We start from the raw sequence: 144,179 nt of genomic DNA, 5'->3' as shown, positions 1-144,179 counted from the left end.
TAGAACTGTCTTGGTATGGTGGTAATGTGCTCACATTAGGTTTTAAGATTAGCTGGAAATCCTGAATTTCCCTTCAAGGTTCCCCCCACTGAAAACCTTCCTTACGCTATGCTTTGCGATACTCCTTATCATATAAAGTAACACTACCTTTTGCGTAGCGACTAAACAAGCGTTGTGTGTTTTGGGTATACTTTATGTAGTGTACAATCTCTGAGAGTTGAACTTCGCCCTTTTCAATCATATGTATCAGAATTCCCAGACTACCATAGCCCCGTTGTTCTACAGATAGTTGGTGTACTTCCGGCCGAGGTTTTTTGCTAAACTTTATGCCGTTCTCTGTAATGACAATGCCCTCCTCACGCACGCATGGCTCCTCCCACGCGAAATCTCTGACCTTGTATGCCTTTGACTGGTTACCTATTTTCGATGGTTCTTGAAGTGTCGATCCACTTAGCAACTCACATAATTTCTTTAAAGAATCAGTGTTCGAGTTATCAATATCATGAATGTCTGGCACCAATGACCTACCTTGTGGTAGTACTGATACTCCTCCTAATGGGTTCCATTTAGGCTGGTTATTCTCTACGTCTGCAGCCTCACGTGAGTGGGTTATCTGTGCGATCCGACGTTTTGTCTCCTCTATCTCCGATCGTAAAGTTAGCTTCTTCTCTTCCGACCATGGCATTTTCCCGCACTACGGTGCTGACCTCGTGTTTTCCTCTGCCTAACGACTTCGGGGCAACTTGACGGGGTCAGTTCTTATTTTTGGTGTAGCCCCATCACTTGCTGTTACATTGTCCATTTGGGCCGAAACATCGGCATTATCGCCTGTCGTTGAGCGACAAAGCCTGGTTTGTTAAATTTTGATGTTTTAAACAATCAAAAATTTGCTGTTAAAAGGCGACCAATTTTCAAAAACAAAATATTCAGCAGCAACTGAATAGCAAGTAAACAAAGAACACCACAAAATCGGTGCAACCGTGACGCAAAAATCAAATTCAAAAATATATTCAGCAAAAACTGAAAACGATGGTGGGGGGCCCAAGTGCCCGACTGAAAAAATGTACGCCAATGTACAAAAATACTGCATTCCAATTGCAGTATATCAAGCCGACCCAGACAAGATTATGGGCGATTTGGCATCCTCCAAGATTTCAGCAAATACACCACACCAAAGTAAAAAACAGTCACGTAAAAGCAAGACAATTAAATAAAGATCCAAAACAAATTTTAAGATACTATATCAAATGACCAGGCAATACTCTCACACATCTTAATTAAATGTTTGCTGAACAAAATAGCACCCAAAATTAGCACCATAACCATGGCCCCCTTTCCCCAAAAGCAGGGGTCATATTAGTATTAGTGCCCAATAATGCCCGAAGACCCTGCTGTAACCTGTATAGGAAAATATCGTTTCCCAAGTTACTTAGATGAACCCAATCCAAGAATAGACCTGTGTTCTCATCTGTAATCTCTGGGTATCTTATATACCCGCCCCCATTCCTAATTAGGTAAGAACTTATTTGACTGTTAATACGTACAGGTATCTTACGAACTGACTGATGTTGTAAACCCCCCCTCCACTGTAAACGCGGTAAAATTGCTGACCACACAATTCTCGTGTTTGGGAACATAGTTTGTAAGGTTTCCAGATCTGACAGCATTTTATACCTCAATGATCCTGAATTCACTTGACCCACATCATTGCCTCCACAATGGATGACTAAAATGTCTGGAGGATTCCCAATGGGGAGTAGAAGTTTAATATGACGGATAACACTGTTCCACCTTAAACCTCCTTTGGCATGCTATAAGACGGAGGCACCATAACGACCCATGTCAAGGCGTGATCCTTTCTTGGAGGCCCGTGCATGACAGAAAGCTCTTCTTATAATGGATGAACCAACTATCCAAATTCTTTTGTGGTACTCTGTGAAGACTTAAACTTACAATACGTTACTGCAATTGAGCCAATTTTTGATGAACAGAAAGCTACCCTGCATATGAAATTCTTTTCTTTGCTACATTGTTGGGAAAATAACCTGGTGTTCTGACTACAAATGAATTCAATTGATCTACAATAAGGATACAGTTGAAATTCGAATGTATTTTTTATATGCTCTTGACTCCCAACGACCCATTTCTTAATTTTTTCATCAGAGAAACCCTTCAACGAAGCGACGGTAGCTGCCCCACCCTAAAGGAGTAAGACTTGTAGCCACTTGAATGAATGCCAATTACATTCAAAGCCTTTTTCAAAACTGCTAAAAACAGATAGATTCCGAACAATGTCCCTTGACAATGCCTCACTTTTGGCCTTTAGTTGTGCGTTCGCCGCTGTGAGGAAGGTTTTGGGTTCTGTCCCGTAGCCGAGACATATAGGACGTTAAACAAAATAAACCAAACCTAACCAAACTTCTGACGACTCGTTATCATGAGCCGTCTCTACTGCGGCCTCCGCCATTTCAACAATTCTGGATAGTCCAGTTTTGTCCGTTTCAAAGGCTGACTTCGGGCTGCCTAATACCCTGGAAACCCTAATTTTTCTCTTGGTCGTAAGTCCATATTAATAGCGAAATCATTCGTTCCGCCGTAGGAATCACTCTACACTCAAAAATTATTTCACAGCCACCTACTCCCGCACATGGCATCGCTATGAGAGTCTGACAAGGGGGATAACTCTAATCGGCTTATTTGTAAAAGGCCGAAAGGGCTTTCACATATCATATCTATACAAAACTTAAAATTACCACTTTGATTGTGTACTGGAAATATCTTGTACTCTAAGTACTACTGTTTTTAACATTTCAAATACTTTTCTTCGAACAGTTTATATTTATCTTAACATACAATACAAAAGGAAGTTGTTGTGGGTTTTTTTATCACCTTGATAGCATATTCTGGATCGAATGTCTAATTTTGATTTACAGTTTAACATCAGACTTACATTTCTATTTGGTAAAACCAACCTTTTTTTGTTATACCTGCCTTATTAACTCCAGGTCATACATGGAGTTCTTTTAACAGTTATATAAGACACAATCTCCCCCCAAGTTGTTTGTGGTCTCTCAAAATGTAGAGTTTGATTGTGTACTGGAAATATCTTGTACTCGAAGTACTACTGTTTTTAATACAATAATGTATGTCAAATACTTTAGTTCCAACAGTTTATATTTATCTGAACATACAATACAAAAGAAAGTTTTTTGTTTTTTTTTATTACATGGAGTTATTTTAACAGTTATATAAGATACAATCTCCTCCTTAGATGTTGACTGAATAAAAATAGAAAACGATGTAGTTCCAACAGGTCAGTTTTACAGGTAAATGGTACATAGGTTGCAATTGCCCTGTCCAACTGCCCGGAGGCAAATTGTACCTCAGGCTCTATAATCTTATTTCCTGGACGAGAACAATGTACTATTTACGGGTTTAAGGCTATAGGTTGGTTTTGGGAAATGGTGAATTTACATGTATTATACTATTTGGAATTACACTGAATTTTTTTTTTTTTTTTTTTTACTTTTTTTTAACTTACATCATTTAACATTGTACCTCTAAATACCGGACACCTGCATAAACCGGCCAATACGTTTGGTCTCCATGATTTACGGTTTAGACAGGTTACAATGTAATAAGAAACAGCTTATTTTTCCTTTCAGTATAGAATGACTTCATTTCAATAGTGTTGGTCTTCTTAAACCTGTTAACCAATTTGTTAATGGTTTTACAGCTTATCTTGACATTTCTACCTTAATTACATCAGTATTTCGTTTATACATTTAATTTTGGTCTGATTAAAAAAAGGGTCTCTCAGATGGAGAGCTACAATCCCTTCCTTCAAGTCAGGAGACTTTTGGCCTTTAGTTGAGCGTTCGCCGCTGTGAGGAAGGTTTTGGGTTCTGCCCCCTAGCTAAATGGTAGTTGCTACTCCTGCTTAGCGCTCAGCATATTTGGAGTGGGACGACTGGTTCGCCCGTTGTCAGTATAATGTGACCGGGTGTGGTGTGCTGCTGGGTGTCTTCGGCAGTATGCTTCAGTGAGATAGCACTTTAAATCGGCAAAAGTTCCGGCCTATCACAAGGAGACTTAACACGAACATACCGCAGCCTCCCAAAACACACATACGCACTCACAACACGCATGCATGTCGCACGCACGGGAGGCCGTCCTTAAATGACCTTAGCTGTTAATAGGACGTTAAACTAAATAAACCAAACCAAACCAAATCAGGAGATAATCTTATTGTTCTGTTAATTGGCCTGAGGTTATAACACAACCTGCTTTGCATGTGAAGCCATACAGCGACAAAATTGACAGGTAGTTCTGTGAACTCAGGACAGTACCTGTAGCTGGCTCCTAAAACTCACCTGGCACAGTTCTCAGGTGTGTCAGGCCAGAGTCAGTCATGCATGGCCAAAAACAATAACAATTAAACAAAAACTGTCATTCATTATGGGTAGTCCAGAACTACATACTTGTGTGTACATTATGTCAGAACATTAATTTAACCAGGTAATGCTCGTAAATATGTACAGTTGCAAATGTATATTTTTCTAATGATACATTTAAATATATAACGTATATATATATAAACTAAAATGATTATGTTTATTTTATAATAACTTGCCTGAACTGAGTACATATATGTAGTTAAATTTTCCTTTCATGTAGAGAACACATAATTCATTAAATACTGCAAACTTTCAATATTTTGAATAATCAATAACATAATATAAATACATTATCTAAACTTCCTAAACATGTACAGTAATAAATATTCTAATTGAAATAATTTTTAATTCCTTAATAAAATGAAATACAATTTACATACATTTTGATAAAATATGAAATAATAAGCAATTAACTTTTATAGAAACCTAATTATAGCATAAATTGTATAACTGTCTTTTATGGATCTTAATAAATTTAACATGTATGCATATTATTACCATGTATTAACAATAAAATAAATATTCCAAGTAGACTACACAAATGTTATATATAAATTATATTAAAAGCATCAAAGTATTAATATATATATGATATAGTCTGATTATAGACCTGGGGTAGACATGGTGTCTTGTAGGACTCCAGGTAGACTCGGAGTCCACTTGGAGTGCACTCCAAGTTTACCTGGAGTCCAAACGGAGTGAACTCCAAGTCCAAATGGAGTGCACTCGGAGTCCACTTGGGTGTAACCTTTAGTCTACACTCAACTTTAGGTCACCTCGACCCGATCAGTTGACCTAGTTTTTGCCAACAGAGACAACAGGCACATCCTTGTCTTTGTTACATAAGACATAAGAAAACATAAGAATTGAATGTTGCTTTGGTCGATTTCATCGGGTGATGAATTGATGAGTTCCCCTGAAGACTAACTCAACATGAATTGCTCTTCGCAGTTCATTAAATTGGTCTCAAGAGAAACTCTATTCATCACGTTGTGAAATCGACCAAAGCCACATGCAATCCTTAAAAAATGGAACCTCTCAAAACATACACTACAAACATGCATCTCGCACGCAGGGGAGGCTGTTATAAATGATCCTAGCTGTTGATAGGGAAGCAAAACAATATCAAGCTAAAATATTTCGGTGAAAGGAAATCGTTAATTTTCGTTTGTTGGTATATTCGACTTTCAACAGGTGCAGTGTGGTTATATGTACGTATATGCGTGTCTAATTTCAACAATATCACCAATAATAGCTTGTATCCTTGCTGGGTTTCAAAAGTTTCTAGCCCAAGTGCTGTTATCTGGGTCTGAAATATTAGAGGTCGCACACCACAGTAAAGAGTAAAATCACAGCTCACGGAGCTCAAGTTTAACACTGCGTGCATTAAAAACATGTCTTAATATGTTAACATTTAAAAAATCCATTACAGGACTGCAACCTTAAAACTTAAACCTTATGGCTGAACAAAACAAATGTTTTAAGATTATTCAGAACATTGAAAAACCTGTGATAATTCCTAGATATAGATGAGTAGATAAGCCTCTTTTCTCTGTCCACAGCAGGTGGTTAGGACATAGGTTCAGGGTGTCCGGCTGGTGACTGACCGGCAGTGACCAACCTACACAAGACGAGAGAGACATGATATATAACATGCATTATGGTCATTAAAATTATCTATCAAAACATTATGCATATCCATTGTATGATATTGTAGGAGTTTAGTAAGTTTACTGTTAGAAAATCTTTGTAAAACTCAAAACAAGTCCCTCTCGTCTGCTTTGATGAGTTTATCACCAAGTCTGATTGATGTCAGCGATACAGAATATAACCGACACCCACGGAATTTAACTTCATATCAGCCATAGTCATATGTGGTAGAGTGTCAAGGAGACGCCAACAGAAACAAGAGACAGTCAAAAAGAGATATTCTCATTCTGACCAACTTTGATATTGCTACCCTCTAGGCACCAGTGTCCATTACCAGTCTTGTTGGAATAAATGGGAATGAGAAAGTTGATAACGTTGCTAAAGTAGAACTTAACCTACATCAAAAGGATATCAAATAACTGCCCTACGTCGAATCAACCCACTATTAGCAAGCTTAATTAAAATGAAACCTGATGTGGACACCTATGGTATAAGCTAAGTAGATCGTCGAGAGGAAATTAGCCTGTCGCGTTTGCGCATTGGCCATACATACAGATGTATATCAGACAGATATACAGTGATTATCCTTGATGTCATGCCTGTGAATTTGTCCTGTCGAACATTTAATGGTGGTCTCCATGAAAGCTGGGTCCACGTCCCGAGACTGGGTGCATTGGTACCCTTTGTGCACAGTTCATTACGGGGGTGTGGTAGTGTACACTGGGTATCAGCGTAGCTGAAGGCTTTAACAGCAGCTCCAATTTGAGCCAACCTGTTTGCCGTGGGTTGCGGCTCGTATTCTGGGGAATGATGGTCCTGGTGGTTGAGCTAGAGCTGGCGTCACTGACGAACCTTTTATGTGGGGGGATCATGAACCAGCTCTTGCAACACACCACTTCGGCTTCGGACACTGGATAGACGAGGGGTGGTATGGGCCCTGTATTACCAATCGGCTGGTCATGCCGAGCCCTTAGACCTTTACCTAAGAAGGCGGTGGCTCAGGGTCAATCGCGAGTTTTAACTTACGAGCATGCTATTTTGTGCATCCCTGACACTCGACGTTGGATATCCACGCCATAGAAGTTTCCCCTTGTTGGACTCCGGGGTGGGTGGGGTAAACAAAATTAACATCTACATGGGAAAAAACTCTGAAAATTCTGCAGCTCAATCACCCACTGAATCCAAACAAACCACCAATCAAACAAATAAAACCAAACCTAATCATCAAACAACTACCCAAACCAAACCAAACTCCCAAACAAAACAAAACCAAACTTTCCCTCAGTCCCTGGTGATGTCCTCCACACAGAGTGACAAAACCACAGCATCCTTGTCCCCTCTCCTGTTAAGGAAGGGCATCCAAGGCATCGCTGGCGATGTTAAATCTGTCAAGCCACTGGGATCGGGCGATCTCCTCGTAGAGGTTTACCGTCAGCAACAGGCGGTGAACCTACTGGGAACGACCAGTTTTGGCGGCATCGGTGTCAGTGTGAAGCCACACTCGTCACTAAATTGCAGCAAGGGGGTAATCAGGTGCCCAGCCCTGCGCAATGACACCGACGCCGACATACTGGCCTATTTCCAAGAGGAGAGCGTCCCGGTCACTGAGGTGAGACGGATCACATCAAGGAAACAAGGATCCATTGTCAATACACATACATTCATCATTACCTTTTCCACACCAGCACTCCCACAAACTGTCACTATTGGCTACCAACGGTACACCGTAACCGTCTACATCCCAAATCCATTGAGATGCCGTAACTGCCAGAGGTACGGCCATCATGAGAAAAGATGTACCAACCTTTGGCATCCGAATATCAAATTTTCTAAAAGAATGAAACATATCTTTAGACAACATAGCCAAGTATTCAGTACCGGATATACCACCATGGCTTGTTAAAACACCTGACATTAATTTCAAGCTACATGAGCGGGCAAAGGCCAGTGCATTACCCGAAGAACACACATCCTCCTTTCGGGAGTACATTGCGGGTTTCCCTACTCATGCACAGATCTACACTGATTGCTCAATAGATGGTGAGAAGGTTGCAGCAGCCTGCTGCACTACTCACCACTGTTATTCCATTCGACTACCAGATGGCGCCTCGATATTCTCTGCGGAGGCATGTGCCATCGGTTTGGCCCTTGACCATATCGATGAACACCGCATTGAACAGGCCGTCATCTGTTCTGATTCACTATCAGTCCTTCAAAGTTTACGATCACGTGAACCCAAGAACACCTTAATACAAAACCTTTCCTCCCGGGTATCTCGAACTTCCGATAAATGTGAACTTGTTTTTCTGTGGATCCCGAGCCATGTTGGCATCAAGGGAAATGAAAAAGTTGATAAAGCTGCCAAAATGGGATTAAACCTAGATCAAACAAACATCAAGTTGCCGTATTCAGATATAAAGCCAATCATTCGATACCAATGGCAACAACGATGGTGCAGAGAGACAACAAATAAACCTTTTAAACTGCAACCGAAACTTAAGCCAAGTCTGCCCAGTCGGAGAGATCGCAGAGAGAAAGTTGTCCTCTCTCGCCTCCGAACTGGACATACCTACATCACACAAGTGCATCTACTGAAAAGGGGAGATCCGCCTATATGCCACGCATGCGACTCCCTTTTCACAGTGGAGCATTTTTTAATTAATTGCGCAGACTTTAAACATGTCCGGGATAAACATTTCGATGTTCCCGACATGAAAACACTCTTTGATATTGTAAGCGTAGATCGTATCTTTGAATATCTGAAAGAGATAGATTTATTTTACAAAATTTAACTCAAAATTTATCATGATCATTCAACAATACCTCATCCGTTCTTATCGTTCCAAACCATTCATCATAGTTTGAATTTCCATCATTCGTTATCACTTTTAACATGAATTTTACTGAATCTTAGTTTTATTCCTCGATACCTTTTAAATACATTTTGCTTGTTGATCATCTTTTTAAATAAACAAATCTCTGTTTTATCTGTCCACCTTTATTTTATGAAGTGACCGCTCCATCTTAGAAATAGCTAAACCGACTGGCCCTAAATGACCATAGTTGTCGATGGGCCGTTAAACTCAAACAAACAAACATTTAATGGTTGAACTCCAACTTCAAACATTACGTTCCTTCTTTGAAATGATTATTATTGTAGAAGTTTTGTCATAAGATATGACGTGTTTGTAACCGATTCATTTAATTGTTTCTTTCCAATAATTGATATATTGTTCCTGTACCTGCGCGACAGAAAACCTCCAACCGTCGGGGTGACGTCCTTAATTGTCTTACAGTCAGCGCTAGCAGAGCTTCGGGTTAGACAACCAAGCCTATCATCCCTCCGATCAGATAACCAAGCCTATCATCCCTCGGTTCAGACAACCAAGGATATCATCCCTTGGGTCAGACAACCAAGCCCATCATCCCTCGGGTCAGACAACCAAGCCTATCATCCCTAGGGTCAGATAACCAAGCCTATCATCCCTCGGATCAGATAACCAAGCCTATCATCCCTCGGGTCAGACAACCAAGGCTATCATCCCTCGGGTCAGACAACCAAGGATATCATCCCTCGGGTCAGACAAACAAGGCTATCATCCCTCGGGTCCGACAACCAACGATATCGCCCCTCGGGTCAGACAACCAACGATATCACCCTTCGGGTCAGACAACCAACGATATCACCCCTCCGGTCAGACAACCAACGATATCACCCATCGGATCAGACAACCAATGATATCATACCTCGGGTCAGACAACCAAGGCTATCATCCCTCGGGTCAGACAACCAACGATATCATCCCTCGGGTCAGACAACTAACGATATCATCCCTCGGGTCAGACAACTAACGATATCATCCCTCGGGTCAGACAACCAACGATATCATCCTTCGGGTCAGACAACCAAGGCTATCATCCCTCGGGTCAGACAACCAAGGCTATCATCCCTCGGGTCAGACAACCAACGATATCATCCCTCGGGTCAGACAACCAGGGATATAACCCCTCGGGTCAGACAACCAACGATATCATCCCTCGGGTCAGACAACCAACGATATCATCCTTCGGGTCAGACAACCAACGATATCATCCCTCGGGTCAGACAACTAACGATATCATCCTTCGGGTCAGACAACCAAGGCTATCATCCCTCGGGTCAGACAACCAAGGATATCATCCCTCGGGTCAGACAACCAACGATATCATCCCTCGGGTCAGACAACCAACGATATCATCCCTCGGGTCAGACAACTAACGATATCATCCTTCGGGTCAGACAACCAAGGCTATCATCCCTCGGGTCAGACAACCAAGGATATCATCCCTCGGGTCAGACAACCAACGATATCATCCCTCGGGTCAGACAACCAAGGATATCATCCCTCGGGTCAGACAACCAAGGATATCATCCCTCGGGTCAGACAACCAAGGATATCATCCCGTGGGTTAGACAAACAAAGATATAACCCCTCGGGTTAGACAACCTAGCATTTCACATCGAGGTTTGAAGATAATTTCTCTATCGCATCCTCAAGGTAGGAGATGATTATTTTACTCCCACCATACTATTTTATTTATGCAGGTTCCTCTTCTTCAAATAAACGAAAGGGTGGACAGAAAAATCACAACCGAGGCATTGACAGAGAAAGCTTGGACGGCTACTGTAAATCGGGGGACAATTCTTTGAATGATGGGATGATATTATGTCTCGCCTTCGAATGGAGACATATCGTATTATCACTTCTGACCGGGAAATCCAACCCGTTGAAGATATCTTGAGAAGCACTTGCATCATCTAACGATGATGTAGAGTGCACTGTCGCCAGGCGACTATGACCTTGATCTCAAGCCAAAATTGCAGTGCTCTGTCATTGGTTAATTACTTCATTTACCTCAAAATCAAATAAATGCTATTTGTTCGATAGCTTTTTAACTGTTAATGGTATATTTATGTAAGTTGCTGTATACTTTTTGTCACCCACAGATGATGTGCAGTGCTCTGTCATTTGGACCATTGCGACAAATGATTTCGAATGAAGGGAGACCTATTGTATCAGTACGCGTTCTTCTGGTTCTTTTGATAAAGTGTGTGATACAGTCTGTCCTGGCATAATTTTTGATTAGTTAAAAATATATTGATGAAAGTTTACGCATATTATTATTCACAGGCAATATCTAGGGTACGAAAATCAGGCTACTGTTACATTCGTTTTCAGGTCAAAGGTCAACTGAGTGCAAAACCATTTAATGACAAATACTGGAGAAAGGGAGACATGTTTTCTTCCGCAAAACTTCCTATTTTAAATACAACTGAGTGATTACTTATCGAACTAGCTAGAATTTAATATTTATACCTTTTATTTTGTGTTCCATGCGTTTCTTTTTGTGGACGTCATTTTCTGATGACTGTAAAAATGACTACAATTGACAACGAAACATACAAAAACAACGAAAATCCGTATTCATCCGATCCTGGCTACAGATGATGCGAAACCCCTGCAAATAAATCATTGAACTGGCGCATCTGTGTACCATTTTAATTACGTCGGTATCGGCCTGGAGACAGAACCAACAAACAATAGCACATCAAACAAAATAGTTACTTATCACATTTGTATAGTCTATAATGCCATACTTCACCGGCGGAACGAGACAGTATATATACGTCGTGTTAATGGTCGCGAGGCTCTTGGCAGTTCGTGTTTAGGATCAATATTTCTTGTAGCAAATGTATTCTGATATATATGTAAGGTTATGATGTTATACTAGCAGTAAAGCATTCCTTTTAGATGAGGAAAACAAATCACGTGTGTACCGTATAATTCGGGAATGTTTAAATTAGCTCTTGGTGGACTTAATTGGATTTTGTTCACTTCACCAGGAAAACAATTACGTTAGTGGTAATTTTATTAAATCTCTCTGTTAAAATTCATATGCGGAGATATTGTCATATTATACATTCCAAATCAAAACAAAACCAATTAAATTAAGGTCACAAATCTAATATTGAGCTGGGTAAAACCTACTTCCGTTTGTATATGACACACTCGGACTTCTAACTATACCAAATAGTGTGCACGTCATGAACAAAACTCGTCTTCGGCAGTATGCTTCAGTGAGGTAGCACTATAAATCGGCAAAAGTTCCGGCCTACCACAAGTAGACTTAACACGAACATACCGCAGCCTCCCAAAACACACATACGCACTCACCACACGCATGCATGTAGCACGCACGGGAGGCCGTCCTTAAATGACCTTAGCTGTTAATAGGACGTTAAACAAAATAAACCAAACCAAACCGTCAACAAAAATCAAGTAATATGGGATGTAAGGACAACGTATGCACTCAAAAAACTAAAATTGAACTAGTGATACGTTGTGTACATTTGAATTACTTGAACAATGAAACAATTGAATGTCCAAATATGTCACTTCCTGTTTCGTATGAAAACAACAGAGTTTCTTTTATCTGTACACGAGGACCCTTCGAAAACCCACAATGAGAATAAAACTGCATGTCCCGGCAGGTTAAGCGTCTTCAGCAACGAAACCCGCCATGTAATCAAAGTCAGATACGAGTTTAGTCATACACGATGTCGGGGATTAGTGAAACGTCATTATTTCTCCTTTGATTTATTTTTGACTTACGTCGCCTTTTCGTGACGTTACCATTGAGCTACTGTTTATACTGGGTGATGAAATTTTACGGCACGGAGGCAGCCGTGTTTTTGTTATGCTCACACAACCTCATTAAAATCTTCCGAACCCTGCCACAACACCTCACACACAAAAAGCACTAGCGTGGTGATAAGGGAACCAGTAGGCATACCAAAAAGTATCGAACCCGCCTTACTTCATGAATAAAATATTACCAAAGCAGATCCTGATGTCGGCCATAAGAATTGTCTTTATCACCTTCCGTCAGTAGTTGACATCTGTCACGTCGTGTTAGGATCTTCATACGTCAAATCAGTTGGGACAAGTAAACACCGTAGCAGGGAAAACAGGGATTTCACTATCTGAAATAGAAAATCAACGGTTGGGACATTGAAATCATCGCACTGGTCATGTCCCAACTTTATAACGATTGTGTTATTTAAAGATAACGCATCGTCGACATGTATCTATAGGTTAAACACTGCAAATTCAATATCTACCCCACCCACATACATGCAATGGTAGGTTGTGTTGCGTTAGAAAATACAAAATTGTTCTTCAAAATCAAGAATATGTAAGCAAGACGAGCTTCGATATAAGAAGCACAGGGAGTTGGTACGACTTTCCAACCCATGGTCAATATATTAAATATCTTACCCATATATGTATAATACGTACATATATGGACATAAACTTCTAACAACTTTCCATAGGGGTCACCTCAGGGGTCAAATTTCCCGCATAAATTCAAAAAAACAATCATCTTTCAGAAAGTTTTAAGGAGTGGATAGTGAACATCTGATTTTAATTAGACTGAGTTGGGCTGAAAATGTTTGCTAATTCCTTGTAAGAAAGGCACATAGTCCCTCCATGGTTTGCCCTCCAAATTTCTGTATATTTTTTTTTTATTTTTTTTTTATTTACTTGCAGTAAAACTATACAATAAAATATAAAGTTGTTTTGTGACCACTTTGTTTGATATAGGTGATTTTTACCTTCTTTTTTACTTCTTAGTTTGAGGTGTTTCCTTGCTGTGAACGCCCTTTTTATCTATTGTTGTTTGGCCTTAAATGACTCCAATTGTCGATTGGCCGTAAAACAATACAATATACCCAACACGGTACCTGCACACAGCTATTCGTTGAACTTTACATTTGCAGTAAGATGTAACTAATTAAAATCTAAATGGTCATTCTCACCACGTCACATCTAACGACATCGCATAAGGGGTCACGTTTTGGTGACCATTGTTATCTCAATTTTCACTTTAAGGTCGAATTGACAATTTTTTTATGTCATCGTTCTCACCTATTCGTCACATCATGCATCTGAAGCTAACCAATTGGTACAGCATTTATATAGCTAGGCTATATGCTTCGTTGGACGAAATGACTTGAAACAAATTGACAGATTATGCTAGCTCTGCACTCTAGTCATGCTATTTCGCACACACAAAATTCACTTCCAAGATTCTGTAGTAATTTGATTGACCTTAGCTGTTAATAGGGCGTTTAACAAAATAAACCAAACCAAACCAAACCCCTTATGCGATGTCGTTAGATGTTCATGTGATTTAATGAGAATGAGCATCTACATGTATATCTTAATTAGATTGCAGGCGGAGGTGTATATCCCCTTTCTAATCCTCGTATTAACCTAAGAAGTCCGTAAGTGTTTTGTAATATGAAACGACACCAATAATACCAGTTTATTTGAATCATAATTAATTTTCCATTATTTGAACGCAGAATACGGCTTTCTGATTGGTTAGGGGTTTTTTTCATATAGGGATTAAATGGATTTTTTTTTCATTTTCATAGCTGCCATGAAAATGAAATAAATCCATTCAGTTCATATATTTTTAGCCCACCATCATCAGATGGTGGACTATTCAAATCGCCCTGCGTCCGTGGTCCGTCGTCCGTCCGTCCCTCCGTCCGTCCGTCGGGCCGTCCGGCCGTCCCTCCATCCGTCCGTCCATCCGTCCGTCCCTCCGTCCGTAAACAATTCTTGTTATCGCTATTTCTCAGAAAGTCCTGAAGGGATCTTTTTCAAATTTCATATATAGGTTTCCCTTGGTTCCTAGTTATGCATATTGCATTTTGAGACCGATCGGAAAACAACATGGCCGACAGGCAGCCATCTTGGATTTTGACAATTGAAGTTTGTTATCGCTATTTCTCAGAAAGCACTGAAGGGATCTTTCTCAAATTTCACATGTAGGTTCCTCTTGGTGCCTAGTTATGCATATTGCATTTTGAGACTAATGGGAAAACAACATGGCCGACAGGCAGCCATCTTGGATTTTGACAGGTGAAGTTTGTTATCGCTATTTCTCAAAAAGCGCTGAAGGGATCTTTCTCAAATTTCACATGTAGGTTCCCCTCGGTGCCTAGTTATGCATAATGCATTTTGAGACCAATCAGAAAACAACATGGCCGACAGGCAGCCATCTTGGATTTTGACAATTGAAGTTTGTTATCGCTATTTCTCAGAAAGTACAGAAGGGATCTTTCTCAAATTTCATATGTAGGTTCCCCTCGGTGCCTAGTTATGCATATTGCATTTTGAGACTAATGGGAAAACAACATGGCCGACAGGCAGCCATCTTTGATTTTGACAATTGAAGTTTGTTATCGCTATTTCCAAGAAAGCACTGAAGGGATCTTTCTCAAATTTCACATGTAGGTTCCTCTTGGTGCTGAGTTATGCATATTGCATTTTGACACAGATCGGAAAACAACATGGCCGACAGGCAGCCATCTTGGATTTTGACAATTGAAAATTGTTATCGCTATTTCTCAGAAAGTGCTGAAGGGATCTTTCTCAAATTTCATATGTAGGTTCCTCTTAGTGCCTAGTTATGCATATTGCATTTTGAGACCAATCGGAAAACAACATGGCCGACAGGCAGCCATCTTGGATTTTGACAATTGAAGTTTGTTATCGCTATTTCTCAGAAAGTACAGAAGGGATCTTTCTCAAATTTCATATGTAGGTTCCCCTCGGTGCCTAGTTATGCATATTGCATTTTGAGACTAATGGGAAAACAACATGGCCGACAGGCAGCCATCTTTGATTTTGACAATTGAAGTTTGTTATCGCTATTTCCAAGAAAGCACTGAAGGGATCTTTCTCAAATTTCACATGTAGGTTCCTCTTGGTGCTGAGTTATGCATATTGCATTTTGACACAGATCGGAAAACAACATGGCCGACAGGCAGCCATCTTGGATTTTGACAATTGAAAATTGTTATCGCTATTTCTCAGAAAGTGCTGAAGGGATCTTTCTTAAATTTCATATGTAGGTTCCTCTTAGTGCCTAGTTATGCATATTGCATTTTGAGACCAATCGGAAAACAACATGGCCGACAGGCAGCCATCTTGGATTTTGACAATTGAAGTTTGTTATCGCTATTTCTCAGAAAGTGCTGAAGGGATCTTTCTCAATTTTCATATGTAGGTTTCCCTCGGTGCCTAGTTATGCATATTGCATTTTGAGACCGATTGGAAAACAACATGGCCGACAGGCAGCCATCTTTGATTTTGACAATTGAAGTTTGTTATCGCTATTTCTCAGAAAGCACTGAAGGGATCTTTCTCAAATTTCATATGTAAGTTCCTCTTGGTGCCTCGTTATGCATATTGCATTTTGAGACCAATCAGAAAACAACATGGCCGACAGGCAGCCATCTTGGATTTTGACAATTGAATTTTGTTATCGCTATTTCTCAGAAAGTACTGAAGGGATCGTTCTCAAATTTCATATGTAGGTTCCCCTCGGTGCCTAGTTATGCATATTGCATTTTGAGACTAATGGGAAAACAACATGGCCGACAGGCAGCCATCTTGGATTTTGACAATTGAAAATTGTTATCGTTATTTCACAGAAAGTGCTGAAGGGATCTTTCTCAAATTTCATATGTAGGTTCCTCTTGGTGCCTAGTTATGCATATTGCATTTTGAGACCGATCGGAAAACAACATGGCCGACAGGCAGCCATCTTGGATTTTGAAAATTGAAGTTTGTTATCGCTATTTCTCAGAAAGTGCTGAAGGGATCTTTCTCAAATTTCATATGTAAGTTCCTCTTGGTGCCTCGTTATGCATATTGCATTTTGAGACCAATCAGAAAACAATATGGCCGACAGGCAGCCATCTTGGATTTTGACAATTGAATTTTGTTATCGCTATTTCTCATAAAGTACTGAAGGGATCGTTCTCAAATTTCATATGTAGGTTTCCCTCGGTGCCTAGTTATGCATATTGCATTTTGAGACTAATGAGAAAACAACATGGCCGACAGGCAGCCATCTTTGATTTTGACAATTGAAGTTTGTTATCGCTATTTCACAGAAAGCACTGAAGGGATCTTTCTCAAATTTCACATGTAGGTTCCTCTTGGTGCTGAGTTATGCATATTGCATTTTGACACAGATCGGAAAACAACATGGCCGACAGGCAGCCATCTTGGATTTTGACAATTGAAGATTGTTATCGCTATTTCTCAGAAAGTGCTGAGGGGATCTTTCTCAAATTTCATATGTAGGTTCCTCTTGGTGCCTAGTTATGCATATTGCATTTTGAGACCGATCGGAAAACAACATGGCCGACAGGCAGCCATCTTGGATTTTGAAAATTGAAGTTTGTTATCGCTATTTCTCAGAAAGTGCTGAAGGGATCTTTCTCAAATTTCATATGTAGGTTTCCCTCGGTGCCTAGTTATGCCTATTGCATTTTGAGACCGATTGGAAAACAACATGGCCGACAGGCAGCCATCTTGGATTTTGACAATTGAAGATTGTTATCGCTATTTCTCAGAAAGCACTAAAGGGATCTTTCTCAAATTTCATATGTAAGTTCCTCTTGGTGCCTCGTTATGCATATTGCATTTTGAGACCAATCAGAAAACAATATGGCCGACAGGCAGCCATCTTGGATTTTGACAATTGAATTTTGTTATCGCTATTTCTCAGAAAGTACTGAAGGGATCGTTCTCAAATTTCATATGTAGGTTCCCCTCGGTGCCTAGTTATGCATATTGCATTTTAAGACTAATGGGAAAACAACATGGCCGACAGGCAGCCATCTTTGATTTTGACAATTGAAGTTTGTTATCGCTATTTCACAGAAAGCACTGAAGGGATCTTTCTCAAATTTCACATGTAGGTTCCTCTTGGTGCTTAGTTATGCATATTTCATTTTGACACAGATCGGAAAACTACATGGCCGACAGGCAGCCATCTTGGATTTTGACAATTGAAGATTGTTATCGCTATTTCACAGAAAGTGCTGAGGGGATCTTTCTCAAATTTCATATGTAGGTTCCTCTTGGTGCCTAGTTATGCATGTTGCATTTTGAGACCAATCAGAAAACAACATGGCCGACAGGCAGCCATCTTGGATTTTGACAATTGAAGTTTGTTATCACTATTTCTCAGAAAGTGCTGAAGGGATCTTTCTCAAATTTCATATGTAGGTTTCCCTCGGTGCCTAGTTATGCATATTGCATTTTGAGACCGATCGGAAAACAACATGGCCGACAGGCAGCCATCTTGAATTTTGACAATTGAAGTTTGTTATCGCTATTTCTCAGAAAATACTGAAGGCATCTTTCTCAAATTTCATTTGTAGGTTCCTCTTGTTATTAGAGTGATTTAGATTAAAAATATAAAGAACAGATTCATTTTGAAATGTTTAACTTTTGATAACTATATACGAAAAGATGCTAAATTAATGGAACAGCCGGTGATCTCGCCAATGCACCATCGTTTACCGTGTCCTTCCGCTCCGCAGTTTCCAGTCGTTTATTTATTTGTTTGTTTTGCTTGTTATTCAAAACAAAAAGACATGAAATAACATCGAATAGAATAATTCGTGTTAAATTAGATTTATTTTATGTGAATAGATGACAAAGAAAACATAATTTACGGAAATGAAACGGGGACTATTTTTCAAACGTATTAATATTTTTCTGATGTAATGTGTGGAAAATCAGCACGTGAAACGATGTTTTCATACTGTTTTCATGGTCAAATGTTTGTTGTTTTCACTTGGTATATTCATATAAAGAATCAACACTCAGATTGTAAATATACCTCTTTGACAAAAAGGCTGAAAATAGCGCAAAAAATGTGCCCTCAAAATACGGCCATTGACGTTGCGTATTGATTTGTGAAAAAGAATTCCTTATAAGATCAGTTAAATTGTACATAAAACATGTTTTTATTTTGAAAATATATTTCAAAAATTACTTATAAGCGTTTATTTTCATAGGGGTATGAAAAAAAAACTTGTTTTCAAACATTACGCGGATTCATACTTTTTTTCATACCCCAATGAACTGAAAAAAAATTGACATCAATACTTACATGAATTCTGAACTGAAGATACAAGAAGTTAATTAGCTACTGATGCAGTAGCATAAAATCACAACCATGGTATTGTAGTACTTCATTGAAATTAAAGTACCGGGATGTATATAAATACATAGCCAATTTACTATTTAAGATTAAAATTGACGGTGACATTCCCACGTTTATTGATTGCTTGCATTTAGAATGGAAAATTCATTAAATTCATCCACGAGTACACGGGTGATTCTACAAAAGACCATTTATGTTTATCGTTTTGTTTGACACGGCTATGTGATCTTGAGGATAGGGGGTTTTCATATTGCCTTCAGGACAACTTTTTACCATTTCTGTATTGCTTGAATTAAAATAAAGTTCGATCCTCTCCGCAAGAATCAAATTCATTCAATAGCTCGCTGAATTGTGAATCTGACAACGGCATGAAATCTGTATTGTCCATTTGACATTGTTGTCCTCGTGTTTACTCTGTGTCTTAGACTTTTCTTAAGAGGTTCAAGTGATGAAGTTGGGAAGGTCGAGAGTCTCAGACTTTCCATGATGGCGACCGACATGTTAACCTTTATCACTTGATCATCCATTATGTGTCTGCCTGCAAATTGCTTCTTGTCTAAGATATGGACAGCTGTAGGCCGTAGACTGGTTTGTATATCTACGTGACAAACAGGATTGTTCCCTATTTGTCACCGTAAAAGTTCCAATGGTATTATATCCGACAGACACGTTATCATACCAGATTTTGTCTTTTGGACGCCTACTTCTTCTATGAAAAACCTTGAACATTTTGGGTTCAAAAGCCTCTTTTAACAAATGAATGACTTAACTGGACACGTGTAATCATTGGTAAAATACTAGGTAAATACAAGAAGAGAACTATATATAAAATAAGGTAAAGAAATTATATATAAAATAAGGTAACGAAATACCAGATCAGACCTATATGTAAAATAAGGTAAAGTAAAACTACACCAGAGCTATATATAAAATAAGGTAACGAAATTATATATAAAATAAGGTAAAGTAAAACCAGACCAGACCAGAGCTATATATAAAATAAAGTGAAGTAAAACCAGACCAGAGCTATATATAAAATAAGGTAAAGTAATACCAGAAAAAAACTACATGTATATATAAAATAAGGTAAAGTAATACCAGAACAGAGCTATATATAAAATAAGATACAGAAAAACCAGAACAGACCTATTTATAAAATAAGGTAAAGTAATACCAGACCAGACCAGAGCTATATATAAAATAAGGTAAAGTAATAGCAGAACAGCAGAAATATATAAAATAAGATACAGAAAAACCAGAACAGACTTATCTATAAAATAAGGTAAAGTAATACCAGACCAGACCAGACCAGACCAGACATATATACATGTATGAAATCGGGTAAATTATTACCAGAACAGGAATATAAATAATATACATATAAACAGGAAATACTGCTGTCTGAAGCATTAATCACTCGTCTGGTACAAATCTTAAAATCATTACTAGCTCAGGTTGGCTACGTGGATTTTGATTAAAGTTGATAGGTACAGAGATGTATAAGTGTACCCCTTGGAGCAGGGATATGGTCATTAAATAAGGAATAGAAATAGTCATTAAAGTTCTTCTATAGGGCTTTGAGTACGTTGTATATCTTATGCCCAATCCCCATGCTAAGAAAAGGCAATAAAATATGTTTAAATAAAGTCCCACTATACGGAAAAAGGATTGTTCAGGAGAAATTTCGGATTGAAACACGCAATATCTTATCAAGGAGGGATCTAAAACGTAAACCACTGAGAATTAAGCACGTGTGTATGAAACGTAAACCATTGAGAATTAAGCACGTGTGTATAATTGAGCACGTGTGTATAAAACGTAAACCATTGAGAATTAAGCACGTGTGTATAATTGAGCACGTGTGTATAATCAAGCACGTGTGTATAATTAAGCACGTGTGTATAATTAAGCACCTGATGAGTGATCCATGTCTATTGTGTCTCTTTTTCATACTGTAAAGTTATTGGTCCAAAAAGTCATCATTTAACGCATATGGAAGCGTTAAACATGTTGTATGTGTAATTAAGAAAGTTAATACCACTGTTACTATAAATAGAAAAATCATATCTGGATCACAATTGCCTCACAATAATGCACGTTCAAGTGAACCGATCAAACTCAATCTTCACATAGAAACTGTCAGGAACAACTAAAGTTTCCTTGAAATGAATAAAATCAGGCATCACACAGTGCTTCCTTATGGACAAAAATTGTTAGGGGCTGTTTTTAAGGTGAAAGGTCAAAGGTAAATGTAGTTGTTACTATTAATAGAACATTTGTTTCCTCTCAGTAATTTGACATCCCTAGGACAGAACTCTTCACTCGGATCATTATTACCACACAATTCCACAGTTCAAATGGATGAATCAGACTTCTTTTTCAGCTTTTCTTGTCTGAAGTGCTTGACCGTAATTGTTTTTTCAAGTGAAAAGTTTGGAGGTCGGATGTTAATGTCACCATTACTGAAAATGACAAAACAGTCCCTGGACAACGAATCAATCTGGAGGAATAGTATCGTTCAGTAATCCTATGATACCTGGTTGAATTTGATATACTTGAGGTTCATGAAAGTTAGTAGGTGAACGACTGATACAGACCCTTTCAACCTCTTGTTCATGAAACGGATAGTTTTTAAGGGGTCAACAGCTGTCTGGTGTTATGTCATGAAATAAGTTCTTGATGTTCTGTCACGCATTTTTTCACCAGGACATTATTTACATGCGTTTGTCACGCATTTTACCCATTTTTTCATCAAGAGTTTTTACATTGTATATATGTATATGAGGGTAGATCAGCAAGGTCTTTTACCCCGGAGAGGGGAAGTAGCTGATGTGTCCAGTACCAGTTGGTAGATACTCAGTTTGTGGTACTTACCACTGCATACAAAAATGTATATCTATAATATTGGTGATATAATTAGATTAGGGTAAAATTCAAACCCGCTTTGGCTAACTCATGGGGGAGGGCTGTCGGTGTAAATGCCTGCTCGTCATATTGGTTTGAGAATAAGTATCATTAGGCTGCGGTCTATCAGAATTTCTTATCCAAATCATGTTAATTATTTGGAAAAAAAAAGTTTTATATGATACATAAATACATAGATTTCAGAAATTATGCAAAATCCTGCATTCCGAGACTGGGGACCACATTTCAACAAAATAATAACTGACGTTTCAAGGAACCTATTGTATTTTTTGTGACAGCATTTTGGTCGAAAAAAAAATCAAAAGTTTTTTTTCTGAAATTCCAGGGTTTGATGTTAAAAGGAAATGTGACAGAAAGGAATAGAGTCAGGGTATAGGGCCACCTAAGCACCCAGAATTAAAGAAATGGTGCGAAATCCTGCGTTCTTAGGCTGTGACTTTATGCGAGACTATCAATATCAATAGCATGTGACTAATGGAGAAAACAATAAAAGGTAGTATATTATAATTTCTGTGTATTGTATCAGTATCCTCACAGAAGTTATCGAAATTGAGTTTTCAGTGTGATAGAGAACAGAAAATTATATGTCAATATGATATAAGACAGGATTGGATATTTAACGGTGCTAATATGCATCAATTATTTTATTCTCGATTGGCGGGGCCTCAAATTTTGTGTCGAAAAAATGTGTTCCACATTACTGTTCGTTTTACACAAATATTTGTTTTGGTGTGTGGTGCATTGAATTCTTTGAAGATTTACAATTGCGAAGGTGGGATATGGTCTCGATCACGAGATCTGGGAGAGAAGGGCACAATAATGGAAGAAAGAAAAACTCCATTGGTGTAAACATCAACTTTTGATGTCATTGGCAATTTGTCTCCTTGGATCCGCGCATGGATTTCATTCTAAACGTTTAAAATTTTACGATCCTTTGACAGCCAGCTCTGAAGTAGAAATATTACTTTAAAAGATGAAACATTCTCTTTTCTTCTCGCAAAAAAATGTTGTTTGTACTTTGTAATTAATGTTCAAATTACCTGACAGTGGTTGAAGTGACAACAGCGGATGGAAGGTTGTTCCATATGCCGCCAGTCCTGTGTGCAAACGAATTTCTATCATCTAATCTTCAGAGTTTTTTTTATTAATAATCTTGAAGTCATGCCCACGTTTTGATGAGCCTTTCTTCTAAAAATGCCTGACATTTCAATCCACAATCATCTTTACCGGACAATATTTTGTAACCTCTATTATGTCGCCATCTGTATGTAATGTCCTATACCTTGATAAGTCCAGGTACAATGTGTACTTTGTTGTTCAACGTTGAACATTTTCTATCATTTCGAACTATACTAAGTATAAGTGTTTATCATCAGACTTGATTTGTGTATTCAATGTGTGGTCTAACCAAACATGTGTAGGTTACTTAAACCTCACCAAATTAATACACTCCATTGTTCACCATAGAACGTCGCTATTGGATTTTTTATTGACTTTTTCTCATATATGATTATTAAATGATAATCCATCGTTGATAGTGACACCAATATCTTAAGTCTTCTTAAGTTCACTAAGTCTAGTACTTTTTCCCTGTGGGTGTAGTTTTAAAAATTGATAAATATTTGAATGTCCTGCATACATCATTTTGCATTTTTGGTTGATCAGAGTTACCAGTCCTGTGATCTGTAGATATATGTCTTGCTGTGAAATTTTACTGTCTTCCTCATCATAGATAGGCCTATATATTTTTTCGTATTTTGTATCGCCTGCGAAGAGAGTGTCTGTTAATTTGTGTTGCTATAATTATTTAAAAGTCAGTTGAACTGTTTGTACTTTTAGTAGGTTTTAACTGAAGCCTGATATACAGTTCAACAGTTTGTCTTTAAAGGAACCCTGATGTTCTCAAGTAGGCACATAATTAGCATGCACTCTAATTATATGAAAACTGACTTTCCAAGTACTAGAAATTGGAAATGACAGGTGTTTGTTTTCAACGTAACAGTCTGTTAAGCGTTCACGGAGATATTTTATTGTTATAATTGTAAAGTTATATTTTCTCTTTCATGCTGACAAAAGAAGTCCTTTTAGGAAAGGAATTAGTATAAGCTTTTAGCTTGTTTTCCAATCCTATATATGTATATATGTTTTGTATTATGATGTGTGTACTGAATGATAATACAAATATTGTTTAAACTTAAAGAAGTCTTTCCATTGCAACAACAGTAAAACCAACAATAACAGTCCACGTTATAGAAGCAGTAACAGTCCACGTTATAGAAGTAATAACAGTCCACGATATACAAGAAGCAATAACAGTCCACGTTATAGAAGCAATAACAGTCCACGTTATAGAAGAAGTAATAACAGTCCACGTTATAGAAGCAATAACAGTCCACGATATACAAGAAGCAATAACAGTCCACGTTATAGAAGCAATAACAGTCCACGATATACAAGAAGCAATAACAGTCCACGTTATAGAAGCAATAACAGTCCACGTTATAGAAGCAATAACAGTCCACGTTATAGAAGCAATAACAGTCCACGTTATAGAAGAAGCAATAACAGTCCACGTTATAGAAGCAATAACAGTCCACGTTATAGAAGAAGCAATAACAGTCCACGTTATAGAAGAAGCAATAACAGTCCACGTTATAGAAGCAATAACAGTCCACGTTATAGAAGTAATAACAGTCCACGTTATAGAAGAAGCAATAACAGTCCACGTTATAGAAGAAGCAATAACAATTCACGTTATAGAAGCAATAACAGTCCACGTTATAGAAGAAGCAATAACAGTCCACGTTATAGAAGCAATAACAGTCCACGTTATAGAAGTAATAACAGTCCACGTTATAGAAGAAGCAATAACAGTCCACGTTATAGAAGAAGCAATAACAGTCCACGTTATAGAAGCAATAACAATTCACGTTATAGAAGCAATAACAGTCCACGCTATAGAAGCAATAACAGTCCACGTTATAGAAGCAATAACAGTCCACGTTATAGAAGAAGCAATAACAGTCCACGTTATAGAAGCAATAACAGTCCACGTTATAGAAGCAATAACAGTCCACGTTATAGAAGAAGCAATAACAGTCCACGTTATAGAAGCAATAACAGTCCACGTTATAGAAGAAGCAATAACAGTCCACGTTATAGAAGCAATAACAGTCCACGTTATAGAAGCAATAACAGTCCACGTTATAGAAGCAATAATAGTCCACGTTATAGAAGCAATAACAGTCCACGTTATAGAAGCAGTAACAGTCCACGTTATAGAAGCAATAACAGTCCACGTTATAGAAGCAATAACAGTCCACGTTATAGAAGAAGCAGTAACAGTCCACGTTATAGAAGCAGTAACAGTCCACGTTATAGAAGAAGCAATAACAGTCCACGTTATAGAAGCAATAACAATTCACGTTATAGAAGCAATAACAGTCCACGTTATAGAAGCAATAACAGTCCACGTTATAGAAGCAATAACAATTCACGTTATAGAAGCAATAACAGTCCACGCTATAGAAGCAATAACAGTCCACGTTATAGAAGCAATAACAGTCCACGTTATAGAAGAAGCAATAACAGTCCACGTTATAGAAGCAATAACAGTCCACGTTATAGAAGCAATAACAGTCCACGTTATAGAAGCAATAACAGTCCACGTTATAGAAGCAATAACAATTCACGTTATAGAAGTAATAACAGTCCACGTTATAGAAGTAATAACAGTCCACGTTATAGAAGTAATGACAGTCCACGTTATAGAAGTAATAACAGTCCACGTTATAGAAGTAATAACAGTCCACGTTATAGAAGTAATAACAGTCCGCGTTATAGAAGAAGCAATAACAGTCCACGTTATACAAGAAGCAATAACAGTCCACGTTATACAAGAAGCAATAACAGTCCACGTTATAGAAGAAGCAATAACAGTCTGCGTTATAGAAGCAATAACAGTCCACGTTATAGAAGAAGCAATAACAGTCCACGTTATAGAAGCAATAACAGTCCACGTTATAGAAGAAGCAATAACAGTCCACGTTATAGAAGCAATAACAGTCCACGTTATAGAAGAAGCAATAACAGTCCACGTTATAGAAGTAATGACAGTCCACGTTATAGAAGCAATAACAGTTCACGTTATAGAAGTAATAACAGTCCACGTTATAGAAGTAATAACAGTCCGCGTTATAGAAGAAGCAATAACAGTCCACGTTATACAAGAAGCAATAACAGTCCACGTTATACAAGAAGCAATAACAGTCTGCGTTTTAGAAGAAGCAATAACAATCTGCGTTTATAGAAGAAGCAACTAGAACTGTCGTCCAGAGGGCCAACTCATACACCCCGCTCCTGCAACCCCCATCGTTACTATGTGATGTGTTCATTTATACAATAAACGAGATATACAGTTAAATCTCACTTAGTCGTATTCAGTTTTCTTGGTTACCCGAATTCTTTTTTTATCTATATTATGAATAAATTGTTGTACATGACATGAAATGATTTCACATGAGAAAATCTTTTCAATTGGTCAATTTATAACAAAGAAAAAATTAACAAGAAATATCTTTAAAAAAGATAAACGGCATAGTTTTAATGCTGGTGGTTATAATGTAAAACTACTGGTGAAATAAATTAACGAACTACGATGTAATTAATAAATGCGCAGTTTCAGCATGGATAACAAAATTATATCAGTTTGAATCATTTTGGTGATAATAAGACTGCAAATGTGTCATTTGAATAGATGCATCCACTTATTCAGCTTGCATTCAATTTAAAAGGGACATCACGGTAAAAACGTTGCAATTTTCACTGAATGTACGCGTTTTGTTCCTTTCCAGTTATGTTTCTGTGCTGTTCCAATGTTCACAGTCAATCCCTATGTCCAGCTTGACCACTCGATTTAGTTGGGAATCCCCCTCTAAATTTAGCGCGGAAATTATTTTTATATCATTACGTGACTGTTTTGAAATCGTGGCAACACAAACACACGATAGTTTACAAGGCGATATCTATATTCCATCTGGGTTAGTTGGATAACGATATTATACACAGTGGTTTAAATGTTAAATAACACGTTCTGTAAATATTACGGCACACATATTTATGTGTAAATAAGTGTAAACACTGTTCATATAGTATAGTGACAGTAGCGATGTACTGGTACAGACTGTATTTGTGTAAATATTACCGAGATTATCATGACCTACTATCAAACAATCAAGCAGAATACGAGCGGCGTCCGTATTACTGTTGTTTTCATGTTTGAACTGTTACAATCTATTGTACTGCTTCCCAAATTTAATTCTAGGATTGTGTTTGACCCATTTTCCTATTATTCTCTTCATTGCGGAAGCTGTTATCGTTTTCAATCCCCAGTCGATTCACATTGGAAGCCATTTTTGTTTCCATGTGTTTTAGTTTGTTGTGCGCATGCGTTAATCGTAAATGTCACAAAATTTGCATATTCAGAGTGATAACATTTTAATAATTGATAATTCATGTTTTTATGTACATACATCATCAAATTCGAATGGTCATTGTTCAGGTTATTGTTTTTAAAGATATACCCAATAATATGATAAAAATACAAAATAAATATTGGTTTACCGTGAGGTCCCTTTAACTTTGTTTCGTTTCTAACTGTATATCTGCATTTTGCATTGACCGCTACATTGACCAATCACATACTTCATCTTGACCAGAACGCCACCTGTCGTGTCATATCCGGGGCCAAAAGAAAATTAGACGGCTATGCCGAAAAAGGTTATGAGAAAGGTAAAGTGTGAATGGGATTTATTCAAAAAATTACGACGTGATATAGATTATGCACATCTACAATGTATAAGGATTATTGTCATGAAGTTTCGTTGAAATCAGATAAGTAGTTTAGGAGAAGTAGCCGGTACATCGTTGCGTCAAACTCGCCCAAAAAACTAAGTTTTGTGCCCTTGTTACCATGGTAACCAAAAAATTACGACGTGATATAGATTACGCACACCTACAATGTATAAGGATTATTGTCATGAAAAAACTAAGTTCTGTGCCCTGGTTACCATGGTAACCATAAGAGGAGTACACCAAAAAACTAAGTTTTGTGCCCTGGTTACCATGGTAACCAAAAAATTACAATGTTATATAGATTACGCACATCTACAATGTATAAGGGTTATTGTCATGAAGTTTCGTTGAAATCGGATAAGTAGTTTAGGAGGAGTAGCAGGTACATCGTTACATCCACAAACTCCCCCAAAAAACTAAGTTTTGTGCCCTGGTTACCATGGTAACCAAACAATTACGACGAGATATAGATTACGCACATCTACAATGTATAAGGATTATTGTCATTAAGTTTCATTGAAATCGGATCAGTAGTTTAGGAGGAGTAGCCGGTACATCGTTGTGTCTACAGACGGACGGACGGACAACCTGATTCCAGTATACCGCCCCTAACTTCGTTGCGGGGGGTATAATAAGAGTCCACGTTATAGAAGAAGCAATAACAGTCCACGTTATAGAAGAAATAGAGACAAAGGTTACTTAGATGATTCTTTATTAAGATAATATTAACAACTATTTACCATGTGACCATTTTTAATATATGACATCATGGCCTATTATCACAGTGGCTTAAATGATATCACCATTCCTCCAGTTACCAAATATATAGGTAGGAAACCTTGTAATGAAATATCACACTCAACATAGGTCAAGAAAGACAACTCAACAAAAATCTGAAGTCTGTAATTTCAAAGATCTGGGGATCCTATTTCACTTTTCAAGATCGTATTATTTCATTCCAATTCCTCCAACACTGTCTAAAATTTGCACATGATTGTTTGTAATGTTTTGGTTTTAGATGAATTACCAGCTCTCCTAAAACTCCACCATTTGCATCATCATCACTTTACTTTCAATAATGTCTTTAAGCCACTTCTCACGGAATCTACTCTCCCCAGGCCTGTAAAATATAAAAACAGATATTAAACAACATATTAATTACATTTCTAACATTCCTTACAGCCACAGTAACTCAAGCAATTCAACCCTTTTAACTCTGAATTAGTTGTAATAGCAAAACCATTTTCTGGCAAATTTGCGAGTTATAATACGACTAAATTTATTACATTACCAATAGTAGCACGAAATGAGATTATTTTTTTATATTTCTAAATTAACAGATTTTATGCAAAATACATTGTACCAACAGGAGCTCACATGGAATGTACCAGGTGTGTATAATTACTAATAATGGAAAAAGACCAGGTGTATATCACTACCTCACCCTGGAAATGGACAGGTGTGTATAATTACTAACAATGGAAAAGGACCAGGGGTATATTACTACCTCACCCTGAAAATGGACAGGTGTGTATTATTACTAACCCTGGAAATGGACCAGGTGTATATTACTACCTCACCCTGGAAATAGACAGGTGTATATTACTACCTCACCCTGGAAATAGACAGGTGTATATTACTACCTCACCCTGGAAATGGACCAGGTGTATTATTACCACACCCTGGAAATGGACAGGTGTATATTATTACTAACCCAGGAAATGGACCAGGTGTATATTACTACTTCACCCAGGAAATGGACCAGGTGTATATTACTACCTCACCCAGGAAATGGACCAGGTGTATATTACTACTAACCCTGGAAATGGACCAGGTGTATATTACTACCTCACCCTGGAAATGGACCAGGTGTGTATTATTACTAACCCAGGAAATGAAACGGGTGTATATTATTACTAACCCAGGAAATGGAACAGGTGTATAAGTATTACTAACCCAGGAAATGGACCAGGTGTATATTACTACTAACCCTGGAAATGGACCAGGTGTATGTTACTACCTCACCCTGGAAATGGACCAGGTGTATATAATTACTAAACCCTAGAAATGGACCAGGTGTATATTACTACCTCACCCTGGAAATGGACAGGTGTATATTACTACATGTACCTCACCCTGGAAATGGACCAGGTGTATATTATTACCTCACCTTGGAAATGGACCAGGTGTATATTACTTTCTCACCCTGTAAATGGACCAGGTGTATATTACTTCCTCACCCTGGAAATGGACCAGGTGTATATTATTACCACACCCTGGAAATGGACCAGGTGTATATTATTACCAACCCTGGAAATGGACCAGGTGTGTATTATTACTAACCCTGGAAATGGACCAGATGTATATTATTACCTCAACCTGGAAATGGACCAGGAGTTTATTATTACCTCAACCTCGAAATGGACCAGGTGTATATTATTACTAACCCAGGAAATGGACCAGGTGTGTATTATTACTAACCATGGAAATGGACCAGGTGTATATTACTACCTCACCCTGGAAATGGACAGGTGTATATTACTACATGTACCTCACCCTGGAAATGGACCAGGTGTGTATTATTACTAACCCTGGAAATTTAAATGGACCAGGAGTATATTATTACCTCACCCTAGATATGGACCAGGTGTACCAGGTGTATATTATTAACTGTAATTAACACCTTGAAAATTTTGTGTATATATATGTTGACATGTCAAACTTCACTGTTATTAACTTTAACTGGAAGTATGGGAAAAACAGAATTAATTAAACGAACTTACTTGTGTACAAGTCTGTTTCCTTCAAAGACAAATAACACATCAACAGGAAAATGCTAGAATGAAAGAAAGAATAACAATTTATTACATGTGGTATGTTATATACAATGATACAGGAGACCAAAACTGTATATTGTAGATTAAAATGCTGAGTTAAATATAAATAAATTCATGCTTGCATCTATAACACAGTAAAATAACAAATTGAAAACCTAGAATTTTAGTTTTTATTTGAAATTGGCCAATCACAGAACAAATTGTTTGTATGAAAGATACATAAACTGTGAACTTGTACATTGATCATGTGTAGTAATGGCATACAATTGAAGCAGCTTGAAACCTTAATTCAGACCAGGTGAGATAAAATGATAAAACTGAGTTTAGTCGACAGAGATAATTCATTCCTTATGCATAATGTAACTTTTCACAATTGTGTAATTGATTGTTAGATCAACTATTGGGCCTCCTTAGCAAGATATTTGTTTTAAATATAGCTCTATAACAGTGGACAACCTGTTTTATGTACTGTATCATAGTCAGGGGGACTCAGATTTACTTACTTTTGGTTTAATTTTTGACACGACAAATGAGAAGTATACACATGCTGTGGCACGCGGAATTGGCTTCCTCCGTGTAGGAATGCTCCAGCGCACTCGGAATCGGTACCGTGTGTCAAATTCATGTGGGTCTTCTCCAAGGAAGTCTATACAGTACTGCCAGCTGTCCTCATATTGCCAGGTCTATGAAAAAACAAATCATATCATGTAATCAAATTATACATGTGTAATTTCTGAATTTAGATATGCATAGGAGGTGAGTGGATTTTTCAAGAGTAAAATTTTCAGTTTCAGAGGGTGAGCCAAACAGGGAAAAGATTATAATAGCAAAGTTTTCAAATACTTTCTTCAGTCGATCTGGAAACAAAAACATGTATCCTGTTATTACATACAATGTAATATATACTTGAAAGATATGTCTTTTTTATACATTGATAGAATATGACTTATTATGAGGAGAACATCAGTGTTCTGGATTTGATAACTACATTAACATTGAATCATATATTTATTATTAAAGATAAGATAAGTACCAGTAATTACCTTGATAAATTCATTGATTTTCTGTTCTGCCTTTTCTTCAGTAAATTCATCAATAGTTAACCATTTCACATTTTTCACTTCATAATTTTCATCTTTGACAAAAGTTGACTGCCTGGAATTGATTTCTGATGAAATACGAATTGATTCAAAAGTTTTTTCTCTGTCATTCAGAGAAAGACTGGTCTCTAGTCTTTTAATGGCATGATCAATAACCTCATCAACCAGATGTTTGGCCTGGTCAGCATAGATATCATCAGATGACATAATGTCCTGGAACAGAGAAGAAACAATTTAATAAACTGGCACAATAGTTTGTATTCGACACTAACAGTGAGTCTGATTGTAGGTGGGACAGAATTGATCAAAAAGTTAAAAGTTATAAAACCTTTGGTATGTTGACTGAATTGACTGATCAATCTGGCTTAGTGTTTGATTTCCAATCAACTTTCCTTTTATCTGTCACAATGTGTAGTACTGTAAGCACTGTGTTTACTCAGTCCAATTTTATTCAACCTTTATATAAATTACCTCCAAGAAATTACTTGTCCACAAAGTCCCCTTCACCACTCGATTGCTTAGAGGAACAAGGACGTATCTCCAACATGGAGTGGTTAGAAGTAAAGGGCCATATCTCAAATTTATCCATTTTTAGATTTTAATAAATTACAACTAGGAATGAGATTTTCTTATAGAATTTGTACATTATATCAATTGAAATGGTCTAATTCTGTATAAATACTGTGTGATTTAAAGGAATTAGACAATTTCCATTGATATAAAGAACATATTCTATAGGAAAAACTCAGTCGGAATTGTAATTTATCAAAATCTGAAAATTGATAAATTTGAGACACGACCCTTTACTTCTAAGCACGCCATGTTGGAGATACATCCTTGTTCCTCTAAACAATCACACTGTCTGCTGATGTTACTAAATCATGCAGGCAGATAAAGACTAAGGGGGATGTTTGATTCTTCAAAATGATTTGGACAAATTACTAAACTACATGTAGTTGGACATGTGACTACTTAAATTTCATCCCAACAAATGTAAAGTATTATCCATAACAGCTTCAGAAAAAAAAAGATACTTCATGTTAGGACCGGCAGATGGACGGCTCCAATTAGAAAATATTACCAGTGAAAAGGACATTTGTGTAACAATAGATAAGAATTTAAATGCATCTTATAGTTAACAAGGAAAACAGTATAGTTGGGACTAATTAGGAGATCATTTTTGGATAGATCTTGATGCAGGAATATTTAGATTAATATTAAAAGCACTGGTTATAGACCCCATTTAGAATATGCCGCTAGTGTTTAGAGCCCTTACAAAGCTAAATACAATGTACATCAATTTCATTGAGAACGTGCAAAGAAGAGCATTAAGCTAAGCTACTACCTGGCTTTATGGATCTGTCATATACGGAACATTTAGAGAGATTAAATCTACCAACACCAAAGCACCGCCGGAGTAGAAGAGACATGATCAACGTTTTCAAAATTGTCAACAACATATACAATGTACATGTATATGATTCCAGAGTAACTAGAGAATATTTCCAAATTGACAATAAAACAGGACCAGGGGCCACTCCAAGAAAACATCTATAAAAAAATGTCGCCTGGATATAAGAAAAAACTTTTTCAGTTAAAGTATCATTGATACAAGGAACAGTTTACCACAATCTGTTGTAGAGACAGAAAGCACACTACATTGTACATTAGGGGTAGCTTTATAAGAACATTCCAAAAATGCATTGTTTCAGTACCAATAATAATAATAATAATAATATTGTCAATTCTTAAATGCCAAAGTGCCATATTATATTAAATTGATATGCAATTTATGATGGAGGCTTTTAGCCTGCATCCATTACTTTGCTATCAAATACTATTAATCACATGTACCACCATTACAAGCTCAATCACTAGGCTATTGTGTTGAAGTATGGATTTGTTACTAAATATCACCAAATTGCTTTAACAGTAAATTTTGCAATAGCTACCTTACGATAAGGTAATTGATGTTTTACTAACTAAAAGATGTTTACCGAAACGTGCAAATAATTTTTTATTTAGCATTTGTATGATGTTTCATGACTAAATGAGCCTTGGACGATTTTTTAAAGTTAAGTTTAAAGTGATTTTAGTTATTTTATTTAAAAAAAAACTACACATCAATAATAACAGGCAGGTTTCCGCATTATATACTGCAGTACGGAAGTTGGTCGATTTCCCCAATCTGTTGTATGATTTTGAGTCCAGTGAAGAGGATTATTTATAATATCCTGTACTGGAAATAAACTTAGGTAAACTCAGGTGATGAGACACCATGTATGCTAACGTATATATATGATGTGTTACTTACAACCGTTTATTCAACTGCTTTCCTTGTTGTGTATTATCGCTCACATGTCAGTAGTTCGGTAAATCATGACACTCTCTGGTTCCATATTGTTTATGTCAACGTTACCAAGAGCCACGGGGTCTGGTATAAGCCAATCATATTTCACCTTACATCGCCTCATTGGAAAGTTTATAAACGAATAGTTGATTGGTTGATGTAAACCGGAAGTAGATCAAATAGAAAACATGGCGGGTGAAGGGGGAAATTCAGAAGCTGCCGAGAAGCAAAACCCGATCTGCAGCTTGGACCTTACAAAATTGAGAGAGAGAGTTCGAAATTATATAGACACAGTAAGTATTATGATACTATTGATCGGTTGAAAATCTTGAATTATGTTGATAATCACTAGAAACGTTGTATTTTACCGTTCATTTAGAAGCCGTCCAAGTTACTGGCAAGTAGATAACTTGGTATCGTGAGATTATTTTGTCAGTTTTTGTAGACTCTACAGGATATAAATTAACGATTGCACCAGGAAATCTAGTGTAACAAATATGACCAGAACAGCAACTTTCGTAAAATGTTCATTTTATTTCAAATGCCTATCCAGATCCATCTACAACAGGAACTTAGAAGTCAGAAGAGGTGTGTGGGCTAAACACTAGGGCATGATATTTAATGCCTGATGTCCATCTCCAGGAGTAAGACACCACACCAATTTCGCTATACTCTAGACGACCATGCCCTTGATCAAGTACATGATAACCCTTACCTAGGCGTAACACTCCGTGATATAATATAACTTCAAATGGACTTCGATTTCTCATAAATAAGATTTCAAACCGTACAAATTCTACTATTGGATTCATACCCCATAATCTAAAATACTGTTCCAAATCCCTTAAAGAAACAACCTTTAACATGCTAGTATGCTTCAGTTGTATGGAATCCATATCAGAAAAAGGACATATTATGCCTTTACTGTTCAATAGTTTCATTCACTATTCAGTACAAATTATAATAACTCAGCTGCATTCACTTGTTATCTTATTGAATACTATTAATCAATTAATTTGTGTTGTTTTTTGTTGATGAATGCAATACGTTTAGTAAAAATGTCGCAGAGTGCAATCTCCAGTCTGAGGAAAGTCCTCAAACTGGAGATCTCCTGTTTGTCAACATTTGATCCTTGACAGGTATGCATAATTGATCATCTGGAAGGGTACTCCTATACGTATATGAGGTCTTATTCAACCTGATTACATTGGTGGATATTCGACCTCATATTGGATCAGCGTTTGTTTCGTCTTTTTCAACTGCCAATTTGGATTTTAAAACCAGAAATAACCTGGGGAGGTCACAATCAAAACAAGTATGTTCAAGTGGGGCCTACGCTTTAACGACAAGAAAGGATAATAATCACTGGTTTTTGGATACAGATATGGATACAAATTTTGTAACTTTGTATTTATCATACCTCAATAGAATAAGGTAGGTCACATCATAAGAAATGTGAGAATGATAACTTTTCAACAGTTTTAATTAGGTGTGTCACGGCAACAGGTCCTACGTACAGTGGTAAATTTTAGAGGTTGCGTGACAGCCAGTCAAAAGTTTCCTGTCGTGTTAACCTCTAATATTATTGGAGTACTCGAAGGGATACAACGCTGTGTGTGCATAGGGATTACAGCAGGTATGGTAGCGTATAAAAAATGATGAAAGATTTGAAATGGATACAACTTGCCTAATGCAGACAAGAACACCAAATTTTATTTTTCAAAGTTACCCATGGCTTAGTTGCATTACCCGCTGACTCGCTGTCCAGTATAACATCAGGCCTTCTAGAAGACAGCACTGCCAGACCATCAAAGTAGTCCGTTGCAACACTGATATATATATAAAGATTTTATTCGAACCATCCAATGTAAAAGACTGGAATGTGTTACCACAAAATGTAATTATAAGCAAGCCTAGCTATAGGACAACAGGAAAAAATTAAGAATGCCCTCGCCGCTAAAAGTTACTAAAGAACAGATGCATAGGTGTCAACCATCAAAGATTATGCAGGAAATCATTATAATTTCCCCTAAATCCTGATTTGGTACATTTCCTGAATCAGGGTTAAATCTATCCCAGATTTAAGCAGTCATCCCTCATAAAACCCTGAAAATCTCGGACACTTTGACCCTGGCCTGATAATGTAAACAAAACATCCCCACCACCTGTTATCATTACTATAGCTGCCCTGGCAAATTTTGAATAATAATATAATTTTGATTTCAAAATGTAATTATCAATAGCCTGAAGTAAGTAACACCTTTACAAGGTCACATATATGGAATGTCCTCTAAATGCAACAAAAAACATCATGCACTTTCTCCCTATAATTTTGGATGATGAATGAGGGAGATCTCCCTCTTTGGGGGTTTCAGAGGTTGACTCACCAAGCCTCTGCCTGGATAAATTTTACTCAGAATTTAGTCAATGTCCTGTATAAATACAGATACAGAACCTCCAATTGAGGTATACACTGTAGCTTTGTTACTAAAATAGTTAAAATCACCTCAAACTTATACATACTTATACTTATGTATAACTATATTTTTAAAAAATGTTCATCTAAGTCAAATCTTTTTCGTGATGTGGTAATGTTTGGTAGTGTATATATACATCAAGTTTCTAAGTCATTGCATTCAGTAAACACCTTTTAGTTATTACTATTATTTAGTTTGTCATAAATTAATGCAACTTTAAAAAGTATATTGCAATTTTTTTTTATTTAAGAGACTTGGCTGTTTTAAGTAACAAATCCAAATATGTGGAAACATCCCAGAATTTCTCCTTCAGAACATCATTTTTCAAACTGCTCCACCAGTCTGTCCAGATTTCTTACTTACATACAGAGTTGAAAGGTGCACTTAAAAAAAAAGTCTTAAATAGACTATGGCTAATACCAATAGAGAACAGAGTGAAAGAATATTGCCTTATTCTGCTGTACCAGATACTATAAACAGTCACAACAACTTGTCAGAAACATCCAAAAATCTATATGTTATCCAAACAAACAGTTTCTTTCAAAAATAGTGACTTCAATAGAAAGACTGGGATGGTGTAAAAAGGATCTAGGCCTAAGTAGAGGATTTTAAAACAGAGGTTTTTGGGCCTAAATTGCCCATTACTGTGGATATTTATCTTCAGGGTTGAACACATACCATACAGAATACCAGTACATGCCAAAATGTCAAGTAACAGAGCTAGGAAAAATTTGTTTCCTGTCAATGCTGTAAAAGCTTGATTAATTTAACTACTTAAAATTGTTATGAAAAAAAGTTTTACATTAGTAAGAAATCTTTAAAGAAGTATAGGCAGTAGTCACGATATATATGTAACATTTCTTTTTCAGCACCACTATGACTCTGCACTGTTCTGGGCTGACAAGATTGTCTCTCTTTCAAATGGTAATGTATTAAGTAAATTAGAATATTTTTAGTCAAATTTAAATCTCATAAAGCATTTACCCGGTAGATTATTTTCTGAGCATGACAATCACAGGACATCCATCAGCTACAGGTTTAAATTGTCAGACTGTTCACCCCCATGTTTATATTATAAACATGTGGCTTAAATTGTAAACCATTTAACTTTCAGCTATATTATGTAAAAGAAAACATCAAATGATATAATTTTCTATCTGACAGGAGATGTGGATGATGTCTACTGGTATGCTCAGACTCTGTACCTCACTGGGCAGTACCACCGAGCTTCCAAGCTGCTGCGGACCGCCAAACTGGACAAGGTCAGTCATAGATGAGTCACTAATACATGTGTTGCCACACACACAAAATAGACTGCTTCTAATGTAAAAATAGAGTAATTCATGGACTGATATCACATGTTGTTCTGAATTATTAGATGAATTTTCATCACATGAATATGTTTTATGATGTTCACTTCATTGTGAGGTACAATACTGTAATACCATTATAGAATCTCTGGCAATACATGTATAAAAGGACATGTGTATAACAAAAAAATTACAATGAGATAAAGATATAGATTAGCATTCCATTTCAGCATAAAAGATCTCATTAGTGACAAGTGTAGCCATAGGGTCCAAATGTGTACAAGTCCAGCAGGAAATCTAATAATCTTATTGACCTTAGAAATGTGAAAATCTAGAATGTGCAGTGTCTGTCGACGTAAGTTGAACAATTTAAAAAATAGAATTGATTTCATGCCTAATTAATTTACATTAATATTTATTTTAGTAAACGAATAATATGATTTTGTTATTTAGGTAAATTGAAGCAATAATTCATTGAAATTATAGATGGAGCAATATTATACTGGTTTATTTATATTTTTTTTCCAGACAAATTCAGCTTGTAGATATCTAGCAGCTCTTTGCCATGTAAGTGTATACAACAAAATCAAAAAGTGTCCTTAGATTCTCTACCTTATTTCAAAGATATACTTAAACAATCAGTTTGGGTGTAAACTTAAGGACAACATATCATTTAGTAGACTTAATAGAGAAATAAAGGCAAAATGTGAAAGACACAAAATGTTAGAAATTGAAACAAATATACATGTATTCACAAATATTATGTATCTGAAAAAATACCTAACAAACAAATATCTATAAATTGTATAAAATTCTTACAAAAAAGATATTGCTCACGACATTGGTACTAGTCCTTTTAAACAACTGTCTTATTTTCAGTATGAATGTAAAGAATGGCAGGAATCGTTGAATATTTTAGACATGGTTGACAACAACAAACTGCGATCTTTTGCACCCTGTCTGAGCGAGTCTCACATTGACACTAACAGCAAAGAGGTAGGTCTTTTATTGTGTATAAGCAATTGTTATATTTTGTATAACAGTTTCCCATAATATTTATGTATTAATAACTTTCAGCTTTAATTATAGTTTTCTAGTCCTACATTGTATATTGTTTTGTTTTTGCTACTTGTGAGTCTAGACCTGCATTTACGAGCCTGCCAGACTTATTCACTGAAGACTCGTCTAATTACTGACTCTTCATACCCACAGCCAATAGAACATTCTATAAACCTACTCCGTGGCAAAATCTATGAAGCCATGGACAACAGAAATTTGGCAGTGGAATGTTTTCGAGAGGCCCTGCGCCAGGATGTGTACTGCTTTGAGGCATTTGACCTTCTCGTCAACCACCACATGTTGTCAGCACAAGAAGGTAGGGACATTGATCGCTTTGTCATTATTGTCATTAGGTTTGGTATATAGGTCAATCATAAGGTGTACAACTAAATAAAATGTGGAATCCCGGGGTAGGATGGAGGTCTTCCTGAAGGAAGACCAAATGCATGATGTACATTAATGAGTAGTTACCTTTAAAGAGCTATCACAATGCAATATATATTCGGGGGGGGGGGGGGATATTCTATGCATAGTGGTTGCTGGAGTCCTCCTGTTGAGTACCTTTTTTATTGGAATAGCCCTAAATAAAACTAGGAATCCTTATTAAAGTAGGATGGACGATTTGGTGGAACAGTTCTCTCAGCATCACTGATGTAAAGGATGTGATTAGAACATAGACCAATGTATTTAAGTATGAAGAGTTAATGTTGATGCTTTAATCTATTTCTCACACTTATTATCAATTTCAGAAAGAGAATTGATTGATTCATTACCATTTGCATTACAATGTCCAGAAGAGGAAGTGGAACTTGTCAGATTTTTGTATGAAAATAAAGTCAAAAAGGTATTGTCATGATTTGTACATACAGTGTAATGATAAAAATACTAGTCTCTCACATCTTGTCCTAGTATACTGAATTGATATACATATATGTATTACCTAGTGAGATGACACAACATTCAGGATGCTACCTAGTCATTTACATTGTACCTGTCATTCTTCTTATTGGGGGGGGGGGGGGTATAAACCCATAATATACAAAGAACTGAAATCTTCCAAAAATAAAATAAATTTTTAAAAAAATAAGAAAAGTATGATTATATTTGTAACTAATTCAATGATGAATAAAACTCCCAGTCTAAAGATTGTGATAATTTTTCTTTTTACTGCATGTATCAAGAAATATGGCATATAGAGTTATCTCCCTTTAAATATAATTAGTCTTCAAATGTGACGCACAGGTTTTTTTTCGTTTTTTTTCTTCTTGTAATTTTCCCAGTTTTCAGCAAGTATGAATTGAAATAAAAAAAAGGGGGAACATTTTTGACCTGCTTTAAAATTTAGAAAAAGAGTACAATTTCCATTGTTTTTGTATCGTGTATAAATGGTCTTAATGTTCCTTTGTTTCAGTATAACAAACCCCAGAATCAATCTGTTCCCAGCTCTTTGTGTGCCCTCAAGGAAAATTTAGATGTGGTTGTCAACCTCGCTGAACGACATTATTACAATTGTGAATTTAGAGATTGCTATAAAATTACATCAATGTAAGTATTTTTGCTATGAAACCTAAACCTGGTTATGTATAGCCATCAGGTTTTGTCTGTAACTGGGCTGTAGACCAGGCATACACTTTTTAAACTTTTTTTATCAAGTTCACTTGAGAGATGTATCAGAAACAAGAATGATCCTCAGACAGTCATGATAAATTGTTGTGATTCATATTGTCTATTTTCTGTCTGGCATCAACTTTTCATCAAACAAAATGCCTAGGACATCTATAATGGGCCAGAAGCATTCATGCTGGGATAAGTGCAATGAAGTTTATTCAAATCAATGACCCTGACCTACTTTTAAGGTCACATGAGTCAGATGTGGTAAAATCTCAATGATTTGTTCATCAATACCAAAGTTTGAGGATTATCAATCTTCCTGTAACAATTACTGCAAAGGTATGAACTTGAATTCTACATCCATGACCAAAGTCATCTTTTGGTTTCACATGAAGTAAATCTTCATTTTATGAACTGCAGAACAGGTGAGCAGTACAGGCCTTGTGCTGAAATCTTTAATAATGATCATGTTTTTAATTTATCCGTTATGTAGCACTGACCGTAAAGTCAACATCAGTTCTGTGCTAGCACATGGAGATTTAACATAATATACAGCAGCTTCCCAAAACACACACAACTCAATTCATTCATACATCTTGCACACAGGAGAGACTGTCCTCTAAATGACCATACAGTTACTGTAGCTGTTGTTAGAACATAAGAAATGGCCAATGCTTTTGTGAAGAAATATTGCAGATCCTATATGTTTAAGCAATACAAAACTAAGCGATGGTGTAATTTTCTGACATATTTTTTTTTGCAGGGTGCTTTCTAAGGATCCTTACAACAGTCAGTGTCTTCCTCTACATATAGCAGTCCTAGTGGAATTAAAAAACCTAAAAGGTATCTATCATTATTATACCTGATTCCACTACATACCAGTACATGTAGGTGATACGTATACCTTGCTTCTGACAGTCATGAAAATAAAATAAAAGCTCTAAGGATATTGAACAGTGGGTTACGGACATATAAGGAATGGAATATTGGAGAGAAAATCTTTAGAAATCTGGAAAGATTATGTTGTCAAGGCACAGACTGCCAAACAATCAAGAGTCATGTTTTAATACATACATGAACATGACATTTTATTACAGGATAAATATTAAGGTTTGATTCTGGGTGTTATAAAGTATGCATACAAATGTATTATCATTAGTTATGGTCATCATTTGTGAACGGCAGAACAAAATTCAGCATCACTGGTCCTTCCGGCAAGTTTGAGTTCAAAATTACTGGCCAAAAGATGAAAGTGGTCTAATTTAACAGAATTTGTAGTGTCGTGAATTACTCTAAGGAAAAGGTAAAAATTATCAGAAATTTTGCACTGGGCAAGTAGTCACCATTATTTACTTGCCCACAGACCAAATCTACTGGCCCTGGGCCGCTAGACCTGAGTTTTTTCTCGTTCAGGTGAAGCAGCTGCAGGTGTGTATCTTTCAGTCACTGGAGAAAAACTGATCACTTGTTGCTTATATGTGTTGTCAAAGTCACTCAAATCAGATGACAAAGTAAATATACCAAAGCAGACTAAAGAGTTTGATCCATGTAATTTCAAACCGTTTCTTTCCAAAAACCATACGCATAGAGTCTTGATATTGGGCCAGAGACATGTTGAAATGAACTATGTTAAAAGTTTAAAGATGGATGACATTGGCCCAGCCACTTTCCAAACACACAGGCTCAAATGTGTTAAATGACCTTGAATAACCAAGATGTCTTAAGTGACAACATTTGGCCAGTAACAGACTAGCAATACAGACCAATTGTGCCTCTTGTTTTTAAGTGTTAACACTTCATTCATTTTGTAATTTCAGAATTATTTTACTTGGCCCACAAGCTAGTGGATCTGTACCCAAATAAACCGGTGAGTAAATATCCCAGTTTAATAGGCTAGTACATACCTAACATCTGTATCAGGGAATGACCCTGGGTGTTAATAGGACGTTAAACAAAACAAAACAAAAGTATCAGGGAAGTACACAAATGGTCATACTGAAACAAGCCAGTAAGTAAAAAATGTCTCTTAGACAAAATATCAGTATATCGCACAAAAGAAAAAAAAGTATTCAAAAGCAAATGATCTGGCATTGAGTTTATATTGTTTCAGCAATTATTTACCGTAACTTTTGTATCTTCGAGTCCCATGAGCCTCTTGTTTACTGTAGCTTTCGTATCTTCGAGTGCTTTCTTTTCATTCATTTCTACACACTTTGGCTTATTTATTAGAAATTGCATGCTTTGTACAAAGTCATACACTTTTTCCAACTTCTGGCAAAGTAACCTTCAAAGAATCCAAGATGATGTTGTGCACATTTGTCCACATTTATCACTGATACAGTCAACATGTTAGTATATATGTAGAAAACCATTCAGTTTTTATTCCTGTATCTGTTCTTGATATTTTTTATGCTCATACATGTTTACAATAGGTCTAGGAGCTACAGTCTAAGTAACTAAAATTACAATGATATTTTTTTTTCATTTTGACACCTATTTACATGTACAATATGTTACTTACAATGCTTTAAAATTGATTGGAAATAATTTTCTGAAACTCAAGTGAAAGCATTCTGCTATGGCTCCCACCAATGAACAGTCGTTGATCGGTTGTTTAAGGTGTCATGGTATACTTCTCAGTCATTGATTGGTTGTTTTAGGTGTCATAGGGTACTTCTCAGTCATTGATTGGTTGTTTTAGGTGTCATGGTTTACTTCACAGTCTTTGATTGGTTATTTTAGGTGTCATGGTTTACTTCACAGTCTTTGATTGGTTGATTTTGGTGTCATAGTTTACTTTACAGTCGTTAATTGGTTGTTTTAGGTGTCATGGTTTACTTCAGTCTTTGATTGGTTGATTTTGGTGTCATGGTTAACTTCATAGTCGTTGATTGGTTGTTTTAGGTGTCATGGTTTACTTCACAGTCGTTGATTGGTTGTTTTTGGTGTTATGGTATACTTAACAGTCTTTGATTGGTTGATTTTGATGTCATATACATGTAGTTTACTTCACAGTCGTTGATTGGTTGATTTAGGGGTCATGGTTTACTTCAGTCATTGATTGGTTGATTTAGATGTCATGGTTTACTTCACAGTCTTTGATTGGTTGATTTAGGTGTTATGGTATACTTCACAGTCTTTGATTGGTTGATTTAGGTGTCATGGTATACTTCAGTCTTTGATTGGTTGATTTTGGGGTCATGGTTTACTTCACAGTCATTGATTGGTTGTTTTAGGTGTCATGGTTTACTTCAGACTCGTTAATTAGTTGGTTTAGGTGTCATGGTTTACTTCACAGTCATTGATTGGTTGTTTTAGGTGTCATGGTTTACTTCACAGTCATTGATTGGTTGTTTTAGGTGTCATGGTTTACTTCAGACTCGTTAATTAGTTGTTTTAGATATCATGGTTTACTTCACAGTCATTGATTGGTTGTTTTAGGTGTCATGTAATACTTCAGTCATTGATTGGTTGTTTTAGATGTCATGGTTTACTTCACAGTCATTGATTGGTTGTTTTAGGTGTCATGTAATACTTCTATCATTGATTGGTTGTTTTAGATGTCATGGTTTACTTCACAGTCATTGATTGGTTATTTTAGGTGTCATGGTTTACTTCACAGTCATTGATTGGTTGTTTTAGGTGTCATGGTTTACTTCACAGTCATTGATTGGTTGTTTTAGATGTCATGGTTTACTTCAGTCTTTGATTGGTTGTTTTAGGTGTCATGTAATATTTCAGTCATTGATTGGTTGTTTTAGGTGTCATGGTTTGCTGTGGGATGTTACTACCTCCTCATACCAGACAACATTGAACCAGGTCGTCGGTATCTCAGGTAAGTCACAATGACAGGAGGGGAAACTGTCCAGCCTGGTAGTTAGGTACCTTATACAATACAAGACAGCATAGAACAGGTTGTCGTTATCTCAGGTACAGGTAAGTCACAATGACAGGAGGGGAAACTGTACAGCCTGGTAGTTAGGTGTCTTATACCAGACAACATAGAACAGGTTGTCGTTATCTCAGGTACAGGTAAGTCACAATGACAGGAGGGGAAACAGCAAACCCCCAAGGAATTACCCCTAGGTTACCTACTAAAACCACAAAATTAAAACTTCATATGGAAATAACCTAAATGTATAAGTTACCTTCTGAAATCACAACAGGAACCCTATGTGGAAATAACCTTGGTGCATAAATTACCTACTGAAATCACAAAAGGAACCCCACACAGAAATAACCTAGGTGTATAAATTACTTACTGAAATCGCAAAAGGAACCCTACACAGAAATAACCTAGATGTATAAATTACTGAAACTGTGAAATGAAACCCCTGCAAAAATATTCTTCATGTGTAGTTTTTGGTAAATGTTTGAATTTCTGGTTAGAAATACTAATACTAATTTCTAATAATGCTACTATAGTATACATGTTCTGTGCTGAATATTAATCTCCCAGAATATACCTGAATGATTATGTTGCTATGCCACAACTGTGAATTTTACCTAAACCTGTTAAAACCTATATTTGTCCTCACTCTGCATTAAATTGATAATTGGGAATAACCTAACTGTAAATAGCTTGCATACTGTGAATCACTTATATTTCGCGTGGGATTTATTTTCACGTTAATTCGCAAGGAGAGTCAAACGCAAATTAAAATCCCTCGCGAATATTTGTATAAGAATGACAAAAATACTAAGTTGCGTCCACTTTGAATCTACCATAATCTTTAGTTGGTGAGCAAACATCGCCATTAAAGTAATGATAGAGTGATAGATTATATACTTATATCAGAGAGTGTTTTTATATCACAAAACACCAAAATTTCACACACACAAAAGACCCACTGAACACTAATATTGTGGTTGAACTAGGACTTAATTAACTTCTAGACAACGTTTTACATGTAGTTAATTTAAGAACAATAGGTATGGTCCCGAGGATCCCGGATGGTCACCCGGAATATGTCGTACTTTATCACCCACGCTGTTGTAAGTTATTTAAGGTTTCATGTATATATAGCACTTCACATCGCTTGATTCTCGAAAAGATATTTAACATAACAAAGTTGAAATCAAACAAATTATTTATTTAATTCAAACATTCAGAGCAAATAAGCGCCTGGAGTAGCAATCATTCGCAATATAGACTGTCCCGAGAACTGTTCATCGGTATCACTGTATACACACGTACGTTAATTACAATGTACGTTAACTCACAACCTATTGTAGTCCCGTCATCTTCCAGGCATTTTTAATGAGCCGTGGGTTTTGTTCAATGCCTGACACCGCCTTTGTAAGCCATTTAGCATGTATACAGGTATGGTAAATTCAATTCAGTATGTCCAGACACCGATATCACATGATTGAATCACATGACTTTTCTTGTACCGTCACATGACTCTCATAAACAAAATGGCTACCAACATGGAAATATCGCCGACCTGTTAACGTCATTCGCAAATTTAAAGTCATTTTGAGATCAGAATTCGCGAAATTATGTATTCGCGAATAAGTCAAATTAGGTGAGTTCGCGAAATTAAGTACTCGCGAAATATAAGTGATTTACAGTATATGGCTCACACCTGGAATTTGTTATCAGATTTTAACAGTTGATGTTTGTTACCAATTTTTTTTTTTAAATCCTCTTTGGTCTTTCTTAGATTTCATATATAGGTTCTCTGTGTTATGTTTTATATAGCAGGAAGAGAGGAAAGAAGGGAATAATAGAGATCAGTAGAATCATTAAAGGTCATTCAGTGGTGGGTGCCAAAATTGCTCTGTAATCTCTTGGTTCCATTTTGCAAAAATGGAAAAAAAAAACACATGAGACATCCTGGAAACAAATATGTAATTCTCTAAGATTACCTACTCAGATAGATGTAGGTACATTGTAGGTTTATCTGTTTATCTAATGTTTAACAAGCAACTTAGCAAGATATCATTTAGTTTGTTATTATATGTACATTGTATAACCTTATTAAGAATCAAGGTTATATTAAAAATCTTGTCTCACTTGTATTGTTTCCATTGTTACAGTAAAGCGACGTCTATGGACAGAGTGTATGGCCCTGCCTGGCTCGCATTTGGTCATTCATTTGCAACGGAGAATGAACATGATCAAGCCATGGCGGCATACTTTACAGCATCACAGTTGATGAAGGGCTGCCACCTACCGATCCTGTACGTCGGACTGGAGTATGGACTAACCAACAACAGTAAACTGGCGGAGCGTTTCTTCAGTCAGGCCCTATGTATAGCACCAGAAGACCCATTTGTTTTACACGAGATGGGGGTGATAGCCTTTCAAAATCTGGAGTAAGTTTGTTCTGTTACATACAAATGTACAAGCGTACATGAATTACACGTCTAGTCAGAGTTATGTCCCTATAAGTTGCCATTACACATTGAGTTCTAATATATGATTCCTGTAGTTTTTTCTCAGATTAATAATCAAGCACAAAAACATTTGATATTTATTATTATACCTCATGTATATAATAGTGCCTGTGATTAGCAGTAATGCATCAAGTGGTCGGGAAATAAATCCTGGAGAGCATGCCCCCATGGTTGATTCTCCGAGAGTTGTCGTTCTTGTCAGTTTCGTTTTGTAAAAAAAAATGGTTAAAAAAAATGAAATGAAATCTAATGAACTTGGAAAAAAAATTGATTTAAACAGTTTATTCAATTTGTTGATTGCACTTGACTTATACATTTTGTTTTCGTCAGTAGTCATAAAAAGACTACTTCGGATATACAAACCTTCATATCACCCTACCAAGAGGGCCATCAATATATAACATCATACATGCTTATTTATCAAAATTAGGAGATTATCTAGAATACAACATGTGAGCAAGGAATAAAGCAAACACACATTCTGTTACCATGTATTTGAGCATTTGAATAAATGAATTTATAATGCTATTGATGGTTATAATTTTTAAAGGTATGAAATAGAATGGTAGTAACTGTTTCATTGTTGTAGGACCAAAGGTCAATTAGATTTGAGTTAATCAAAGGTGAGCCTGTGATAACAATCTGTTTTGTTACTGTACTACAGCTGGCTTAAGGCCCATCGCTACTTTAAAGAGGCCTTGTCTAAAGTGGAGTGTGTGAGCCATCAGGTGATGGTGGAGAAATGGGAGCCTCTCCTCAACAACCTCGGACACACATGTCGCAAACTCAAGTAAGGCCTTACTCAAACCATAAATATAACCACAACCCGGGTTCAATTCTGTTCCGAGGATTGTGTTGTTTCAATTCATATTCATTTCTAAACTTCTGCATTGTCATTTCATTGTCTCAATTCATTAACTGCAAATTTTAAGGTGGCTTTCACACACATATTGAAATATCAGAAATCTATCATTTCACACATAAATCAAGTTGTTACCTCCAGAAATGCAAAGAAAATATTTCTACTTTCACTGACTTTATTGGACAGTCTAGTGCCTGGCTTGACCAGGAAAATACTTGCCTTTAATTAGCCCTCTAATCAAGTTATATTCAAGAGAGGGAGGATGTGCGCTTCCATCCGGGCCAACAAGCGTGATTAATATAAGTTGATATAACTTGTTTGGCAATTGTTGTAAAATAAATAAAGTTTACATACATAGGAAGATCGATATCAAAAGAGAGGTGACATCAACACAGTTTCTTCTTTGAAAGGTATTATGATGTCTATTCTATAATTGTTGTTGTTTTGTGTCAAATGTGTTTGTTTGGTCATGTTGTTTACATCAACACCTTTGCTTTGCATTATGGGATTTGGAGCCTTTTCAGATAGCCTCATTTATATTGTATGTTATCTTGAGAGCTGAAGATTTAGATAGGACAGGGAATTCTATTACCATTGAAACCAGGAGAGGGTGGGGGGGGGGGACTATAATTTTGTTTTCCTTTCTGTCCGTCTTGTACGTACGTTAAGCCACTTGCAGTGACTTATAGACCCTTGAAGACATTTTCTTTTTCTTCTTCATTTCACTTGATTTGAGAAAATGCCAAAAGATTTCCAAACAATCAAGATTAGAAATATTAGTTCTTTTTAGAGGAATTTTTTACCCTGTATTTATTTCTAGAGAATCAAAAAAAAATTGAGTGGAGAATTAATGACAATGTTATGTGTACAGGAGGTATGAGGAAGCTTTGGATTACCACCGACAAGCACAGGTCCTCTCCCCTCAGAATCCTTCTACATACTCGGCCATTGGGTACTGTTATGTGTTGATGGGAAACAACATTATGGCAGTGGACTACTTTGACAAGGTAACTATACACTGTCTCACTACCTTGCCATTTTGAATATTGACATTATGTCTGTGTCCTATTACATTTTTATCACAATTGGCCCGAAGGGCTGGTGAGCTTATGCAATGATGCGGTGTACGGCGTCCGTCTTTCTGGTCATCAATATTTGGTTCAAATCACTACTTGTCTAAAAGTTCTATATGGATTTGAACCAAATTTGGTCAGAAAGATCCTTGGGGGTAGGGGAACATAGTTTGGATAAATGGTTACTCTGACTCTGACACTCTGGCCCTTCTTGGGCCAGAGGGGCGGGTCCCAATAAGGGGAAATTGAGGTAAATCCTTTAAATCCTTACTAGTCCTGAATGGATTTTGATGAAGTTTGGTCTGAAGGGTTATTGGGCAAAGGATATCTATTGTTGTATGAATGGAGGATGTGGGTCACTTGGAGCCGGAGAGAGGGGCCTAATAAGGGAAATGTTGCAAAAACCAAAAAACTAATAAAAAAAAAATCCTTTTTGAAGAATGACTGGATGAGGTCCATATTTGGACAATAGTTGGAAGATGTAGCAAAAAAAGGTAGAAAATAATTGTAATGTAACTTAAAATAACTGAAATATCCAGGTGAGCGATGTAGGCCTTCTGGGCCTATTGTTTTGCCCCTAAAATATGTAAGAACTAGATAAGTGATTATCAAATTTTCACTGCAGGCTTTAGGGATCCGACGTGATGACACTTTCTCCACCACCATGCTAAACAATGTTATGGAAGCGCTGATGCTTGAGATGTCTCCTTGTGATGGTAAATATGCTATTAACTTAAGGCTACATGTTACCTTGTACATTATATATGTATAAGGAAAACATCAATAACTGGAACATTTACTTATACAGACTTACATCAATCATTTGGGACATCAAATCATACACTTACATCAATAACTGGGACATTTAATCATACACTTACATCAATCATTATGACATTTAATCATTCAGACTTACATCAGTCATTGGGACTGTAACGGGATGAGCATATTGTCCAATCTGGTGCAGAGATAGAAACACAACACACTGTACATTATTACAACATTTAATTACACTATACGCTATGAACAATTGCACATCCACACTCACTTTCACACATTTAATAAGAACATATCTCACAAATAAATGGTTCACTCTAGGAATGAGCAGATTTCCATCACTGTCTATGAGGTCACCTAAATAGTCTACACTGGTGGGCAGATTTCCACCATGGAGTGTCAACAAGAAACCCAGTTCTCTCCACAAGACGGGCACCATCAAGCCTCATCACGAACAGTTCTATATTGCCAGCAAAGAATACCACTCATGGCTGTCCATCAAGGTTCTGGCTGTGTTCCTCATGAGTCGCAACCACAGTACCCAGGCCACCTCGCTCCACCCACATCAGTCTGGCATATGTCCCTGTCAGGACTCTGTTCTGACCATGATCCTTCCAGGATCATCCACACCACATTATGGTCTATCCTCACCAATGGGTTAAACTAAAATATAATACAAATATACTACTAAATAATCATGGCCCAACTAACCTAACCTATTTACAACCGTTATATTGACCGATATAATACATATATGCAATAAAATGACTACACCCTAAATTACTGAATGTATGACACACGACGCCTTAATATTTACTACACTGACATGCACTCACGTTACACGTGTGCATATAACAATGACCACCCCTAATTCAGACTATGTAGACATTAACTAATATGTATATAATGCTACATGATTGGTATATTTCTAAAATAATACCCTATTAATAAATATACAATACGCTAAGCACACCTGTATACACCCGTGCAACATACCGGGTGGGTATCTATAAATAGACAACTATAATACCTTGCTGTTTATCTACACAGCATGTTAACAACAGTTATAAACAATATATACAGTTGGGTTTGTATGTACGGTACTCACCGCAAGCTGTAGTTTGCGTATTTATGTCCAATAAATGAGTAAATAGCCGCGGTGTTGTGCCGCTACACCTGCATGTTGATGTGTTTACACCGCACGTTCTGGAATGTCCTTTGTCATATATCCGGTCACACATCCGGTTCACGTACAAGTCTTTAAGCGCGAAATACAAACAAAGTAAAGTACAATGGTATGTAACAGGGACATTTAATCATACACTTACATCAATCATTGGGACATTATAAAGGTTTACAATTACATCAGTCATTGGAAGCTCCAATGAAGAGAAGAGTTCATATTTTAGTAGTCCCTTCCTCATGCTATCAGAGGAGACTGTGAGTTTGTAATGTATCTGTCTCTGATAATTCTTGGTCAGTCTTTGAGCTGTTTGTGACTTCTTTCGTAGCATAAGCTGTATATTTTCTTATTTTAACCATTTGGTATGGTGGAGTGCCAATACCTCGACAGGTGCCCTGTTAGATGAATTATTTAAGTCTTGTTTATCATATCTATATTTGTTCTTGGTTTATCTCGTACATTATTATACTTCATTTATAAATAATTTATTGGATTAGCAACAATTCTTGTTTCCCCAAAACAAGGTCAATAAGTGTTTATATATATTATCACCAACAATGGACAAATTTTGTTTGTGTATATACATATAATGTACATGTGAGGTCGTGGTGGACCGAGAGGTTACAGTGTCGCGACACTTTATCACTAAGCCTCCACCTCTGGGTTGCGAGTTTGAAACCCACATGGGGCAGTTGCATGGTACTAATCGTAGGTTGGTGGTTTTTCTCTGGGTACTCTGGCTTTCCTCCACCTCCAAAGCCTGGCACGTCCTTCAATGACCCTGGCTGTTAATAGGTTGTTAAACAAAATAAACAAAAGTAAATACATGCATCTAATTATGGCAGATTGTTCTCAGCATTTTATACCACTGTTTGGCCAGATGTAGAGAAATATGTCTACATTATAAACCACACTACCAGTAGTTACAATGTGTATATTGACTGCATTACAGAAATTTAAATGCTTTTATGTAAACGACCAAATCAAATTTATGAAATATTGCTGTACTGATCTATTTTAGATATGCCAGAAGAAGACATGCAAATCTCCAAAAAGATAGCTTTTGAGACACCAGAAAGTAACAAGGGAAGTCTTGCAGATGTACCCTCTGAAGCAGAAGCTGATAGCAGCAGCATCATGGTGATAGAGGAGCTCGATATGGATGAAAGTGATTGATAGACAGATTGAAACATCTTTGTGATCATCAAAAATAATGTGATTATGATAGAGACAATTGCCAACTAAATCATAAAAATCATCTAAATCATTAAAACTTGCTGTGCTAAATGATTTGATATTTACAGGAGTAATATTCATCCTGTGAACTACCTTACAACTACCACCAACATGGGGAAGCCTTGTAAACGTTAATCTTATGATATTACTTGACAATTTAAAACTGTACACAGGGAATCTTCACTGCAGGAAAGTTTACCCCCTGGCCAAAAAAAAATGGTTGTTTTCTTCCTGTTTCATATTTTACATGAGCATAATATATATAAGATGTTAATAGCCTGGAGTAGTGAAACTATTTTTTTAATATGCCCTCCTATTATTGTGTGTCGACAGCAACAAAGACTTTCCCAGTATAAAGTACACTGATTATAGATCCCTGAACAACATCTACATACATGTATGTTAACAATGATATCCTCAATGTATACCAATCAGCCCAGGGACCAGTTGCTCAAATGATAAATAGGCTAATTACAGTTTAATAACAATTTCAAAATCCTGATAAAATAATTTGTGGTAAAACTAACTTGACAAAATTGTATGAAATTACAACACTTGCCAGTCTCTTCCTGCCTGCTTATTTTAAGGAATATACATACACAGATTTTAAAGTAAAGGAGAAATGAGATTCTCCCTAATTAAGTGATTAAGCTAATCACCTTTTCAACAACTTGGCCCAGGTCTCCATACATAGCAATCTCCTGACAGGGTAAATACTCCGAATGCCGACAGCAACAATTATATTTTGTCACATTTATGTCAACACGTTGGTTGTTTCTATGATAGATGTATACATATGAAAACCTTGTAGTCCCAATGGCATATTAGCAATGTAATATTTACTCTGTTTGGCCTTGAAATAGCTGCCCTTCACCATCGCCTGCACCTCCTGCCATCCTTATTAGTATGGTGATGGATTCAGAGCATGGCTCAATGGTAAATACTGTCCACATGTCACAAAAGTAAAGCTTAAAGTAAACCAAACCTGCAGTGAAATACAGAAATGTCCTTGGTCAATAAAAAACCTATGATTGCAAGTTCTATAATTCCAAGCCACCAGGGGCCTAGTGACTGGGATGCAAAAGGGGAAGTTGCTATTACGTTTAAAACAATACTCGACTCCAGATCAAGATGCTCAAAAAACAGAAACCCTTCACAGTTTCAAATGTCCGACACTGCTTTATCAAAAATGTAAATTTCATAACTCTTAATAATGGATAATGTAAGAAAGTTACAGCAAGCACTTGTTTTCAGTGAGAAATTGTTCAGACTTTGATGGATGTATGGTCATCACAACATCAAATTGTTATGGTGTCAAAACAACAGGCTAGTCATCACTATTTCTCCAGAACTACCAAAATGAATGGAATTTTCACACTCTAAAATGTTAAGTTAGGGTCGTGGTTGTGTATGCCACACATTGTACAAGAGGAGCCATTTTTAGCGTGCCCAGGAAGAAATCCATGGGAGTTATTGTTATACCCCAGCTGGTTTAAAGTTTTTATTAAACAGGGTCAATACTGATGAGGATGCAGCTTAGGTAATTGGCCTGTGTGGTCCTTGTGATAAGACCTTTTCATTAGTACATGTACTACATTTGCCGACCTGCTGACCTTCAGTTTGACCTTTGACTTACTAATTCTGGATTACTACCCACTTGGCAAGCTATGTTGTCTTCTGACCAAACCTATTTGTCTGTGACGATGTTGCTAATCAAGACTATGGTGTTGATATTCTGGCCGTGACAGGGTCTTTTTCACTTTAAAGTTTTGTTCAAAAGGTGTATAGTCAGATCACATAGTGGATATCCCAACACAGCCTAAACTGATGGAATACCATCAAGAATTTATAGTCCAGTCACTCTAGAATATAGGGACTTTAAAGTTTTGTGTTTAGCTCAGTTTTGCCAAAAGTACCAATGTTATTAATAATCCAACTAAACCTGGAATAAAGTTACTTTGTAGTATGGACATCTCAATACACCTTGCACATTACATGAATTTTAATAATTTAGTATTTTGGGGTTATTTTATAAAAACCTTAGATTTTGATAATTTTATATAAAATCTTTTTAAAAGCTTCTGAAATAATGAAATTTCGGTCTATTTTGGAGTAAGTGGAACAGGAGAGAAAGGCCAATTCCAAATACAGGTATGGCATTTTCTATCAATTATTCATCAAGTTAATTTCAGAAATGCTACTTATTCGAATCTTCAAAGTCAACACAACAGATAATAACAAGAGGAAATAAGAGAAATCAAAATCAAACTAAGATCAACGATGCTGGTGCCAGGATGTTGAATACCTTCCTTCAGCTGTTGTTGTGTACTAAAGCATCGCTCCAGAATGGGCTTTAGTGTAGAGCTGAAGTAACTGATATATTGTTACTCTGTAGCTGTAGTATACACTTGTTGTGTAGCGTTTGTTTTTAACATCAGACAATGTTAGAAGGATATCGGCTCATATGTGATAACTATATTGTGTAATTTTAAATGTGCTGTATCTCTGTTTAATATACAATTAAATTGGAACAAAAACTACGTGGTGTAATATTGTTTTTAATCCATGTTTCACACGTACAAAGTGCATCTGATAGAGTTATTGGAAACATTGGATCAAATCTTGCATCTTAATCATCAACAATCTGTACATAGCTCATCCATTATAGATATTCCAATATTAGGGAAAGATGTGAGAGAGGAAACCAATTTTGAAATATTTACAACATCGATAGCATGTATGACTGGCTACAAATGTTATGCTTATCTTTCACCTTGACCTTCATTCAAGGTCACAGGTCAAAAGATGAAAAAAATCGAAAAATTCTTTCAAAATTCTTTGTTTGGGTCATACTTTAAAGAATCTGCTCTTATGAAGATGTGTGCGATGTATCAAGGTCATATGCTCAAAAATGACGCAGATATGGCACTTTGAACATACAAAATTGCAGTCCAAAATAAAAAAAAAAAATCACCCAAAACTGCACATAAAAGATTTCTGCTCATTTATCTATGTACATGAAGGCTGGATGTTTGGCACACAGATAGCATGTGTGACTGGCTACAACTGTTATGTTTATCTTTGATCTTGACCTTCATTCAAGGTCACAGGGGTCAAATGATAAAAAATTAATTTAAAATTCTTTCAAAATGATTTGTTTGGGTCACATTTAAAAGAACCTGCTCTTATGAAGGTGTGTGCAAGGTTTCTAGGTCAAATCATCAAAAATGGTGCAGATATGGCCTTTTGAAGAATGTTTTCACGCCAAAATTCAAAAGTACCTATAAATTGCAATTCAAATGTTTGTTTTCATTACTGTGAAGCATGAACACTTGATAATTAGCACATCTACAGTATGAGTTGCTGGCTGCAATAGGTATGCAAGTAGTTGACCTTGGCCAACAAAGTTCAAGGTCACAGTGTCTCCCTGAAGAGGTGCTAAACTAATAGTTTATGCAGGGAAATCACATTTTGATGGAAATTATTCATTTTTTTTTTAATTATGAGGGCGAAACCATACTACTACATTGATTTAAACTGTTTAGAAATACATACGAGATAGTTATATATCTTGGGTGACTGTTAAAGCCATGGGCTACTTGTTTGAAGACAGGCCATACCTGTACATTAGCGGGCCCGGGAGCCTCCCTTCGTGAATTAACTAATTGAAAGTATTGGTGGGCATTCCTTTTATTTCATTGTCATTTTGACAACTAGCACCAGCAGGTGGAGATTGTTGGGACCAGGAGACTCGCTGGTATTAACTTTCGATAACCTTTATGGATATTCTCAAGTGGCCTCGTGTCTCTCGGCAAGGAATGGTCTGGTGCAATCTTATTAAAATTAGACTTGTAATTTCCGCTCCTCTACGATACTTTACGATACACTTCAATATAAGATCTAGCGATACCCCATGCTGAGATGACCTGTATTACATTGTATCGTATAGTTGGTTTGGTTTGGTTTGGTTTATTTTGTTTAACGTCCTATTAACAGATAAGGTCATTTAAGGACGGCCTCCCGTGCGTGCGACATGCATGCGTGTGGCGAGTGCGTATGTGTGTTTTGGGAGGCTGCGGTATGTTTGTGTTAAGTCTCCTTGTGATAGGCCGGAACTTTTGCCGATTTATAGTGCTACCTCACTGAAGCATACTGCCGAAGACACCCAGCAGGACACCCAACCCGGTCACATTATAGTGACAACGGGCGAACCAGTCGTTCCACTCCAAATATGCTGAGCGCTAAGCAGGAATAGCAACTACCATTTTTTAAAGACTCCGGTATGTCTCGTCCAGGGGACAGAACCCAAAGCCTTCCTCACAGCGACAAACGCTCAACTAAAGGCCAAAAGTCAAGGGAGACATTGGGAAGAAGAAAGTTATTAAGAAAGAAGAGAAAAGATAAGATCCCAAGTTTAGTCGCCTCTTGCGATCATGCAATGGGGGCAGCAGATACAATTATTACGCCCTACCTGCAGGGCAGTTTTTAGAAGACGTAAACTTTGAAAACATTATTTAAAGACTTAAAGGGGAATTAATCTTCTAATATTAGTATCCTTTTGCTGTTAAATATTTATACTTATTCTTAAGTTTGAAAGTATTCGAAGATCTTCTTTTAGAATATTATATCTGAAAAAGTCATTATATCAATGATAAAAGGATTTTGGAGAGACGAGGTCATAATCACACTTAAATCACAAGAAATGACCCAATTGACAGTTCATAGATAATTTATTGTATAGTTATTTAATCTTTTTTTTTGACAGTGGTTCTAATTTCAATAAAAGTTAAAATACTGGAAAGGAAAAGACATAAATAACAGAATAATTGTACAAACATTGATCATCGGTATAACACAGTAATTGTACATACATTGATCATTGTTATAACACAGTAATTGTACATACATTGATCATTGTTATAACACAGTAATTGTACATACATTGATCATCGGTATAACAGTAATTGTACATACATTGATCATTGGTATAACAGTAATTGTACATACATTGATCATTGGTATAACAGTAATTTTACAAACATTGATCATCGGTATAACACAGTAATTGTACATACATTGATCATTGGTATAACACAGTAATTGTACATACATTGATCATTGTTATAACACAGTAATTGTACAAACATTGATATAACACAGTAACTGTACATACATTGATCATTGGTATAACACAGTAATTGTACAAACATTGATCATTGGTATAACAGAGTAATTGTACATACATTGATCATTGGTATAACAGTTATTGTTCAAACATTGATCATCGGTATAACACAGTAATTGTACAAACATTGATCATTGGTATAACAGTTATTGTACAAACATTGATCATCGGTATAACACAGTAACTGTACATACATTGATCATTGGTATAACACAGTTATTGTACAAACATTGATCATTGGTATAACACAGTAATTGTACATACATTGATCATTGGTATAACACAGTAATTGTACAAACATTGATCATTGGTATAACACAGTAATTGTACATACATTGATCATTGGTATAACAGTAATTGTACAAACATTGATCATTGGTATAACACAGTAATTGTACAAACATTGATCATTGGTATAACAGTAATTGTACAAACATTGATCATTGGTATAACAGTAATTGTACAAACAGTGTACAAACATTGATCATCGGTATAACACAGTAATTGTACAAACATTGATCATTGGTATAACACAGTAATTGTACAAACATTGATCATCGGTATAACACAGTAATTGTACAAACATTGATCATTGTTATAACACAGTAATTGTACAAACATTGATATAACACAGTAATTGTACAAACATTGATCATTGTTATAACACAGTAATTGTACAAACATTGATCATTGTTATAACACAGTAATTGTACAAACATTGATATAACACAGTAATTGTACATACATTGATCATTGTTATTGTACATACATTGATCATTGGTATAACACAGTAATTGTACAAACAGTGTACATACATTGATCATCGGTATAACACAGTAATTGTACATACATTGATCATTGGTATAACACAGTTATTGTACAAACAGTGTACATACATTGATCATTGGTATAACACAGTAATTGTACAAACATTGATCATTGTTATAACACAGTAATTGTACAAACATTGATCATTGTTATAACACAGTAATTGTACAAACATTGATCATCGGTATAACACAGTAATTGTACAAACATTGATCATTGTTATAACACAGTAATTGTACAAACATTGATCATCGGTATAACACAGTAATTGTACAAACATTGATCATTGTTATAACACAGTAATTGTACAAACATTGATATAACACAGTAATTGTACATACATTGATCATTGGTATAACAGTAATTGTACAAACATTGATCATTGGTATAACACAGTAATTGTACAAACATTGATCATTGGTATAACACAGTAATTGTACAAACATTGATCATTGGTATAACACAGTAATTGTACAAACATTGATCATTGGTATAACAGTAATTGTACAAACATTGATCATTGGTATAACAGTAATTGTACAAACAGTGTACAAACATTGATCATCGGTATAACACAGTAATTGTACAAACATTGATCATTGGTATAACACAGTAATTGTACAAACATTGATCATCGGTATAACACAGTAATTGTACAAACATTGATCATTGTTATAACACAGTAATTGTACAAACAGTGTACATACATTGATCATCGGTATAACACAGTAATTGTACATACATTGATCATTGGTATAACACAGTTATTGTACAAACAGTGTACATACATTGATCATTGGTATAACACAGTAATTGTACATACATTGATCATCGGCCGCTAGATCAAGTTCTACACGGTGAAAGAAAACACTTTCCAATTATACTCTTATGATTTTAGTGTTTTTCGTTTATCTGTTATTTTTTGTATTTTATACATGCATGTGCAACTACAGGTTAGCACTTACTTGCTTGTTATTAAAGAAGTACATACGGAAACTACATATATATGTATAATATATCCAATCTGAAAGATTACTTTGTATATAATCAATACACACATACATATATTTACCATTGTATGGCACTGCCACTATATAACCCTACCAATTCAGTTGCGAGTTCACCAGCTTATGAACTGCCAACTGAAATTTGAATTTGAAAATTAAAAAAAAAATCGCACGACAAATAAAAAATCGCAGATGGTAAATATAAGCATTGAACGGCTTTCAGTTGGCATTCATAGTCAATATGAATGCCAACTGAAAGCCGTTCAATGCTTAAATGTACATTCCTTTTTTTTCTGGCATTAAACATTACCTATATCATACCTTTAGAATGGTGTACGGGCTAGGATTATAAAATCAACTCGTTGACATAGTCCATTCCGTTTGTGTCAATGTAACATACATGGTATGTGTCATTTGTTAACATCATAAATAACATAGAAGGACCCAGTTTCATCAACTTTAGGAAATATTTTATCTCAAATTTTCCATATGACAGAATTTTTTATTTAATGAAACAAAGAAATTTTCCTTTAATCCAATAATGCTTTCCTCTGGGAAATTTTAAGTTGTGGAATTTCCTTGAGATAAATGCCGTTGATGATATTAGACCCATGATCATTATATTATATAGATGACATACAACTTGTATACAAAGCATTAACACACTTAATATGTGTTAAACCTTAACAAAACATGTTCCAATCTCACTAATATACGAATTTAATTCACAGGAAATTCAGACATGTGGTTTCCTTACTGACAAGTTAATATTTTCTAAGGATTCCCAGCTGCCAATGTCGCCGATATTCCTAGTCCGTATAGAAAGCTCACGCTATCAAAACACTTTTATTTGTGTTACATTGTCACCGCTATGATAATGTAATATTTCCGCATTGTAAATGAAACCCACGCCTCGGTATTACGCATACTGGCATTTAACAAGAGTTCAAGTCTCTAGAAATACACTGTTTGTATTTCGAATTTCGAACTCAGTAAACTGGCGTTTCTGCAAATGGTTGCATCATTTGCTTCACCTACGTGGAGTTCGATCAATGATTGCATGTAGAGTTTGCGAAACAAAAATGCCTTGGCAAGCATCCGGGGGAAATGTGTACATTTCCAGAGCTGAAATGTGTCTCAATGTATCGCAAAACAGTCTAAAACGAAGCTATAGTCCTCCTCGCTGTTTGTGTTCAACTGTGGTCCATTTGGACATAATCTTTTTACATACTTGCTTCGGAGAAGGGTCTGTTTCACCAGTACTGCCTTTCGAAGATCGAGTTTTTTAAGTGCATGTGAATACTTCCTTCGAGCCAAGTTCTCGTATTTCTTAATCTCAGAGCAAGGGGTGTCTCTTGGAACCAAGAACATAATGTGTATGTCTTAGCCTCGTGGCTACAGGACTCGCGTAACTGACAACTATAACCGATAACTGAAATGTTGTTAATTTAACACACGTCATATACTGACGTCTTACCTACGACTCAATGTATAAACATAGAAGGTGATTGGTCGACAGATGTTGAAACCTGTTATATATAATACCAAATATGGAGCTCGACAAATTAACGAAACGGTAGGAAGATGGAATCAGAGCAAACATGAACAACATGTATATGAACAAATGAACCTTTAAAAGTACACGTAACCGGGCTATGTGTTTCGAAGATTAAAGTGCTTCAGTAATCTAGTACCGATTGAGGAAACAACTAAACGGGTTGTAATTAATGATGAAACCCTCCACAAAATTTTTGATTTGGTATATTTGTTAAGAGATAGATACTGAAACATTAAAAACAGATATATCAATATAAGATTATTTGAATTATATTAAATGACCTAGTTTATAATTAGTAAATAACCAGAAACTATAGAATTCAGAGAGGTTATTTAAAGAAATGTTTTTGTGGAACAGTTACAATAATATCATAGAGTTCATCTATGTCGTGCCAGGCTTGCATTTGTTCAAATGGTCAAGATAGTGTTGTATTGATAATTTTCGTGATGAAAATGGCTATTTGAATTCATGTAAAACCATATAAACTGTCTAATTTGAGCTTTTTCACTTTTTTGGCAAAAAAAGCCTGTTTCACAAAAACACTTTAGATAAGCGCTCTGAATTCTTTAGTTTTAAATTACATACAAAAAGTAAGCATGTAAGCAATGTTTAACATTTTTTCAACTTAAGCCTACGGCCCATAAGCATACTAAAGCTTACATCATACAATTTACAATCCTTAATTTACAATACAAATTAACGAAAGATGGACAGCATTAATATGATTACTTTACATATACAGTAGATCTATAAAAATGTATCATATTGAAAATAAATATTTCAGTAAGGTTACAGATATGGTGACATTTCTTGGCGGCAATATCGAATGAATGAGTGAGTGAAGTATACAATACTGTAGTCAGGGGATGGATGGCTATAATGTTGGTAAAACTAGAAACTGATATGAGTGAAAACAAAATAAGCTAAAGCTGAGACCTAGAACGTGCTGAAAAATACCATTTCAAGTACTTCCCTAAATTACAAAGCTCTTTCCTGTTACGGACAGACAACAGCTGGACTAAGTTTATACGACGATAGTCGATTCCAGCAATACATTTTAATGAACTTCTTTCGATTATCTTTGTAGAATGGACATATTAAAACAAAAGGAAACTGATCCCCTACCTGGTTTTAGTCACAATAACGACAGATTCTATTCGCCATTGGAAAATTACGATACCGACCTTCTTCTACATAGAGCTGGTGAGATGAAGTCGTAATTTCGAAATGGATTTAAGATATATATCTGGAATAGACTTTGTTCAATAAAGTTGTAACGTATAGCGATCAATAAGGCCTTTATACAAAAAGCATTTTGACGATATTTCCACAAATTCATTTCTAGCTTGAATAAAATAATCTATCAGACGCTGCTTAAAACGATATGTAAAACATCATTTCATTATCGACATAATGAGTAAACCAAACATCACCGAAGCCAGAAGACAGTAATACATTTCTAACTCATCAATTACAGTTTCGTCATAAAATCACTTTGGAACACAATTATCAGATTTAATTAATTTCAACCAATATTTAATAACTCGATATTTTCTTGTTATATGTGGAGGCAGGCGTCCTAATTCAGTGTTAACCATAAAAGATGGCGTACTGTTCTTAATATTCAACATTCTTTAAAAACTACGTACTTCGATGTCGCATTCAGCGTTAATAATCAAGAGGAAAACTCCGATGAACCTTCGTACACTAGGTATGTGGAGGAGTTACGGCAACGTTTGAAGCAAGCCCATCATTTGGCTTCGTCGAACGCTAACCAGGCACAGGGGAAACACAAACAGTGCTACGACGTAAAAGTACGAGCCCAGGAGATAGGGTACTTGTCAAAGTATTGGCCTTTAAGGGCCACCACAAGATTGCAGATCCACGGGAGAAGGAAATATACATTGTGGAGAGTCAGCCCAACGCCGACATTCCGGTGTACATTATCCAACAAGAGGATGGTACTGGACGGAAGAGGACGATGCACCGGAATCATTACCAATGTTTGGTAGAAGTAGAAGTAAAAGTGATACACCTATATCTACAAGGCAAAAACCTGCACAACGCAAAAGAAAGTTCCAACCAGAACAACCAGAGATGAGGCTGTGGAGGTGGAACCCGAAGATCAAAGCGATACTTCATCGGTGGTGATCCATGTTTCCACACCGGAAGCGGAGTTAGAACAGGATATTCTAGTTCAGCAGGATGACGTTCCGGATATAGCTGACTGGATTGATGATTTTGTGGATGACGATCCGCCCCGAGACGTGGAGGTGAGCAACCTCAGGAACCCGAGGCAGAGTTGACGTTGAGGAGGTCGCAGCGTCTTAGACGGTCACCTCAGTGGCTTGCTAATTGGGACTTTGTAATGTCAGGCCAGGAGCCCGATTGGCAGCGTAAGGTTAGGTATTTCATGGCGCTAGGAAAGTCACGAGAATTTTTAGACCCTGTCACCGCACCTGATGCTGTCGTATCCCTTTTAACTAGGAAGGAAAACTGACGAGGACGTCATTTTTTTGCGAGTATGTGGAAGTGTTGTTTTGATTATGTTTCATTGGTATCTATTATATATTATTATATTATATGCAAAACGTATGTACAAGGTTTATTGTTATTTTTATACCTGTCCTTGTACTCGTCCAACCGGTTTGTCTTGTCCACGTGTGTCTTAACTAATTGTTACCTGTGTTATGTGTTGTCCTTGCCACGTGATTGTATATTCGTACGTGTACCTGTACGTATCTCGCACCGTCACTCAAGCACTGGACAGCGATTGGTTTGGTTTGGTTTGGTTTGGTTTATTTTGTTTAACGTCCTATTAACAGCTAAGGTCATTTAAGGACGGCCTCCCGTGCGTGCGACATGCATGCGTGTGGTGAGTGCGTATGTGTGTTTTGGAAGGCTGCGGTATGTTCGTGTTAAGTCTCCTTGTGATAGGCCGGAACTTTTGCCGATTTATAGTGCTACCTCACTGAAGCATACTGCCGAAGACACCCAGCAGGACACCCCACCCAGTCACATTTTACTGACAACTGGACAGCGAACGATACAGACCTCCAATATATATTGTAATTATGAAGTTAACGGCAGATTTGAAACTTGTTGAAAAGTAATTATGTGTCTGGAATGTTATTGGTTTTGGTCTTATTTCTAATTGTATCTTACCTTTATTCAAAGTATAATTTATGGATAAGAATTTATTGGAATATTAAATAAGTTTAGTTTAAATCAATTTTATTGCATAATGGCAAATGGATTGGACAAAAGTTATGCAACTTACCAATGTCCTTTCCGTAACAAATGTGTATATACAATGTTTCACGTGACATAATTATTAAACTTTTTTTAAACAAAAGGTTGGAAAATGTAAAGCAGCGAAATAGATTGTGAACACCAAGTATGATATAATGTTTATCGTTTATACATGCAAGAGGTTTCAGTGGCCCTGACGGCGCAAGTAAAACACTACTGTTCATACACTCCGATCCTTCTACTTTCTAAGAGTTCGTCACATCCTGTGCTTAGAAGCTTTCTCCAGTCTGACGTTGTCCATCTTTGATCACTCCATGGAATACCTAATTACTTAACCTTACTTCGCCGGCAGGACCACTGAAACACGATGCAGTCTATATATGTAATTTCATGATAAAATAATATGATTTAAATGATACTTTAGGATACTTATGATATACTTATGGTGTTCGAAAAAGAGGTTTAGATTTATTAAAAAAAAAAAAAAATGAAAAGGGAGAAAACAGTAAGGAGAAAAAAGAAAGGAAGAAACATAAGAATAGCACTAACAATCCGGCTTTTGATACAAATGGTAGATATCTTATTAGTAGAAACAAGCAAGTAGATACTATATGTTGAATCTTTTGGAATCTAGAATAAACGTTTGTACAGACCTACAGATAAGAATATTATGGTTAGTGTCTAGATTTGGGTCCCCAGACAAAAGATGTTCTACGGTAATTCTGTTATACCAGTTCAAGGAATCAATCATTTTGTTACGGGACTGTTCATGGTTTTTACAGTGTAGGAAGAAGTGGGAAGAATTTTCGCAATAGTGTCCACAGTCACAGATAGCGTTTTCTGAAAGATGGGCTTTATGAAGGTCGTGCTTTAAAGGACTACAGCGATTACGTAATTGACAATGTAAAATATTGGCTTTTCTTGAACCATATTCAAGGAATTGTTGAATTTGTGGTGGATTAGTATCTTGGTGAGTTAGAAAGGTCTTAAATTGTCTGATGGATTGCGATGATTTTGCTTCAGTTGGTAGGTTGTTCCAAGAATTAGTTGTGTTTGGGATAAAAGATGATTTTGTAATTTGCAGTCTATAGTAAGGATTTTGATAGTCATCTCTGTTTCTTAGGTTGTAGTTAGTATAGTTAGACACTGTGTGTGGGAGTAGGGACTTTAGGAAAGAAGGAGAGTTATCATTACGAATATTATAAAACATACACAATTTTCTATTTTTCCGTCTACCAGCTAATGACTGCCACCCTAGTTCACTATATATAAACTCTTTCTTAGTAAAGATAGGTAAACCGGTTATGATTCGACCAGCTTCGAACTGCATATTCTCAAGTTTGTTAGTTAAAGTGGCATTACAGTTGTCCCATACTTCAGAGGCATACTCAAAAAGTGGTCTAATAAAAACAAGGTATATTTTTTCTAAATTTTTCCTTTTTAAAATGTGTTTTAATTTTCGTAAAGTTGCTATGTATTTTATGGTTCTGTTTATAATGTCTTCGATATGGGTATTCCATGTACCGCCACTGTTAAGGACTACACCTAGGTGTTTGTGACTGGTTACAATAGGGATCGGCGTGTTATCGAAAAGAAATTTAGGGTTAGAAGGAATTGCGGTATTAGAAATCATGATTATTTCCGTTTTAGTGGGATTGAAAGTCATTAACCATTTTTTCGACCAGAGATTCATTTGTTCCATGTCAAAGTTTATTACCTGTTCAACATCGAGTAAATTTTTGGAAGAGTGTGTTAGTGCGGTGTCGTCGGCAAATAGTCTTGTAACAGAAAGTAGTGTGTTGGAGATATCATTAATATAAACCAGGAAGAGAAGTGGCCCTAATACTGATCCCTGAGGAACTCCAGCTTTTATGGATAATTGTGAAGAAATAGAATTTTGCAGTACAACTGATTGACGCCTGTTTGTTAAGTAATTTTTTATCCAATCCAGAAGTTTGTCTTTTATCCCATATTTTTCTAGTTTTATTAAGAGACCCTTATGCCAAACTCTGTCGAAAGCTTTAGAAAAGTCACAAAAAACAATAGCAGTATATTCATGATTCTCCAGGGCAAGAAGTATGTTGTGATATAATTCGATTAGTTGGTGAGTAGTAGAGTGGTTAGGTAGGAAGCCAGACTGTAAGTTATAGATAAGTTCATTACTAAAAAGATAGTTGTAGATGTGCTTGTGGACAATGCGTTCAAATAGTTTTCCAAGACAGCTAAGAAGTGAGATGGGTCTATAGTTATTAGCAAGTTCAGGTTCACCTTTTTTGAAAATGGGAGTGACATAGGCAAGCTTCCATGATTCGGGAAATACAGAAGTACGAAGAGATTCGTTGAATATAAGAGTAAGCGGCGCAACTATTTCCGGGGTAAGTATTTTTAACATCTTATGGCTAATACCGTCGGGACCAGCGGCTTTGTTAGTATCTAGAGTATTGATAGTATCAGACACTTCTTGTTCAGTTATAATTATTTCGGAAAGGGATGTGTCAGTCTGGGTTTCAAAGTAGGGTGTATCATCATCGGGGTTGTCCAGGTTAGAAACAGATTGAAAAAAGTTGTTAAGAATATTTGATTTTTCAAAGTTGTCTGAAGTAAGGCAGTTAGTTGTTGGATTTAGCAAAGGAGGAAGATCAGAGATTGTATTACCTTTCAGCAGCATGCGCATTAGTTTCCAATAAGTTCTAGGGTTAGCTGACTTATCATTTATTTGTCCATCAATATTCTCGTAGAAAAGAGCCTTAGCGTGTTTGAGCATGTTACTTACTTTGTTTCTTGCACGTTTGAATTTAATTTCAGATTGTGGTGACTTAACTCTTATAAAGTGTTTCCTTAGTCTGTTTCTACGCTTTATTGCCTTTCGTAGATCTCCGTTCATCCATGGCTTGTCATTTTTATTCACAGTAATAGTTTTTTTAGGAATATGCTTTTCCAAAATTCTAGTAAGGGTATTAGTAAAGATATCAGTTTTTTCACTTACATTTTCAACATTGGAAAAAAGGTTATTCCAGTTTACGTGAGCAACTTCAGTTTTAAGGTTCAGAATAACTGCTCTGTTAAAAAGCCAAATTTTTCGCTTAAAAGAATTTTGTTTGAGCAAAGGGGATGATATAGAGACAAGAACTGCTCTATGATCACTTATGGTTTCTAAAACAGGTATAACCATGGATAGATCGGTTCTGATAGAGTCACTAGTGAAAAATGGGTCGATTAGGGATTGACTTGTATTAGTTACCCGTGTTGGGCTGGTGACAATGTTAGTTAGATTATATAGTTGGGTAAGTATGCTAAGATCGTTGTTATTACCTAGTAGTAGATCAGTGTTAGTATCGCCTGTCAGTAGAACATGTGGAGTGTAATTAAAAGCTAGATCAAGGGAGTGTTTAAGTCTTGTCCAGATGCCTGAATTTGAATGTTGCCAGGGGGGTTTGTAAAGTACACAAAGGAGATATTTATTATTGTCAATTTGAAATTCAATCCACATTTTTTCATCATTTTGGGCTTCAAGGTCAAATCTGCGTTTGGGTAGCACTTCATTAGTTGTGTAGATCATTATTCCACCACCAAAAGCGTTCCTATCTTTTCTGAATATGGTTGTGAAGTTTGCAAGTGAAAGGTCAGAATCAGGGACTGAAGGATCTAAATGTGTCTCTGTTAAACACAAGATATTAATGTCATCAGTAAAGCTATCAAGGAAATCAATTTTATTTCTAACACTGCGTATATTCAAATGCATTATATGAAGTGAATTGTCAGGGTGAGAAAACGATTCAGTGTCAGATGTATTAGATGAGGATGAGCTAGCCGCTGGTCCTGGGTTTGTATGTATATCACCAGACAGGAGTAGAATTAGAATCAGTACAGTAGCAATATTGTTAAGGTTTTTATGAATATGTAGAAAAATGAAAAGGGTAAAAAAAATAGGCAAAAGTGTAAAGTTTAGATAAATAAGATCGTGATATGAGTATGTATCGTTGCTAAGTCTGTAGGTTAACTTTAAACTAGACTGTTTAAAATAATGTAGTCCAATAGCACATCTCCATGCAGACAAAGAGCATCCTGTCATGGAGGATAGAAATAGTATAGAGTTTTGACAAGGAGATTGCTAATGGACTCCATAAGAAATAAAGCGATATCGATTTTCAAATGGCCAGGTTGCAGAGTATACTTGTGAGAAGGCGGATTATAGATAGAAATGAATAGAAGAATGTTGATTGGGGACAGAGAATTCAAGGAAAATAACATACAGACGTATTTACAGCAAACTAAAGAGACATAAGAGGAGGAGAATAACGTTGAAGCAACAAAAATTATCAAAATGTTACATGTGGTTCATACATATACTTACAATCGGGACATCAAAGTTCAATATAAATTTATGAAGCAGTGCATAATAATAGTGTGAGCATTCTAATTTACAAACAACTTCACAAATACAAATCATAATTTACATCATAACTCAAGTTAACCATGGTTACCTTCTCAGACTTGTTGGTTCATACAACTATACACGTATGTTTAAGATTCCAAAAGCAAATGTTAAAACACAGTAACAGCATGTCTTATTTTATTACTATTATTTAATTGGCCGGTACTGTCACGTTTTTTGTGTGTGTGTGAATACAGCCTGTAGTTTATAAACATAATAAGAATATAAGCATTGCGTATACATCCAGGACATTTTCCCAACAAATCGTAAGGCTACCATGACTATCAAATTTAGAGACTGCTATTGAAAAATAAAATGTTGTGCCTATTAGTATATAATAACTGTTATCTATATTATATTTGATATTAACTTATTTTTAATGTTCACAGTTTGTCACATTCTGATTATGTTCGGATAATATATAACTTGTTAAATCGTAAAGTATCACTATACGAATTTGACTTTTATTTACCATTCCAGTATACAGCTACTTCGTAGATGGAACATACGCACATAAATATAAACTGTAGGTTCTTATATAAGTACTACATAATATGTGCTGGTATATACATATGTAACATATCGTATATCATATATTGGTATAGTAATTACCTTTTATATAGCATGCGTTCTAAGAACAAACCTGTGACAAACTGGGTGAACATCCTTCTACACATGTTACATATGTCATTATTACTTTATACATGTATTATACATGCGTATACATGTACATTTTTATACATTATTCAGTATAATCAATGGACTATTTTACATTTGTCCATTTTATTTGTATGTTTTCTGCAATAACATGTAGTCTTCATATATAATCACTTTGTAATAATATGAACTGTATATTTGCAAGCAAGTATCGTTGACAACACCTGCTAAAGTCACACACATTTCTACGACACAGCGCAAGTCAACCATGACTACCGAACATACATTGCACGTGTACATTCGCGATCAGTTTATTACACAAACTCAAAATAGCGATTAGCTGTGCGTTGTGTCGTGTGCTATGTGCGTATACTTGTAGTTTTTTTACCTGTAATTTTGTAAGGGGAACATTTATGTCCTGCATGATAAAATACGTACTTAGAGTACAGAAGTAAAATGTGTTACCTTGGGTATATAGATATCACCTATTATAGTGTACAAAAATTAAGCACCGGTGACATACACCGTATTTTGATATACAATATAAATTATAAATCATATATAATTATATATGATACGCATATATACTACTGTTCAGTGTACATATTCATTTTAACATCGTATTCAGCAGTCCAAGTAGACTATATTATATGTTTGTATATATACTATCAAACATTGTACAAATGTACATATTCATTTTGACCTCATATTCAGTATTCAAAGTATACTATATTATATGCTTGTACATGTTCATAACATCATATTCAGGTGTATACTTATAAACACATTAGCATCATTTCAGTAATTCAAATAGGCATTCGGCGTTTGAAATTATATTACTGGTTTAGGTATAATTGTTGTTAATTGGTAACAAATATCAAACAGAATAACCTCGTTAGCATGGTATAATGTGTAATTTGACTACAAAAGAAAAGTATAGTTGTGTAAAAATAATGATTCACGCACTTTTTACCCTATTACGTTGTTATTAACAATTTACAGGTGATAAAAAAACTGTTTTTACATGTCATCTGTAAAAAATCCTAGGAACATATAATGGTAATGCTCGTTAGTGTATGACAGTATTTTGTGAGTTATATCTGTAGTTACTAGGCAATACACTTATAAGTTTAAATAGTACACATAGTAAACATAGTACATGGTTTTATATTATATACAAGTTCAGTTTTTGGAGTTTTACAGTTTAGAGTTAAAAGTTACAGGTTGGCGATGTCGTCGTACTGTTTGACTAGTACTTTTGGGGAGTCGTGCTGGGTTCTGTAAAATATCCGACCGTCGTTGGTCCAGAATGAGTGGATCTTTCGCTCTCGCTTTGCTCTCGCCAGGCCACTGATGATTTTTTGACGAATTCGGGTCAGATCTTCCGTTACGAATACACGCGCACTGTTTGACTGCAGATTTTTTAATTGGGTTCTCGCTTGGTATACCTGGTTTTTTAATTTCCAGTTGCGGAATTGGCAAATGATTTGGGCCTTCCCGTGACGGATTTCACCAATTGTGTGTGACCTGTTAATGTCATCTTTAGATAAATTAACGCCAATTTTCCTACAGATTTCAACAACTTTGTCGTCGGTGACTTGTTTTTCACTATCAGCCAGGGTTACTCCGTGGAATCTGAGACTGGTGCGCCTACCATATTGCTCTAAGTTCTCCAGTGAGGACTCGAGATCTCTCACTGTATTTTCAAGGACTGTAACTTTCCCCTGTAGGAAATCGTTGGATTTTGTGACAGTTTCAAGTTTGTCAGTTAAAGTTTGAATTTGTTCGGTGAAGGGAGACATTGATTCAGTTATCTGTTTCCTAATGGTAGACCCTAACTCTTTAGCTAATTTGGGAACCAATTCACTGATAAAGTCAGATGAAGATACAACGTCATGAATTGGTTGAGACAGATTGATGGGTTCGCCTTGGGTAGTGGTTAGGGTGTCCATTTTTGGTATATCTGGTAGAGACCTTCTACGTGAAGATAAAGGTAAAGTGGCGTTATATGACTCTGGACTGATAATGTCTTCAATTTTGCGTTTCGATACTACAGGGGTGGCAGAAGAGCTGGCCATGGGCTATAGCGGACGGCTAATATGTGTGTGTGTAGATGAACATGCACACGTACAAAGGTATACAGGTACGATAGTACAGGTGAAATAGTACTCACATTCCAGCTGTGGCCGTTGTTGTTAAACTCGTATTTCCAGCATATAACACAAATATGTTGTCAGTTGAATACAACACTAAAACATAGTCATGTTTTTGTGCGTGGTTTGTCAACTTTCCCGTTGTAGGTTACTCAGAAATAATTAGAAACACCACATTTCGTCGAGGAGCTCTCTCAGGTGCGTGTAGCCATTACCTCAGTCACGTGAGCCATAAATAAGTTAAAAAGTCTTTAATTTGTAAACGTATTTTCGGGCGTGGTTCCCGTTTTGCTATTACGGAAACTGTTATTATTTTACAAGTCATTTGTTAAATATTATATTGTTTTGTTGTTTCATTTTTCACCAGAACCATAGCATGTAGCAGAAAAACTTAATTTGTCGCTGTATGTGTCTAAAGACCCATGTCAGAGTGATACTAGGGTAGGTACAATTGTATTTTTCTCACTATAATATTTATGCGTTGTAGTTGTGTGATATTGATGAATTCTGTAATTTATCTGTAATATATTATGTAAGTTCAGTATATGCCCCGTGTGTAATGTTTAGTGTCGATCTTTTATCATGTATCGTAGTGTTCTTACGTTTTATTTATGTTAAAACAGGGTCTTCTTCTGTTGTTCCCGATCAATTAAAGATGGAACTGAGAATTGCATCTGTGTGATATTTTGTGTAACACTGAACCCGGCTAAATTTTAATGAGATTTAATTAACAGTAGGTCAATTTGACATAACCACAATAAATTCTGAAATGTATTATCAATTAATATTCATTAAATGAATGAAAATGCGTGAGTGTTAAATTGTTCATGTATGATATACAATGTATTTGCATTCTTATAAATTTGAAAAAAAAATTATGCTGGCGTTATATGGGGAATACAAGTGTCGTGATCCACCTTAAACGGCTCCTGCTGTACCAATAACGAAAATATCTCCCCTGGACCAATGCATTGCATGTAATCGACCCTCTACTGTTAACCTATGGTGGCCGGTTAGGGCCACCTCGTAATATCGCAACCTCGATCGCGAGGTTACCAGGCGAGGCGAGGTTGCGAGGCGAGGTCGTGAGATCGTGAGATCACGAGGTGGCCCTAACCGGCCACCATATTAAACACTTGTTGTTGGATTGCATTGATTTACAACCTACAACCTAATTATGTACAAGAGCGTTTTTTACAACAGAATAACGAGTCTAACAATTTTTTTCGAAACTGTAACATATACCACAAGAGTAACCATAGTAACATTTATTTTAATGTGCGCGAGTGTACCGATATACGTTTAGATTCTGTTTTACATATTTCGTTTTTTTTATGTTAAGTCTATTAGACCTTTGCAGTGTTGGTGGGCGGCTGAGAATGTAAAAGTTAACTAAATCGCCTTTGACTACCACACATGTACAATAAAGTACTATCACTTACTGCTGAAGCCTGTATAATGTTTATATATATAGATAGTAAAACAAATAATAGTATCCTCATGGAAGAAGATATATTGAAAATAGTAAAAACTGACACAGACACTAATTAGCTCTTTCGCTCCATCATGGGAGTTCTTGAGACACTATATACATATATATATATATTGTGATACATTTGTACAAATTTCATGCTTCGACCTCCAATGGATACATTGAACAAACATATGGACGTGGTATATACATCACATTACCACCATTATTTTCTACATCGACAACGTTCTGTGAAATGTCGAGTTTCAAGCACGGGGGTGGATGTATAAATATGGGCTTGCCATGTCAGTCAACACATTGGGTCTTCGTGGGGGTGTTGTCTTAAAAAAACATTCAATATATAAACATACCTTCTACAAACACGAAATCGATGTAGGGGATGATAGATGATGACCTCACCTTGGTGGTTTGATAACCTGAGGGTTCATATCCTTCGGTATAGAGTATAACTAATCAATTAGAACTATTGATTGGAATTTCCTACTAAAAAGATATATAAATACTGAAAAAAATCCTGGCAAAATCCTGGCAGCTGTAGACTTATTAACACATCTTCGGATTTGTTACTATTTGACGTCACTGATAAAATCCTTGCAGCTAGAGACTTATTTATACCGCTTGAAATAGTTCTTCATTGACATTACTAATAACATCCTGTCAGCTAGACCTTTTCATACCTCTTAAAACAGTTACTATTTTACCTTTCTTCTAACATTTTGTTAGCTATAGACCCTTTCATACCTCTTAAAACAGTTACTATTTTACCTTACTAATAACATCCTGTCAGCTACAGACCTTTTCATACCTCTTAAAACAGTTACTATTTTACCTTACCAATAACATCCTGTCAGCTACAGACCTTTTCATACCTTTTAAAACAGTTACTAGTTTACCTTACCAATAACATCCTGTCAGCTACAGACATTTTCATATTTTCATACCTCTTAAAACAGTTACTATTTTATCTTACCAACAACATCCTGTCAGCTACAGACCGTTTAATACCCTTTAAAACATCTACTATTTGACCTAACGATCAAATTTGGATGACGAATGACATCGGACTGAAAATATGTCAAAGACATCATCATCATTCAAAAGCAAAATTACACATTAACCTCGAAAATGGCAGCTGATTGATAAATCAGTTTTGAATCTAAAAACCAATAGTGAAGTAGATGCTCCCTCAGGTAATCAACGGCGATTTAAAATTAATCGCATTGACAAAGCTTAACCGTTTAAATATTACTTTGTATCCTCACCTGAAACTAATACGTATGCTCGTGATTAACCCATTGTCTGTCCACGACCACAGCTGTCGACATTACTTAATAACACGCTATCGACCAAATGTATTTTCCAAATAGATGTTGCATTTGTTTGATACCTATATACACGCAAGTAGCATATTTTGTTACGTTTGTCAATTGAGGGGACCATTAAAAGATTTGGACTTGAGAATGTAAATTTCAATTTTTGTAAAAAAAAAATACGGAAAATTAAATTATCGACATGTAAAGTCATGGTATATTTTGAACTTGGCCGTTTGCCCTTACAAAGTACAAGTATAAGGAAATACAGAATAATCAAATAATGGTTAAGTTGATTCAGAAAATTGTATTGTGACTACTGTGTATGCTTTTTATCCAAACTAAGCACAGGACAGTTGCAATTGGTTACAATTTGTACAAACAAAAAACAAACAAAAAAAACAACGTTCTGTCCTGATGTTTAGTGATGTTTGGTTAAGCCAATCGCCAACCAATGCTAAGGATATTTTATTGCTTATCAGACATGTTTGACTAAGGTCAAAAATCTGTAAGAGCTACATTGGAGTCTTCGCGCGTATGCTGTATATCGTTTTTCTATCCATTATTATTTGACAAAATATATCTTAAAAAAGAGTTTGGAATTAGTTCGACAACGTTACGTTTATCTGCACATCCCTCTAGCTATAGACACGGGTAGATAGAGTAATATTGATCGGGCTCACGGATACTGTACAGCTTGTAACTCAACGTAGAGATGAATATCATTTCATTCTCACCTGTGAAACATGTCAAAATTAAAGAATAATTAAGATACATAAAAAGGTATTATTGGAGAAATTCATACATGTTTAAACTGATCCAATTATCATCAGTTAACAACACCAAGGATTTGTGTTAATTTCGTCAATTTATTTTTGAAGCTAACAAAGTTTAATCTCTCGTACCAAACTCTTCACTTTATACAATCTTTATATCATGTTTCTGAATGCTGTATTATACTATTAAATATTTTGTAATGCTCATGTAATGATGGGGTGTAAGGCCGAACGTAAATATTTAAATAGAGCTTAACTGAACCTCCAGGCCCGACACCTTCCCTACTAAATGTCATTCCCTTGAGAAACCTCTCCTCCTGATATTCAATAAATCTAACTTCTCTGGCATGTATTATTTCTTATGTAAGACAATGAACTAGTCCAGGGGTAGGAACCTACGTCACAAGCATGGACTCGGTAACACAAAAATGGCGTCTCTACGCCCGTTTCGGAGTTTTTCGTTCAATTTGTATATCGACACATAGCCTTTTGAAGATCTACACCAAAAATGACTACTCGTTTTTAACAAATAGCGAACTTCATTTCTTTATTTGGCCAAAAACTGAAAAGCATTTAAAATCAAACGTGGTATAGGGAACATACTCGACGATTTTTCACGAAATTAGGCTATAAATGGCATGACCGCACTATATATTAAAGCCATTCTATCCTCCGATTAATCTAAATGAATAAACACGCCCATAAATATACAAATGAATACGTGAACGTTGTATTTTAAACGAAAAATAATCAACCTAAACCTGATATCGATAACACTCCAAAATAAATGGGATATCGGCACTTTAATTGTAACGCGTGTTTTGTTTTCACAGAACGTTCGATGGAGGTTTTACTTCAGCATCATTACTATGTCTATAGGATTTTGTCCAACTTCAACAAATTGAAGATAACCAGCAAAGTAGAAAGATAAAAAAAAACTGGTTTAAAATGAATCAACTAATTTTGGTTTACTAATATGCTTGAAGAATAGCCTATTTGAAGAATATAGAGAATCAAGTAAGGAATAATTTGTGGTGATAAAGCATCCCAGCAGGTGATTGTTCTGTGAAAGAATGAGAATTTTCTAATGTGTGTTCTACATGATGGAATTAGATATGAATTAGAGTGGGAAATTCGAGAGAAAAGGTTCTTGGGAATAGGGCAGTTTTTCTTTACAGCCATTAGGTCATTCTTGATGTTGAAAAATAATGCAAGCCTTGCGTCTTTTGTTCTATTTACTAAAGAGCGCCACTCTAGGATGCTTAACATATCTCCAACACTACAGCTGTTCCTTAATTTATTGGAGTGCAGCTCTGCGTGGAACCATTTCAATCTTGTTTATGTCATTTTTCATGTGTGGATTCCAAACAGAACAAACAAACAAACCTTAAGGTTGGTCTTACTAAGGAGAAGTATGTTTGCGTTCTGACTGTTTTGGAACCTATATTGATATTTCTTAAAACCCAAGGGTTGAATTTGCCTTTGCACAGATGTTACTAATATGGTCTTCCCACTTGAGATTTGATTAGAGAGTTACTCCCAAGTATTCTGCTTCTGTAACATGATTGAGTTCCTTTCCATGTAGTTTATAAGATAAATGCAATGGGTTTAGATTGTTGTAGATTGGTAGGATGGAACATATATCAGGATTTAATGACATATCCCAACGACTTTCTCAGAGTGTCAACTTGTCTAGGTCATTCTGTAGGCTTACCTGAATCTGACTTGGAACTTACTGTCAGATGATGGTATCGTCAACAAAAAGCCTACCAGTAGATCTATAGTTGGTGTTATTGTGGATGTCATTTATATAGAGAAGGAAAGGGCATGGGCCGATGACAGAGCCTTGAGGCACCCCAGATGTTAGTTTGAAGGGTTCAGATTTTTGGCCACTCACAAGTACACACTGTTCTCTGTCTGTGAACTTTCTATCCAGTAGTTGACCTTAGTTGGAGTAAAGGATGGTATGGTTGTCAGCATGGTTCATAATGTTGGATACTATAATGTGCCCTGGGATTTTACAGAATACACAGGTTAATGTTATTGGCCTAAAATTTTCAGGATTGTGCTAAGTTCAAACCAACAGTAAAGAGGACAAAGACGAAACGGGAAAGGAGAGTCGCACACGATTCACCGTTTAAGAAAAGGATTAAATTATGTAGTCCGTCCCCGCGTCGACAACCGTTTAGTGTTAGTTTGAACTTAGTCATGTTGCTGACGAATACAGCCCATCGTTAAAGAATGTTGACGATATCCATTTATTTTGGAGTGTTTTTGATGCCATTTTGTCTAGGCTGACTATTTTTCGTTAGAATATAACATTAATGTATTCATTTATATATTTATGATTTTAAGGGCGTATTCATACATTTAGACTAATCGGAGGATACAATGATTTCAACATATTATGCGAGCATGCCATTTATAGCCTAATTTCGTGAAAAATCGTCGAGTGTGTTCTCTATATCCACGTATGATTTTAAATTTGTGTGTTTCAGTTTTTGGCCAAATAAAGGAATTATGTCTGCTATTTGTTGCGATTGAGTAATCTTTTTTGGTGTAGATCTTAATAGGCTATGTGTCGTATACAAATGGAACGGAAAACAACAGTAATAGGCAAAAACTCTCCGAAACGGGCCGTGGAGACGCCATTTTTGTGTTACCGAGTCATTGCATGTGACGTAGGTTCCTATCCATGGACTAGTTCACTGTCTTACATAAGCAATAATGCATTCGTGTCCGAGTTAGTGATATATATCCATCTCCTTCCGAGAGTAAAATTTCTTAATACAGACACGGACACGGATAAGTCCAATATTTTGCTTGGTGCCGTCGACTTCGACTTATTTGAGTTTTACTGTACTATTAATCAACCTGACATCTGTCAATCTCGTCAATATAGAACGGCGACGTATATCTGATAAAACATTTAAATTAATCATTATACCTAACTCTTGCATGTACTTTTCTTTCAAATGGTGTTCTTGAGAATAATGGGAGGCGGTTGCTCTATAAAGAATAGGTGTTATCTTACGTTTAAATATAGGGTCAAGTATTAAAGTTTCAGAAGTAAGATAATTCAAAAGAATTAGGAATTTAAGTTTGATGACAAGTCTACTACCTTGCTGATATTCCAGTCATTATCATGTCTTGGATTATAATTACTTAGTTTGAAATCTATATTAGCCTGAAGAACACCATTTGAAAGAAAAGTATTTTATTTTGGAAGTACATACAGGATAAGACCAGGTATTCCGGAAGTACATAGAGAATAAGACCAGGTATTCCGGAAGTACATAGAGAATAGGGTAAGGTATTCCGAAAGTACACTAAGAATAGGACCAGGTATTTCGGAAGTACATAGAGAATAAGACCAAGTATTTCGGAAGTACATAGAGAATAGGGCCATGTATTCCCGAAGTACACTAAGAATAGGTCCATGTATTCCGGAACTACACTAAGAATAGGGCCAGGTATTCCAGAAGTACACTTAGAATAGGGCCAGGTATTCAGGAAGTACACTTAGAATAGGGTTAGGTATTCCGAAAGTACACTAAGAATAGGGCCAGGTACATGTATTCCGGAAATTCACTAAGAATAGAGCCAGGTATTTCGGAAGTAATTAGAATAGGGCCAGGTATTCCGGAAGTACACTTAGAATAGGGTTAGGTATTCCGAAAGTACACTAAGAATAGGGCCAGGTATCCCGGAAATTCACTAAGAATAGAGCCAGGTATTTCGGAAATTCAGTAAGAATAGGGCCAGATATTCCGGAAGTATATAGAGAATAAGACCATGCATTTCAAAAGTACACAGAGAATAAGTCCAGGGGTTCCGAAAGCTTCATACCTGCTGTGCAAATCTCGGTCAAACTTTTGCTAATAACAGACAACACATCGTCAAAGTATCTATAGTTGAAATGGCATATCAACGTTTCTGTAACCACTAATGATACGCTCTTCAATGTAACTAGCATCGTCGGAAAGGTCAGAGGTGGTTTTAAACTGGATAAAACGGATATTGACGAGGAAATGTCAACGAAAGTACGTCAATGGTTATCGGCTGTCAGCTAACATTGATCGGTAATCGGAATGTCAATTAATATCACGTATTGAGGTCGTCTCGGACATTACGTCAGTACTCCATCCCTTCTCTCTTCCTCTTTCTTTTTCTCTCCCTCCCATTTATCAATATGAAAATAGTTGAAATAACTCGTGCCTAATCCCTTCGTTACATCTTTTGTAATACAATTCGTTTAAAGGGACTAAATGGTTAGATTTCAATAATTTCTACATGCATTTGATTTCCGGAAAGCGTTGTGATACTTGAAATTAAATTGTTTACAAAATTATGACACTTTTTGTGAAATATTGGCAATGTTTATCAACTTCGAATTATCGCTGAACAACATTTGTTGTTTACATCGGAGAGAGCCGAGTGCGTCACATGATTTCAGTATCCTCGCTTTCACCCGACGAAAATGGAATCGAGGTAAGTGTAAACATTTTGTCACGTGGATGTAGAACGTGATTACTTTGCAATCGGATGGTTTATACGGTCTCGAGGAGTACCGATCGTTATTCACTATTGTTAATTGAGAGCTCAAACAGATAAAAGTACGTATAACCCTCAGAAGTAGCATGTAAAATTTTGACATTCGGCAATGGGGCCTCCAAAGGGGACTTCGTTTCGTTTATTGTGATGTAGGAAAACATTATTATTATTCATCTTTGAAGTGTTCATTCAATTCAATATCGTCCCAATGTAAGAAATCGAAGTGTAAACTCAAATTGGAATTGCTATTTTGTATGACCGTAAGTGCTATGACGACGTAACAGCTATACAGTTGTAACCAGACATATATGTCTCTGTTGTAACATACAAAAAAAATGCCGATCACTAACGTGATAGGCCTACCCAAAATTGAATTCGATTTAAATCTGATTAATGGAGATCTACATTGTAAATTGATTGCACTGAGAGCAATACACAAACTGTAGGTCTAGATATAAGAAAAAATAATTCAGTTTTACACAGAAATTGTAATTTATTCGACTGTTTGAATCCCTCGGCCTTTCAGATTGACATCCTAATTAAAAATCGGAACCTTCATTGAGTTAGTAGTTTTTGCACTTAACTTTGCTTCTGTTTAATGATTGTAGTTAAAATGTTGTTGAAAGCCTTGTACGTTATTTAATGAATTATATAATTAAATATGTACGTTAAGAAATGGATAACACTGATACATGGTAAAAGATGGATATGAGTATTGTTGATTATCTCATTTATATCAATAATGTATTATCTCACTTATATCAATTTATCATCGATATAAATGAGATATTTAATTCACAATACTGATGTCCATACTGTTTTAATAATTCAATGATTAGCTGACAGTCTCAATGACAGTCATGGATTGAGGAATTGGACTATTCTCAAGTTTACCTACATGTACAATTATGTTCATTTATATGTTACATGTTCTTGTATTTCAGTCAACCTCAATATCATCTTGATTGGCAAGTCAGCAGAGCATGCAGTCTAATTATATATGGGTAGAGGTCAAGGTGACAGGAGTAAAGAAAATATAGAAATCGTGAAAATTTAAGCATTTTATTGGTAATCACTTTGTCTGTTTGCCCATACACATAAGCTGAATTATCTTATTTCAAGGAAGTTGTTTTGACACCTGTGCAGTGAAAAGGTTTGATATAAAATCAAAATAAATTACATTACATCATTGAATTCATGGAAACCTTTTGTTTTATGTACCATATTTCATATGCAGCAGTTTTCACTGATACTGGCTTATGTAAAACAAGAGGCCAATTGGCCTTAATGGTCACCTGAGTTTTGAAATATTCAATTTAATTGACCCTTTTTAGCCTCGCCCAGAAGGTCAGTCAGGGCCAACATGTGCATGCGATCAAGCTGTCATCCCATGCTGATAATGTTAATGAAGTTAGAATGAATTTCAATAGAAATCAAACAAATGCTGATCAAAATTGTGATTTCCCTATATAAATTTAGTCCCCCATCAGGGTCATGAAATTCACAATTTTTGTTAAAGACACCAGTATATGATTCTACCATATCTGCGAGCTGAGAAGATCTTTTAAATTTTAGTCAATTTGACCCTTTTTGACCCTGCCCCTCAGGTCCCTGGAGGTTGGGACTATGTAATCCACAGTTTTGGTTGACCTTTTGACCATGAAAGCTTACTGACAAATTGTTTAAAGACAAGCAAGGAAAGACGACGGACAAAAGTCAGTTAGAATAGGTCACTTCATACTTCATCTCAGTTGACCTAAAGATCCAACCCTAATTTATCAGAATATCAACAGAACAGTGACTTATGATGTTGATAATACACTAAACAGTAAATGCACAGTACAATTTGTCTCACAAATAGTTTTGATATAGAAAACACTGAGAAAAGTCAAACATGCAAATAAAGAATTTACCACATTGTATTTATTGTCTTGCTCAGATGTAAGCATTGGCATCAATGACTAGAGAAAGTTGACTGCCATGACTAGTGACTTAACATCAATGACAATTGTTGGCATCAGTGATAATTGAGTGTTGACATCAATGACTATTGAGTATTATGGAGTGTTGACATACATGACTGGAGTATTATGGAGTGTTGACATACGTTTCTAATGAGTACTAGTGAGTGTTGTCATCCATGACTATTGAGTATTAGTAAGTGTTGACATAAATGACTATTGAGTACTACTACTAGTGAGTGTTGTCATCCATGACCATTGAGCACTAGTGGGTGTTGACATCAATGAATTTTGAGAGTTTATAAATTACTTGTGAGTGTTAACATGAATATTTCAATAGTGCACACATGTACAGCTATGAATAATCATTTTTGACTAAGCATTTAAATTTCAGACCAGACAATGTTGTTTGTCTCTTGAGATTATATAAATTTTGAAATTAAGGCTGCACTGATTATCATATGACATTAATGGAATGGATAACAGCTAAGCTATTATAGTAACATTATACCAATAAACTAAATACTACTCAAATTTAAGTTACATTTCAAACATTTTTCTACTTTTGAACTACCTCTCCCAACAATGGTTCAAACTACAAGTGGACTAGATGTAATTCTTGAAAAAAAAAATGAGTTAAATCCTTTTTTTTTTGCTATACCAGGTAATTCTCTTATTTTGCCCCGAAAGGTGCCACTCAGATGATGGTGACGCTTCATTTATGCAACATATAACATTGCCACATAATTCTCCTGACCAAATTTCATCAAATCCATTTAATTGTTCAGGACTAGTAGAATTTCTAAAAGAGTTTCCATTCTGACCAGTGAACTAAAAAAATGTTAATAATAAGACCATTACAAAGGGCAATAACTCTGCAAACTACTGTCAAAAACTACTGTCCAATAATTTCTATTTTTGAAGTTGTCTGAGATCTTGTCGATATATGGCTGCTTATAAAGTTTTATTAAATTTGGTATATTCTGACATTTACTCAAGTTATTCAAATATTGTGTTCACAATGTTGACAGACGAATGCCGGACGCCTCAGTATGGCATACTCACCTTGGTCCTTCGGACCAGGTCAGCTACTAAACGTAAGGACAGATATTCAAAAGTAATAGTCTCTGGAACGTGATTAGTCTCAAAATGTCAATTATTCCCATTCATCTTAATTGGGATTTCTTCTCCTCTACCATTTGGGCAGTAGATGGTGGAGGAGCATGGGCTAGGAGTTTGAATCTTCTGGGATCTATTTGATGCAAGGGTTTTGGCTAGATATTACAGTTCTATCTGTTATTCTGTTGGCCACTATCAGATTGATGAGTCCCTGGATGTGTTGGTATGTCCTTTCCACCTTGTACGGCACTTTTTGTCCTCCAAGAACTTTTGTGTTATAAATCCTGTGATATCTATAAGAAGAAGAAAAGATATTTTCTTACACAAAATCAATGTAATTTCCAGTTACACAAACCAACAAAATGTGCAAAATTGGCAATATTATAATCATGCCTTATATTGAAACATAGCAGTCATTATTTATCATGCAAAGATGGCTCTTCACGATATTTTGTCTGATTTTTCATCAAATAATTCGCCTGTCAACATTTTCTCAACTTACATTCAAGCTTAATTAGCCTCTACACACAATCAAGGCTTCTGCTGGGTCTTAAATATGTATACCAGTATCAATAGTTGAAAAATGTAAATTCAACACAACATATGTTGTGTTTCGCTTACGTTTTCGGGCCTAATGACTATCTTAAGGCATGATATTGTATATATGTGACATCATAATGTGGTATCCAAGACGTCAAATAAATGAAGCGTATGAAGATGGCCATTAGGCCCGAAAACACCATGGGAAATAACTAAACTAATTATGGTGTTATTGCATTAATTTGGTGAATCAATCACTATCAATATATAATGCAAAAAAAAAAAAAATACTAAATTCACGAAATTGATACTCCAGAAGTTTTTCAATCTCCAATTGCACAATATCTTACCAAATACACTAAGAATTCAGCAATTTTCAACAAGTGTTAAAAGTAGAGGATACATGTGTAACAGGAGATCAGGAGATAACGTAGCGTAAGCGGCCAGACCGGGGTTCCAACCCGGGCCTCCGAACACCAGCCGGATGCTCTACCAACTATTGAGCTACCTGGTCACTGATGATCGACTCAGTCCAGTCCCGCTACACATGCATGCAGCTCATGCATGAATTATAGTGGTCAAAACTGATTGGTTCACTTATTCTGATTCAAATTATTAATTACAAAAAAAATCCATTATTGGTAGCTGCTAAACAAAAACAATATTTCAAATCCATTCATTTTAATTAGAAAAAAAAATTGTTATCGAAAATTGATCGGTTGGTGGTATCTGATTACAAACCAATACATGTATAGGAATTGGTTATGTTTTCAAACTGATTATATACAATATGTGTCATATACTATAGACCAAAACATGTAATCAAACTTGACGCCTATAGATACGTATATATATCTACATTTTTTTGTATATCAATATGCAAATCATAACGTAATAACAGTTCACAGTGATACATGACTTGTGTTGTATAATTATGAGAATTTTGAATGTTAATTAGCATCGACAGAAACTATTCCACGACTTTTTAATTATACGACTCAATAAATAAATAATGTTCTTCCTTCGCATCCAAATGCTAATGATTTATATAAATATTTGTTAATTAATGGCCTCAAGGATTAGTAATTAATTAACTATGAAAAATACCTAAGTGCGACTAGTAATAGTGTCGTCCGTAGTGGCTGCATGTACTCCATGTCGCCTGTGGTCATCTTCATTGCTTGGCTTCAGTTTCTTTATGACCAGATCTACGTACGCTCTAGATCTCAGGCTTGCTTTCAAAACTGTACAACGGAATATTAATAACACAATGTAAACTTAATGTGTAATATACAGGCAGTCTAACAAAAGCATAAAGTCATCAAGTTTACTTTCTGGTATAATACGATTAATTTGACAAATGTCAAAATTCCCTCTTGGGCGCCCCCTTTGATTTGTATTCCCATTTAGGACATGTTGAGGCCAATACCAAGCGATTCATGCCGTGTTAACACTACGTGACCTTTCTTAAGCTTAATCTCGATATCAGTTGTTACCATTTATGATAATTATGTATCATCAAGTACTATCAAGTCATCATCTGGGCGTACACGACAGTTGATCTACGAAACATCGAAGTCCAGTGCTGTCAACTAACCTGTTCAAGGCATTAGCTTGGCCAAAGGAGGGTCTGTTTTAATCCCTTCGGTCTTTTTTAACTGATGCCATCTGCTTGCTCTGTCTCTAAGATACGTGTTCGTCTTTGTGAAGTTAAAATCACGTTCTCGATTATTCGTTTCTTCTTGCTCTCGGTTAAAACTGATTCAGGACCCTTCCACTTAGATCGGGTGTTCGCCATTTTTGTTATGATGTTTCCAATTTCCCGCATCGCGCATGCGCAAAGGTACGCAGAGGTATTTGTTTACACACATCGAAAAATAATAATATGAAATAACTACTAGGTTAGTCAAATTTATTTTATTTTTTTCATTAAATTTTAACAAATTGTTATGGACACTTTTGAAATGTATAATTAACATAAAGTGCTTAACTTTTTACATCATTTTAAATCGTATATCCTTTTTTATATATTATTTAAGTGGAAATCTAGCCATTTAGTCCCTTTAAACACATTATGTTGATCGTTCGTAGAGATATTCCGTATAACGATATTTACAAGTTCGAGGATTTGTCAAAAAGCGCAAACGACAGTAAAAGGCTGTCTTGGTGAAACGATTCTCAAGGGAATTAATTTTGAAGACTACCTTTAGCTAAGTTTTGAATTGTTTCGTGACCCAATGAAATAGACCCACTCTACGTATTTGATCCAGATGTTTGTCGAGACGCTTTTGATTTCTCACATCGATATCCACGTTATCGACACCCACGAAATCGCTGTAATCAATACATTAAAAAATGTGTAATCCTTAATCGGAGGACAAAGATCCCAGCAGTTTTGTCTCCGGAAATCCGTTCTTTAGACGTATTATCAAGTCGTGTATTTCATTGACAAAAATAATATCCGAAAGAATGACAATGATAATACCCGAAAGGATGACAATGATAATATCCGAAAGGATGACAATGATAATACCCGAAAGGATGACAATGGTAATATCCGAAAGGATGACAATGATAATATGCGAAAGGATGGCAATAGTAATATTCGAAAGGATGACAATGATAATATGCGAAAGGATGGCAATGGTAATATCAGAAAGTATGACAATGATAATATGCGAAAGGATGACAAAAAATGACAAAGAATAGTTTGGTTGTAAAAGAATCTGTTCAGTCAAGGAATAACTATGAAATTTGACGCCTTGCTGAAAATCGTCTTGAAGAAATTAACTTTTGAGTTTAAAACACTTCCTGGTTGATTAAGATAGAAAGCAACCATTCAATCATAAAACACCTCCAGATAAATCAACTTGTGTGCATTATAATTAGTATTTTTAAAGCAAGTCTAATACTATCCTTTTTAAATGTTGATTTGTTGATGAATTGTTGTTGTATGTATTGTTTTATTATTGCTTTAACGATGCAGTACCCGGTAGTAACTAATAGTTTAATTGTCTATCTGCCTGTCCGTCCTTATTTTCACTCGGAATGTATAGTGCGTCGAAGAATCAAAAATCAGTTTATTAAATGTCTGCTTGTGCTAAATGTTTAGGCTTAGATGTCAAAGGTCAGGATCACTGTTACTACATCATGAGTTTTGTACAGATTACACTAGAACTTTTTAGGGCCAGTTTGACTTTATCCCGTGCTACGTACCACAATTAGCCTCATGCTCGAAGATCAAAAGTCAAGAACAGTTTTTCGTATAAATCGAAAATCAGTATATATGTACAAAAATCTTTATTTCAGTGGTGCCCATGGCTTATAATGTAACTCGGGTTAAGCTCAAGTTTAGAGTCACACACACCGTTCTGGCTGTCCGAAAAATGCAAATCGACGATTTTTAAAGTTCTAGGCATTGCTTCATTTTAATTTAAACACTCAGAATTTTCAAATATTATTATGAATTTATCAGAAAAAAATGAGATTTATTCATTTCTCAGTCGTTGTCGAGAAAAAAAAATCAATATTCATGGTACGGGAATCATGGCCGGGTCCGGGTTCGGCGTACACGAATTCGAAACCACGGGGATCCCAAATAAACAGGGGTGGAAAATTTTGTGACACCGACTATATGTCATTTTTTGCGGGAAAGAGAGTAGTCTGAAAAGTCAGAGGACAGTCGTAAGGGAGATGTGATTGAATATTTATTAATTTTGAATAGGGTGAGTGTAATTTTCTGATGTGTTTACAAAGTAACCAGTCAAAATTGTGATTTTGATGTGACGTTATATGCAGATAATCGACCACATCTGCAATCACCCAGCTGTCAGTCTGACTGTATCATAGTGTATGAACAAACTTAGGTAGGCCTACTGCAGTACACTTAGTAATCGGACACTTCTATCACAGTGACATGTCTAGTCTTATGGTATAAAAATTAGCCTGGAATACTATATATATAAGTCTTTAATTATAAAGTCCACATAGCACTTTCGAACTTATAGTGATAAATTTAAGATTAATAAGAATAGGCTAGACAGACTATGGCTAAAGACCAAGATTTATACCACAAACAGTACAGGGCTACAATTACAAACATTAGGATAAGAAGTGACAGAAATAATATTATAACTACCATTGAGTCCGGTGAAGAGGAATCATAATTCCTGTACTGGAAAACAACTAAAAGTAACTAAGTAAGTAATAAACTGATATGCTCCAATTAACGTTACCATGATTCATAGTGCATGGTTTTCTGTGTGGACTGAAGACGGAACCTAGCAATGCATCTACATGTGTATACACAGGAGTATGACATTCCGGAATGATAATGATGATCCTTACATAAAAACGCCATCCTGTCATATATTAGAACGAGTATTCATACCCTGACATGACAGTTGACACTGCTCTCCTGCATCTGTAAGAAATTGGCCGTTCGTCGTCCGTAGCTACGCATATAGTCATACATGTGTATCGAAAACTGCTGAATGGTCAAATTTAAAGTCCCAAAGCCCTCTGTTGGTGCCTTCAAGGTAGCGTCAGGCACCCTTCTCCGTACCAAGTTTAGAGAAAAGGTACAGTAGGTCGTCAAGAAAACACAGTTCAACACTAGTAAAGTTCCCGGCTATCTATATTCAGCATTCAAATGACATTACAGTTTTCAGAGTAACTCGCAACACCACTATCGCTCAAGAAAATTCCAGTAAAATCCAGCAAACACCTAGGCAATGTATGTAAAACTTGAACCCCACCTCTCGTCCGGGGGAGGGGGGTGGTAATAGCGGTTACACAACGAGTGGTTGTTGGATATGGAATTTATTTCACACGAGTATTAAAGTTATTTTTCAAAAGTTACAAAAGACACGAGCTTTAGCGACTGTCTTTTGTAACATTTAAAAAAACAACTTACGACTGTGAAATTAATTCCATATCCAAAAAATCACGAGTTGATCGTGTGACCCGTTTCTACCACAACAATATAGGCCTGAATCAAAGGGAAATGTACTGGCCAAATCTAATTTCGCATATGCAAAAATGGTGTACAGGTGGCAGCTGGGACCTGGTGGTGTGACGTCATTCGATTATTGATGACGTCGATAACAATTGCAGCTTGGGTCAAAGTTTGAATTTTTGACCAATCAAATGACCGGAATATAACATATATATCCAACAGTCAGCACATTTATACAATGGCTTGAGAGTGGAATAACACAGGGTATTGTGGTAGAAATAACGTTTGCACTGAAGGGGAGCCATACAGACCAGACAATAAGTGCCACTGCACAGGCATGAACAATTAATTCATGGATTAACGGCTTGGCTTGTCCCCCATCTAGTTACCAAGTCAACAGACAGATGCGCTATTAACTTATTAGATACATAAGAGATAGAATTATTATAGAAAAATGCTACAAGAATATAGAAAAATACTGCACATGTACATGTATATATGAAAACTTTAAAGGACGTTATGCATTGTTATACATCGTTATACATGTATATGTATGGATTGCATTTTACTGACAATGTAAGAGGATTATGAACAACTGAAAGTTAAAATGCATGCTCTATTTATAATAAAACCTATTAGTCCAGCAAAGAGAATACTTGCATGTATATCAGTACCTTAATTAATATTGTGTGCTTTTTGTTACAAAATCTTGTTTTGTATTTTATTTATGCAGATATAAGATGGCAAGAACTAAACAGACTCAGAGACAGGATACTAGTAATAATGTATTACCCAGGGCAGTGTTTGGTAATGCTGGCAATGGATTGGTAAATATTGCATTATTTTATCAAAGAGACTATGAATCCAAATATAGGAATATAAATATCAGAATAAAAAGCTGTTTATCATAATGTTATTTTAAAATGTTTTGAATATTGCATAAGTGGTGCACTGCCTAAAATTTCTATTGCCGACCAGCTTTTGTGCCAAAGGGTGCAAGGCTGGCGACCGTCACAATTGCCTGAAATCCAGTTAATTTTGCCAGCCATCTGGATCCCCTGTGAATCTTTTAGATGCGCCAATAAAATCATAATTAATACAGTGTGCATGCTTTTCTCCATACTTGTCAGTGTTTGAAATGATGGTTGAGATTTTGCAGTTCCGATGGATATGGTTGGATGTTACAAGATGTCGTTAAAGTCAGGTCAGTTACATGTAAGTCAGGTTTCAATGTTATTTAAATCCTAATCATTGTTATGATCAGAATTCATTTGGAAGAAAGAAAAATAAATCAAAAAAGAAGAAAGGGAGGAAGAGGTCCTTTTCAAACACCTGGAATAGATTTAATACATATGAAGAGAGGTCTAACTATGTGTGGCATAACACGGGAGCAGCTCGTCTGGACTACATCACAATTGATGATGACATGGGACAAAGTGACCTGGATGATGAGGTGTTATTGGGCCATCTTCGTGGAAATATTGTTGGCATCCAGTACTACCGAGGCACTGTAAGTATGATAAGGGCATCTGTGGAATGTTTGATATATGATATACTGTACAGTTTTTATAATTTTGAATAGATATGTTAGCTAACCTGCCTGAAGGTTTGGATACCCACCCTATAATCATACGATTTAATCACGAGATAAAAACAATCATAAAAAAGGCCCTGGTCTTTTTCAGAGGTAATGAAGAGTTACCAAGGCAATTATTTCTTAAGACTGTTCCTGATTGTGCAGAAACCTGCGTGATTCACACGTTGAAAATTGTTTGCACTGATTAGACCTTCAGGCTCTCTTGATCGAGACCAAGTTTACAAAATCAACAAAGTTGAAAAGAAATCAAGGAATTCGAAGCTTTGTTTACATGGTTTAAATCGTATAGATGTATAGTTACTACTACATGTATTTTTATTTTGATATTTCTGCAATTCAATGTCAGTTGGAGTTGTCTTCCCTGATATCTTGGGTTTAATCGTTTATAATGAGAACCTTCTGTAACGAGAGAACTTTGATGGTCCTCTCGATCTCGTTAAATGTGGAGTTCTGCACGTTTGTGAACATATTTATATATATATACATGTATATGAATCAATGCAAAGTCTTTTTAGGGTGCTGTGCTATCACGTATGCATACTTGCCAACTTTTTAAACGAACATTAATGTTCGGTTATTGCCATCAAGAACTGGACTGAGAAATATGACCATATTTGGTAACCACATTCACCAATACGCCATCTACTGTCTGTTTCAATGAAATATGGCTGCCCCCATTGCCTTACGCTTCACATGATTTACCTGCAAAAACATCTTCGTTTTATATAGAAGTTTTACCGAAAATGTTGAAATATATTCAGTAGATATTTTCAAGATGCATACGATTTGAGAAATGCATAACGCTAGCGAAATATTAAGACTAAATGAACCTGAACTTTGCGAATAACTCCAGGTCAATATATTTATGTAAACAACTATTGCGCAGGCGCATTCGTCTCCGGATGTTTAGAAAGTTTTGCTCTTCCGTGTTCATTCCAAAACGGCTGACATTATAGCATAGGTCTGCAAATATGTCCGCGATTTACTTAAATGTGTAATATGTATATTCTATAATGTTACATCATTATCAACTAGGTGTGTATTTCTATAATTTAGAGAAAGAAATATATCAATAACGGCATACGAGACGATACATTGTATCATACGATAGGTTACTGTACGTGTTAACGGTGTTTGCGAGAAAGAACTGTATAGACTTACAATTAGGTGGCATTTGTGGTCAGGGTGACTGGTCAAAGCGTTAACGTTGTCATCGATTTCCTTATACCTATTTCCTTTGACGAAAATGACCAATAAATCAAATGCAAATGATAATATCTTGTTATGTGCACGGGATTGCTTGTTGTAGGCGATATACATGTACTTGGAACGTATTTACTGTTGTAAGGGAGGTAACTGCAAGATTACGGAAATCAAAAGTTAAACCAATTTGATTGGTTGATTCTTCCATGACTTTGGCATGGGGTTTACAATCGAAGTGACAGATAACTACGGCAATATTTGGATGATATCAACAATAACATTTTTGGATACGTGTGGTTGGCAGTTGTCATGTTTAAAATGAACAATTATATATTATAGCTTGTTTTTTTCGGCAAAGACGAGAATATTTACTGAAACGGACCACACGTGAAGCGGACTTGGAAATACCGAAACAAAGAAAAATGGGGCTTAATTATAATATAAATTGGCATTATTTTCAGAGGATTGACCAAAATATATGTTCTTCAATGCCTAATTGTATCATATATAAAATATTAGAGGTTTATTTGACTGAATTTTAAATTAATTATTCATTTGCGAATCGCGGCCCGATTGTCGTTAGAGTTGAATTACCGAAATGGCCGATATTGGACCCAAAATCGATATTTTTACGATAATTTTTTCGATTGTGACGAACTACTGAGACGGTGTTAAGTTCATGTTAAGTCAATCTGATTAAAATCAGCTGTAACATGGCTACGTTTACTTATATGCACTACGTCTACTATGCACTACGTCTACAAGGTAAATTTTTTTAAAGACGGAAATCCGGATTATCTAAAAACAAATGCAAAAATACTTGTGATATTCACTAAATTTGATATTCAGCCGTTAATTGTTATCTGTAGTTTTATAACTTCTGATATATTGTGATTGATACTCTATATAATATTGCTGTGGAACTTGTGTTATTTTTCTAACAAATTCATTTTAATAATTTGTTAATTTAGAATTTTCATCAAGTCATGATCAAGACTTGAAATTCTCACTACACCATACTTCAAACACGGCGTAATCAATGAATTGATTGACTGAAAATTGAGGTCAAGCAAATGAGTTAATATTTACCTTAAATATTTTTTCAATATACAACAAATGTTCAGATGACTTTTTGTGCCATGCTGTTACAAGATTTCAGAACTATAAATCAATAACAAAATATGGTTCATATATTTCTATATATGACTTCACAAATTATGTGGTGTCTGAAGATCTGAATGAAGTTAATAAACGATGTATTAAATTATTTTTATGAAATATTCAAGTCACAGATCATTCTCTTTTAAAAATATTGATTTCAGGTCCATTTTGGTAATTCAGCTATGACGGCAATCAGGCCTCGAAGGCGAATGATTACAAAAATTTTAAATATGTCTCGGTCAAATAAACCCCTAATATTTTACATATGATTAATTTTGACATTGGAGAACATATAATTGTGTCCATTCTCTAATATAAGCACTGGTAGAAAGTACAGAATAGAGCTTCATAAATATATTATCAACATTACTAATTACCCTGGTAAATAAACATTTTACATAAACCTCCCATGACTGATGGTGAACTTAAACTTGCAAATCTCCTGTGTCATTCCAATTTTGATATGTGTAAATATATACACGTACGGTATATATATAGATATAGATATGGAATGATTCACAAATTTGCATACAGTTATGGAATCTTATAACACCCCGAAAAATGTTCTCTCCACATACAGGATGAGATTTGTGCAATTACATTGCTGAACTGTGTGGTTCACTATGATTGGATGATCAACATTGGAAAGGGACAATAAATAGGGAATGTGTCATCCCATCGAATGGACTGTAGCCTTTATCAGCTTTGAAGTTGAAAATGAAGCTTGAAGTTTTCTTTTCCTGTTTGCTGAATTATTTGATGAAGATAGTCTTTATATGGTTGTTAGCTTATGCCGTGGCGCAGCGTCCGGCGTCCATCTGGCGTCAACTTTTCCATTCAAGCAACTTCTTCTCAATAACCAAAAGGTCCAGAGACCTAATATTGGGCCTGTAGCATGCTGGGGTGAAGGGCTACCAAATTTGTTCAAATGAATAACGTTGACCTTCATTCAAGGTCACAGGGGTAAAAAAGGCTAAAATCTTTAAACGACTTCTTCTCAATAACCAAGAGTCCCAGGGAGTTGATATTGGGTCTGTAGCATGCTGGGGTGAAGGGCTACCAAGTTTGTTCAAATGAATGACCTTGACGTTCATTCAAGGTCACAGGGGTCAAATATGCTAAAAAAATTAAACGACTTCTAAATAGCCAAAAGACCCAGGGACTTGATATTGGGTTTGTAGCATGCTGGGGTGAAGGGCTACCAAGTTTGTTCAAATGAATGACCTTGACCTTCATTCAAGGTCACAGGAGTCAAAAAGGCTAAAATCTTTAAATGACTTCTTCTCAATAACCAACAGTTCCAGAGACCTAATATTTGGCCTGCAGCATGCTAGGGTAAAGGGCTCCAAAGTTTGTTCAAATGAATGACCTTAACCTTCATTCAAGGTCACAGGAGTCAAAAAGGCTAAAATCTTTAAACGACTTCTTCTCAATAACCAATAGTCCCAGAGACCTAATATTTGGCCTGTAGCATGCTGGGGTAAATGACTACCAAGTTTGTTCAAATGAATGACCTTGACCTTCATTCAAGGTCACTGAAGTCAAAAAGGCTAACATTTTTAAACGACTTCTTCTCAATAACCAAGAGTCCCAGGGAGTTGATATCGGGTCTGTAGCATCCTGCGGTAATTTGCTACCAAGTTTGTTCAATTGAATGACCTTGACCTTCATTCAAGGTCACAGGAGTCAAAAAGGCTAATTTTTTTAAATGACTTCTTCTCAATAACCAACAGTCCCATAGACCTAATATTTGGCCTGTAGCATGCTGGGGTGAAAGTCTCTCCAGTTTGTTCAAATGAATGACCTTGAACTTCTTTCCAGGTCACAGGAGTCAAAAAGGCTAAAATCTTTAAACGACCTCTTCTCAATAACCAAGAGTCCCAGGGAGTTGATATTGGGTCTGTAACATGCTGCGGTAAAGGGCTACCAAGTTTGTTCAAATGAATGACCTCGACCTTCATTCAAGGTCACAGGAGTCAAAAAGGCTAAAATCTTTAAACGACTTCTTCTCAATAACCAACAGTCCCAGAGACCTAATATTTGGCCTGTAGCATGCTGGGGTAAATGACTACCAAGTTTGTTCAAATGAATGACCTTGACCTTCATTCAAGGTCACTGAAGTCAAAAAGGCTAACATTTTTAAACGACTTCTTCTCAATAACCAAGAGTCCCAGGGAGTTGATATCGGGTCTGTAGCATCCTGCGGTAATTTGCTACCAAGTTTGTTCAATTGAATGACCTTGACCTTCATTCAAGGTCACAGGAGTCAAAAAGGCTAATTTTTTTAAATGACTTCTTCTCAATAACCAACAGTCCCATAGACCTAATATTTGGCCTGTAGCATGCTGGGGTGAAAGTCTCTCAAGTTTGTTCAAATGAATGACCTTGAACTTCTTTCCAGGTCACAGGAGTCAAAAAGGCTAAAATCTTGAAACAACTTCTTCTCAATAACCAAGAGTCCCATGGAGTTAATATTGGGTCTGTAGCATGCTGGGGTGAATGGCTACCAAGTTTTTTCAAATGAATGACCCTGACTCACATTCAAGGTCACGTCGATCAAGTATGCTTAAATCTTTAAATGACTTTTAGTGAAAAGCCAAAGTGCAGAGAGACATTATATTGGTCCTGTAGCATGCTTTCAAATAACTGCAGGATCCATATATGAAAAGATCACTGCATTGCAGGTGAGCGATTTGGGCCCATTGGGCCCTTGTTATTCTTTATCACATTGTGTACAATACTGTAATTATACCAGAAGTATGTCTTCTCATATAAAGATTTATTAACATCAAATGATTCCTGAACAAAAGGAGTCAAGTTTTTTTGTTTTGAAGTACAGACCCTGAAGCGTTTAACGTTCCCTCCAAACGCGGACGAAACGCAAAACGAATTGGGAAAACCAAACGCAAACGCTACTAAACGCAAACGCAAAACGCTCGACGAAAAACGAAAGACGTGTTTCCGTAAACGCAAAACGCAAAACGGAAAACGCTCGACGATAAGCGCAAACGCAAAGCGCAAAACGAAAAACCAAAACTGACAGTTATGAATGAGACCGGAAAAGCAAATCTTCATCGTAGTTACCGATCCGGAGTCCGGTCGTTAAGTGATCCGGCACTTACAAATAATATCGGTGCTAGGATTCTACGGATATCGTTATCATTTCAATTTTTCTTTTACAACTGAAAGTCGTCTCATATAAAATATTATAGTTTTGCAAATATGTACTACTATTCCAAAACACTAGGCCCTATCTTAATATATTTCGCGGCACAACTGAAAATCTAATCGGATAGTCTGTGATTTGGATCTGCATTTTAGGGGGGGAAATAATAGAACTATAAATATGAGGTCAAAACACATCAGAAACATTTGGATAATTCTTCTCTGAACCTTTTTAAGACATGGAGAAAGTAGTATTAAAAGTAATAAACGGGTCTTTTTTTTTCTTCTTTTTTTTAACTTCCGACTTGTATCTCACGAAGTCAGTAATTCACTGAAAATTTGTAAAAATACATGAAGAGTACTGCAGTAACTTTTATCCCTTTTTCCCTATCTTCAGGAAATATAAGTCTACAATCATATTTTTTCTTTGGATTTTTCATAATATTAATCAGTTCCCGTGGATGTCACTCCCCGATCAGACTGTCCGTACGTAACTTTTTCATTGGTAACGCTCTGAAGACCAGTGTGTCAGTCAAGGCCCGAGAGACGAGGATCGTTCCTGATTGGTTACTGCATGTTATATAGTTGCTACATGTACATGGACTTTTTCGTAACACATGTGATGCTGTTACCTGTTCGATTATTAATTAAACAAGACTACACACGTACTACCGTACAGACGATGGCGTACTTTAGTCGGTATATGTACATGTACGTGCACAATGTATAGTCAATAGTCATAGTAAAATGTATTAAAACTGTATGTTTTGAGTGTAAAAAACTCCCACACTCCTTAGCAATGAACAAGAAATAAAATGATAATGTGTTGACGTTCTAATAAATGATGGAAGTATATATTTTCATCTACAATGTAGCCACACGTCTGCTTGACTTTGACTGTTTAACTGGCCTGCCCGGACAAATTATTGTCTTGGTGATCAAATTCATAATGTTATATTTGTTTTACGTAAATATCACAGTGTTTCAATATTTTTGTTTCAGGTATCCCGTGGCTGAAATACGTCTGCAGAAAATCCAATCAGATGCAGTTGTCTTACCTGTATCTAGCCGTAACGAGCCTGGCTATCTTGTTTGATTTAAACACACACATACACACTGATATATGTAACATTTTGACAATATTCATAATATAACAGGACGTACAGATATCTTGTAACATTTTGACTATTTTCGAAATCAAATGGACGTAAATATCGTACAGAGACACAAATGTATCATGGACCATTTTGATAATTTCCTGAATAGAAACAGACGTGTATCGTTAGCATGTTTATAGGTTTGTGAAACACAAAGAAAACGGGATGTACTTGTATTGTCCATGTTGGTAACTTTCTCTTTATAACGGGACGTATATATACAATAGTGGATCACATTCTAATAATTCATTAAACAGAACAAGACGAACATATGTACGACTATTTTTATGGAGGCGTTTTTACGCCTGCCATATTGCGATCACCTACGAGTTGTGACATCACAATCTCTCACTTTCGTTTTCGTTATATTTCCTTTTACAGTTCATTTTGCGGTTTCTTTCGGTTCATATATGATGTAGTTGTAGTACAGAGGACGTAAAACCTGTTAAATAGATAATATGTTGAAGGAGTGGAAGCAGTCACAATGTAATTTCGGTCAGATGAATAACTTGCACATAAATACATTGTTGTTTGATATTGACTGCGCATGTGTCATTTAAAACAATGATTTGATAGCTTTGTCAAAAACTGAAATACACGTAAATTCCAAATATGAAAATAATAGGAACAAGTTACCAAGACGTTGTTATTTTTGTGAGTAAATGTGGCCACATCTTTATAGGTTGACGGATACGAGTTGGAAAGGATACCCGTCATCTGTTAAATTAGTCGTATTGGATTTAATCAATATTATAGCTTTGCTAGCTGTAAATATCATCGTGAATGTCTTAATGTATCGATGTTCATTGTACGTCAGTTTTCAGCCACAGTTAAATCAGAGACCTATATAATAAATATGTCTCTGGTTAAATCTAGATTTTCTATGAATTTCAGTCAAGATTAAGAACCTGGACCCACGGACGTATAGAACATAAAAAACATCAGAACACATATTAATTTGCTGATCTTCCTTGTTAATTGATAATAAACATGGTGTATTTTACGAGTATAATATGATCGATGTCGCAAAATAGAGCCATTATGTTTGTGAGTTGTATAATGTTCCCCATTTTAATTAATAGTGAATCGTCTGATATGGCTGTAAAATTATCCCCTTTTACAAATAATACCAAACTAACAATTATATATCATATTCGAGGTTATATAAATAACTTGCTGCATTTATGAAAGCGCCAACTCTATCAAAATTACATTTGGTCAGAACGGAATGTCTACCAGACATATACCCGACACCTGCACATGGCGAATTGGGCCACCCGTGGATAATGTCTTGACAGAACACGAGTGCTTGACAGGTAAGTAGAGTACCTGTCTAACCAACGCCTCCAGCCCTTATCAAACTGTTAGATCTGATTCGGGTACAGGTACGGGACCGGGCTTGGAGCAAACAAATACTCAAGATGCTTATTAATTAAACACACAGTAGACTCGATATCAGCACCTTACGTATCATTGATATTACGTTATACATATGTACATCGTTGGTCCAAAATAATACAAAAATATCAGATAATATTTAACACTGTTACTTTCGACAGATATTTTTAATTTGATTTTTGTTTGGGGGGTCGATGTATGACGTTGTGTCCTTGCCATGGATATCCACTACTTTAATTATCCACGGTACAGCCTGGATTTGTTACCGTTTGGATGTCCGTCGTCCGTTTGTGAAGAGAAAATTTCATAAGAAGCAAAAATTCATGCACTATGTTATTGTTGAAAGAATCTGATGTTGCCACTGCCCTAGTTAGTTACAATACACAACCTCTGCTGGTCAAGATGACACTAATTACATGTCAATTATCTTGTTGATGAGAAGTTAGATATATTTAGAAAATCGTCAAAATGTTACACTATGTATACATGTACCTGCCGTTCAGAAAATTATCAATCTGCTACTGTACACGATATAAAAATGTGTGATCAAATGTGTATCTCGTTGTATTCAACAAAAATATTGTACGATACACAACTGTTTACGGACGTAAATTGCGTCTCTGATGTGTCCCATTATATTAGCAAAGACGTATTTATGGAATCGATCAGATATACATGTACGGATAACGGATATAGGTATAAAGTATTTATCAAAAGTGTAAATAGCCAGATTCGCTCAGGCTGTACACAAGTAAGAAAGCTGCAGCAACTGGTTAGAAATTTGGTCCGATTTTCTGCAATCGTATTACAGCCATGGGATACCTGAAACAAGAAAATTGTAAAAGTATTATATTTATGTCAAAATAAATAGCTTGTTCACTAAGATTAAGACTAATATTTTTCCAATTCCGTCAATTAACCATTAACACAGCGATGAATCCATAATGAATTAAAAGGACAACAGCGGCACTCACGGTAAGTAAGTACAGGTAGCTAAAAATACATATATCGAGGCTTTCCCGAACACGGATAATCGTCATGCCACACCCAGCAGCTGGCTCCACTTTTAGTTTTACATGCGCATGCGTACTCAACTGTTGTCAATTCTAACAGGAAATTACATCCGGCAGACGAAACGCAAACGAAGGGAAACGCAAAACGCAAACGCTCGCAAACGCAAACGCAAACGCAAACGCAACTAAACGCAAACGCAAACGAACGGAAATGAGCGCAAAACGCAAACGCAAACGAAAAACGCTCGACGAAACGAAGCGCAAACGAAACAAAACGAAAGGAAGGCAAACGCAACGTAAACGCGTTTGAGGGAATGTTAAATGCTTCAGGGTCTGTACCATACATGCTTGAGTACAGTTTCAATAGGATACATTCCTAATCCGGGCCTTGATTAGCAGCTCTGGTTTTGGTTTTCAGTAATTCTTTATGTGTGTTTCATCATATTAAGTTGAAATATGCTAAACTAATGATGGAACTAGCCTAAATTTAGTGCATATTAGAAGTTGGCATCAATAAGGTCACAGAGTCCTGGCTGTATTATAACTGATGATGCCTTCCCGAAAGAAAGAAGACATATTTTATTTTCATCCATCCAAGATAGATCAATAAACTTCCAATTTCAATTAGGACCTTACAGAAACATGCATGTGTTCAATCATATCAGAACAGCTGCAAACATTTCAAATTATTTGCAATTAATTCCTAAACCAATATCAGTAAATTTATCGACTTTAAACTTAGAAGATTACTGATTTTGCATTAAACAATAATGTTCGTTTACAGTACTTCCAGTACTTTGATTAAAATTCTTATGGGGGAAAAAGTGCGTGAGCGACATTTTTGACCGGAAAACACATTTCACGTGCGACACATTTAGCAAACAAAAACTAAGGGGAGATAATTTGCTATTGGAAAATAAATTCCTTGCGTGAACACTTACTTCCCTCACTTAAATAAAGAAAAGGGGGGAAAACTTATTTCAAGCTTGGCCAATGATTTTTTTTTATTCAAGTTTGGAAAGATAATTATATAAGCAACAAGTTACAAAACAATAGATGCAAAATTACATCATTTTTAATTATTTCTGGAAATTATTTTACTCACTGTTAACTCTAAATAAAAGTATTTACTTAGATATGTTATGAAAACTATGTTTAAAGATAGATGTCAGTCAATGAATGCAAATTATCACAATGACCTCACTTTCTAGCAACAATATAACAATATAATATCTGAATGAGATTTCAAATGTTTCCTTTGGTTTAAAACAAAGACAATGATACAAAAAAATAAAAAGGGCCGTACTAGCAGTTGTACTCACTATATATAGGCCTACAACTCAGTGCTTTGTAGGTGGGGACTGATACTTAAATTCTTAGTTTTTAACAAGACAGTATTTAGTTTAAGAAAGTGAGTATTTGTGGACATGTTTTTGTCTTTCAAAACGTGAATTGGGAAAGTTTCTGCCAAAATAAGTCTCTGCTAATTGATACTAAGTATGCTGATGATACGGTGATTGAAACAACATGTTACCTACCGGCAACTAGGCAAATGGTCGTTATTGTGAATTTATTTCCTTGTGCTAATTATTTAAAGATCAGCCAATGTTTAAATGTAGTTAACATTTCAATAAGTAATCTGTCACATTCGATACTCCGTTGATAACATTGTCAGTGTTATTTTCACTTTTTCTTTCCGAGATATTACGGTGTCTGTTTACTGTCAAGTAGAGGTCGTTTATGCGCTTGACATCAAAGGCAGTATACGAAGCCATTTGCAAGCGTTTAATCAACCATGATCGACCTGCTACGAAACAATCACCACACGTCCTCAGCTTAATTGGTTTTAATTAATTTTTTATTTATTAATTAATTTATTGAAACCATTTGCAAGCGTTTAATCAACCATGATCGACCTGCTACGAAACAATCACCACGCATAAATAAACAATTAATTAAAACCAATTAAGCTGAGGACGCGTCCTCAGCTTAATTGGTTTTAATTAATTGTTTATTTATCGGGGTATTGTCACCCTTGCAGTCAGTGAAGTGTCAGAATTTCGTTACGGTCTGTGAGCAGGTCAGTTAACTAACCAATGCCCCACACATATGTCTTTCACTAGCCAGCAAGCGTTACCTGTCATAGGGCTAAGTGAAACTAACAAGATGAATAGGGGCTCCATACTGGGTTTTAAAGACATATTCTCCAAAATCGGGAGAATACCCTATGTTTTATCTATATGATCGGGAGACGGGGCAGGGAGTCTGAAATCGGGAAATTCCCGACTAAATCGGGAAAGTTGGCAAGTATGCATATGTTTATATATGAATCAAGATAATTTCGGGTGTTCTGCTACAGCACCTCTACGAGTCAACGGCAAGCAGAATCATTTGGAACCCCTAAGGGAATCTACAGTTGCATATTTCTACAATACCCGATGAATTTAGGATCCTCTCCCTCCAAACCAACTGCTTTAAACTTTGTAGATTTGCATAGTTCTATATGAAGTTATATTTCCTTTTGGAAACTGTTATGAGACCATTGTTTCATCTCCATATTTCAATTATTTGTGTTCATTTTAATAAAACAATTAATTAATTTCTCTTTGCATCTCGCTGTATATATATTGATGTTATTGAAAATTACGGATTTAATGATTGGCTATCACTGATGAGTATCCTTGGCATTGATTTATTCAACTGATGTTGAATGTTCGTGTAATACTCTACTACATGATATTACTATAAACTGATGTTGAATGTTCATGTAATACTCTACTATATACATGATATTACTATAAACTGATGTTGAATGTTCGTGTAATACTCTACTATATACATGATATTACTATAAACTGATGTTGAATGTTCGTGTAATACTCTACTACATGACATTACTATAAACTGATGTTGAATGTTCGTGTAATACTCTACTACATGATATTACTTTAAACTGATGTTGAATGTTCGTGTAATACTCTACTTCATGATATTACTATAAACTGATGTTGAATGTTCATGTAATACTCTACTATATACATGATATTACTATAAACTGATGTTGAATGTTCGTGTAATACTCTACTATATACATGATATTACTATAAACTGATGTTGGATGTTCGTGTAATACTCTACTACATGTTTTTACTATAAACTGATGTTGGATGTTCGTGTAATACTCTACTATATATATGATATTACTATAAACTGATGTTGAATGTTCGTGTAATACTCTACTACATGATATTACTATAAACTGATGTTGGATGTTCGTGTAATACTCTACTATATACATGATATTACTATAAACTGATGTTGAATGTTCGTGTAATACTCTACTACATGATATTACTATAAACTGATGTTGAATGTTCGTGTAATACTCTACTACATGATATTACTATAAACTGATGTTGAATGTTCGTGTAATACTCTACTACATGATATTACTATAAACTGATGTTGGATGTTCGTGTAATACTCTACTACATGATATTACTATAAACTGATGTTGAATGTTCGTGTAATACTCTACTACATGTTATTACTATAAACTGATGTTGGATGTTCGTGTAATACTCTACTATATATATGATATTACTATAAACTGATGTTGAATGTTCGTGTAATACTCTACTACATGTTATTACTATAAACTGATGTTGGATGTTCGTGTAATACTCTACTACATGATATTACTATAAACTGATGTTGGATGTTGGTGTAATACTCTACTACATGATATTACTATAAACTGATGTTGGATGTTCGTGTAATACTCTACTACATGATATTACTATAAACTGATGTTGAATGTTCGTGTAATACTCTACTATATACATGATATTACTATAAACTGATGTTGAATGTTCGTGTAATACTCTACTACATGATATTACTATAAACTGATGTTGAATGTTCGTGTAATACTCTACTACATGATATTACTATAAACTGATGTTGGATGTTCGTGTAATACTCTACTATATACATGATATTACTATAAACTGATGTTGAATGTTCGTGTAATACTCTACTACATGATATTACTATAAACTGATGTTGGATGTTCGTGTAATACTCTACTATATACATGATATTACTATAAACTGATGTTGGATGTTCGTGTAATACTCTACTACATGATATTACTATAAACTGATGTTGGATGTTCGTGTAATACTCTACTACATGATATTACTATAAACTGATGTTGGATGTTCGTGTAATACTCTACTACATGATATTACTATAAACTAATGTTGGATGTTCGTGTAATACTCTACTACATGATATTACTATAAACTGATGTTGAATGTTCGTGTAATACTCTACTACATGATATTACTATAAACTGATGTTGGATGTTCGTGTAATACTCTACTACATGTTATTACTATGAACTGATGTTGGATGTTCGTGTAATACTCTACTATATACATGATATTACTATGAACTGATGTTGGATGTTCGTGTAATACTCTACTACATGATATTACTATAAACTGATGTTGGATGTTCGTGTAATACTCTACTATATACATGATATTACTATGAACTGATGTTGGATGTTCGTGTAATACTCTACTACATGATATTACTATAAACTGATGTTGGATGTTCGTGTAATACTCTACTACATGATATTACTATTGTTTCAGGTAAACAGTAACGAGATGGTTGCCATTGAAAGAGAACCCCACAATAAGTATGATTGTAATGCTATCAGGATACTGAATGTTGGAGGTCAACAAGTGGGACACATCAAACGAGAGTTGGCCAAACCTCTAGCTCACATCATTGACAATGGTTGGGCCAGACTGGAGGGGTGAGACAATGAGTTAATTTGTCTTTTATGTCTCCTGTTTTTCTGCTCAAAGTGATACACAAATAACTTGCTAATATTTCTTAAGATCTGAGCAAAAAATCCCCCATGTCATTGCATTGACCACTGATTCAAAACTTTTTGTTTGAAAAGGAAAAAGAAAATGTGCATGAAAATTCTTTACAACTATACAAAGAAAACAACACCAGATCAGACAGTTAGGAAGGTCACAGGGCAAAGGTCACAGGGCAAATATATTTGATAGAAATGTAATCCATTCAATTTGACATTATTAAAAATGTTTTGGTCTATTAATTTTATATTATCTTTTATAGCATAGTACCGTTTGGCTGCTCCAACATGTACTCCATGCCAATAAACCTGACGCTCTGGGGAAAGCAAGAGTACCGCCAGCTAACAGCCGACAAGCTGAAGGGTCATGGATTTAACCCCACACTGGTCACAGAGCCGTCCGCCAACCTCTCCCAGGGAGGATCAGGACTGGGAATGTCTACACCACGCAGGACTTACATGTCTCCAGACGAGGTAACATCGTGTAAAAATGATGAATACAGTACATAATTATTGGGATTTATATTCTGTAAATATACCTAAAATCAAACGCGACCTTAAGGTCACCTCTAACAAAGTCTTAAAGGACTTCTGTTTCAGTTCCCAATTCAATGTAAAACATTTATTGTAAGATCGACTCTCCGTATATAATGACCACCTAATTAAAAGACACATTTGTGGGTTCTTTTTGGTCCTAAGTAGTGAATATGTTATCTTAAAATCAGAAGGACAACGTAAATATGGTTGATTAAGGGTGTTTAACAGTTAAAAATGAAAAAAAAAATTAAGATATGTCCTGTAGGTATTTTGGACTGATCGGAAAAAAAAATATCAATTAAAAGTAATAGGCTGGTAGGCCTACCATGGATAGAAATTAGCTTTTGTATATTTTGTTTCGCTTTGTTTTTTGGTGTGAGGTGGATGGTGGCATGTACTGAAAAAGCCTTGAATATAAAATTCTGTTTCTAGATGAAAAATGAGCTGGATAAGTTATTTGAAAATCTAGAGGAAGGAGATAAGACCAGCACAGCAGAGCCAGCAAAGGTAACTTACCTGACATTGTATAACAATTGATCTTAACTTTACCAACATATAATAAAAATGATGAAAAAAAACCTTGTTGTAAATAGTACGAAATGTAATGTTTGATTTACATTAGGGCTGTAACAAGTACCCGGGTGACCCGTCACGGGTCGGTTTTGATCCCGACCCAGGTTTGAAATTGTGTACCCGAACCCCGAAACTTTGTACTTACATAGTACTAACTACGTATACTATGATAGTTCACCGAAGTACAAAATATTTCAAAGTATACCGTATAGCTTTGACACACATAATTAAACATTGTTTTTAGTGTTCTGTAAACATGTCTCCGGAATAAACAGTTACATTGTTGGATCGTCTGTTGACACTTTCTCATGGCCGCAAAACGTTCTGCCTCGACACAAATTTTTCTTGTAACACTCGGAACTCCGCAATGTACGTAAGGCAAAACGCACACACATTAGAGAAACCTCGAATTGACACCAAATAAACATTTACTGTAATAACCATACACAAGCCTCGCACAAGTCATGGACGATAATGATGGTATAAAACTTCACTTTCATCATGTCGTTTTTGTGTGTTTTCTTTACCTGAGTTATTATGGTAGAGCTGTGTTTCCGGTCATGCGCAAAACAAACTGCACATATGTCAACCAAACAACATGGCTTCCTTGATTGAAGCGTGACTCAATACGATGTGTTTTCATCAGTACACATCATGACTTCATCAGTAATGTTCTTCTAAGAAGTAAGAACTATTCAAAGTATTCATTTAACACAAACAAATCCATGTTCATAACATTGAAGGCCTCTCCTGTTCTATTCCAAACGTCCGTACAGGGCTACAACTTATAAGTCTACAGCCAACGGGTAACCAGGTACGGGTCAGGTTGTAAAGACCGAGTACCAGGGGCAAAAATTTGTACCTGTGACAGCCCTAATTTACATCATACATGCTGACATGTTTTCGCCTAAAGGAGGCGATGTTCAGAGCTACATGATGTTTGCAACTATGGTACAATAACAATAACGATCATGTGACGAGAACAATATACCTGTGACATCATCAAGTAGCAAAGAGTTACAATGTACAGCTTGGTAAGGTGAAAAGTTTAGCCATTTTTTAGCCATTTTTGACTGGGTCATTATACATTCAGTGTCTAATAATTTTAGAATGATTAAAGATTATATCAAGGTATCATTATTAAATATGAATTGATGAATTGTAGAATAACAGTATTTATGGTTCGTGCAAGATATGATTACAGGAACAGAAATAAGAGATAGTGAACATAAAATAAATGTTTCAATAGTACTCCAACAAGCAAAACTCTTTAAGGTTATTGTTTTGTACCTTAGAGAAAGAATATAAAGCATCATGAATATTTACATCTGGTATCAATAAAGTACAAGTTGATACATGTGTGAGCAGTTCTGGAGTGTCTACAGTGTTGTCCATTTCATATGAAACTTGCAGTGTTTTTGTTAGCTTTGTTTTACAGCTATTCATGGGTTTCAAACTGGGAAAAAACAGTCTTTTTGGAAAATATGTTCTTCCTATAATCTCCCTAATCTGCCAAGAGGCTTGGAAAAATGAAAAATTACAAGCCATTTCATAAATCCTCTGTATATTCCTCAATACTTTAATAGGTTAGGATGTTTTTACATTTACCATACATCTGAAAAAATTTAAAGAAATCAGTTTGAAAATTGTAGGTGATTGCCACGCCAATGTACACCCATCAGAAACAGGCCTTGAACTGGATGATTCAGCGTGAGAATGGCAGTAAGTTGCCTCCCTTCTGGGAAGAGAAGAAAGGTCGCTTCTTCAACTCAGTCACAGTGTTTACAACGGATAAGAGACCACATTCTGTCAGGGGAGGTAATGCACTTTTGTTACCTAGAAATCGCTGTCATGCATGAAGTGTAGAGGAAGTACTGTACAAAGAAAAATTGTCTGTTGTAATATTGTATTGGAAATTACACTTTTCTGAACAGAATTACACAATCTCAAATAGGCAGAACAAAATGAAGAAGACCAAGATCTAATTATCGAAATGTGATGAACATGTAACTGATTTCCAAACCTTTCCACAGGTATCCTGGCTGATGACATGGGTCTAGGTAAGACTCTGGAGATGATTGCCCTCATTATGACGAACTTTAAAGATGGACTTCCACTAGCTGTACCTGTACAGGGCAAGGTACGACCGTCCAAACTCGACAGAGTCCAGAAAACAGCCCAGGTATGGATTGTGATCTGATTTTCTGCTCACCTGCTCAAAGGAAAAATTAAGTTCCAAAATAAAACAAGGACAACAATATTATAATTAAAACATTGAAAGCCATTCATAAAAATTTAACTTTTTATTCAACAGTCATTTATTGTGTTGCTTACAACAAATGTCGGAAAGGTGATACATAGACGTTGCTTTAATTTTCTGACGGCAGCGTCGACAATGTTAAGGTTTTGCATTTAGCTCTGTTTCTGACGAAGCCAGACCAACAAAACCTCAATTATTATCATAGATAGCATGTGTAGTAGAGCCTAATACACTAGAAACTATTTCAATCGATAGATTTCTGAATTTTTGGGTAAAAATTTGAATTTCTTGACTTTTGAAAAAAATCACCATGAAGGTTTTGAGTTTAGCTCTCGCATATTAGGGTGTTGCTGACAAACTATATAGAGCAGCCAAACTTAAGTAATTGGTGTATCGTGGGATGTATAGCTGAATGCATTTCTATGATTTTTGTATTTTTTGGGTGAAAACCTAAAGTTTCTGAACTTAGAGGAAAATGCTTATGATATTGACAAAGTGGGACAGGCAACACATATAATTACGTGTAATTCTTGTGTGTCAACTTTGACCCAGCCTTTTTCATTTAACGGCTCATTGTTTTTACACCAGAGACTAGCCAGTTACAAGTTGGAACCCAAACAATTGGCAATGAAGAAAGTGAACTTGAAGAGGGAGAAGATGTCTAACTTCATTGTGGATGATAGCAAGCCGAGTACTAGCTTTACACGTAAATTTGTGAGGAACATATCTGGGTTGGGAAATTTTAAAGGTCCACAGCTACCCTGTCTTCCTGATGATGACATTTCGGACACGGACAGTTCTGTCGATTCAGAGGACGAAGATTATGGTATATGTTATTTCTGTGTACATGTTTTTTCTCAACAATGTTTTAAGAGCTGTTAAACCATGAACTCATCTGTTATATGTTTCATTTTGAATAATATTCAAACCTGTCTAGAGACTGCTCAAGGCATGACACTAAAATGGTCACTATAGACAAGTAGTCCTTTAAAGACAGGTCCATATTTTCACAGCAACCAGCTGACTTAAAGTCACCCTAAGCCACTTATTATTGCATATGTATTCAGTACAAAAAAACATTATATCAAATAAATCTCCCGACTGTCACATGATGTTTTAATCCATTGATTTTTGTCAGCCAGCCTAGCAATATGTGGTGTAAAGGAAAACCTTTTAAATATATTCTCAGTAATTGGGGCCCTGTATCATGGTATTTAGTAATCAGGTTGTCCATCTGCCTGCTTTTTAGTTTCTGTACAATATCTTGAGTACTGTTTGGTAGCTTACACTCCAGTGCTGCTTTAGATAGCTTTTCAGAGGTCAAAGGTTAAAGTCACTTGCTATAAATAGAATGTCAGTAAATGCCCAATAGACAATGTATCAAGTTCTGTTGGGCATATTTAACCCAGGCTTAATCTATTGGTTACTTAAATAAAATGCCTGCATGGGATAACTATGCAGGCTTGAATGTCAAAGTTACTGATGCTATAAATAGAAAATAAGTTTATTCACCACATCTTCAGAATTTTCTATTGAGCAGATAATTATAAGACTCTTGGATTTTTTCAGTGGTTACTGGAAGATACCCAAGAAAGTGCCTGCTCGGGATAACTTTTCAGGCTTGGATGTTAATCAAAGGTCAAGGTCATGGTTACTATAAATAGAAAATCAGTTTATGCACAATATCATTAGCTCTGTTGGGAAGATTTTACTCTGAAAGTTATTGGTTGTCAGACCCAGAAGTCAAAGGTCAAGGTCGATGTTACTATAAATAGAAAGTCAGTATGGATAATATACTAGAGTTTTGTCAAACTGATTTATTCATCCAAAGCTTTCTTAATGAAAGTACTTTGGGTAGCTTTTCAGGCATTGATGTCAAAGGTCAAGACTTCTGTTACCTGAAAATGGATTATGCACAATATTTTGAATTTTGTTAAGTCTGATTACGATATGACTTTATCCAGACATTTAATTTTAGATGATCCTCAAGAATCATTCATGATGAAAGGAGAAGATCCAGAATTTGTGCCCAAAGGGTACTCTTTCAAAGAAAACATACCAATGTCTTCACGCCCTAAAAGGTATGTACAAGAAGCCTATAAAAAATATATTGCTTAAACTAATAGCAATGTCATGCTTATCAGAATAACATTTCCTCATTTCTTTGGTAGGTTTGATACTGACATTGTAGAGTCTTATCTGTTGTTTCCTGTCAGCGTTACAACGTTAATTTGATAGTAAATCAAAACGGTACTTGAATTGCAGAAACACTACAAGGACAGTCCCGCTGTACAGTTAGCAGTGAAGTAGCTGTGTCGTTCCATGGGAGTCCTACTCCAAAAGGTAAAATCCACTCACCCAAATTTGTAGCCAGTAGGAAAATATTTTTTTTGATATAATTAGTTTCTGATTGATTTTGTGACATAATTTCTATATGGAAAAATATTTTTTTTCAGAAATTTTATGTGGATGTGTTTATTTACTGAGAGATTTTTATGTGAAACTTCATGTTTAGTATTTAATGGCTTTATTGGTCAAAGGCCAGTGCCACTTACCAAAAATAAAATGTTGTTGTCAATTACACAGTTCTATAATTATGTAGCTAGATTTTGAAACATTATGGTTTGTATAGGTATTGGAAACATTTTTTAAAAATCCTGTAGCATTCGCCAAACCTGATATAGAACATCTTCAGGATAATTCTGTTGGTGAGTGTGACATGTATTTCCATGTCTTTAATGTAAACAGTAGATAATTTTTATTTTAAAATCTTACAAAAGGAGTGACTGCATTGTTTGTGTTTCTCAGGTCGGGCGATAGCTACTGTGTCTAGTTCATCAACTGAACAGATCTCTACAGCCTCAGGACATGGTTTATCTGTCGACAGCACTGGGACAGTTGCATCAAGTTTATCGTCAGTGACTAGTGATGAGTCTACAATTAACACTGATGTAACACCTGCTGTAGTAACAGAGGACAAAACAGCAACGTCTGTTACATCAGTCGAGGAGAAAACAGAAATACATCTACCCTCTGTAGGAGAAACACATGATTGTGTGTCGGTGGGAAAGTCAATCATGCAGCAGTCAGACACTAATGTTATCAGTGCCCCCGACACAAAGACAGATTCAGCATTACCCAAATGTACAGCTGTATCTAGTGGGGCAGCTGTACTAGAACAGTCACGGGTCATTGAACAGAGGGAGATAAAGGAACAATGTGATACAGCAGTTGTAATAGAACAGTCACGGGTCATTGAACAGAGGGAAACACAAGACCAATGTGGTACAAGTGAATTTACTGTCACATCTATAGGAACAGAAGTGACAACAGGTATATTCTGTCTCGAAGTAACCCCAGACTAATTAGGAATTTTATTAATTCCCCTTCTGTCAACTAAAAATGTGGTTCTTATGTGAATTAGGAGTTCATTCCTTGGTTCAAAAGAAAAAGTTAAACTATTGAGTAGCAAACATTTGAGAGCAAAAGTTACTCTACATGTAATTCTAGAAATGTATACATTTTAAGTAGTTCATAATCATACCAATCAAGGAACTATATTGTCCACTTTATAACTGATTTTGGTAAAAAATTCAGTTTGGCTCCGTTTCTGTGGATGACTTGTTAATTAGTCATGGTGTGCCAATGGATCAATTTGGTCAACAATTGATTGTTTTGTTTTAATCAATTGATTGATGATAGATAAATGTGACTTGATCAATATCTATCTTTTTTGCACTACATATATGTATTTGTCCATACAGAAAACAAAAAACCAAAGCCAGCCAAGTCCAAGGCAGCACCTGTGATAATGCCTCTTACCACAAGTGGACGTCCCAGACGGTAAATTCTTCACTTTTTCTCTTCAATGATGTGGTTTTGTTGGTTTATTTTGTTTAACATCCTTTTCAATTTCAATGATGTGTCCAGTTTATCTAGAGAAGAGAAATCATAATTGTTATTCTAACTTAAAATTCATGAAGTGAGGACAAAATGTTAAATATTTTATTTACACTGCATGTCATCTCAATATAACCTACGTATTCCTTATATGTCAACTCAATAAAACCTACCTATTCACTGAATCCCTGGTGTTGATGCCCCATCACGTACCTGCTTGTAAGTTACATTTGGTGTCAGGTTTACTTGTTTCATTCAGAAGATTACCGTATTTGACCTAATAAGGGCGCCCCTACCTTTTTTCAAGGAAATAAATCTTTGACTGAGTGTCAAAATGGTGTCAAAATGGTGTTCAAAAGTAATAATTCATGTGAAATATTTTGCTACTTTATGTGTTCAATTTTCTTCAGCAAATTAAGTAACTGCAACACGCCCTGCGCCCTTATTAGGTCAAATACGGTAAGTTGACAGTATTATTTTGCTTTAATATATCTTGCCTTCAGGTTGTCTATTCCAATATGTTATCTCTTTTTCCATAACAGAATGTACATTAAAAACTTACCTTACTTCAACTAAGTAAAAAAAATATTGTTTCAGAGCTACATGTATCACACATTATGGTTTTGGGGGGCACAAGTGAGCTTCCTCTTCCATGGAATAGTTTAAAACCTTTAGAAACTCCGAGATATATTATACAGCTGTGTTAGCCTAGCTCTCAGTTGAAATAAAATTCAAGGATTCACAGAAAATGATGATAGAATCTAGAATATTTTACATTGGCTCCCAATCTTCTAAACATCTTAGAATAGATAAAGATTATTCATTATTTTTTCAGTAATGCCAAGAAGCCTGCCAGATATGTAGCCAGCAGTGATTCTGAGGTAGAAAATTCACCCATGAAAAGAGGTTAGTCAAATGACTAGACTTGGAAAAAAAAGACCAATGCACTAATTTGACTTGTACATGTATTAATTTTCGATTTATAAGTGCATGTTGGTTTTTAGTTTTCTTGGGTTTTTTTTCATTATTGTGTAAAGCTTATTATAATTTAATTTGCTTTCAAAATAAATGTCTTGTATTGAAAAATACACCATAATAATTGGCACACAGGGTTAACAATTTTGTCAATGCCATTACTTTGATTGACTGTTTAGATTTAGACAAGCAAACTGCTTCTTTGTCTGTTTTAGTACGTGTTAATAAAAAGGGTGATAGCCGATCTGTGGTGTCTAAGAAGGGAGGCAGAGGGAAAGGCAAAAGTACAGTCAAAGGAAAACTAGAGCTCATGCCTTCTGAAATCATGGATCAAACCAAAAACACTGCAGATAGTGTCGCTCTGTCCAACAAAGAAATCCTGGATGAAACCAAAAACACAGGGAAGCATGTTAAACTGTCCATCAAAGAAACCAAGAGGCAGGTCAGAAAGATAGAGAAGAGTGGTGATCTATCAAAAGTAGAAATCAAGGATCAAGGAATCACGGCCCTGGATAGTTGTAATAATAAAGGTAACTCAGCTGTATAAATGGGTGTCATCTCTATTTTGTGACTATTTTTAGGTCACCTGAGACAAAGTGAATAAGCTGTTGCAGTCACCTTTTGTCCATCATCATCTCTTCTCTGTAAACAATGAGATTCACATTTGGCTTCTCAGAATCCTTTGAACCAATATCAATGACGATTTAAAGGTAAAGCAAATTGTGAATTGTATGGTCCACCCTCCAGAAGCAGGGAAAAAGGATTAAATTTACAGAAATTACAAACGTCATCTCAATACCCAGATATGGTAGAATCATACACGCATAGATTGAAATACACAATTCTGAATTGCATGACCCTCCGGTCTCCTGTTTCCCCAATGAGGGATAAATTGTTCTATTACAGTTTGTAAAGGATAATCACTTTTTTTAGCATCATTTGTTGACTTTCCGCACTTTCTACTATTTGTGTGTTTTAATTTGGATCTGAAATACTCTGTGTATTGGTTCCATTGGCTTCGTGTTCAGTGTGTTAACTTCACTCCTTAGGTCCAAGGGGAAGTCAAATTTAGGACATCTCTTTAAGTGAGATAAGATTGTGTCTCTTTTGAGTTTGATATCTGTTACATTTATTAGTCCCCTGCCGTTTGAAAAATGGGGGGACTATAGGTTTACCCTCCGTCCGTCCGTCCGTCTGTCTGTCTTTCACGCAATAGTTGTCCGGACAACTCCTCCTAAAGTACTACTCTGATCTTAACGAAACTTGGTATACATGATCAGTATAACATGCAGTTGTGCATCCCACATTTGTTTTTATCAAAAAATCATTTTTCAAAAAAAAAATGGGAAATGAATAGGTGCACTTCTAGCTCAGGCAGGGGACTTTGTATTGCTGTTGCAATACTATCCATCCTTGTTAAATTTGCATTGAAGCCTAGAAATTAAAAAAGGACTTCCATTCAAGCTTAACCTAAGGAATCCATTTATAGAATACCCAGTGCCAACTCTGTTGTATATATACACACACACACATGATTAAATAAGTATACATGTAGGAGTGTTGACATAGTATTACATATTATCCAGGTATTCCCATGTGGTGATCCTGGATGATGGGGAGCTTCCTGACCCAGTAGTTACTGTTAAGGCAGAAGTGTCCACAGCATATACTACAGGTACATAAATCAAGATGTTGATGATTAAGCATGATATTATGGAACATGCCTCGGTACAACAAGTGATATCTATAAATATTGTTGCATCTTACGTAATAAAGCAGTTTTTGTTAGTCCCCTACTGTTGAATATGGATGGACTCTAGATTCCTCTCCGTCCCTCCTGTACATATGTACATTATTAACACCAAAGTTTGTCTGCGCTCTAGCGACTTCATTCCTTGAGGGATTTTGATCAAACTTAACACAATGATAATGGACCATTTTATCTCTCAGTTTTATTTGGTTTGAGGACCATCAATGTGAAATGGTTATGCTGTGACTTATTAATGTAAGAGTGTAATAGAAAACTTACATGTATCAGAATTGATGTTGTTTTATTTGGTTGTCTATATAGCCAAGACTGCAGTTGACCTTCACTGTGATGATGACCTTCCAGATCCATCGGTGGTACCTTCTCGTGGCTGGATTAGTCCCCATATTAGTGGTTAGTGACTCCCGATACAAGTACCATATAGAGGATATTGAATACATTTATCTATTGGAACTGTAATTGTTTATCATTATGCTACCTTTATCACTTCTGTTAACGTTTTCCAAAACACACTGTCCTCCACAGCTGGACACTGCCTCACTTCTGGCCTTTAGATGGGCCTTCGTCCCCTGTGAGAAAGGCTTTGGCCGAGACATACCACAGGCTATAAAAATGGTAGTTGCTTCTCCTGCTTAATGCTCAGCATTTAAGGGAGTTGGACGACTGGTTCGCCTCAGGATAATATGATCTGCTGGGTTGCCCTGTTGGGTGACTGGTGGGGTGTCAAGTTTGGCAGCATGCTTCATTGAATTAGCACTGTTAAGTCGGCATCATTTCTTCACTATCACAAGGCGACAAACACCAACATACCACAGCCTCCCAAAACAGGCACAAATCTGGACATAGGGGAGGTTGTTCTTAAAGGGCCTTACCTGTTGACAGGATGTTAATACAAAACCAAACCAAACCCCTACAGCTGTAGATACTACCATTCTCCCCATCATATACCATAAATTCTGTAGCTGATAGTCATTCACTATATTGTTTTCATGGTCTTTTTAGGTGTTGGTCAAATTAAGTATAAACAATGTTTGTTGTATTTAACATGATAAGTGAATTATATCAAAACTGCCTGTTACAGGGGGAGAGAAAAAGATTTCTGAGTAAGACACCACTTGTCCAGTTTGATATATTTTGTGTTAACAGATGACGAGCTGCCAGACATTCCAGATGATATAGGACTCCAGTGTAATAGTCCAGGTACAGTCTCATATACAATAGAAACACAAGATCAGAACTTATAGAAAAATCAAATGATTTGTGGCATCAAATAAAAAGTTTGAAAGGAATAACAAAAAAAATGCTCTAATTATTTCCAATTAATTCAAATATGTACAAGCTATTTATTTGCATCGATGTGTAATAATAGTTGTATGATACATGATGTGTTGATATATTGACAGACAGCAGTGAATGTGGGAAGATGTCAGGGCGGACGTATACAAAAGGAGCCAGGGCCACACTTATCATCGCTCCACTGTCTGTGATAAGTAACTGGCAGGTAAATGTGATAACCTCTTTTAGTGAACGGCTGATTCATTGTTGTCTTTGTTTTAAATATTTAATGTGTTTTTGGACATTTTGTATAGGGAGATAGTAATCATTTTCTGTGCCTATCGGTTCATTGTAGTTGGTTCTGATGGTTCTGATGGCTTATTTTCAGCTTTCCTCTTTTTTCTACATGTTTAAGGTGTTTTGGGGCATTTAGTATAGGGAGATAGTAATTCACTCTTTCTCTGCCTGTGTCTGTCAATACATTGTAGTCAGTTATGAAGGCTTAGTTTCAGCTTTCCGCCTTGTTTTACATGTTTAAGGGTGTTTTTGTTCATTTAACAGGGAGGGTTAATTTCAAATGACAAACGGGACCAATTACCATTCCTCCCTTCTACTCCATCAGTATACATTACATAATTAAATTTAATTCTACCACTGTTTCCATTACATGAGAAAAAGTATCAATTATCCTTGTCTTCTGAGATGTCTTAAGATGGACAGTTTACTTGCCCTGAGAATCATTTAACCACTGATAACCACATTGCGTGTTATATTGGTCGTACAAGTCATCAAGATATTATGTGAGATGATCTCCATTGCATACAGAACCAGCTAGAGGATCACTTACATGAGAATGCTCACTTAGAGATCTACACCTACTATGGGTCATCACGGACCAAGGACCCCACACTCCTCAGTAAAAAGGACGTGGTGCTAACCACCTATTCTACACTAGCCGCTGACGCCAAAGTAAGTACTATCACCGTTACATTTTTAGCCCACCGTTATCAGATAGTAGGCTATTCAAATCATCCTACCGTATTTATTCTAATAAACGCCCCGGGGGCGTGAAATTTTTCCAAGGGGGGGCGTTTAATGGAGATCAAAATTTCAGAGTCGGTAAGTTGTGAGATATGTTGTATGTACCCATTTCACACCATGAAACATGTGTATATGTATCCAAAACATTGTAAAACTAAGTGACAAACATTTTGTGTATGAAATTGCAAGAAACATAAACTTTGTTATTTATACTTACGGTAGTTGTACATTACGTAAGCTTACAACATATACATTGTTTGAAACACGGGGTTAAATTGCGTCATAAACCGGTCACGATCCAGTTTACTCTCATCACTTGTAGTTTATTATATCTGCTATCAATCATGTCGGGTTTGAAGTGAAGTTATATGAAGTAAGTTTCAAACTGAAAGTTGTAAACTACGCCGAGCAAAAGGGAAAACATGCGGCAGCTACTGTGTTTAAGGTTGACCGGAAACGAGTGCGGGACTGGTGTCAAAACAAACAAAAACTAAAAAACATTTCTAAAACATCAAAACGCTGTAAGGGAGGAGGAAGGTCAGTAAAATTCCAAAATATGGACGTCCAGGAAGCTGAGGATGTACTGGAAAATTTAATGGGAGGTGCAGTTGAACTCGGTGAAAGTGAAAGTGAATCCACCGGAAGTGATGATGACAGCGAGGTCAGTGGCGCGTATGACAGCCCGGGACATTAACGTTTGTTGATACGATATAGTGGTACTGTGTATATAGTTACTGAAACTTTGTTTTGTGGTTTGTGTTAGTTTTATGTTGGATATCCTTTAAATAATTACCTCTGGACACACGTGGATGTGCCACGGTAAGTTCTTTTTCTCGAATTGAGGAATTTTCTTTCCAAAAAAGGGTGGGGGGCGTTTATTAGGGTGGGGGCGTTTATTAGAATAAATACGGTATGTCAATGGTCCTTTGTTGTCCATCCATGATCCGTCCATCTGTAAACAATCATTATTCTCGCTTTTTTTTGGAAAGTAATGGAGGAAATTTACCTGATGGTTCCTCTTGGTCCCTAGTTGTGTCTGTTAAATGTTTAGTTTGATCGGGAAAACAGAATGACAGATAGTTTTCAATCTTTGATTTCGAAAGTTAAGATTGTTTTTGAAATATTTCAGAAAGTTCTCCTTAGATCTTTCTTAGACTTCATATTTAAGTTCCCCATGTTATCAAATGAAGAGGAGAAAGAAGGGGAAAGTAAAGAATAGATTAGTCTTTCATAGGGCTGATCAGAATCATTCCATGGTGTGTGTTGGTATTGTTGTATTCTTGTGACACAGTGATGTAGACCAGAATAGTCCCACTATCCCTGGGCATTATCATCCATATTATTTTGTTGTTGCAAGGACAAAAACCACAGCAAACCAGTAGGACCTTATGAACGTTGTATATCTAATAGTCTGTGTGTGTGTAATTAATGCGCCGGTGATATGTTTTACCAGGGTAAGAACATTTTGGTCAAGGTAGACTGGCTGAGAGTGGTGCTAGATGAGGGTCATGCTATCAGGAATCCTAATGCCCAGCAGACCAAGGCCATCTGTCAGCTCAAGGCAGAACGCAAGTGGATCCTCACTGGTAAGTCTCTTTACTCAGTTTTACCTATACAGTAAAACCACACGTCCTCGAACCCAAATTCCTCAAACGCCTGTATTTGTCAAACTGTTTGCTTGATACCCACCGCATCCTTATATATTCTTTGTAAATTAACTTCAGATAACTCGAACCGCTACTTGTTGAATACCTTTTATTCATTGAACTAATACTTGTATCCTTCCCTTTATATTCATAGCATTAATCCTACCTATTCATCAAACAGGTGGTCATCTGACAATTTTTTACCCAACGTGTCACACATAGATGCATTTGGCCCGGGTTACAGTTATGTAGATTTGGCTCATGTATTTATACAGGTGTCACGGCAAGAAAGCATATAACTTACGGTGGCTTAATAACACACCTACACTACAATCTGCTTTAAGTTCACTTAGGGTCCAAAAATGTTGAAATGACTTCTGAATAAGCAAAAGGCCCAGGGTCATGATACTGGGGCAGTACGTGGCATACTTTGATAATACACTGAAAAGTTTGTTCAATTGAATGACCTTGACCTGCCTTCAAGGTTACACTGGTCAAATGTGTTAAATTCGTTATTAGAAAACAAAAAAATCAACAATCAGTATGTATTTCAGAACTCAGATGACCGTTAAGGGCCATTGTTATAAAAAAAAATCTGTCTGATTGAGATATACAGGTATATAATATTGTAGTATTATGGTTATGTTATAGAGTATTAATTAGTATAGTGATGTAATTATCAATACAGGTACTCCCATACAGAACTCCATGAAGGATCTTTGGTCTCTAGTCAACTTTCTTCAGATTAACCCATTTACAGACAGGCAGTGGTGGCGTCGCACCATTGAGCGCCCCCTAGACCAAGGCGAGGAAAGCGCCCTCAGGTATGTTATATGCATTTATGTTTTAGAGAGAACACATTTAACCAGGAAATATGATACATTATCATTTGCATGAAGTTATCCTAAGATACCTTATTATAGGCATGTCAACATTTGTATGACAGGAGAATCATAGTATAATCTTGTCTGTCTGTCCAGCTTAAACTTTTATTTGTGTGGAGATATTTATAATTATGTTACATAGCTGTATTTTCTAGACTTTTTTGAGAAATTTATTGTCCTTTATTTCTTACAGCATTGAAACTTGTTTTTTGGGAGATTTTTGTTTTAAACTTGCCTCTTTGAAACTTAGCAGGATTTGTTACCATGTCATATAGTTATAGTTCCTTAGCAGGATTTGTTACCATGACATATGGTTATAGTTCCTTAGCAGGATTTGTTACCATGACATTTAGTTATAGTTCCTTAACAGGATTTGTTACCATGACATATAGTTATAGTTCCTTAGCAGGATTTGTTACCATGACATATGGTTATAGTTCCTTAGCAGGATTTGTTACCATGACATATGGTTATAGTTCCTTAGCAGGATTTGTTACCATGACATTCTGTTATAGTTCCTTAGCAGGATTTGTTACCATGACATTTAGTTATAGTTCCTTATCAGGATTTGTTACCATGACATGGTTACGGTTCATTAGTAGGATTTGTTACCATGACATATAGTTATAGTTCCTTAGCAGGATTTGTTACCATGACATATGGTTATAGTTCCTTAGCAGGATTTGTTACCATGACATGGTTACGGTTCATTAGTAGGATTTGTTACCATGACATATAGTTATAGTTCCTTAACAGGATTTGTTACCATGACATATAGTTATAGTTCCTTAGCAGGATTTGTTACCATGACATTTAGTTATAGTTCCTTAACAGGATTTGTTACCATGACATAGTTATAGTTCCTTAGCAGGATTTGTTACCATGACATATGGTTATAGTTCCTTAGCAGGATTTGTTACCATGACATAGTTATAGTTCCTTAGCAGGATTTGTTACCATGACATATGGTTATAGTTCCTTAGCAGGATTTGTTACCATGACATATAGTTATAGTTCCTTAGCAGGATTTGTTACCATGACATATATATGGTTATCGTTCCTTAACAGGATTTGTTACCATGACATATGGTTATAGTTCCTTAGCAGGATTTGTTACCATGACATATGGTTATAGTTCCTTAGTAGGATTTGTTACCATGACATGGTTATAGTTCCTTAGCAGGATTTGCTACCATGACATGGTTATAGTTCCTTAGCAGGATTTGTTACCATGACATTCTGTTATAGTTCCTTAGCAGGATTTGTTACCATGACATGGTTACGGTTCATTAGTAGGATTTATTACCATGACATGGTTATAGTTCCTTTCCAGGATTTGTTACCATGACATATGGTTATCGTTCCTTAGCAGGGTTTGTTACCATGACATAAAGTTATAGTTCCTTAACAGGATTTGTTACCATGACATAAAGTTATAGTTCTTAATTAGCACGATTTATTACCATGACATTTAGTTATAGTTCCTTAGCAGGATTTGTTACCATGACATGGTTATAGTTCCATAGCAATAGTTTTGATCAGGCTTATCTTGTTACATTTCCGTATTTAATGAATTTTGATACACAAATCATATCCGACAGACCCATATTGTCTCACCCCACAGTATTCTTGTTTTAAAGTTTTAAACTGCTGATTAGAAAAGTCTTAGTGAGGATTGAGTGATACTTTATATAGGTATTGAAATGTTTTAAGACACACAATAACAATAGTATCAACTTCCTATACAATCTTTCTTTGTATGATGAGGGTTAAGGATATAGAAAATAGAATTGTACAATTTTAGGGTCAATATAATAGTATAGGAGTATCTTTCCCAAACTTAGTAGTAAGTATAATTTCTCCAACTCAAAAGAAATTTCCCGATGGTAATGATGTCTTGATGGGGTTTTATACAGGCGAGTATGTCACCTGATGTCGGCCATCGCCCTACGTAGAACCAAGACCCAGAAACTGAACAACAAACCACTGGTGGAACTGCCAGACAGGAAGGTGTTTGTGGAGCACATCAAAATGACAGAGGATGAGAGGAATGTCTATGAAGCCATGCAGAACGAGGGGAAGGTCATAGTTAGCAAGTAAGATCATCATAGGTCAGGGTCGTAAGTCAAGGGCAAGGTCATCAGACATTAAAGTAGGGATCAAATGGTGTAGTATCATCATGATTTGGTGTGTATTTTGGTATAGATGCCACATTTCTCTTTTTTGTTTGGATTCCATATCAATGATAAACTCTGTCTATCAATGTGTGATTAATTTAATGTGTTGTTAATTTAATGTGTGATAAATTTAATGTGTGGTTAATTTCAGATATTTCAAACAGGGGACACTACTCCATAACTATGGTGAGGTGTTGGCCATCCTGATGCGACTCCGTCAGATGTGCTGTCACCCATTGCTGATTGCCAAGGCAGCTGCTGCTGTAAAAGAAGTCCTAGGTAACATAGTTAACATAGAAATCTTCAGGAAGTCCTCGGTAACATAGTTAACATACAAATCTTCAGGAAGTCCTAGGTAACATGGTTAACATGGAAAGCTTCAGGAAGTCCTAGGTAACATGGTTAACATGGAAATCTTCAGAAAGTCCTAGGTAACATAGTTAACATACAAAGCTTCAGGAAGTCCTAGGTAACACAGTTAACATTCAAATCTTCAGGAAGTCCTAGGTAACATAGTTAACACAGAAAGCTTCAGGAAGTCCTAGGTAACCTAGTTAACATAGAAATCTTCAGGAAGTCCTAGGTAACATAGTTAACATGGAAATCTTCAGCAAGACCTGGGTAACATAGTTAACGTGGAAAGCTTCATGAAGTCCTAGGTAACATAGTTAACATAGAAATCATCAGGAAGTCCTAGGTAACATAGATAACATGGAAAGCTTCAGGAAGTTCTAGGTAACATAGTTAACATGGAAATCTTCAGGAAGTCCTAGGTAACATAGTTAACATGGAAATCTTCAGGACGTCCTAGGTAACATAGTTAACACACAAATCTTCAGGAAGTCCTAGGTAACATAGTTAACATACAAATCTTCAGGAAGTCCTCGGTAACATAGTTAACATAGAAATCTTCAGGAAGTCCTCGGTATCCTAGTTAACATGGAAATCTTCAGGAAGTCCTAGGTGACATAGTTAACATACAAATCTTCAGGAAGTCCTAGGTAACATAGTTAACATACAAATCTTCAGGAAGTCCTAGGTAACATAGTTAACACAGAAATCATCAGGAAGTCCTAGGTAACATAGTTAACACAGAAAGCTTCAGGAAGTCCTAGGTAACATAGTTAATATGGAAATCATCAGGAAGTCCTAGGTAACATAGTTAACATGGAAATCATCAGGAAGTCCTAGGTAACATAGTTAACATGGAAATCTTCAGGACGTCCTAGGTAACATAGTTAACACACAAATCTTCAGGAAGTCCTAGGTATCATAGTTAACATACAAATCTTCAGGAAGTCCTAGGTAACATAGTTAACATACAAATCTTCAGGAAGTCCTAGGTAACATAGTTAACATGGAAATCTTCAGGAAGTCCTAGGTGACATAGTTAACATACAAATCTTCAGGAAGTCCTAGGTAACATAGTTAACATACAAATCTTCAGGAAGTCCTAGGTAACATAGTTAACACAGAAATCATCAGGAAGTCCTAGGTAACATAGTTAACACAGAAAGCTTCAGGAAGTCCTAGGTAACATAGTTAATATGGAAATCATCAGGAAGTCCTAGGTAACATAGTTAACATGGAAATCATCAGGAAGTCCTAGGTAACATAGTTAACGTGGAAATCTTCAGGAAGTTCTAGGTAACATAGTTAACATACAAATCTTCAGGAAGTCCTAGGTATCATAGTTAACATACAAATCTTCAGGAAGTCCTAGGTAACATAGTTAACATACAAATCTTCAGGAAGTCCTAGGTAACATAGTTAACATACAAATCTTCAGGAAGTCCTAGGTAACATAGTTAACACGGAAATCTTCAGGAAGTCCTGGGTAACATAGTTAACATACAAATCTTCAGGAAGTCCTAGGTAACATAGTTAACACAGAAATCTTCAGGAAGTCCTAGGTGACATAGTTAACATGGAAATCTTCAGGAAGTCCTAGGTGACATAGTTAACATGGAAATCTTCAGGAAGTCCTAGGTAACATAGTTAACATAGAAATCTTCAGGAAGTCCTAGGTAACATAGTTAACATACAAATCTTCAGGAAGTTCTAGGTAACATAGTTAACATACAAATCTTCAGGAAGTCCTCGGTAACATAGTTAACATACAAATCTTCAGGAAGTCCTAGGTAACATAGTTAACACAGAAATCTTCAGGAAGTCCTAGGTGACATAGTTAACATGGAAATCTTCAGGAAGTCCTAGGTAACATAGTTAACATACAAATCTTCAGGAAGTCCTAGGTAACATGGTTAACACAGAAAGCTTCAGGAAGTCCTAGGTAACATAGTTAACATACAAATCTTCACGAAGTCCTAGGTATCATAGTTAACATACAAATCTTCAGGAAGTCCTAGGTAACATAGTTAACATACAAATCTTCAGGAAGTTCTAGGTAACATAGTTAACATACAAATCTTCAGGAAGTCCTCGGTAACATAGTTAACATACAAATCTTCAGGAAGTCCTAGGTAACATAGTTAACATAGAAATCATCAGGAAGTCCTAGGTAACATAGTTAATATGGAAATCATCAGGAAGTCCTAGGTAACATAGTTAACACACAAATCTTCAGGAAGTCCTAGGTAACATAGTTAATATGGAAATCATCAGGAAGTTCTAGGTAACATAGTTAACATGGAAATCTTCAGGAAGTTCTAGGTAACATGGTTAACATGGAAAGCTTCAGGAAGTCCTAGGTAACATAGTTAACATGGAAATCTTCAGGAAGTCCTAGGTAACATAGTTAACATGGAAATCTTCAGGACGTCCTAGGTAACATAGTTAACACACAAATCTTCAGGAAGTCCTAGGTAACATAGTTAACATAGAAATCTTCAGGAAGTCCTCGGTAACATAGTTAACATAGAAATCTTCAGGAAGTCCTAGGTAACATAGTTAACATACAAATCTTCAGGAAGTCCTAGGTAACATAGTTAACACAGAAATCATCAGGAAGTCCTAGGTAACATAGTTAACATACAAATCTTCAGGAAGTCCTAGGTAACATAGTTAACATACAAATCTTCAGGAAGTCCTAGGTAACATAGTTAACATACAAATCTTCAGGAAGTCCTAGGTAACATAGTTAACACAGAAATCATCAGGAAGTCCTAGGTAACATAGTTAACACAGAAAGCTTCAGGAAGTCCTAGGTAACATAGTTAATATGGAAATCATCAGGAAGTCCTAGGTAACATAGTTAACATGGAAATCATCAGGAAGTCCTAGGTAACATAGTTAACGTGGAAATCTTCAGGAAGTTCTAGGTAACATAGTTAACATACAAATCTTAAGGAAGTCCTAGGTAACATAGTTAACATACAAATCTTCACGAAGTTCTAGGTAACATAGTTAACATGGAAATCTTCAGGAAGTCCTAGGTGACATAGTTAACATACAAATCTTCACGAAGTTCTAGGTAACATAGTTAACATGGAAATCTTCAGGAAGTCCTAGGTAACATAGTTAACATACAAATCTTCAGGAAGTCCTAGGTAACATAGTTAACATGGAAATCTTCAGGAAGTCCTAGGTAACATAATTAACATACAAATCTTCAGGAAGTCCTAGGTGACATAGTTAACATGGAAATCTTCAGGAAGTCCTAGGTATCATAGTTAACATACAAATCTTCAGGAAGTCCTAGGTAACATAGTTAACACAGAAATCTTCAGGAAGTCCTAGGTGACATAGTTAACATGGAAATCTTCAGGAAGTCCTAGGTAACATAGTTAACATACAAATCTTCAGGAAGTCCTAGGTAACATGGTTAACACAGAAAGCTTCAGGAAGTCCTAGGTAACATAGTTAACATACAAATCTTCACGAAGTCCTAGGTATCATAGTTAACATACAAATCTTCAGGAAGTCCTAGGTAACATAGTTAACATACAAATCTTCACGAAGTTCTAGGTAACATAGTTAACATGGAAATCTTCAGGAAGTCCTAGGTGACATAGTTAACATACAAATCTTCACGAAGTTCTAGGTAACATAGTTAACATGGAAATCTTCAGGAAGTCCTAGGTGACATAGTTAACATACAAATCTTCAGGAAGTCCTAGGTGACATAGTTAACATACAAATCTTCAGGAAGTCCTAGGTAACATAGTTAACATGGAAATCTTCAGGAAGTCCTAGGTAACATAGTTAACATACAAATCTTCAGGAAGTCCTAGGTAACATAGTTAACATGGAAATCTTCAGGAAGTCCTAGGTAACATAATTAACATACAAATCTTCAGGAAGTCCTAGGTGACATAGTTAACATGGAAATCTTCAGGAAGTCCTAGGTGACATAGTTAACATGGAAATCTTCAGGAAGTCCTAGGTAACATAGTTAACATACAAATCTTCAGGAAGTCCTCGGTAACATAGTTAACATACAAATCTTCAGGAAGTCCTAGGTAACATAGTTAACATACAAATCTTCAGGAAGTTCTAGGTAACATAGTTAACATACAAATCTTCAGGAAGTCCTAGGTAACATGGTTAACATACAAATCTTCAGGAAGTCCTGGGTAACATAGTTAACATACAAATCTTCAGGAAGTCCTAGGTAACATGGTTAACATACAAATCTTCAGGAAGTCCTGGGTAACATAGTTAACACAGAAAGCTTCAGGAAGTCCTAGGTAACATAGTTAACATACAAATCTTCAGGAAGTTCTAGGTAACATAGTTAACATACAAATCTTCAGGAAGTCCTCGGTAACATAGTTAACACAGAAAGCTTCAGGAAGTCCTAGGTAACATAGTTAACACAGAAAGCTTCAGGAAGTCCTAGGTAACCTAGTTAACATAGAAATCTTCAGGAAGTCCTAGGTAACATAGTTAATGTGGAAAGCTTCAAGAAGTCCTAGGTGACATAGTTTACATGGAAATCTTCAGGAAGTCCTGGGTAACATAGTTAATATGGAAATCATCAGGAAGTCCTAGGTAACATAGTTAACATAGAAATCTTCAGGAAGTCCTAGGTAACATAGTTAATATGGAAATCATCAGGAAGTTCTAGGTAACATAGATCACTTGGAAAGCTTCAGGAAGTCCTAGGTAACCTAGTTAACATGGAAATCTTCAGGAAGTCCTAGGTAACATAGTTAACACAGAAAGCTTCAGGAAGTCCTAGGTGACATAGTTAACATGGAAAGCTTCAGGAAGTCCTAGGTAACATAGTTAACATTCAAATCTTCAGGAAGTCCTAGGTGACATAGTTAACATACAAAGCTTCAGGAAGTCCTAGGTGACATAGTTAACATACAAAGCTTCAGGAAGTCCTAGGTAACCTAGTTAACATGGAAATCTTCAGGAAGTTCTAGGTAACATAGTTAACATGGAAATCTTCAGGAAGTCCTAGGTAACATAGTTAACATACAAATCTTCAGGAAGTCCTAGGTAACATAGTTAACATGGAAATCTTCAGGAAGTCCTAGGTAACATAGTTAACATAGAAAACATCAGGAAGTCCTAGGTAACATAGTTAACATACAAATCATCAGGAAGTCCTAGGTAACATAGTTAACACAGAAATCTTCAGGAAGTCCTAGGTAACGTAGTTAACATAGAAATCTTCAGGAAGTCCTAGGTAACATAGTTAATATGGAAATCATCAGGAAGTCCTAGGTAACATAGTTAACATACAAATCTTCAGGAAGTCCTAGGTAACATAGTTAACTTGGAAAGCTTCAGGAAGTTCTAGGTAACATAGTTAACACAAATCTTCAGGAAGTTCTAGGTAACATAGTTAATATGGAAATCATCAGGAAGTTCTAGGTAACATAGATCACTTGGAAAGCTTCAGGAAGTCCTGGGTGACATAGTTAATATGGAAAGCTTCAGGAAGTCCTAGGTAACACAGTTAACTTGGAAAGCTTCAGGAAGTCCTGGGTGACATAGTTAATATGGAAAGCTTCAGGAAGTCCTAGGTAACACAGTTAACTTGGAAAGCTTCAGGAAGTCCTGGGTGACATAGTTAACATGGAAATCTTCAGGAAGTCCTAGGTAACATAGTTAACATAGAAAACATCAGGAAGTCCTAGGTAACGTAGTTAACATAGAAATCTTCAGAAAGTCCTAGGTAACATAGTTAACACAAATCTTCAGGAAGTTCTAGGTAACATAGTTAACACAAATCTTCAGAAAGTCCTAGGTAACATAGTTAACACAAATCTTCAGAAAGTCCTAGGTAACATAGTTAACACAAATCTTCAGGAAGTTCTAGGTAACATAGTTAACATGGAAATCTTCAGGAAGTTCTAGGTAACACAGTTAACTTGGAAAGCTTCAGGAAGTTCTAGGTAACATAGTTAACACAAATCTTCAGGAAGTTCTAGGTAACACAGTTAACTTGGAAAGCTTCAGGAAGTCCTAGGTAACATAGTTAACACAAATCTTCAGGAAGTCCTAGGTAACATAGTTAATATGGAAATCATCAGGAAGTTCTAGGTAACATAGATCACTTGGAAAGCTTCAGGAAGTCCTAGGTAACCTAGTTAACATGGAAATCTTCAGGAAGTCCTAGGTAACATAGTTAACACAGAAAGCTTCAGGAAGTCCTAGGTGACATAGTTAACATGGAAAGCTTCAGGAAGTCCTAGGTAACATAGTTAACATTCAAATCTTCAGGAAGTCCTAGGTGACATAGTTAACATACAAAGCTTCAGGAAGTCCTAGGTGACATAGTTAACATACAAAGCTTCAGGAAGTCCTAGGTAACCTAGTTAACATGGAAATCTTCAGGAAGTCCTAGGTAACATAGTTAACATGGAAATCTTCAGGAAGTCCTAGGTAACATAGTTAACATACAAATCTTCAGGAAGTCCTAGGTAACATAGTTAACATAGAAAACATCAGGAAGTCCTAGGTAACGTAGTTAACATAGAAATCTTCAGGAAGTCCTAGGTAACACAGTTAACTTGGAAAGCTTCAGGAAGTCCTGGGTGACATAGTTAATATGGAAAGCTTCAGGAAGTCCTAGGTAACACAGTTAACTTGGAAAGCTTCAGGAAGTCCTGGGTGACATAGTTAACATGGAAATCTTCAGGAAGTCCTAGGTAACATAGTTAACATAGAAAACATCAGGAAGTCCTAGGTAACGTAGTTAACATAGAAATCTTCAGAAAGTCCTAGGTAACGTAGTTAACATAGAAATCTTCAGAAAGTCCTAGGTAACATAGTTAACACAAATCTTCAGGAAGTTCTAGGTAACATAGTTAACACAAATCTTCAGAAAGTCCTAGGTAACATAGTTAACACAAATCTTCAGAAAGTCCTAGGTAACATAGTTAACAAAAATCTTCAGGAAGTTCTAGGTAACATAGTTAACATGGAAATCTTCAGGAAGTTCTAGGTAACACAGTTAACTTGGAAAGCTTCAGGAAGTTCTAGGTAACATAGTTAACACAAATCTTCAGGAAGTTCTAGGTAACACAGTTAACTTGGAAAGCTTCAGGAAGTCCTAGGTAACATAGTTAACACAAATCTTCAGGAAGTCCTAGGTAACACAGTTAATTTGGAAAGCTTCAGGAAGTCCTGGGTGACATAGTTAATATGGAAAGCTTCAGGAAGTCCTAGGTAACATAGTTAACATGGAGTTAAAAGCTTCAGTAAGTTTATTGTAAACAAGCAGAACCTTGCTTTTTGTAAAAATGTTGACAATAATAATTACGTTTGATAAAATTATTCATGTTGATGAATTTGTAGTAGCATACTTGTTTCTATATATATGTGAGGATTTTTGTGACTGGAAATATGATCATTTACATAATAAATATATAAATTGTTGTGTTGTACATGTTTCACCAAGCAAAGTTAAGAGTTTCTGAAACAAGTCAGGTCATGTACAACTTTCTTTAATGTGGTGAAGTTTGCAAATAAGAAACATTGAAATTTTCACCAAGCTTAAATCTGCTTCTTTATTATAAATTTTGTAGAGAATTTACCAGCAGCATCTACATCAGGCAATGATGGACTAAGTACAGAAGTACGAGAGAAACTCATCAGTACACTGCTGATGGTACTGGGGTCAGGGTCGGACGAGGAGTGTGCTATTTGTCTGGATACACTCAAGGAGCCAGTGATCACACACTGTGCCCATGTCTATTGTCACAACTGTATAGCCGCTGTCATCAAAACAGACAAGGTAAGTACTACATAGCCACTATCATCAGGACAGGCAAGGTAAGTACTACATAGTCACTGTCATCTGAACAGACAAGGTAAGTACTACATAGCCACTGTCATCAGAACAGACAAGGTAAGTACTACATAGTCACTGTCATCAGGACAGGCAAGGTAAGTACTACATAGCCGCGGTCATCAGAACGGACGAGGTAAGTACTACATAGCCACTGTCATCAGAACAGACGAGGTAAGTACTACATAGTCACTGTCATCAGGACAGACAAGGTAAGTACTACATAGCCACTGTCATCAGGACAGACAAGGTAAGTACTACATAGTCACTGTCATCAGGACAGACAAGGTAAGTACTACATAGTCACTGTCATCAGGACAGACAAGGTAAGTACTACATAGCCACTGTCATCAGGACAGACAAGGTAAGTACTACATAGCCACTGTCATCAGAACAGACAAGGTAAGTACTACATAGCCACTGTCATCAGAACAGACAAGGTAAGTACTACATAGTCACTGTCATCAGGACAGACGAGGTAAGTACTACATAGTCACTGTCATCAGGACAGACAAGGTAAGTACTACATAGCCACTGTCATCAGGACAGACAAGGTAAGTACTACATAGTCACTGTCATCAGGACAGACAAGGTAAGTACTACATAGTCACTGTCATCAGGACAGACAAGGTAAGTACTACATAGCCACTGTCATCAGAACAGACAAGGTAAGTACTACATAGCCGCGGTCATCAGAACAGACAAGGTAAGTACTGCATAGCCGCTGTCATCAGGACAGACAAGGTAAGTACTACATAGTCACTGTCATCAGGACAGACAAGGTAAGTACTACATAGCCACTGTCATCAGAACAGACAAGGTAAGTACTACATAGCCGCGGTCATCAGAACAGACAAGGTAAGTACTACAATCAATGTCAAATGTCTGATAGAAAATAATCCAGATAATTTCAGTCACAACATCCACAAGTGTCACCAGTAAGTGGGTAATTTAAAGGCCGGCTAGTTTTGACTTGACATGCGAGGCTTCATCAGGACCTTTTATATTGTCTGATTGAATGTATATTTTCAAATGACGTTATGATGTTGACTATAAACTTTCCCACTGTCATCATCAACCTGCATCTCTAGAAACATTGTGTTGTTAATGTATCCATCAGTAGTTGAATCTGTCACAGAAACTGTGAAAATGGACCAACTGGGATATGTAAACAGCGAAGGCAGGGGATGCAGGGATGTTGCTATCTAGAAATGGAAAATTAACAATTGATCAAATGAAATCATCGTACTTGTACCGCTTCCCTGTTGGTTTCATGATTAGTGAATTGAATTTCAACAAATTAGATTTTCCATGTTGATGATAATCTACTGTATTACTTGATATACAAATATTAATCGGGGGATATTATTACATTGTGCCTTGACCCTTATAACAATTAATCTGTCGTTTACAGCCTAAGTGTCCACTTTGCCGTGGAGATGTAGATGAGAATAAGTTGCTTGAGGTCCCCCCTGAACAGCTCCAGGAACCTGAGGAGTGTGAAGATGACATGATTACACCAGAAAACTGGAAATCAAGTTCAAAGGTAAAGTGTTGTCATTTTATTTGCTAATGTCTAGAAGTTCCTAATTACATTGCATTTTATTCATTGTTGTCCCTCTGTAACTAGCTGTGTACTTGCTGGTTAAAATGTTCAGGTAATTACTTAAAATCCCTTTACATTTTCAACTTGAACTCTGAAATTACTATTGACGTTAAATCAATGATTTGTTTTTTTAAGATTTGCATTAAAAATGGTGGTACGGTGGGTAAAAAAAGATGTAGGTGGGCCTGAAAAATACTGTTATTTGCTGTTAAATAACCCTCCCACATATTAACCATATATGACTTAGAAACAGGATTCAATGGCTTTGCCAAAGTCGTGATAGGGTTTAGTTTAAATTGGTAATTACAGATGAGCAGAGAAGTCATGCAAAATCAATTTACTTTATGTCAATAAAACATCTTACTTCATATCAAAACATGTTTACTCCTAACCTCGAAATTGTTTACCTACAATATGATTGGAAAGCTGTGAATATAAATTCCGCGAATTTCATTGTTAATATATTTTGTTTTGGTTATCACACAGGTAGATGCTGTGATCAACGCCTTATTGACCCTAAGGGACGAGGATAACACCATCAGAAGTGTTGTCGTTTCACAGTTTACCTCACTTCTTACTCTGCTGGAAATACCATTGCGGTAGGAACAGAAATATGTTCTCTGGAGAACTCCTGTTTGAGTCAGTGATGTTGAATAGAGGTTTAATAATTCACTGATACATTAATGCAATATATCATAGCGGGTAGTATCTATGTACTGTTAAATAGTACCGTAAAAACCCATGTAATTTGCGCAGGCACTTTTTGGGGCTGAAAATGCTGGAAAAATCCTTCTATCCATATATTGTGTGCATGAAAAAATTTTGACCAAAAATGATGTCCAGGAGGTCCCAATATAGTTGATACATAAAGTCATTCGTCAAAAATGTAATCTTGTTTCAAATGTGTTCAGGTTTCATCAGTTGAGGTAAAAATATGATTGGATCATAGGTTTCGTCAGTTGAAGTAAAGATATGATTGGATCATAGGTTTCGTCAGTTGAAGTAAAGATATGATTGGATCCTAGGTTTCGTCAGTTGAAGTAAAGATATGATTGGATCATAGGTTTCGTCAGTTGAAGTAAAGATATGATTGGATCATAGGTTTCGTCAGTTGAAGTAAAGATGTGATTGGATCCTAGGTTTCATCAGTTGAAGTAAAGATATGATTGGATCATAGGTTTCGTCAGTTGAAGTAAAAATATGATTGGATCATAGGTTTCATCAGTTGAAGTAAAGATATGATTGGATCATAGGTTTCATCAATTGAAGTAAAAATATGATTGGATCATAGATTTCGTCAGATAATTGGATCCTAGGTTTCGTCAGTTGAAGTAAAGATATGATTGGATCCTAGGTTTCGTCAGTTGAAGTAAAGATATGATTGGATCATTTTCAGTGCCCAGGGTTTCCGATTTACACGTTTGGATGGCACCATGAATCTTAAGATGAGGATGAGGGCTGTTGAGGAATTCATGGACCCTAGTCCAGTAGCACCAACCATCATGTTGCTGTCACTCAAGGCTGGAGGTGTTGGCATCAACCTAACTTCAGCCTCCAGGGTGTTTCTAATGGACCCAGTAAGTACTGTTTGTAGTAGAACAAACGATATCTAATTCCCCTCCGAAGCATTTAAAACTTTATCAACCTCATTGCTGTTTCTTGTATAGACCCAGTAAGTAGAGGAACAGGATGCATGTAACAACCCTTCAATACCGCAGGTACTGGTGCTTTAAACTTCATCAATCTCACCTTGACCTCTTTGGTTGTTTATCACTTATCATGTGAATGTCTTAGTGGAATTGTATAATGATACACGTTTTACTTTGGTCCAAGGGAACTAACTCCCCATCTCTCGAGTAACTCAGTAGCTGAAAATCACACACACACACGAAAACCCATATTATTTTTTATCCATTTGGAACAAAAAAAAAACCCAGTAATAAATGCTCAACTGAAATGTATTACAAAAAAAAAGACATTTAATGCTATGGTGTGATAAATGTTATCCTGTCATTTTTGCAAACTGAAACCGATACAAAAGAATTGCTATGTATGCTTGTCAAAATAAGCCAGACTTGCATACTGTGTTATTGATAATCCAATATAAGGAAACTCGCACAAAACATTTATCAACTCATTGTGATTGGAAGAGCATAGCAGTTTAGAGAACAGGGGAATTAACTCACAGTGAATATATAATACAACTTGATTTGTTTTGTCCTCAGGCATGGAATCCAGCTGCAGAGGAACAATGTTTTGATAGATGTCATCGTTTAGGACAGAAGAGAGACGTCATCGTCACAAAGGTATGTTCAGATCATCTGGGTGTTTCCTTGTCCCATCACGATGAGTCAGCAGGAGGATATAGGGATTGCCCCATATGTATGTAAACATCAATGTCCTTGGTCTACCAACTTCATTAATTGTCCAATTGTTATGAAACTCTACACACTTCCAACAACCATTGAGATATCTTTTCTACAATTCTTGTTTTAACTTACAAGGGTCCGAATTAAAATCAGCATTGAATATCAATAGATTTCTGTTTTTTTCTCTCTGCTAACTTCATTGATTGTCCAGGTATCCCTAAACTTCATACCCTTACTCACAACCATTATCTGTTGTACTACTTCATTTTTCAACTATCTGGGGTCAAAATTGAGGTTACTGTTACTATAAATAGATGTTTGATGTCCTCGCTCTGTCTACTTCATTTACCCTCCAATTGTCCTGAAACTTTATGAACTTACTCACAACCACCATTTTATATCGTTCTATGGTAAGCTTAATTAGGTCTGTCAATCAAAATGATTTTTACATAGTAATTAGTTTTTGGTTCGAGGGGAATTTGTGTCGCCTGCAATAAAGTTATTATGTCGCTCATGTTAGGGTAAGGAGACGATTATGGTTTTTGCACAGACAACATAAGATAACATATAATTCTAAAATCAATTAATCCTGACTACTTAAATATACCTTTAACACTAGGAATATTGTGCTCCTTACTTCAGTTCATTGTGGACGACTCTGTGGAGGTGAGAATGATGGAGCTCCAGGAGAAAAAGAGAAAGTTGATGCAGGGAGCCTTTGGAGCATCCAAAAAGGAGACTGCAGAACAAAGACGACAGAATAGAATAAAAGACATAAAATCTCTGATGAATTTCTGAGTGTCATCAGGTTATAAAGAGTGAAAATGAATCAGACTTGAGTGTCATCAGGTCATAAAGAGTGAAAATGAATCAGACTTTAGTTAGGAACTTTGTCTGCAGATATGTCCTTTATGTGTCTTTCCCTGAGATAAGTGATGCTGATGTGATGTAATGTTTGCTGGTGTCAGATACGAAAGAAAACATGTTTGTAAGATTTGTTTTATCTATTCCATAAACTTGAAAACGTCCGACTGGTGCTACTGGGTAAGGTGCTTGTTTATCCAGTAAAGCTGTGACTGTTTTTTTAAAACTGATAGTTGTTTAAAATACTCAGACTGTTCAAGTCTAGCAATAAATAATACTCTAGTCATATATCAATTGCCAAGTGTTCATATATCAGTGTTGATGCCAAGCGTTCATATATCAGTGTTGATGCCAAGCGTTCATATATCAATGTTGATGCCAAGTGTTCCTATATCAATGTTGATGCCAAGTGTTCCTATATCAATGTTGATGCCAAGTGTTCATTTATCAATGTTGATGCCAAGTGTTCATATATCAATGTTGATGCCAAGTGTTCATTTATCAATGTTGATGTCAAGTGTTCATTTATCAATGTTGATGCCAAGTGTTCATTTATCAGTGTTGATGCCAAGTGTCCATTTATCAATGTTGATGCCAAGTGTTCATTTATCAATGTTGATGCCAAGTGTTCATATATCGATGTTGATGTCAAGTGTTCATTTATCGATGTTGATGCCAAGTGTTCATATATCAATGTTGATGCCAAGTGTTCATATATCAATGTTGATGCCAAGTGTTCATTTATCAATGTTGATGCCAAAAGTTCATATATCAATGTTGATGCCAAAAGTTCATATATCAATGTTGATGCCAAAAGTTCATATATCAATGTTGATGCCAAAAGTTCATATATCAATGTTGATGCCAAAAGTTCATATATCAATGTTGATGCCAAGTGTTCATATATCAATGTTGATGCCAAGTGTTCATATATCAATGTTGATGCCAAGTGTTCATATATCAATGTTGATGCCAAGTGTTCATATATCAATGTTGATGCCAAGTGTTCATTTATCAATGTTGATGCCAAGTGTTCATTTATCAATGTTGATGCCAAGTGTTCATATATCATATTGATGCCAAGTTTTCATTTATCAATGTTGATGCCAAGTGTTCATTTATCAATGTTGATGCCAAGTGTTCATTTATCAATGTTGATGCCAAGTGTTCATTTATCAATGTTGATGCCAAGTGTTCATTTATCAGTGTTGATGCCAAGTGTTCATTTATCAATGTTGATGCCAAGTGTTCATGTATCAATGTTGATGCCAAGTGTTCATGTATCAATGTTGATGCCAAGTGTTCATTTATCAATGTTGATGCCAAGTGTTCATTTATCAATGTTGATGCCAAGTGTTCATTTATCAATGTTGATGCCAAGTGTTCATTTATCAATGTTGATGCCAAGTGTTCATATATCAATGTTGATGCCACGTGTTCATTTATCAATGTTGATGCCAAGTGTTGTCATATATCAATGTTGATGCCAAGTGTTGTCGCTGGGAGGTTTATGTAATTTCACATCACAATGGTTATACCTGTTATAGAGATGTAGGAGTACTTAACGAGGAAATACAAAGGAGCTTCTATATCAATGGTGTTTACCTCAGATAGCATGTTTTCTTAATTGGCAACAAAATTAAATTGCTATTTTTGGAGGAAGCCTGACAACTCTTTGAAATTAATGTCAGATGATGCAAAAACTGCATTATTCGATGGCGAGAGAATATTGATTTTTCTTTTTCCATATGTTCTTTGATACTTTATCTTTCCCTATTTACTGTTACACAAAAATGATTAAAAGAAAATGAGATGCTTTGTTCCAACTATATAAATATACACACACACACACACATACAAAAATGAGATGCTTTGTTCTAACTATATAAATATATACACACACAAAAAAAAATGAAATAAACCGTTTCATTACAATTGCACAAAACATAGCAAAACTTTTGAAATTTGATAATAAAAATATTTAAAGATTAAATTGAAATAAGAATGAAGAGTTCAAATTGATTAGACATCATGGCTTAATGAATGTTTCCATGAAAAATTCGAGAAGTCTTAAAGTAGGTTTGGATTTTGACCTGTATGATTCCAGTATTGGTGACAGTGTGTCGTTGAAACACTTAGTGTACATCTTTAATAGGAATATGGTTAAATGTTTGTTACATGATATAGTGCTGTTACCTTGATCTGTACACCGCTACAGAGTTATAGTGCTGGCACATCTTGGTTTTACATGTCTCCATTTTAGTATTGGTTGTGATATAAATGTTATAGGAATATTTCAGGTATGTACCAGGCTAGGTGACGAGAACTTTTTCAGTTGTTGATTTTTTAAAGATTAAATAGTAGGCAAGGGAGGGACCTTTTTTTTTGTTTTTTTTTTAGTTTTTTGTTTTTGTTCTTATTTTTCACTTTCTGGAACTTGCATAAAAAGCTGATGACCTAGTAGTATCTTTGTAATTCTGGAACGCACATATCAAAACTGGTGACCGAATGGTGCCTTTGAAATTCTGGAACTTTCGTATCAAAAACTGATGACTGATCGGTGCCTTTGAACTTACATATCAAAACTGGTGACCGAATGGTGCCTTTGAAATTCTGGAACTTTCGTATCAAAAACTGATGACCGATCGGTGCCTTTGCAATTATTAAAGATTTAATTTTCTGTGCTTTGGTGATTCCTTGGCATACATGTATCTCATAAACAATCAAGACATTGTCATTATACTACATAATCTACTTCAGCATCTGGTTGAGTAAGCCATAGTGTTATGATAGATTTATGTTTACTCTGTCATTGCATCTCGTTTACTGTATATTTCCAAGATTAAACAGTTCACCTCAAAATTTTATTATCTGTCCCATAAAAATTGGGGGTCTAAATGATTTTTTATTTACTTGTAAAAATATACATTTGTCAAGTATGAGAATTCCTGCGATGCCTTGTTATAACAGTCAGATGACTCCAGTGCGATTTGTATCACCTGTGATACCTTGTTATAACAGTCAGATGACTCCAGTAGGATTTGTATCACCTGTGATACCTTGTTATAACAGTATATAGATGACTCCCGCGGGCTTTGTATCGCCTGTGATCCCTTGTTATAACAGTCAGATGACTCCAGTAGGATTTGTATCACCTGTGATACCTTGTAATAACAGTCTATAGCTGACTCCCGTGGGATTTGTATCGCCTGTGATACCTTGTTATAACAGTCAGATGACTCCAGTAGGATTTGTATCACCTGTGATACCTTGTTATAACAGTCTATAGCTGACTCCCGTGGGATTTGTATCACCTGTGATACCTTGTAATAACAGTCTATAGATGACTCCAGTGGGATTTGTATCGCCTGTGATACCTTGTTATAACAGTCAGATGACTCCAGTAGGATTTGTATCACCTGTGATACCTTGTTATAACAGTCAGATGACTCCAGTAGGATTTGTATCACCTGTGATACCTTGTAATAACAGTCTATAGCTGACTCCCGTGGGATTTGTATCACCTGTGATCCCTTGTTATAACAGTCTATAGCTGACTCCAGTGGGATTTGTATCACCTGTGATACCTTGTTATAACAGTCAGATGACTCCAGTAGGATTTGTATCACCTGTGATACCTTGTTATAACAGTATATAGATGACTCCAGTAGGATTTGTATTGCCTGTGAGGCCTTGTTATAACGGTCTATAGATGACTCCAGTAGGATTTGTATCACCTGTGATCCCTTGTTATAACGGTCTATAGCTGACTCCCGTGGGATTTGTATCACCTGTGATACCTTGTTATAACAGTATATAGATGACTCCAGTGGGATTTGTATCGCCTGTGATCCCTTGTTATAACAGTATATAGATAACTCCAGTAGGATTTGTATCACCTGTGATCCCTTGTTATAACAGTCAGATGACTCCAGTAGGATTTGTATCACCTGTGATACCTTGTTATAACAGTCTATAGCTGACTCCCATGGGATTTGTATCACCTGTGATACCTTGTTATAACGGTCTATAGATGACTCCAGTAGGATTTGTATCACCTGCGATCCCTTGTTATAACAGTCAGATGACTCCAGTAGGATTTGTATCACCTGTGATACCTTGTTATAACAGTCTATAGCTGACTCCCATGGGATTTGTATCACCTGTGATACCTTGTTATAACAGTCTATAGCTGACTCCCATGGGATTTGTATCACCTGTGATCCCTTGTTATAACACTCTATAGATAAACTCCAGTAGGATTTGTATCACCTGTGATGCCTTGTTGTAACAGTCAGATGACTCCAGTGGGATTTGTATCACCTGTGATACCTTGTTATAACAGTCAGATGACTCCAGTAGGATTTGTATCACCTGTGATACCTTGTAATAACAGTCAGATGACTCCAGTGGGATTTGTATCACCTGTGATACCTTGTTATAACAGTCTATAGATGACTCCCGTGGGCTTTGTATCACCTGTGATCCCTTGTTATAACAGTCTATAGATGACTCCCGTGGGCTTTGTATCACCTGCGATCCCTTGTTATAACAGTCTATAGCTGACTCCCGTGGGATTTGTATCGCCTGCGATACCTTGTTATTACAGTCTATAAATAACTCCAGTAGGATTTTTTTTCTAAATTTCCCTCTTTGTTGTATTCAGAGTTGATGTAAAATTATATTTTATCTTGTTCTATTTTATCATTCAAGTTATTTTTTTAACATAAAGGTTTTATTTGAAAATTATTAGTTTATGAAGTGATGTTTAACTTAAATAACTGATCAGTAACTTTTGCAATAATTTGAAAAAATATTTTAAGAGATTGAAAAAGGGTTCCCCTGTATAAACTTTGAATTCTGATTCTACTGTTTAAGAATTGTATTAAAATTATATCGGGTGTGATTGCTGTGCAAAATTCCACTTACAAATAGTAAGAAAATGTAATCTTGGGCATGTTAAATTGCCGTAGTTTTAAACTGTCTAACTTTTATAAGGACATTAGTTGTTTAGACTGTTTTCTATAAGTTGCAAAAATAAAATTGTTAATCTATATCAGGTTTTCTTTGTTTTTCACACTGGTACTCGGCACAGATGACAGTGGGATCCTGTTTTTCCCTTTTATGATGAAAGTACTTAATATAGCGAGCATAGCCTTTACAAGATGGCCACCGCTGCACCTATCACTTGAATTATATTCTGGTGTTCAAGGCAATTTAAGACTGAAGCATTATTTAGGACGGAGAAACCAAAAGGCTCAGGGTGATAATATTAGGGCTAGTAGCATGCTTGGAGGAAGGGCTACCAAGTTTGTTAAAATGAATTACCTTGACCTACTTTCAGGATCATAGGGGTAAAATATATTTATCTTTAAACCAAGAGGCCCAGTCATGATATGTGGTCAGTAGCATGCTGGGATGGATGTCTACAGAAAATTGTTCAAATGAATGAGCTTGACCTATTTTCTAGGCCACGGGTGAAATAGGTTGAAATCTTTAAATGTCCTTTCAGTAACCAAGAGGCACAGATACATGATATTGGGCCAGTAGAATGCTGATTTGAATGTCTGGCAAATATACTGAAACGAATTGCATTGATGGACTCTCAAGGCCACAGGAGTCATTATGTTAAAAACGACTTCCTAAAAACCAAGAGGCCCAGTACTAGTGTCATAATGTTGGAACAATGGCATGCTTTGATAACAGACTGAATTTTGTTCAACTGAATGACCTTGACTTACATGTACCTTCAAGGTCACATTGGTCAGATGAGTTCAATTCTTAATTAAAAAAACTATCGGTATGTATTTCAGAATTCATGTTACTGTTAAGGTTCACGGGCCTCTTGGTGATAAGATTCCACCTAATAGTATTGAAGATAATTTGGGATAGTTATAAGGAATGTTTCATTTTCAATCAATGTCATCGAATATTTGTACACGTTAAACTGGTACATGCCTTAGTTGTAACAAATTGCAAATAGGGGGCCTTCATGACTCGCAGCTAACTATGTAATCTGCTGCTAGTGGCCGCAGTAAGGGGGCATATCTCGATGTGAAACACCAGTCTTTTCAGATCTATAGCAAAAACTAACAGTAATACAGAATTTTTAGCTTAATAGGAAGTAAAATTGCATTTGACTAAATTGACTTTCGACCTCAGAATTATATCAATCGTTATTGCAATACAAGTGATTGTAGTTAATGATTTCTTCAACCAGTGACCTTTGGTGACCTTTGGTGACCTACATATCAACCTTTGACATAACGTTAGTGTTGGTAGTTATCCAAACGAAAGTATATCACATTGATAAGTAGTACGATTAATTTGGCATAACTTGTCAGTCTTATAAGATTTTTAAATGAAAGTATACCACATATGTGCAAGTTAATTTGTCATGTGACCTTTGAATTGGTGACGTGTAGCTGTGCGGTTTTTAAGGTGAGGGTTGTCCAGCAGATAACATAGCAAACACACAGGATAGAAAGGATGAAATGACAATAGTACCTACATCACTAGATCTACATACAATGTGTATTGTTGTAGGTGTATATCAATAATTACCAGATCAGGTGAGCGATACAGGCCCTCTGGGCCTCTTGTTGTAGGTGTATATCAATAATTACCAAATCAGGTGAGCGATACAGGCCCTCTGGGCCTCTTGTTGTAGGTGTAGATCAATAATTACCAGATTAGGTGAGCGTTTAGGCCGATACGGTTTGTTTGATATCTTGGAGATGGCTCACAATTCTAGTTGAGAAAATATTCCTTTTTACCTCCCCTCTGGTTGATACAATTCATCTTATTTTGTGTTGAGGTTTTATAGCTTTGCCCTGGAGATTTCCTAACAGACCTACCTTTAATGTGTATTGTGGATACGAAATTCTGCTGCGTATTCTGACTTCATTGGAGATCTAAACACTCTAGGGTCAGAGCCTTTCTTTCTGTTCAGATTTACAATAGAACAGAAGTGCGGGCCACAAAAACAAAAGAAAATCAATTTCCACGCACTATCTACATAGACCAACAAATTCATGATAGACATATACCTTATCTTGTGATTGGGATTGTTATCAGGACATCAAAGGTAATTATTTAACAGTAACTCCAAGTCATTCAACCCATCTTCCTTAAGACAACAACCTGTGTGATGCGTCAGGCTTGTAATTAGCAACTGGTAGATTGACGAGCGTCAGCATTCCAGTCCTTAATAGAATTACTATCCGGGGTTGACAGGTCGGTGAAAGTTCTCTTGTGGGAATGGTTGGAAACGGATATTATATACATGTATATTAAAAAAATACCACATTCGTACAGATCGCGGAATATCTTGCGAACGCTTTGTCAACAGGATCAGAACATACTACAGTTTTACACAGAAATGATCAGGACAGTAATATTTTATTTACGACCCCCGCTCACAGCCAATAATACGGTTTTGAGAAAACCGAGAAACATTACCATGAGGGGTAGTTGTATAGCTGTTTAGCTGAGCGGCTTCACTATTGGGAAACATAATCGTGTCACTACAAAAAATCAACCAAAAAAAAAACGAAAATGATTTTTAAAAAAACCCACCAAAAAACAAGAGTTTAGTTCAAGAACCCTTCTCAGTGTACGACTTAACTTGGTTGTTAACTCACCTGGTCCGGCATAAAAATCGCTACTATTCCTGAACGACTAAATTGATTTTGGTCTGAAGCACTATTGGGCAAAGGAGGTGTAATGTATAAATGGGGAGATGTACAGGGTAAATTAGGAAAAAAAGAGGTAAATTATTTAAATTCCTACTAGTCCTGAACGACTGTACAGATTTTGATAATATTTTGTCGTAATCCGAGGGTTTTTGTTGTTTTATTGACCTTTAACATACCTGATATGGGCTCACTTACTCATGTCAAAGTTTGTAAAGTCTGCTGTTAAAACATACAAATCTGATATGAACCAATTAACCCATATCAGATTTTTAAAATGCTGATAAAATTTGGTTGGGATTATAACTGGATGAATCGTGGAGGGCGTGACTCCCCTGAGGATTTTCGAGGATGTGCAAATTTCAAAACCCTTCCTTTGTAAGAATAATAGAATTTTGTCCAAATTTGATCCGAAGATTATTTAGATGAATGGAGACTTAATCATTTCCCTTAGTAATGGTAGGTCTGAGTATTTCTGAAGTCTTTCTCCTCCTGTATGGATAAAGGGATTTTGGTTTTGGTCTGCAACTGGAAGCGAAGGTTGGGGGCTTGGGTGGGGCAATAACAGAAGTCAAAATTGATAATTAAAGTTGAGTGCTTTTTCGACAGAATTTGTTTTGAATCATTTTTAGAAACGGGAAGCTAAATATTAGTTGGAGGAAAGGGTTAACTTCCTTTGTATGGTACTGAGAGGCGGTTACCAAAGTGGGAACTCGCACGAGTGTCTAATGATAACTGGAATATCCAAATGAGCAAAGCAGGCCCTCTGGGCTCTTGTTTCAGGATGTCCCCCGTATACACATACGGGTTAGCACGCGATACCCGCAGGTAATCCTTACGCGCGTGACACCATGCATTGAGCTTCACAGCAATTAAAAACGAACGGAAACATTTCCTTTCTCATTAAACATTGAAACACAGCCTCTACCTGCTGAATTATCCCAACACATTGTATAAAACCGCCGCTGTGTTTATACGTGTTGGTAAATGATAATCATAATAATATAGGCATGATTGTGGACAATATTGTTATTAATTATTCATCCTAGATGATTACCTTTTCCAGTTATCATACTTAAAATCTATTCAATAGAATGCTATATCAATAGTTTATAATGAAACCTATACAACAGGTGTAGATTAAAGCACATCCGGGTAGGCACTGATGAAGACTCTTAGTTCTATGTATTACACGAGGGACTCCAGATTGTTGGTTTATATGTGTATGTTTATAACATTATCTAAAAAAGTGGGGTTAGTAGCGAGTCGTACTGTCGGTATTTATCGTTACAGGTAAAACAGAAGACTTCACGGTGGGAGTTCTGTCCACGGTTGGCTAGCTCAGTCGGTTGTTTCCGTGGGCAAGACACTTTACCCTAATTGCTCTAGATGGCATGCGAGTGATGTCAGGGAGAAAGCCACCGACTACTACAAGGAGGCCCACCTCAAATTTACCCTGGCTATTCACGGTTCAATAAATCCAACATATAGACGGACATGAACCCAGTTATCAGATGTTTACAAGAAACATAACTAGCGTATTCCGGTGCCAGTGTATGATTAGAATCAGGTCATGTCGATGTGTGTGGGACATAATATTTCAGAGAAATGAAACTTTAAAGTAATCTTTAGTTGGTCCCATTTAGAAAGGCACATCAATGACAACGATAGAACCAACTACTGTCATTATGTATTTATAGCAAAGTTCTCTGTCAGCTGCTAGATCATAAGATAGTAATAACTTTTTGTTTTGGAAATTTTTTATTTTCTTCCACACATATGCATACATGTAGCAATACATAATATTGGTGTATATTTAATTGCAACAATTACACTTTTTCATACGCTTAATACAAATTCGCTTATCAATACATGAAGTACACCTCAGATGCAGTTTCGTCACAATACATTAAATCGTGCAATCGTATAAAATGAATGTGTTCATCACGATTTCATATTATGTCATTGTGTAATGTGGCTGATAGAACATGCTCTTTTATATATATATATATATATTTATTGTGTTGCTATAGCTATTTGTGGTATACTTCAGGTAAGGATATTGCCATAATAGTTCAGAAGAAAACTTTTTATACATGTAGATATACAAAAAAAAAAAAAACCATACATAAAGACTTCTTACATGCACAGACTCATACTTTAACAGTAATAAAGTTCTAAAAGTAACAATAACAAGTTTTTCTTTTTTTGATTTGTTACGTTACAAGTGCTTTCAAATCAACCCATCGTTTTTCAAATGTTTGGACAGTCATATTTTCCCTATGAATGTACTGTTCAATTTTGTAATGTTTTTCTAGTTCCATTTTGAATATAAATAGAGCAGGCAGATGATTTTTATACTTTTGCTTGTATATGTGTAATTTTGCTAAAACAATAATTAAGTTTATGTTGTTAATTTCGTTGTCCGTTTTCCCAAGGATAACATCTGAATTAATCAAACTCAGAGTTTTCCCGGTTTTGTTTTCTACCCATGTGGTGAATTCTTGCCAAAATTTTGTAACAAGAGTACATTCCCAAAACAAGTGGATTATTGATTCTATATTTGCTTTACAAAATGAGCATACAGGCGAGTTAATTACACCTATCATACGCAGGTATTTTTTTGTGCTAATGATTCTGTGAGTAATTCGGTATTGGAACCATTGAAGTGTTGAGTCCGAGGTTAACTTAAATATTATAAAGTTAATCTTTTCCCACCAATATTGATTTTGATGTATATCAAGTTCAAGTGACCATTTGACTTTGTATTTATCA

The 144,179-nt window shown here is 36.0% G+C and overlaps 3 protein-coding genes and 3 long non-coding RNA genes across 6 annotated transcripts; 3 read left to right on the top strand and 3 right to left on the bottom strand.

Annotated features, from left to right (window-relative positions):
- Positions 1 to 28,665: 28,665 nt before the first annotated feature.
- LOC117342109 (A-kinase anchor protein 14-like) lies at positions 28,666 to 34,367 on the bottom strand. The gene is made up of 5 exons (XM_033904109.1): positions 34,223 to 34,367; positions 31,852 to 32,121; positions 31,312 to 31,491; positions 30,755 to 30,807; positions 28,666 to 29,091 (listed from the first exon to the last, which is right to left on the bottom strand). Exons 2-5 carry the CDS (start codon positions 32,113 to 32,115, stop codon positions 29,007 to 29,009), a joined length of 582 nt encoding a protein of 193 aa, XP_033760000.1. The 5' UTR covers positions 32,116 to 32,121; positions 34,223 to 34,367; the 3' UTR covers positions 28,666 to 29,006.
- A 69-nt stretch (positions 34,368 to 34,436) lies between these two features.
- Positions 34,437 to 54,788, top strand: LOC117342108 (cell division cycle protein 16 homolog). The gene is made up of 16 exons (XM_033904108.1): positions 34,437 to 34,551; positions 37,605 to 37,659; positions 37,900 to 37,997; positions 38,574 to 38,612; positions 38,925 to 39,041; positions 39,258 to 39,420; positions 39,854 to 39,948; positions 40,516 to 40,649; positions 41,479 to 41,558; positions 42,533 to 42,582; positions 44,477 to 44,550; positions 46,758 to 47,036; positions 47,782 to 47,907; positions 48,851 to 48,986; positions 49,678 to 49,768; positions 52,034 to 54,788. Exons 1-16 carry the CDS (start codon positions 34,447 to 34,449, stop codon positions 52,186 to 52,188), a joined length of 1,797 nt encoding a protein of 598 aa, XP_033759999.1. The 5' UTR covers positions 34,437 to 34,446; the 3' UTR covers positions 52,189 to 54,788.
- A 24,383-nt stretch (positions 54,789 to 79,171) lies between these two features.
- LOC117342498 lies at positions 79,172 to 80,649 on the top strand. The gene is made up of 2 exons (XR_004535870.1): positions 79,172 to 79,392; positions 80,400 to 80,649. It is a non-coding gene; the product is annotated as an uncharacterized LOC117342498 (long non-coding RNA).
- Positions 80,504 to 85,032, bottom strand: LOC117342497. The gene is made up of 3 exons (XR_004535869.1): positions 84,673 to 85,032; positions 84,183 to 84,319; positions 80,504 to 82,828 (listed from the first exon to the last, which is right to left on the bottom strand). It is a non-coding gene; the product is annotated as an uncharacterized LOC117342497 (long non-coding RNA).
- A 1,670-nt stretch (positions 85,033 to 86,702) lies between these two features.
- Positions 86,703 to 135,557, top strand: LOC117341723 (helicase-like transcription factor). Its single transcript, XM_033903587.1, has 30 exons — positions 86,703 to 86,800; positions 88,766 to 88,859; positions 89,297 to 89,542; positions 103,391 to 103,557; positions 103,890 to 104,100; positions 104,596 to 104,670; positions 106,389 to 106,554; positions 106,770 to 106,918; positions 107,585 to 107,822; positions 108,975 to 109,077; positions 109,262 to 109,290; positions 109,805 to 110,329; positions 110,761 to 110,839; positions 111,732 to 111,802; positions 112,087 to 112,309; positions 113,458 to 113,546; positions 113,943 to 114,032; positions 114,786 to 114,839; positions 115,043 to 115,140; positions 115,740 to 115,883; positions 117,409 to 117,541; positions 118,290 to 118,425; positions 120,402 to 120,581; positions 120,814 to 120,941; positions 128,609 to 128,817; positions 130,286 to 130,417; positions 130,964 to 131,076; positions 131,874 to 132,054; positions 132,703 to 132,783; positions 133,489 to 135,557. The coding sequence occupies exons 2-30, from the start codon at positions 88,773 to 88,775 to the stop codon at positions 133,642 to 133,644; spliced, it is 4,293 nt and encodes a 1,430-aa protein (XP_033759478.1). The 5' UTR covers positions 86,703 to 86,800; positions 88,766 to 88,772; the 3' UTR covers positions 133,645 to 135,557.
- A 1,993-nt stretch (positions 135,558 to 137,550) lies between these two features.
- Positions 137,551 to 138,473, bottom strand: LOC117342294. Its single transcript, XR_004535778.1, has 3 exons — positions 138,244 to 138,473; positions 138,043 to 138,084; positions 137,551 to 137,882 (listed from the first exon to the last, which is right to left on the bottom strand). It is a non-coding gene; the product is annotated as an uncharacterized LOC117342294 (long non-coding RNA).
- Positions 138,474 to 144,179: the final 5,706 nt, after the last annotated feature.

The sequence above is a fragment of the Pecten maximus genome, chromosome 14 (assembly GCF_902652985.1).
Source record: "Pecten maximus chromosome 14, xPecMax1.1, whole genome shotgun sequence".
NCBI classification, from domain to species: domain Eukaryota; kingdom Metazoa; phylum Mollusca; class Bivalvia; order Pectinida; family Pectinidae; genus Pecten; species Pecten maximus.
Note: the sequence above shows the minus strand (reverse complement) of the source record. Positions and strands in the feature narration are given on the sequence as shown.

What these genes read in the sequence shown, in the direction of transcription:
- LOC117342109 (XM_033904109.1), bottom strand. Translation starts at nt 32,115, where the DNA reads ATGTCATCTGATGATATCTATGCTGACCAGGCCAAACATCTGGTTGAT. An exon ending in TGTCAAAAATTAAACCAAAA is followed by an intron (nt 30,808 to 31,311) that starts GTAAGTAAATCT and finishes CTTTCATTCTAG; the next exon opens with CATTTTCCTGTTGATGTGTT. An exon ending in GGAAACAGACTTGTACACAA is followed by an intron (nt 29,092 to 30,754) that starts GTAAGTTCGTTT and finishes TATATTTTACAG; the next exon opens with GCCTGGGGAGAGTAGATTCC.
- LOC117342108 (XM_033904108.1), top strand. Translation starts at nt 34,447, where the DNA reads ATGGCGGGTGAAGGGGGAAATTCAGAAGCTGCCGAGAAGCAAAACCCG. An exon ending in GATTGTCTCTCTTTCAAATG is followed by an intron (nt 37,660 to 37,899) that starts GTAATGTATTAA and finishes TCTATCTGACAG; the next exon opens with GAGATGTGGATGATGTCTAC. An exon ending in TGCTATAAAATTACATCAAT is followed by an intron (nt 40,650 to 41,478) that starts GTAAGTATTTTT and finishes TTTTTTTTGCAG; the next exon opens with GGTGCTTTCTAAGGATCCTT.
- LOC117341723 (XM_033903587.1), top strand. Translation starts at nt 88,773, where the DNA reads ATGGCAAGAACTAAACAGACTCAGAGACAGGATACTAGTAATAATGTA. An exon ending in TTCAGAGGACGAAGATTATG is followed by an intron (nt 107,823 to 108,974) that starts GTATATGTTATT and finishes ATTTAATTTTAG; the next exon opens with ATGATCCTCAAGAATCATTC. An exon ending in ACGCAAGTGGATCCTCACTG is followed by an intron (nt 117,542 to 118,289) that starts GTAAGTCTCTTT and finishes TTATCAATACAG; the next exon opens with GTACTCCCATACAGAACTCC.